At 40.2% G+C, this 144179-nt stretch overlaps 6 protein-coding genes across 7 annotated transcripts; 4 read left to right on the top strand and 2 right to left on the bottom strand.

Annotated features, from left to right (window-relative positions):
- Window positions 1-13447: 13447 nt before the first annotated feature.
- Window positions 13448-19523, bottom strand: adcyap1b (adenylate cyclase activating polypeptide 1b). Of its 2 annotated transcripts, XM_039816467.1 has the most exons (5): window positions 19153-19523; window positions 18713-18817; window positions 17652-17786; window positions 17179-17283; window positions 13448-16586 (listed from the first exon to the last, which is right to left on the bottom strand). In XM_039816467.1, exons 1-5 carry the CDS (start codon window positions 19167-19169, stop codon window positions 16403-16405), a joined length of 546 nt encoding a protein of 181 aa, XP_039672401.1. In that variant the 5' UTR covers window positions 19170-19523; the 3' UTR covers window positions 13448-16402. The 2 variants fall into 2 exon arrangements, with proteins under 2 accessions (XP_039672401.1, XP_039672402.1); XM_039816468.1 differs by lacking the exon at window positions 17179-17283.
- A 4659-nt stretch (window positions 19524-24182) lies between these two features.
- On the top strand, window positions 24183-52881 carry yes1 (YES proto-oncogene 1, Src family tyrosine kinase). The gene is made up of 12 exons (XM_039816450.1): window positions 24183-24562; window positions 35729-36019; window positions 37188-37287; window positions 38294-38392; window positions 39418-39521; window positions 39836-39985; window positions 41816-41971; window positions 44515-44694; window positions 46151-46227; window positions 47337-47490; window positions 48448-48579; window positions 50902-52881. The coding sequence occupies exons 2-12, from the start codon at window positions 35737-35739 to the stop codon at window positions 51108-51110; spliced, it is 1644 nt and encodes a 547-aa protein (XP_039672384.1). The 5' UTR covers window positions 24183-24562; window positions 35729-35736; the 3' UTR covers window positions 51111-52881.
- Window positions 52882-53154: 273 nt separating this feature from the next.
- clul1 (clusterin-like 1 (retinal)) lies at window positions 53155-59513 on the bottom strand. Its single transcript, XM_039816457.1, has 9 exons — window positions 59383-59513; window positions 57815-57954; window positions 57299-57447; window positions 57040-57210; window positions 55490-55928; window positions 54621-54743; window positions 54200-54414; window positions 53669-53847; window positions 53155-53395 (listed from the first exon to the last, which is right to left on the bottom strand). The coding sequence occupies exons 2-9, from the start codon at window positions 57915-57917 to the stop codon at window positions 53380-53382; spliced, it is 1395 nt and encodes a 464-aa protein (XP_039672391.1). The 5' UTR covers window positions 57918-57954; window positions 59383-59513; the 3' UTR covers window positions 53155-53379.
- A 3954-nt stretch (window positions 59514-63467) lies between these two features.
- Window positions 63468-97536, top strand: colec12 (collectin sub-family member 12). Its single transcript, XM_039816447.1, has 10 exons — window positions 63468-63988; window positions 67642-67692; window positions 86781-86903; window positions 90654-90740; window positions 92930-93973; window positions 94343-94957; window positions 95100-95242; window positions 95381-95490; window positions 95667-95809; window positions 96534-97536. The coding sequence occupies exons 1-10, from the start codon at window positions 63982-63984 to the stop codon at window positions 96551-96553; spliced, it is 2343 nt and encodes a 780-aa protein (XP_039672381.1). The 5' UTR covers window positions 63468-63981; the 3' UTR covers window positions 96554-97536.
- Window positions 97537-98349: 813 nt separating this feature from the next.
- On the top strand, window positions 98350-111095 carry stam (signal transducing adaptor molecule (SH3 domain and ITAM motif) 1). The gene is made up of 14 exons (XM_039816451.1): window positions 98350-98735; window positions 102088-102172; window positions 102440-102515; window positions 102745-102840; window positions 102964-103110; window positions 103457-103544; window positions 103809-104004; window positions 104287-104381; window positions 106015-106103; window positions 106394-106481; window positions 106640-106694; window positions 106851-107004; window positions 108005-108126; window positions 109847-111095. Exons 1-14 carry the CDS (start codon window positions 98696-98698, stop codon window positions 110055-110057), a joined length of 1542 nt encoding a protein of 513 aa, XP_039672385.1. The 5' UTR covers window positions 98350-98695; the 3' UTR covers window positions 110058-111095.
- Window positions 111096-113574: 2479 nt separating this feature from the next.
- Window positions 113575-118812, top strand: si:dkey-32m20.1 (transmembrane protein 236). Its single transcript, XM_039816459.1, has 4 exons — window positions 113575-114403; window positions 115223-115295; window positions 116067-116190; window positions 116892-118812. Exons 1-4 carry the CDS (start codon window positions 114150-114152, stop codon window positions 117530-117532), a joined length of 1092 nt encoding a protein of 363 aa, XP_039672393.1. The 5' UTR covers window positions 113575-114149; the 3' UTR covers window positions 117533-118812.
- Window positions 118813-144179: the final 25367 nt, after the last annotated feature.

The raw sequence follows: 144179 nt of genomic DNA, 5'->3' as shown, positions 1-144179 counted from the left end.
TATTTTCAGTTGTGATTGAACTGTATTTTTTGAGTTACCATATAGGCCAACTTTGATCTTGACATATAGGCTAAGCATTCTGTAGCCAATAACAATAAACCCACTATTAATTACATTATCTTAATGCAGTGTAACTGCTTCAGCATGTAAATAATGCACCTACAATACAAACGTTCTCCAACATGCACTCTAACAATGCAGCCCTATTTCTGATACCGTGGGGGGCAGAAATGTTGCCGTGGGGGGCCGCCATGGTCAAATCAACATAGAGGAAACACTGTACAACCGTTTTCACAGGCTAACAAGTAAACTAAACCTTATACCTTATAAAATCAGTGGCGTGCCCCATTAAGACATGATTTATAAGCACTTATAGCAGACCAAATATATTCACTGATATACTCTGGCACCGGCCATGCAAAGCCTTATATGTAATGAATATGATTTTTGTAAATTGATTGGCAACAAGAAGCTAAAAATGTGACGATAATTTAATACCTTTAAATTCAACTGATCACCGAACATTTCTTATTTTACATTTTAACAGTTACCCTGTTTTTTCCATTACATAGTTTTATGGAGTTCTCTGTAACCCACCCTCAAGGCAAAGTATTGCAGTATTTCATATTTTACCTAATTTCTCTTATATAACCTTAAATCAAATCCAAAACAGTGTTAACAATCTTATCTGTGGTCCACAAAGGTCACACTAAAATAAGAATTCAATGGACCCTGCTATTACTACCTAATTAAATGACAGGTCTTTTAATAGATGATATATTTATACTTTAATAAGGTTGGAAAACCTATTTATTGACAGACCAACAGAGAGGGGCCTAATATAGGCCAGTAAAGATAGCGATAGGAGAGAATCTCCTCAGTGTCTAGACACTAGTGGTTTTGTAGCGAGTATGTTTTAAAAATGAAACCTCTCAACTGAATCTACGGCTGAAGATCCTGTTGGCGAAGGGAAAGTGTTGAGTTGTGCAATAATAGTTCTGATTTTTAAGCATCCAGCAACCACTTGGCTCAGGGAGGTATCTACGTCTGGACCGTCTTACACACAAATAGATCTGGCTTTTTTATCATTTATATTTTCATTGATTTTACAATATAAACAAATGTGCTGATTATCTAACAAACACATCCCATGATGACAAACAATAAAATTGGGCTTACGTCTATCTTTTTTTTTAGCCTCCTGTCTGGAGTATCCCTCAATGGGCCAGTATACTCCGTCAGTAGTGCTTCTCTGATCCCACCACACCTTTTTGATGTCGGATTAGGGGGGGACCTTGTCCATCAATTTTTGTAATTCTCGGAAACATCAATCGGACATTCACACCCATTTTACTGATTTTATTGATTGGGCAGCTGTACTGAAGTGAGAAAGGAGCCGGAGTTTGAACCTCTCTCACTGACTCATTATTGACACAACTTTCACACAACTGACACAACAGAGTGCAAAACTATTGAGTGTCATCCAGGAGAGACAGTCTGAAAATGTATCCCTGTATTTAAACAAAATTACATCTACCCCTTTATATGCCAGCTGGCTTTTCATGCTGCCTTCGACCATGGCCATTTGGAACAACTATAAACACTTTTGATTTTGAACACGTCTTAACAAACCAGATCTGAACGAGCACAACCCAACCATTAGTCTTATACTTTCAATTATAAACAGAATAAATGTCTTTGTCTGTTGGTCAAAGTCTTTAAGTGCATATTTATACAGTTTAAATGTATATTCTTAACAAAAAAGGTGGTTTGGCCTCAAAGGGCAATTTTGTTTGTTTTTTTCAACCTGGAGAAGATAAAAACAAAAACTTTTAATTTCTGTAGCCTACTCCAAAACAACAGACTCCCAGAACGCCTCGTTCCCGACTCGAGTTCCACTCTCCTTCAGACAAGAAGTCACCTTGTTGCAGCTCGGTTCGCACCGGCCCAACACTGCTATTTTTGTTCACGTGAGTCTAATAGACACAAATGCATGGGGAAATGGGTTCCAGGTTAGAAAAAAAATAAATTACCCATAAATACAAATAATAGGCTTAGTTGTCACTTTTTCACAAACCTATGTAATTTAAAATGTGATTTGATTTTGAACAGTTTGTTTGTCTGCCTGCCGGAGCAGCCAGCATGCAGTTACTCTGTGCAGTTTGCATTTGTTTCTTTTACGTTCTTCTGAGACAGTTTATGTGTCTTTAATTTTGGCTTGTGTTGTGAGTTGTTACAGGAATCGTAAATATGGCTTTGTCCAACTGAGAGTTAGCTCAATTTGGCAGTGGGACACCTAAGCTGTTTAAAAGCTCTCCCTCATCCTTTCTATCTCATTCTCCTCTTCCCCTCTCCTTGCCTCACAAAGTGACTTGACTCCAGGCTGTGTTTGCACTGCAATATCACTGAGACATTCAATAATGTTTTTCTATAATTAGAAGCTGTAGTAGCGCACTCATTTCCCCTCTTTATTGCTTTCTGGATGCTGTTGGCTGATGTCCCTGGTTTGTTGATATATGCTATATTTTCCCACCATATGGCCACCTGACATATAAGTAAACTCTTTAATATCCACGGTTTTATTACAGCATATTCATTTCCCCCATGATTCTGTGAGAACGTTGTTTTTTTTGCAATAAATCGGAAGTTGCTTAACTCCTGCTGCTAACCTTGTTAGAGTTTTGTTGACTTCCACAGGCAACATACAACAAACACTTCATGAATTCAAAAGGAAGCACTTAAGCATCCACAGAGAAAATCTTTGTTTGCATTAGCTGTTGTTTTTTTACTCGTAGGATCCTCCCTTTTCCCTCCCTCGGCCACCACTTGCATCATTACACCATTCAGCCATGGTGCTGGTGTGAAGGGAGTAAACCAGCCCCTTTGGAATCCTTCAATGGCTATTATTAGTATTCTATGGGGAAATAAAAGGACCCATCTGTGGAGGTAGTGATGAGGGGACGGGGGGGTGAAGGGGGGGCGTCCCTTGAGAGACGGAGGGATTAACCACTGACACATGGAGCCTGCTAATAAGGCGGTTTGGAGAACCCAATCTATAAGATCAGTACATACACGTGTAACACACACCAAACGCATACTTGCACAAACACCCATATAGTTTCCCATATAGCAGTGTTCCTAACACACACACTCAAGCAGAGTCTCAAAGTCTATCACACACACAGGCAAACACAGAGTTGCATCACTGCATCTTTATTAAATTTGTAGTAGGGCCACATCTGGTCACATACAGCCAGAGAACAAAGGGGAGAGTCGGAGGGAGGGAGAAAAGCCCAGTGTCAGATATGGAGATTTCATTCCCTGCCGCAGAGTATTAATGTGCGTGTGCACGTGCCAAGCATCTGTCACATATAATTGGAGGGTGTCAGCTGCGGACACGGGGCCAGATTCAGTCCACCCACAACATGAATTGTCTGCTCCTGTGACTGGTAGAATCTGTGTGTCAACATCTATATTTATTATGGGGCTGACCCAGAGGTTTGGGAACGATGACTGGCTGATGGGGGACGAATGACTCTCAAGATTGCCATGAATCATGCTGCATCACCTGGCAGACCAGGAACATTTGCATCAGCTTTGACATTGTTGTTGTCAATTTAATCAGAATTCATTGATTGTCCAGAGATTTTCTCCAGAGAGGAGATCCAGCTTTTTGTGAAGTCTAAACATTCACTTCAGTGTCTGATGTAGGTGAAGAGAGTAAATAGAGCATCTTTGTTAAAGCAGGATTTTTTTTTTTTTTTTGCTGGAATAATTTCGTTGCCAAGTGCATGAACATGAGACCCTTCCTCTCATGAGACTTAACTGTCAGCAGCGCACCACAACGGCACACAAGCCCACAGGAGTCCCCAATCCTGCTTGATAGAAGAAACCACTGACACTTTCTTGCAGTAGTTTTGTTTGTGAAAGCAGTCCAGATTGTCTCAGTGTGGTTTCCGCTTTATCAGGCTGCTCATGAATGTCTGCTGACATGAGGAAAAGTATTGCTCATTACCTTCAGGTTTCATTCACGCTAGGCAGGTAATGTGTCACACAGGTTGATGAGACTGCATGGAGTGAGGACTTACCCAAAGGGAGAGGCAATTAATGGGCACGCAGAGCAGCCTACACAACAATATGACAAGCGTGTTTTGTCTCCCTCAGTCTCTCTGTCTAACCAAAATTTTACTTAAATGACAATATGGTTTAGAGTGCTTGGATAGAAATAGATCACTGGGACTGTAGGAGAGACGAGGTAATGTATTGTCATTCACCGCAAATCAGGTCTCGTTGGCTTCCTGAGATACGGTGGATCTACAAATAGAATTTTGCTGACAGAGGAAGTTGTTGCAACCAAAGATCGATACCCTCACTCGCCCCCCGGCTTTACACATAAGGCAATTTTCTGAGCGCTGCATTTTGTTTTCCCTGTTCCTATCTGGCCATGCCCTGACTTAAGTTTTGACTCGTACAAAGTTTACTCCTGAAAGACTGTAGTCCCCACAGAGTCAGCATACTTGGGAATTATGCAGACTCAGGCAGAAACATTTGTTTTTTTAACATTTACAATAAGGGGTGCAAGTAATGATTATTTTCATTATTGATTAGTCTGCCAATAATTATGGATGTATTGGGGAGTAAAGGCTCGGACAGACTTTCCGCGTTCTACAGGCGGTTTCCTTCATACCTTATTGAGGGTCTGCGTTGGTCTGGCGTTTCACACATGTGCATTTCTCAATCCACATTCAACACTCCTATTTCAGTGGGTGGCCTTTGTATTTCTTTAAAGACAAATTATATAAATGTGGGTAACGGCGGATTTCCTCACACAACCTCTCTTCAAAACAATCTCTCTATTATATGAGTTATAGTTACTTTCATTACTGTCACCAAGTAATGTTCAAGGATGAAAATAAATTACAAATTGTTTAATTATCGGTGTAAAAGGAGTCTCAAATAGGTTGCAGTTTGGCGTCATGTATAATATTTTAAAATTAATACCAACCATTTCAGTAATGACAGAACTGGCAGCAGTTACTTAACTGTCAACTGATTTGAACTAATCAAGCAAATTGATTCATTTTATTAGTCATGTCAGAAAATGTACTGGTAGTTTAACTTGTGTGTCCCCTATGATAGGTTCTGAAAGTAACTATTTACTTTACAGCCAGCTAGGGCTGGGTATCAAAAATGGCTTCGATACCAGTTCCTAAATGATACCTTTTTTTTAATACCAATTTTATCAAATCTAGAAAAGGTATTGTTATGTGTGTGATGCCAGGGAGAGAAAGAATAATGAACATGCGCAGTGGGCCAAACAATGCTGGAGGAAATCAGGAAGCTTAAAAACTTTTTTGGTTTATGTGCTTGGTGAGCAATTTTCATTCAAATGAAAAACAAAAATCTTGGAGTATGGAGTTCTTATAATACATCCACGCATTGGACATAATCCAGGGTTTTGCAGAATTGTCCAATCTCTACATTGTTGTCTGGGGATGGGATTGTGACAACTTTAAGTTAATTGTGACAGTGAGTCAATCCATACACCTTACATATCTGATGAGTGTATTTCAACACTGGACGAAGGTTGATTTTAAGAAGTTATGAGTTCAAAGGCGATTTGCCTCTGCAGTGGCTGTTTTAAACTATAAATGAAGGTCCTAAATGAACATATAGATGGCTTCTGTCTGGCATAGTGCTGAGTTTTACACTCTCAGAATTAAACACTGATGATTTTGCCACTCGCCAGCATGCGGCAGTCAATCTTTTCCCATATGGCTCTGAACATGCTCACAAGCTGCTGTCAGCCAGTGACTAGATACCTCCTACACCAAACAGTGGAAGTGATATGGGCCTACGTTACACGTCCAGCAAAACAGCAGCAGATGGTGAATATTCTGGATCCACGAGCCTTTGTGATGGACACCTCTGAGACTTGACTGAGTGACAGCTGTTTCTCAGTACGTGTCCTGTGCTGTGCAATCAGCTGCGGATCGGGAGAAATTACCTGGAGGGTGAATTGGCAGGAGGTTTGGCAAGAACATCTTAATCACAGATGAGATGTCATCAACATGCAGCCAGGTGTATCATTAAGTGATAATGGCGTGGTCAGAATCAGCATAGGTAAAGAATTTGGTTGTTTTTAGAGGACTGGATAATAAACATGAATATGGATATGAAAGGTACAGTTTCATTTTAAAAAGGAGATTAATTCATATTCAAAGTACAATCACTGAAATAGACTCATTGGGTTCTGCTGTTTTTCTGCAGCTGAATGAAACCTTGACTTTATGATTGTTTCTCAAAATAGATTGTAGTCATAGCTACAAAGGTAATGTGTCTGATTTGGTTTCCTGTACCACTGGACCTCTGTCAAGATATTTATTGGTCATGTTAAACAAATGTTAGCTTTCAAACCCTTAAAGGTACATCTATGTATAATGAAATATGGCTGCATGCATCTCACCTGCGTGAATTATGATCAGCATGAGGAAATAAAGCATCTCAATCGTCTGAAAAGCATGATTTTGATTTACCCTCACTACCACTTACTGTGGGAAGACCTGAAACCATACGAGCTAAACTAGATCATTAAGTCACTTTCACAGTCTTTATCATTACATTTTCATTATTTTTGGCCCTATTTCCTCTATTTGTTTTCTCAGAAGACAGGAATACAGCATGCACTATTTAAGGAGTATGACAGTTTCAGATAGAATACAAGAAATGTGGTGATCTGTTTAAACGCAGAGTGTGGAAAGTGCAAAAAGTATAATTTTAAGCAGATGCTGTGTTATAAATCACTAAATACATTCTTCTTCTCTTACTACGTTTTCTTCCTATCTTCCACTTGATTTTAAATTTTTTGAACTTTTTTTTTGTAAACTGAGCCATTAACTTGACATTTAATCTCAAAGGTATCTGGAAAGCTTCTGTAATTTGTTAAATGGCTTCACTAAGTGCAACATTGCTATCGATTCTTATCAGTCCATGTGTGTCAAATAAACACAACTATAAATCTATGACTAACTGTCAGTTAGAAATGCATTTATAACATGTCTCCGCTGAGTGTAACATCAGTCAATGAAATTAGCTTAAAGTGATTTTCTGCAGTGTGTTTGTTTTTATTTAAAGACATCTTTCGTGAAGCAGTCATGGCTTTGTTGTTTTCACTGCGTTTCGGAGTAATCACTGTGCCATTATACTGATCGATGATGTCACTGGACTAACAGCGGCTGCCAAACCCCTAAACTAACAAGCATGAGCGAAGTCTCTACTCTACGAGACTACAATTAACAGAACGGCAGAAATTAACACAGTGACCACAGTGTTTCCCACAGAACTGACATTTTCTTCTGGTATGGTCTACTACATGTGATAAACAACAAATATGTGTGACCTTTAACACAATATTTTGACTTATTGAATATTTCTATTACATAATATAATATATAATATATATATAATATAATTATCTTAAACCATGATCTTTCCCTAAACCTAACTAAGTCAGTTTTGTGCCTAAACCTAACCAAACCTTAACCAGAGCATTGTCGCACCATAAAACAGATTTATTAGTCAACAGTGATTTGTGACAGTTTGGGAAGGACACATACAAATTATTTCGTCCTGTTGGAAGTGGCGTAAGATCAGAAAATTCTTCTATATGTTTTTGTGGACCAGAGGGCATGGGCACACAAAGTATTGTGTTGTTTAATTTGGACTGTTAATAGTAAGCTCAGCTGTCTTTTTAAAATGTAACTTTTCAACCGACTATTTCAACTTTGATATTTTTTTTATTAATGCAATGCAGAATCCACAAAACCCTGCTTCATCTTTAATGGCGGCAGAGGAGAATTCCACTTCTGCAATTGCATAAAATAAAAAAAAAAAAAAAATAAATTAAAAAAAAAAAAAAAAAAAAAAAAAAAAAAAAAAAAAAAAAAAAAAAAAAAAAAAAAAAAAAAAAAAAAAATATATATATTTTATAAAATTTTAGCAATTTTTAACTAATGTAGTTTCGTTGATTTTTTTTTTTTTTTTTTTTTTTTTTTTTTTTTTTTTTTTAAAAAAAATAAAAAAAAAAAAAAAAAAAGGGGGGTGTGGGGGGGTGTTTTTTATTTTTTTTTGTTTTTTTGTTTGTTTTTTTTTTATAAAAAAAAAAAAAAAAAAGTCGGGGGGGGGGGGGTTGTGGGGGGGGGGGGCCCAAAAAGGGGGGAAGGAAAAAAAAAAAGGGGGGGGAGGGGGGGGGGGGGCCGTTTTTTTTTTTTATTGGAGGGGGGCGGAACCGGGGGGGGGGGGGGGTTGCGCTACAGTTGTGAATGAAGAGCCTGGCTGGTTTTCTCGCCTCCCTATGTTTCCCACTCACACCTCTCTCCTTATCACACAGCCTCACATCGCAGAATATTCCCAAAGAGTTATGTGTTGCTCTGTGACAGTCGGTACCTTTTTTGTTTTGAATATGTGGGAAAAGACGGTAAAAGACTATGCCTGCTTTGTGCATCTGCCACTCAAAGCAAACGCTTTCACTTTGGTGTGAATGTGAGGTGGGATAAAGCAATCTCTAGGATCTCTGATTGTGATCGCTTGCAAGTGTGAGAAGTTTATAAGAACAGAGAAGATGCAATTTTCCAAAGGTGATGCGAGAATGTTAAAACAAGAAACTGTTTTCATTATGAACATCAAATACAACATCAATGTTTCTTTTAGGATTTGTTCCAGGGAAAATGGACTTCTCAGCTTCTTTTTGTTCTCCAGCAACCTTTTCTTCAAACACTTGTGTTTCATTGTCCATAGAACTTGTGAATTCTAAAGTTGTGCCCTTAGAAACCGTACTGTTGCATCCCCCTGTATTATACAGTCTTCTCCAATCTTTTGACAACATATTAAAGCAATCCCCGCCACTAGTACACACAGTCACACACACACACACACACACACACACACACACACACACACACACACACACTCATATCGCGTTCATTAAAAGGAAAGATGTAAGATAACATAACCACAAGCTGTGTGCCAGTGTGTAAATTTGACTCTCATGAGCACATAACCCATGAAGCCTGAACATGACAAGCTTCTCTCTCGACTCTCGAATGTTCTCCATTCATTAACGCTCATCTCATTCAGGCATCTTTAGAGAAGTGAGGGTGAATGATGTGGAAAGGGGTGCAGCAGTGGATGCCTGCAGGGGGGGAAGAGTAAAAGGGTGTCTTTTTCCTTCCTTTGGAGGTAAATGAGAGAGACAGGGAGGAGAATAAAAATGAGATGAATACGTTTCTTCTCAATAATCTCACACAGATTTTTCACACCTAACTGCTCCAGCAATGCTACATTATTCAGTGTTTGCACAGCCAATCCAGGGCTTTGTGAGTGTATGAGCTGCAGGCAAAATAAAAGCCAGAAAGACGGTGGGGCTTCAGCTAACGCTGAACTGGATGCTGTAGTGCATCATCTGATTTTTAAAACCATGCATTTAGCAGCCAAAGATTACTTTTGAGATTAATACAAAAACATAACATAACTTACTATTCAAGTGAAGTCATCACACTTGATTAAGTTCAAAAGCCAGCAGGCCCACCTGCTGTGGCACCCCCCCACCCTCACTGCAGTTGTTCTCCACAAACTCCACATTTTGAGAAGCACATCATGGAACACAACAGCTCTCTGTGTGTGTCTGTTGGAGAACCACACTGGGAAAAGACAGCTTTAAAGACATTTGTTTGATGATTTTTTATTTTTATTTAGTACCACTGACTGCAAGAAATGGGAGTTCTGAGGTGAAGGGCTTTTAAAAATGTTTGCTGACAAATTGCCAACAAGTCCTTCACACCATATGACGATAGGTTGTTTATTCTTACCCTCTAATAAGAGCCACAGGAGTGTTTTCCATCCTCATATCTAAGCCATAATGTGGCTCGGGAAAGGGAAGTTTGGGGTCCCCTGCTGGAGCTGCTACCCCCGCGACCCGATACCGGATAAGCGGACGAAGATGGATGGATGGATATCTAAACCATGGAACGGTCGTGGTTTTAAGCTAGTTAACATTGTGAAACGGTGGCAGTTTGGTTAGGTTTAGGCACAAAAACTACTTAGTTAAGTTTAGAAAAAAATGGTTGTTTGGGTTCAAATCATCATTTCCGGTCATGCACACAGAACGTGATGTAGTTCCGTTTGTTGTGATGTTTTATTTAGCCGCCGCTATAAATGTAAATATGAGTCGTAATTGCTGCTTGAACAAATGACTTATGTGGGTGTTTTTCGGGGGGTGGACAGTCTCCAAATTAGAGTTTGTCGCTAGTGGCAAACCTTCAAAAAATGGTTACAGACAAATCTGCATTTTAGCTTCTTTTTTAGCTCATTATTTTGGTTTTACAGGCCGTAACTTAAATTTCTTGGTTCAGTCTCACCAGTCTTATCAGCTGTGTTTCCAGTAGCATCTGTTTTCATCAAGAAAGCTCTGATAACCCCACTGTACACTACCTGCTCAGCACCAAACAGCAGACAGACACAGTTATACCTCTTTCACACCACCTACCAAGGTTGGGCTAGGGTTGTCTGATCAGGGTTCAACCCTTTCTGGTGACAAGCTGGTGAACATGGTGGGAGCATTTCGCTAAAAAGACAGATATAAACAAGCTAAAGAGAGGATGGATTTTGGATTTAAATTCATTGGGTAGCCAGAAACATAAGTTCAAATAAATGCTTATGTTGCTCTGGGTCTGCTTGCCATATAAATAGCTTAGTGCCTGTAGTTTGTAATATTTGTAACATAGTAACAAAATGCATCTCATTGCCCACATCTCCTACTTTCTTCCTCCCTGTCTCCTCTCTCTCCCTGTCTCCTCTCTCTCTCTCTCTCTCTCTCTCTCTCTCTCTCTCTCTCTCTCTCTCTCTCTCTCTCTCTCTGCTCCCAGAGGGGCTGCTGTTCACCACAGAGTGCCTCCTGCTTAATGGTTGATGTGACAGAGCCCACCACAAGATGATATGTAAGCTAGAAAGGGACTTTTTCGGGGCCGTCACGGTCGTGGGTTTCATTGCAGCCATGACCAGACCGTCCCCCCAAACCTGACCACTAAATGATTCATGAGGTGAAATTCAAAGGGAGGGGCGTTTGGGCGAAGGGGTGAGATGTGTGTGATTGCGTCGTTGGTGTGTCTGGGCCTCTTGCTGTATTCCTAACCCTGACACGCAAGAGAGAAGTCGGGGGAGAAGGAGGGGGCAGTGTTTGTTTGAAGGAAAAGCAGAAATGTTAATCATACAAGCAATAAATCAGTATTAAGCATGCATACACACTCCTGGCTTCACACGCTCATCAGACAAATGACAAAGAAAGCTGGGTGTGGTTGTGGTGCTTGGGGGGGGGGGGGCAGTATGGGTATCCCCACTGGAAAAGCCCTGAACACAACCTCCCCTTCCCCCTTTAAAACCTTATATATGATTAAGATGTGTCTAGAGGCATTGTAGGGCAGAAGGACGATTATTGAAAGCTGTGTATGTTTCCAGACTCTGTATAGTGTGACCTGGCTGTTTTTGCAGCTCTAATTTCAGGAGATCTTCCCATTTTTCCTTCCAAGAACCTGCCAATAAAACAAGCCAGGGACACAACTGTATGAAAAATTAAGATCAGTTCTAAAACAGCTCGAAGACAGTAATGGAGAGATAAGAAGTGGAGTAATGCATGGTATAAAGGAGCGATGATGCAGGGAGGAGGAGCCATCTTTTATTGATTCAGGCTGTAATGTACATTAAGTACAAATTGGCTCAGGATGGCCCCTCATGTGAAGCCTACTGCTTGGAGCATTTGTATCAATATCCACTTGTGGGCGTATGCGGGCGTGAATATAAAATCAAATCCAATTTTTGTTTGTGAATACATTTTTGGTTCAATTCACCTGACTCGCTCGCTCCATGCATCGTTTGTCAGTCCAAACATATGCCACAGGAGGAATCTAAGAATCTCTGCTTGTCAAGAGGACTAAGCTTCATTTTCTTCTTGACAGCTGAAGAAAAAGAAAGGGGAGGAGGGGTGGATGGATAAATCAAGAATGGAGTCGTCCTATATATCACACAGGTAGCTCAAATCCTGACAATCAATAATCTGTCACCCTTAGCAACATAGCAACAGGGCAACTCCCATGATTCAACGTCCTCAGAGAGGAAACAAATATGTATGTCGTAGTGTGTGGTTTCTTGTGGCTAATTCATTTTGTTGAATTTCATTAATCATATTTACCACCTGTGCTCAACTGTGCCAGTGACTGTTGCTGTTATTACACTACCTGTGATAGTGTGATAGACATTACAGTGTGTATCTGTATGCACAAATATAGAACCTCATCCCAATACAAAGCCTGCTCAAAGTCTGCTTTTGTTGAGCACACACATAGACACACACACACACACACACTCACAATCTCTCTACCTCACTCCCTTTCCACACATACAAACACACTTGACACATGCGTATACATCACCGTGTCCCTTTGTGGACCGTTGCCATGCAACATTTTTCTGATTGGGTTAGTTGAGCTCTGGTGCATGTGCGCACACACACACACACACACACACACACACACACACACACACACACACACACACACACACACATTCTGACTGATGAGGGTTAGATCACACACACACACGCTCCTTTGCCATACCCATCCTCCTCTCCCACGGGACACAGCTGCACTTCCGAGGCCAAGGATGGAGTGAGGGGAAAGACGTGGTGCTGTTCCTGGAGGAGGGCAGCTCTCTGAGCTCTGCTGCTCATTGCAGGGTCGTAGCTTATCTCGACGAGCTCCTCGGATATGTTGGATGGTTCTTCGGTTTGAATTACTGATGCATTTACTTAGATGTATTCAACGTTTTCCCCCGTCTTAGAAACTGTAACATGAAATTCTAAAACCACCTGGAATTGTCATGATGTGGTTTGGATTGACCAATAAAAGACACCAAATATACCTCACTTTGCTTTTATTTGTTCATAATTCAGTGTTAATTCCTCGTGCTGAAAGGTTAGACCATTTCTGCACAATGCACCAAGTTTCTCTCCTATTTTCCATTTCATGTCTGTTTGTCTGGCTACAGAAAGATAAATTTAACTTGATAGGACCTCAGGTCTACATAACCCACTGGAGAAGAGCAGAGTTGTTGCTGTGGTTGCTAGAGGATGTTTCACTTTATTGGCTGTAATGTGACTTGAGGTTTGTGTTTGTTTCAGGAGACGATCTCTGCTCAGACTGAAATGTGGCCCTTGGTGATCATGTAAACTCATCTTTTAAAGGTAGATTTAAGCTTTATTCTGATGCAAACAAAAGACTGTAGTCAAGATGTGTAACAAGGCTACAACTGGTTCTCTACCGTTGCTGTACTTTCTTTGTCTCACAACACACTCATCTTAAGAATGACATATTTCAAAGATTAGACAATTATTAGAAAATGTTGTTTACAAAAATTTATTCATACAAATCTTACAACACTTTCATAACATTGAGAAACGTAAAACCCCATATAAGGACTCCTGTGTGTATAACCATGTCACTTGTACTAAGGTTCACTTTTAAAACACATTTTTTTCAGATAGATAGGAGATTAAACATTGAAGTAAGGCGTTTGGCGCTTTCAGAAATATTAACAACAGGCATTTTCTATGATCTGAACAACATCTCTGTCATGTTCTGAAACCCTTTTATTCTAAATAGTGATGCACATAGTTGTAAAGAATATGTTGGGGCTATTTTCTGATTAATAAATTACTGACCAATATCAAAATAATCAACAACACCTCATAATCAACAGTAACAAACACCGGTCATTGTTCACAACTCTCACAGGCACTGAACACCTGAAACTCATGCACACACACACACACACATTGCCTGCTCCATCAAAATATACATTCTCTTCTTTTTTTCTTTTTATACTCAATAAATCATTGGCCATGCTTTAAAACAAAAAAGCCTAATTCTACTACTCTTGGGCAGACTAAGCTGAGCGATTAAACAGAGTCAAAGGGAGTTTAAATGTAAGCTAATGGACTGCAGCATTGTAGGGCCACTAAAATTGCCATCTGTCACTTGTGGCGAATTTTTTGATCTCATTTTCTTTTCTCACATTGACGCAAGGCACCAAAGCCAAAAGCAGTTTCCAGCTCCACATGCGCGTTCAGTCACTCCTTCACACAAACGTTAAACACACACAAACACACACACACACACACACACACACACACACACACACACACAAAGCCTGTAGGATTAAGCCAAATTGAAGGAGTGTATTGATAGTTTCTGTGGGGGAATACAGGCCACTGATTGGATTGCAGGGGTGCATAAAGCTGCTTTTGCATAATATTGAATAAATACATAAGATGTCTCCCTAATAAAAGTCAGTGGGATATCCCTTTCCTGGAGGGTTGAATTTCATTCACCTCCATTCTAATGCCAGGGGGAAAGAGGGGAACTCAGTGTCCAGCTTCACTCATATACTGTTTATCCTACTGCTGGTACCAAAGTGAAGGGAATTCAACATCTGATATTTTCTATCGGACTCATTGACCCTGATGTCACTTTGGCAGGTGAGGAGAGGCGGCGGTGCTCTCGCCTCTCATTTGTTCCTGTATCCAGGTGCGACAAACTCTCTGATTTGTGGGTGCTGTACTGTAACTTGCCTCTTATGTAACTTTGTTTTTTTCTCTCTCTCTCTCTCTCTCTCTCTCTCTCGCTCTCTCTCACATGCGCACATTATCTCTTTGTCTCCTGCTCTCTCTTCCTCGCCATGCATACCTCTCTCTTTCTCTCTCTCTCTCTCTCACCCGACACTCTTCTCATCTCTTTATCACATCCTCACTGCACAAACCTCGGTAGACATCTAACACAGATCAGCTCTGTCTTAACAATGAACCACAGCACTGTCAAGTCAACTATTTAGCACAGCGATCTAGAAGCAAAATAATCTTTAAAAACTGCTACCAGGGCAAAGGCAAGGGGGTCCAGTGTATTGTCTTATGATATCCACAATGACAGCAGCAGGGGAGGTAAAAATTCAACAAGTCAGTGCAGTACCAGTTTCCACCACCTCTAGCCCTCCTTGTTCACATTTCCAACACATCTGAGAAGGGGGGGGAGTGGTGCTGAAATAGGCTGAGCACAGCCCACCTCCCAAATAGCACAATCCCAAAAAGCATGATGGCATGCAGTTTCTAAGCAAAATTAGCAAGGTGTCAGTTTCCACATGCACCCATAAATAAGAAGTAAGAGTTAAATATTCCTAACTGTAACTCAGATGCTACCTTTTCTCTCCACCTCTTGTCACAAGAATACTTCATTTCCTGCATCTTTATATGTTCTGGGTCCATTCTGAATATTTGTAGTGCTGCCCAAATACAATCAACTGTTTCTGTTTCACATTCTTCCAAATAATTCTGTTGACTGAACACAGACAACATTGAGATGAATATGTGCACTGTGTAATTACTATACTGTACATAATACACACATGGAATTCTTTACACGTTCCTATCAAGCACGATTTATCGCCCTACAGTAAATGACTTTGAGGCAAGTGAGCAAGCAGTGTTTGCAGCATACTGTTACCAGCAACTTGGGTGCTTCCTTTATCTTTAGTAAAGGCAATAATGCCCTCGCAAAAGCCTGCAATTAAATTTCTGCTTAAAAGAGGGTCGGATTTTACCACCAGTTACATGAATGGCCGTGTAAGTCGATCAGTTTTTCTGTCAAATGAGAGGCTATTCAACAAAAGCCATCTGAATTCCCCTGGAGGGAGAGCGAGCTATACAAACCCACAGAGCTCCCATTAAGGTAGCAGGAGGAGGAAGGGGTGGGGAGGGGGGGGGCAGGCAAGGGCAACATCTATCATTTAGGATAAGCCTGATATGCCTCTCATAGCATGCTCACTGCTTCTTTGGGCCTGTTTGGAAAACAAACAACACTAAAAAAAATAGAACGTTGGTTACAAAAATAAGTATAACATTCAATACTTTGATTGTCTTTTTAAAATCTATTTATTTTCTGCATATGTAGATGACTTTTAAAGATTTCAAGCGCATAATATTGAAGGTGCACAATTATCTTTTTTTTCAGATTTCTTCTTTTTTTTATCATTTTGATTTGTTTTCCACATCTTAACATGAAAATAAAATATTGGTCCACAAAGTAGGCTATAACTGTGCGGTTTCAAGTGCTTTTGTACAAAAAGAAGAAAAAAAAACCGATATTATTATTAAAATATTCATTTTAATGGCTTTACTTCATACATAAATACATGTTGAAAGAACACAGGCGCAATCCACTGGTTGGTCAGATATATCTGAATGACTTTGATTTAACGACTGGATGTATATACACAGGAGGGCAGTTTGGGCGCTATAACAACGCTACAAATAGGCAAGTCGGCGTCCTTTGTTCCTAACTCTCTGTCTGTACCTTCTTCCCAGAACCGCTGCCAGGTATTTCTGCACGGCCATCTGCTTTCTATAGCGACTGTAGCTGTCGGTGAAGATCCCATCTGAATGTCTTTTGGATAAGGGCTCAGACTCTTCCTCCATGCTGTTGTCTTCACTGAAAAAACAAACAAAACAAAACCAAAAATAGCATAAGTTAAAGCTGCAGCCTTCAACTTCTCAACAGATTTCTGCTCTTTTTGGTTTGACATTTTAGCTTTGATAATCTCTTCAGCTTGTCATTATGTAAAGTTGCCTACAATCATTATTAATGAATTCTCTTTTTTTTAAGGGGGCGGCAAGCAAGACAGTGTTAAAGAAACAGTGATTTTAAGCGTTTTAGAAAAGCCATACATTATTAATTTGCAGCCAATTTGTTATTCTGACATGCTTTTTTCATCAGAGCTTGGGAAAACAAAATCAATTTATAGATTATTAATTACATATAAATCGAAGGGTATTTTATTCTCAGAAAACTGACCCTCAGTCCTAAGGGAGGACAGTAATCATGAACGCAATGCGGTGCCACGCCACAACAAAAACGGAAACAAAAACAAAATGTCTAGACGTTTTTAATAGAGAGATAAAAAAATAAAAAAATGAAAGTAGCACATAACACGATAGACAGTGATGCAGCAGCCTGGACTTGTGCAGCGGAGGAACATAAAAAATGATGACTGCAGGTGAACGCTTATAAGAAATGCCCTTACCCTGCACGAATTGTCATCAGAGAATGCAGATAATGTCTCGCTGTTAACTGACCCAGGATCTCCCTCAAGGCTCTATCTAATTCTTCCTCAGCATGCCTTTCTGTTCTGAGATGATAAAACGCCAAAACACATAGATCATCAGTAACTAAAAAGCGCACACAAAATGATCAAAAGTAGCCTAAAATGTCCCCACCCAACCGCAGGTTCGATATCACATCAGGTGCAGTCAGATCGGAGCTTCATAGCCGGTTCACACACAGGCTATCCTTCCGTATCTGCCGAGCTTTTTATTAGCTATTATTTACAGTATTTGGATCCAACATTTTAGGCTACTCGGTATGAAAATAACACTGAACAAATAACATGAGAAACTCTGGGGGAAACAAAGCAAGCAAACAGTATCGCAAACAGCAAAAAAGTCATTAAAATGGAATCCAGCTCAAGCTTAAGCTGCGATCTGAAAGCAAATGTACCTCTTCTCTGGAGGGTAGTAGAGGGTGTACGCGTCGTCGTTTAAGGATGGTGGGCTTCGTATAGCAATCTGATCGCTATCAAAACCCATGTCGGATAATGAATTCCCATCCTCATCGAAGGCGTCGTTTTCAAGTCTGCAAAAGGGAGAGCATTAATCACAAATTTGATCTGTGCACAAGTGGGATGCAACAGCGAAAGAATGCCAAAATGCTTGCATCGGTTTCTAAAATCACTGGGAATTTAAATGCATTACAGATAAGAGAAGAAAACGAAAAAAAAATTCATTATGTTTTAATGTCAGATGTTTTAAAATAAAACCAGAAAACGAATTATTTAAAATGTAAATCAAAAAATTAAATAATGGTTTAAAATGTTAGTAGCTTTATTTTTTTCTTTCTTTAAATAGATATTTCTTTTCATCGGGAAAATCTGTAATTCCAACTTGGTGCTGCTGCTCTCAACACAGGCTACATCCTCATTCATTATTTAAGAATCGAAACAATGGGTGTGAAAATGATCACATTTATTGTAGGCGTGGAGCCAACATTTTATTAAAAGAATGCCGCAATTGTAAAATAGTAGAATCAATAAGAACCACGCCCAAATTATGGATATGCTTTTCACAGAAAAACAAGAATAACTCTTACATGGATAGAGCTCTCCTATTCGTTTTGCCTCGCCTCTCCTTGGCGAGGCCAGCCCACCGTCATCCCAAGGGCTATCAGTTGCATTGACTGCACTCTCATTTTTAATAAGGGGAGTTCTGTGAACCGTCCCACCGGACAGGATACCTCTACGCAATTTCCATTGTCATTTTCCACACAATATTTACATGTGCGTATGGTAAAATAACTGTATTTCCTTTTGTCATTCCTCTCAATTCTGTGATTTTAAATTGCGGGCATAGTTTGTGCGCAATTACGCACACTTATTAGAAAAAGTGCCCACCTCCTTAAATAGGATATAATCATTAATCCCAATGGAATGCCATCATTGAACAAAAATTGTGTTAAAAATACTATAATCAGGTTATAAAGACTCATAAAGCAATTACACCTACCTAATTTTAGGGTAACTTAGTCCGATAGGTGTGCAGAAGACGCTGTAGTGCATTAAGATTCCGTAGACGAGCAAGATTAAAGTCGCTTTACTCGAACTGGCCATGCTGTTAGAAAAACAAAAAAACAGACGTAACATTTAACAGGTTAGTCACTCCTATAGAAACAACGTGCTCGCTCTTTGTTCTGTCGAATTCACATGCGATGCTACTTCTCTTATCACAAGCTACAAAGCTGGACCGAATATAAGCCTGTTTAATATAAACACAGCGTCCGTTTGCTCAAACCAAAGATCTGTTTTCTTAATCCCATTTCGTAAAAGTTTAATTGTGGAATTGACACCGAATCCTTTGCATGCAGTGCCAAAGTTATTAAAAAAACAAACAAAAAAAAACACAGCAGATCCCCATGCAGTTAAAAAAAAAAGAAGAATTTCCATTACTTTATCTCGCTCTCCATCAATGAATTTCTCCGAGATTTAAGACAATCCGCAGATAAAGCACATACCTATAGCAGGAAAGCAGGGAGAACGCTGTGCTGTAGGATGTGATCCGGGCGCGGCTGTGGTAGTGTGTGTGTGTGTGTGTGTGTGTGTGTGTGTGAGAGAAAGACGGTTTCTTTCTCACGGCACTTATTTCCTGGCTGAAGCGCCTCCGTCGTCTCCTTATGTTCCCCTCAGTACAGCCTATCTCACTTTGAGGCACAATTAATAGGACTCAACCAGTCGCACAGGCAAACTCGGAGAGAGAGTGCGCTGTATGTTCGTCTGCATAGCGTTGCTCTAAACTTTTGTCCTGTGCTGTGATTGTCTTGGATTTTTATCCATGTATCGTAAGCCTTGCCCCCCTCCCTCCAATATGTCACATTAAGGATGCTATAGACGTCATCAAGTTTGCCTCCCGGAATATAAACGTACACTTCCTTCCTCATCGATGCATCCGCCACCCCCCCCCCCACCCACCTCCCTCCTAAAATGAAAGTTTACTCTCAAACTTTCTTCCTTTTGAAAAGAAAAGAAAAACAGAAATGTGTGTGTGTGTGTGTGTGTGTGTGTGTGTGTGTGTGTGTGTGTGTGTGTGTGTGTGTGTGTGTGTGTGTGTGTGTAATGCATACAACACATGAACTTTGCACAGGACGACGTGACGGCCAATACAAATCAATGTGTCCCTCACCGCGACAGCGACGGGTTATTTCCCACCGTCATCAAGTCCAATTAGGCTTTTATGATTATGAAAGAGCTGGGAAATGATCATCGCTGTTGTTGGTGGTGCTGGTGGTTTCGTGTGACTGGATGGTTCTAATGAAGGGCGGGGGGGATCAGACTTCCGCTGACCAAGTTCAAGACCTCTGAGGAGTCAGGAGCTGTCCAGTGCTGAAACCATCGTCTCGAATTAAGGCTATTTAGGCTACAGTTACTTGCTCTAATCATTTACAATAATTGATCACTGGATACTGAGAGGGTATTTTAATGGCCGTGCAATGACTGCGCGAAGGCATCGGCCTATCCTTTAGATTGTTGAAATACAGAGTCACATAATCTGATTTGAAGCTGGTGACGCAGGATGCCGGTTCAGAGAGCTGTCAGCCTACGTGGCTTTAAAAACGATTCACTCATTTTCCCAACATTGTTCTGAAATTGTCTGTATTATCATAATGCGCTAATTGATACGTTAAAACGAAAAAAAAAAAAACTCGAGAAAAGGCTTGTAGCTAAACTGTTATGTATGTGCTAATTAACCAAGAAGCATTCGGGCCTAATTCTTTCCACCCTGATGAAGCCTCATTTGGCACATTTTTGGCAATAAATCGAACCTTTTTATGCTTGCGGCTGCTCTTTAATATGCTACTTATTATTTGCAAATAATACAGTCAAATAAAATCGTATCATATAAGCTTGATGCTAATATTCATAGAATTGTTGGCTTACAGAGTGTGTGGAATGCAAGTTATGAGACTTTTCATTTGGAGGGTGGACGCCTATATGTGAAAATCTAATTTGGTAGTCCTGTATGGGGCCTCGTTTTAATCACCAACTCTAGGCCACCGCACCTTTTCATTTAGCTCTGTACAACACTGAATCAGACCTATAGCTCAACAACCAATTGAACAGTTTGGCAAAGAGGCGAGAGATTCACGTCAGCGTTTTGTTTACTCTGACGCAATATGACGAACAGTGCCTGTCACTGCCACAGTGGGCCTATCCACAACTTCTTCTTCGTGGGGCGTAATTCCTATGAAGAGTAGAACTTAAACCCCATATGTTTTAAATGGAGCAGACTACACACGTTAGGCCTGTTAGAGCAGGTATAGATGCAGCTCAGTAGCCTAAGCAAACGGCGCCATCACGAGGACAAGAAGAGAAACACGCGAGGTTCATTCATCAACACCGGTGCACACAGAGGGAAGAGATGAGTCAGTATACACTACTGTCACATTTGGTCGTCGTGAGGTTAACGACTATAGCCAAAAGACTGTTGTGGTTTTTTTCAGCTTTCTGCTTCTCTTCACTCACAACGAGATGATTGATTGGAATTTCTTAACAAATATTTAAACTTTTTCTTATTATTATTATTATAACCTTTATCGGGTCTTTAATTTAATTGAGATCAAGATCTCATTAGCATATGTGTAGAATCCATTGTTATGTTATTATCTTTCAAATTATTCTAGGAACTTGGGCTAAATAAAATTTGTATTTCATTGCTTTATGTGGATTTAGCATAGGTTCATAAGAGCCTTTTTGGGTGTGATCCATGAAAATGGAGCAGGTTGCCATGGTGCAGGTTGGATGCCGAGTTGTGATTTCAGAGTGTTTTATCTAAGAGGTGACACTGTCAATACAGTATTTCACAAGAAAAAAGCATTTATTGGAGAAAGAAAACTGATATAAAATAGTGTAGCAGAACTAGCCTACTTTCTTTCTTTCCTATCTTATTTATCATCTTGTATGGAAGATTCAAAACTCCTAAATGAATGCATATTAAAGTAATGAAGTGAAATACAATGCACATTGTAGTATATATTTCCTTTATAGTGTATGATGACATACTAAATGCATATATATCAAGGAAATGCATATAACCACATGTATTGTATTTCACTTTATGTCTTTGTTTGATTTTTTTTTTTCCATTGTGGCATTTTAAATCTTCCATAATCTTGGGACCCCTCAGATTTATCTTGTGACCCCTTTGAGAGGTCTAAACCCTCAGGTTGGGAGCCACTGATATAGGCCACGACTCCATTTGCTCACACAGCTCACTACCACCACTCAAAGGATCTTAAATAACCTAATTATTCCACCAGTTAGACGTTTTATCAGCCTGTGAGTGAGTGAGTGAGTGAGTGAGTGAGTTTGTCCAATTACGCCTTTGGAAATTTATACCTCTTAAGAGTAATTAATACCTCTTAGTATTAAGTATTAAAGTATTTCACCGTGTGTTTCTGGTCACTCAATAAATACAGTATAGCCTTTATGGGGGGGGGGTCTGTGATTACTTCACATGTCTGTAATAACAGCAGGAAAGTTGCGTGTCTGATATCTAAACTGTTAAAGTCAGTTGAACAGGTAAAGTGAAGATTATGTTGTCGGTAGGCACCTGTGTTTTTCATCAGATAATGATAAGATATATCAGGTAAAATCTTATGTGGAATCAGTTTGAATAAAATGACAAAATTGGGACTAGATTAACTAAAATGTTAAATATAATAATATGATTTGGGGAGCTCAAGCAAACAATGTCTTGCTTTACTTTTCCCCCATTCTCTAGTCTCGCATTGCCAGACCTTCCTCCACAGCGCTGCGGAGGAGGGTCTGGCTAGTCCACATAGCATTCCGGGATGGGAGAAAAACGTGCCCTGGTTTATTGCCATTTCTTTAAACCAATCACAATCGTCATGGGCGGTGCTAAACTCCGCACAGAGCCGTTGTAAAATAGCCTTGGTAAGGTGGAATGTGTAGTTAAAATTTTGTTTTTGTCGTGCAACAAAAAACTCAGATTGGACAGATAGTCTAGCTAGCTGTCTGGATTTACCCTGCAGAGATCTGAGGAGCAGTTAACCATAGTCCTCAGAAATCCACCGGAGTTTAAAATTCCACCACAAAGAAAGCGGAAACAGATCTCGACGAAAAGACATGCATCCGGAGTAATTTCCTGCGACTAACTGGTAATGTTGGTATTAGCAGTGGTAGAAGAAGTACTCAAAACGTTTTTTTCTATAGTAAAACTATTAACTATTAAACAAAGTAAGTCAGCAGTATACGGTTAAATTGCTTTGGGGGCGTTCTGGTAGTTTTGGGGTACAATGGTTCTCAAGAAAGCAGCAAGCACAATACCACAGGCCAAGCAATCTACCATTTTTGAAAGTGTGTGTGCTTTTTTGAGGCATCCCTCAGGGGAAACTTGCAGAGCCACCTGCGCACCATGCAGTCAAAGTCAGTAGAGGTCAGCAAATCACTTCAAACTAAATCTCAGCATAATGTCTTTATATATATCTATATCTATGTATATATATATATATATACCTGCAGAGCTGTAGTATTGCGGTCATGATTTTTGCTCATACAAAGATGCAATCTAAACATGACAAATGTGTTGGATTTGGGACTGACAGGAAGTTAAATATGCCAGCATACACTATGTGTAAACTGCAAGACTATATTTAATTTAATACAGGTATAAGTAAATATGAAGCCTAGTCCCATTCATTCTTTTATACAACCTAGAGGGCGCCAGATGACAAAGATGCACATTGCGAGTAAGGTTCAAAGGTTAAATGGCACGATACAACGTCGCTATTTATGTCTAATATTATAATATTTAAAAAACATTTTCACGTGATTTGAGTGTAATATTGAGAACAGTCTATCTATTTGGTGCTGAGCCAGATGGTGGACTTTGTCCTCAATCTGAGCAGTGAAGTCGGCCATATTGGGCACAAGGGGAAACAATTCAATAGGAGATGATGTGACGTTAAAGTGTTATCGGAAATAATAGAACATGCCGCCATGAACCTATAAAATAAGAAGCCTGAATTTCCTTAGAAACCTAAGTTCTGGAGACGTTATTGGTGAAGTATAACTTAATTGTTTTAGACAAATAATAAAAAGAAACATAAATTGCAAAGCGTAGTGCTTATGTTCTTTTTTTTTTTTTTACTATGCCACGGCATTTCAAAGTATCCATGCACAAAGTAATGTATAACCTACTAGAGCTGAATTGATCAGTTGATCAACATTAAACAGGCCTACTTCTATCTTCCATTTGCTGCAAAGTTTAGTTAAATTGGTCAACAGGTAAACATATACAACTGGTGACGGGGTTCACAAGTACAGATTGTTTTGATTGCTTTGTTTTAAGAGATCACAAGCCAAAAAAGTTTGGAGCCTCTGTGTTAATCAGTGTTTAAGGATCAATTGAACTGGGAAAGCCGGATGTACGCGTCTATTCTGAGTACCTGAACGCAGCATTATTGCTTCTTTGGCCTCGTCGGCACTAGTCCGGCTATTGTTGTGTGTCTTTCAGGGCAACGCTGACCCATCAGCAGGCGGTGATTTCTGGATTTTTAACTGCTTTCCTTGGCTCTTACTCCGCCATATTACGCCGCCTTTGTCAACGGGCGGTGTGTTCTCGTTTGAAAGGAATATCAAGGATCCCGGCGGAGGACTTTGGGTTGGTGAAGTAGTTAATCGGTATGGGACGGACGGAAGACTGAGATTCAACGTTAGAGACTGCTTCTCTCGGCTGTTTCCACTTCTTTACATCGTCGACGTGAAATAAAAACGTGGAGGGAAAAAAAAGATCACAGGACGCATGTAGCCGAAGTACAACATTGCAAAGGTCGCTTTTAAGGTAAGAAGTGCTAGTCAAAAAAGTCGCATTTTGTCTTGGAAGTGAGTGAGCAGGGCCTGACACTTGGGAGAAAGTTGGGGAAAGAGATCAGGAGAGTTTTCTCGGTGTGTTACAATTTTATAAAAGTCTGTTTCATTGTTAATCCTGAACCAGGACTCTTGAGGATTATTTGCTTCTACCATTCGATGGGAGAAGAAAACAATGAGAAAAGACTCCCAACCCGTCCTGGACAATGCTAAATTGCTGCATTTGCACCGTTTTAGCCATGGAATAAACGTAATAACAATTCAAATATCTCTTTTGTAACTTGTATAGCCTCATTTCAATTGTGTTGAAGAGTTTCTTTTCACATAACCAATTGTAACCACTTATTCCATTCGTTCTGCCTCGCCCAATCTCTATTTACTTTCACACAATCAGCTGCTGTAGGCTTCAGCTGTTATAGGCCTTTATTGCAAGACTATGCTGTGTTACAACAGACCTTCCAAAATGTCAAATCCTCTGTAATTTAAGCATTTTTGCAGTACTTTCCAAGTCTGTTCTTGCATGCTTTTATTGTGGTGGTGCAACTGTACTTCCCAGATTTACTCACACCACAAAATTCATGTGTGTAAGAAGATATAATTTACAGGAATGTGTGTGTGTGTGTGTGTGTGTGTGTGTTCATATCGTCACTGTCCCTGATTTTGTGTGTGTGTTTTAATATCGTCACTGTCCCTGATTTTGTGTGTGTGTGTGTGTGTGTGTGTGTGTGTGTGTGTGTGTGTGTGTGTGTGTGTGTGTGTTTTTTTTTTAATATCGTCACTGTCCCTGATTTTGTGTATGTTGTGTGTGTGTGTGTGTGTGTGTGTGTGTGTGTGTGTGTGTGTACTCTGGTGCCACAGTAATCCTGCTCCACGGTAATCCCTGTACAGACCCAGTTGGCTGGACAGTCGTGTCGCTACACACACACACACACACACACACACACACACACACACACACAACACACACAGCTGGAAAGGAGAGGGCTGTTGGCAGAGGAGTGAGGAGCGCTAACAGGTGGTGCTGGCTGGGGTTCAGGGGACTTGAGTTTAACTGCAGTCATTAAAGATCCTTGCATACTCCTAAAGTGTCCTCATGGCACAAATGAGACTACAGTATCATCACAGTTTGCTGATTTGAAGCTTCCAATGAATCGCATGTTAGCAAACTGAACAAACCTAGATTCCACATATCCTCAGTCACAATGTGGGCACAGAACAAGAAGAGCAATTCTATTTTAGAGCTTGAAGATGGCCCTTTCTCTCTCCCAGCTTCACTCCAGCCATTGACCGGCACAGCAGGTGGCCTCAATGGCATGAATGGAGTCGGAAGGAAGTTCCTCTCTTCCCCCACCCCACCAGCCACCTCCACTCACTATGATTGGCAAAGATGGCAGGCTGCCCGAAGATAAGACCGAGCTCCGCCTCAGAGAGTGTGCCAGGGCAATTACGGAGTTACGCCTCAGTAGTGGTTTGCAGACCTTGGTACCTCCTCATCTCAATGTGATTGCAGCCAGTTTTTACAGAGCAAGTCTGTCAACTTAGCTTTCAGGCTTTTAGTGCAATGGATGTGTCTTTCATAGCATGAGCAAGTTCAGCTTGTGGACTTCAGATTCTGCTTTTTGCCTAAAACAAGTAAAAAACAAAAAAAAACAAAAAAAAATAGAGATGCTCAATAGTAACCTGATGGTCTTCTTGTAGTGCTGAAATGATCAATAGAAAACAACATTGTAGTGAGTAACTATTCAGTGGTTTCAGCTTCTCAAATGTGAGGATTGGCTGCTTTTCTCTGGTTAATATCGTTATACTTTGAAGACTTTTGGACATTGGTTTTGTTTGTCGGACAAAACAACATTTGAGGATTGTGTTACCTTTTGCTCTGTGAAATTGGGATGCATCTTTCACCAACTTCTTAAATTTTACAGCCTAAATGATTTATCAGTAAAATGTTTTGTATGAACATTGTTTCAGCCCTGCTTTTCACTACTTTAATGTGTTTTCCTCTAAAAGGGCTGAGTATCATTTAAAAAAAGCTGTGATACTACTGCTGATACAATACTTGAGTTTCAATACCGATCCCAAAATGGTACTGAAACTCTGAGATATATATCTGGCCTTCCCTGCCAACTAGTTGTGACAACATGCCCTTTCTTCACCCTGTGGAGCAGTGATGTAGCGTGGCACTGTAGTACCACGCTACATCAGAGCTGGGTGTGGTCACAGTACAACAGACCACACCTGAACAAACCCAGCTGGGACGTTGAATGTGGTCAGGGTTCAACATGAGGTTCAACAGACATGGCGGACGTTGAGACCGAAAATAGCCCTGCGTTTAAATAAAAAAAATATGCAAGTGGCTGGGTTGGTGGGGGGCGTGTTGCTTCAGGTACCAATCAGACGATGAGTACAATGCAAAGGCACAGAGAGACACACTTTTATCTTTCATTAGAAAGATTACGAGGTAAACGGGTGGTGTGCTTGCATGTTCTCATTGGTTGAGCGGCTTATTGTGCTTCAGAAAAAGTTGAGCTAGGTTCAGCGTTTTTCTGCACAACCGGAAAATCTGCAAAGTTGAACCTGGCAACGCAACGTGACGTTATCACAAAGTGCTTATAAAATAGTTTCCAGCTTCGTAAAATCCTGCCTCTGAGTATTACAAAAGTAGTTATGCAGTGTTTATGAGTCTGAGAAGCCTTTTAAACACATTAATCTATTACTGCCCCTGGACTTTGATTGTATTTTATGTCTCATAGGTACCAACAAGCTCCCACCAATGTTTTTGGTCTGAATACTCGCTTATACCTTTCAACCCAAAGAGGCTAGGGCTGCTATGCAGCCATAGAGGAACTTTGTCTAAACATAATGATAGTGATGCACCGAAATGAAAATTCTTGGCCGAAACCGAAAACCGAAAAAAGAGGAAACCAAGACCGAAAACCGAAACACCGAAAGAAATTAAGCCAATTATTAGTACCATTGCATTTATGGCTATGACTGTGTACTAACTTTACTAAAATCAAGGCATTGCAATTGTATAAATTAATATTAAAGTTTAATTAAAAAAATATCTAGCAGAAATATGGCTACAATCTGATAGTCACATACAGTATACAGTAGCCTAAGAACAGAATAGCTTACCTATTGTTATTATTATTATTATTATTATTAATTGAGGCACTTTCTTGCAGGATTTCACTGAACATATCAGACAACGAGGGTGCATGCCCCTCATCTGGTGCAGCGGACAAAGTCTTTTTTCTGCGCTCTGATCTCCTCGCTGGGCCTGCTCGTCTCCGTCTCCACGCGGGTTCTCCGCATCCATCGCGGCCTGGATCGTTTCGCCCCTTCTTTATTTCCGCATCCAAGTAATGGTCTTTATAACGCGGATCAAGTACAGTCGCGATGAAGTGCAGAGGATCCGAATAGATCTCACTGAAACGTGTGCTGACAGACTCCAAGAGCGTACTTTTCATTGTTTTCACTCCGTGGTCCGTCTCAACCTCTTTGCTTAGGAGACGCTTTGCAGGTGGAACGGATCGGGTACTGACACACGTGCAGGTCGCGTTTTCTGTTTGCGTCATCACAACATTTTCGGCCGTATTGTTTCGGTGATAAAGTTATTTCGACCGAAAATGCCCTTTTGGGCCATTTTCGGCCGAAAATCTTCGGTGGCCGAATATTCGGTGCATCCCTACATAATGATAAAAAAACTAGAAAAGTTTTTATTTAAATCTAGACCTATCTGATCATAGAATACATAAAGAAGACCTTTACTGTTGGGTTCATGCCAGTACCAAAAAGTATTGAAGTTTCATACCCATCCTTAGGCTCTAAAGTCTAACTGGACATTAATAATTGTGAAATATAGTTACTGAATATACAACCTTTTACAAGTGTTGACAAGTATGTATGACAAGTTTTGTCCTAAGTGACCGCAAAGGTTACACAGGGCAGTGACTCAAAGGTGGAAGAGCCTCTCCCAGAACACTCGGCTTTGCGTCTTATCTGATTAGTTAGAATGGTTAACGAGAGTTCAGAGCTGCGTCATGCTTGATCTGCTTGATGAATACACTACACAAACTTCATGGTAGTCAGCAACATCCTGTTTATACCCCCTTATCAGTAATAATATAGAGGGGCTCTTGATGGAGTACGTGGAGATTGGCTCATCGGTGTATAGTGTGGGATTTTCCTTTCATTTACACTACTACCATGTTTTTCTATAAAAACTTTTCGCTGACTTCCAATTTTTTTTCTTCTGTTTTGCACCCATTGTTCCTCTTGGAATGCCAGGATTAAATGCAGAATTTTGTTCTAAGAGGGATGTCAATTCTTCGTACAAGGCATGCCTGTAAAACTCTTTGAAAGTCTAACTGAATAACTGGGTTATACAAATAAATTAGACTCTCTTACAGATGTGAGTTGGCCCTAACCCATTTTGGTATAAATTTACCTAAGTGGAAGGGCCTTGTTATACTAGAGGAGAATTGTTTCTTAAGATGTGTTGGTCGACCTCGTCAATGTCAATTGTTTGTTTTTCCTTTTGGATATTATTTAAATATGGAGCTAAGAAAGCACATGTTCAGACAGTCTTTCTGGCAGACATTCATAATGTTGCACTTCGTTGTTCATTCGGGAAGGAACTTGTTTTGGTGGAAAGTTGTTTTAGTCGTGCAACAGAACTTATATTGGACAGATAGTCTAGCTAGCTGTTTGGATTTACCCTGCAGAGATCTGAGGAGCTGTTAACCATAGTCCTCATAAATCGACTGGAGTTTAAAATTCCAACACAAAGAAAGCGTAAGGTAACGGACATCCAGCCGAAAAGAAGGACGTAAAGCAAAATTTCCAGCGGCTATGTAAGTGTTATAGATTTTGGATTTAGACTACCCCGCCAAGGATGTAGCGGCCGCACACCCAATCGGAGATTCTGCGTTACAAGACTTTGCAATGGACAGGTCCCCTGATATTCTTGCTCACTCCCAGCGGAGATTACCCGCTCAGCGGAGCGCACAGTGACCAAAAGCCTAGCAGAGAGAAAGCACAGGCGGCGATGCAGAGTTGGGTGTGCGGTCCGCTAGCTCCACAGCTAAAGTCTGGGATGGTTTTGTGCAGCCAGGTCTCCGTTATTACCATTCATGTGGTAGTTGGTATCCGGCAGTCTCATGTCACCCTACTTGTTGACGAGAGAGCGGGCGTTGGCGAGAAAGACGCTGGGTACAGCAGGTTTATGCAGAGCCATTCTTGGCCTAGCCTGGATTCACACTTACTTGCCTCGCTTCTGCTTCCTCTTCCATCGCTGGCTCTTGGTCCCTGTGAGCTCCGCTGAGCGAATAATCTCTGCTGGGATGGACCTAGACTGCAGGAAACCCTTCATTGGAACAGTCTCTTAAATGCAGAATCCCAACTACATTTTGGAGGACATTGTGTATAACTGTACCCAATCTTTGAACAGTATCATAATCATGCAATTCTTGCACAATGTGAAATGCTGCCCCCTATGTTTTGGTGTAGCCAGGAATTACACATTGCACCTTTTAAGTTTTAATAGATGTTAAAAAACTGTTTACATTTGGTCATTAAATCCCTTGACCCACATCTCTGTATGAGTTTGAAGCGGTATTTACTGTGTTCCCTTGGAGCCACCAAAAGCACAACACATTTCTTCCAGCTAATCTCATTGCCTACATAACAGGGCATTCATTCAGGAAACCATCTGAGAGAGGATAGAATAATATCCCTGTAATTTGATTTGCTATGGAGTCGATTTGAGCTGTCATTAGTTTTGGAAATTGTTTCACACAAGATTCACTCTTATTTCTCAGTTTTTCATGGACTACTTTTCTTTCCCAGGACTAAAACATGTAATTTGAGGACAGTTAAATCTAAATGAAATACTCAATAGAGGATAGACCAGGACTGGGGGGTGGTGGATACAAACTGAGGAATCCCCATGCTAAAAATGTGTGTCATCGACATTCTGTTAGGTTGTTTGCATAAAGTTATCCGTTAAGGCCTCTTTACAGTCGTCGTTCCCGACCTGTCGTGCGCCAATGTGACGTCAAAATGACGTAGATCTCGCTGGCGCGCCAGGATTTAAAGTGCACGACAAAGCGGAAACAGGAAGCATGGACGAGTTCGAGGGGAACTGGATGCGTGTGACTGCAAGTCTCTCTTGTAAACTTACTGGGTTAAGAGGAGTTCTTTTATGGTAAATGAAAGGCTTGATCCAACAAAGTAGGTCATCCAATCGAAACATTGACGTCAATGCTGCTGCCAGTTCTGCCATTGTTTACCTTTTTTTTTTTCTTTTCTTCTTCTAGTCTGTAGAAATAGCAAAGTTGGTAGCCTTTCCTCATTAGCCTCCCATGACGTCACAATGTTGTGCGACAGATCAGGAACGGCGAGTCTACTAAACGCTTTAGTGTCTACAGAGGCATCTGGTTGTTTTGAATATTTAATTGGAGCACTTGGTTTGATTGATTGTTGGGATTTCTGGCTCCACAAATGTAAGAACTGTGCCCTGATAAGCATTTGTGCTGCTCAGTGTTAGCATGTGTATAGGATTGTATAGTTCAGGGGATTGTGAGTGTGCTGGTGCTCTGTGGGGGGAGCACCACAAGGTACTTTCTCTTTGTCCATAACAAAAGGTAGATGAGACTGACAAAAGAATAAATCGAAAGGCTTTCTTTGGAGAGGTGGCCGTTTCTCTTCTTCTCGGAGCACAATTCTCCATGGGTGGTTTTAAAGTGGGAAAGTACATTTGTTATTTAAAATGGGTTCTACTTTAGAAAGAACTTTACTAGAACCTAAAAAAATTTACATAATTTAAAAAGATGACTTCGCTGATTTAGTGATTTTGGAATCGGGTATGGACTCGATTATAGAATCAGATCAATAGAGTCATTATTCAATCTCCTTTTTATTTATGCTCCCTAGTTCTTAAAGCATTAGCAGTTTTGGGCTCTCTAGATGCAAGAAAAGGGAGTTATTTCATTAAAAAACAATAACTTCTAATTGTTTTCTATTGATGGTGTCCTTTTTTGAGTTTTTAATAAATCACAATTTTGATATTTGATCACGCCTCTTGTGCAGAGAAAATACAGAGCAGACTCCCCAGACTAATGTTCAATCTTAAAAGATTGAGCTTGGTCTGGTGATAGCAAGACTCTACATTTCCTGTACTAAAATGAGAATGAGCACGTATAAAATCTTAGCTATACCTTATATATTTTGTTGATCAAGATATGGAGAAGCCAGAGAACTGAGAAATTAGTAATTTTACACAAACTGCATTGCTCTTTCCAGCAGTATAGTGTAAGTGTTTCTCTGTCTCACAAAACTGCAGACATGTTTCATGATGCATTACATATATTAACCAACATTAACAAATTGCCAGGGCAATTAATGTTGCCATGCTCACAAGGCTCCCATGCTGTTGTAACCAGCTGTTATTGCTTATTCTGTTTGTGGTAACAATCCTATGGAAAGTGTCTGGTTTCCAAAAAAAAGCCATAATTTGTCTAAATTAATTTAATGGACTAAATAGCTGGCCAATTTACACGAGTTGGACTGACTGACTGTACTTGTATTTGTTCAAGATAATATAATTTCATATTCACCCACTTCACTTAAATTTTGTATCTGGCATGTAATAAGTGTTTAATGTAAAAGATGTTGCTGTCTGCTTATGGAGTTAAATACAAAAATACTGTAAGTGACTGAACAACTACACAAAGAATAAAAACATGTCAGCTGAGTTGAGTTGATTAGTCATTTGCTTTTTAAACGATGAAACGACTGCGCAGCATCAATCTGTCTCTCAATCTGTTTTCTTGAATGATAATTCATCTCCATCCATCCTTCTCACCCCGCTGTTTATTTCCACTGCCTCAGCATTGGCTTTCAGTCGATACCGTTTTTTTCATGGGAGGAAGTCAATAGACCATCCATCTGATAAGTATATCCATACATTGATTGTTGACCCTCATCTGGTTTAGTTGTAGCACTGCCCTTTACAGGCCAAGGCTGTTCTTCCAGCAGAGGCTGAAAAAACTACTTTCTTCACCAGGGGATTACGTCCTCAACTGCCAAATCAATACATCCTTTACAATTCATAGAGGGAGGGAGTCTGTATTGGAAATCTCATCTCTTTGGGATGTGAATTAACTTGTCATATCAGTCTGAGAAGCTAAAGCTGCTCAAGCAGCTAATGTCAGGAACAAATCCGAGTCCAGAAGACAAAATCACGGAAAAACGCATCAAAAAGTAGCTCAACAAAAAGCTCTCTGAAATAGGTTTTATTTAGGCAGAATTTAAATGCCAATAACACGTCCACACAGGTGTAGTCAATTTAAATTAAAATAAAATGAAAAGTACTGGCTTTGCCTAAAAATGGAAGCAAAAACTAAATATGCAGATGCACTCAAACATCCAACAACATCCAATATGTGTGCATGTCTCAAGATAACACAATAAAGCTAAAAACAAAACACAAGGCTTATTAGACTGTGTTGAAACTTTGTAATTCACAGAAATATGGACATATTCACACGCACACATTTGCCTGCATTGTGTGTGGTTTAACGCCTTTTAATGAATAGCCACTGGGGCCTAAAGGTTGCCCTCTGTATTCTGCTTGTCTTGCCTTTTGTTTTCTGTCTTGGCTTTGTTGGCCTTCCATCTGAATGACAGGAGCACACACCTTTGCTACTGTTGCCAATACCAATATGTGACCTGTCACTGACAGGTTTTTAAAACTATGTCATAACAGTTTACAAATGCCAGCATATGAGTCATTGAGAGTGGATCAGTCTTGGGCTGAAGTGTCCATCTGTTATACACTGGAAGCTTGTTTTATTGTGTACAGTTGGAGAGACACACATATGCACAGAACCACTTGACAAAGAGGCCAAAGGTGACAGAGAAATCAATAAACAGAGCAGGCTCTGTAGATGATGCTGTCAACTCATGACAACACACAGACATACTTATACACCCATAAACTGACGTGCATTTGTCTGTCACCAGATACCTTTCTTGTGAGGACATCCCAAAAATCTACTCCTTTTCATAATCAATAAATAATGTCATAAAGATAATTTCTTTCCAAAGAATGCTAACGGAGCCAAAACTTTTTTTTTTCTCCTTTTTGTTTATGGAAGTCATTTGGTCTTTGTCCTTGATGTAGCACACACACACACACACACACACACACACACACACACACACACACACACACACACACACACACACACACACACACACAAAAAACCTCCGAGAGTCTCCTATATCCGTAAGCTCAGGAGGAGAAAGCACTGACTCTTAACACCGATGGGCTTTTTGACCCTCATAAATCTGTGTCACTGATAGTGTGATCACAGGGAGTTGAGGAGGAGTTGAAATGGCCATAGGCTGTAACAGGATCTAGCTTGACAGGCTTTTGTGGGGACTTGTGAAGTCATGTGAGGTCATTCAATGGCATGCAGTCTTTGTTTTGTGGATGGAGAAAAGGCTCCAGGCCAGTATGTACAATATCATAATTATTTGTGACACAAGCTCAGCCCCCATGACGACCCCATGACAAAGCATGGGCTCACGAGGTTTAGGTTTGGTTACTAACGTACACATGAATTTACACATTTGAACATTTTAAACAGATTTGATTTTTACAAATGGAATCAGCACTGTCAACATGACATAGAAAGAGAATTAATGATTTAAACCGAACAAACTGTAAAATAGTTTGGTCATTCTTCACCTCCAGATCTTTAAGGGTCCTTGTTGCCCATGGATCTCGATCCACCATCTTTTGTAAACTTACTCCATTTTTTTTTTTTTTTTTTTGCCCTTATAATACCAAATTGCACTATAAAATAGCAAATGACCCATTTTTTTGCGATATCTTTCTCTGTATTTGTACAGCAACATAAAGAAACAAGATATAATTTGTGTTGTTACAGGATTTTGCAGGCTACCCAGTGACACCACTAGAATCATAGTCTACCTGGCGTTCATTGTGTTGAAGTCATTGTTCAATACTAAGGGTGCACGATTCAGAAAATGTCACGATTCAATTTTGTTTTTTTGGGGGGGGGGGGTTTAGGCTCAAGATTCGATTCAAAATCGATTTTCGATTCAAAAACGATTACCGAAGATTCACAGTATGTAAATGTAGTTACTTTTCCCATGTGATTGCAGTAGACATACAATTTAAAAGAAAAGAAACCCAACAAATGAAATGTAGTTTGATATTACTTTATGTGTCTTCATACAAAAATAAACACTTTGGCCAGCTTTATACATTTAATTCAAGTATAAAATAAAACCGTTAAATAAAAAGAGCTTTTCGTTCAGAGTTCGTGGGAGTTTAGAGCATTGAAAGAGTGCATTGGTTCTTCTTTTGATTATGACAAGAGTGCCCAGGCGTCAGTCGGAATTCGACGCAGCACCATCTATGGCGAGCTAAACTCATTTCAGGACAATGGTATACAGCCATTACAAAACGAAAAAAAAAAAATTAAATTCTATGAATCAATGTTGAATCGGTAGAGTTTGAATCACAATACAAATGTGAATTTTTATTTTTTTTATTTTGCACACACCTATTCAATACTACAAAAAACTGCGTATGTTGGTGTGTGTGCTGTCTAGTCTTAGGTTTCAATCATCTGTTTTAGCCACCTTTTACAAATCTTGTATCAAAATCTCCCAATTAAATCCAGTTCTTCTATCCACCTACAAGAGTCAGCCAGTTGCATTCACAATATTATCAGTGAGCCACTCATTGTTTCCCATTCACAAATATTTCTGGCAGATTTGTCTGTAATTATCATCCTGCTTGATTTCCACGCATTTCTTTGCTTGGTTCACCCTGCAGTCACAGTTTGTAGTTTTGGTCTTAAATGTGTATCTAATCACTTCCAGAGAAGTTTTGTATGTTAGGTTGCATTTACAGTTGAGTTTTTATACAGTTTATCACAATCCATAATCCCAATTTGTGTTAAAGTTACATTTAAGTCATTAACTGTGACAGTAGACACTTCACATGGCTTAATCAATGTAAATGCAGCCAAACTCAAACTGCAATTTGAAGATCAAACTCCAGTTGATCCAATCTTCCTTTTCCTTCTCCTCCCCGCAGCCTTGACGATGGGTTGCGTCAGGAGTAAAGAGGACAAGGGGCCGGCGCTGAAATACCGACCCGACAACTCCAATGCCACGCAGATCAATGCCCACCTGGGCCACTACGGGCCTGACCCCACCCTGATGGGTCATTCACCAGCTATGAAGACACACAACAACAGCTACAACAGTCATGCCGCCGCCCTCACGCCCTTCGGTGGGGCGTCTTCAGTCATGACGCCCTTTGGCGGGGCCTCCACCTCCTTCACCTCCGTGGCTGTGAGCAGTCCCTTCCCTGGTGTCATCACAGGTCAGTTTGTGGAGAAGATTTAAGCTTTCAGAGGGAGACAGATGGGACCAGGAACAAGGGAAGAAGAAACTGAGATGAAAAAGAGGATTTTAATAGAATCCAATACTTTTGAAACATTTCCATCTACCATTACCAACTTTTCCTTCTGTTGTCAATATGTGTAAATCAGTGTACAACTTTAGAATAAACTCACTGAGCATTTGTCATGCACAGGACCTTATGAGCAGCAGATGTTATGCAAATTAGACATTTGAAATGAATCAGCCAAAACATCAAGGCCAAGGAGAAACCCAAAATAGGTCTGTAATATGGGAAACCATGCAGTGGGCATTGCGTCTCTGGAGCCAAAGAAAACAATTAGATGCACCGAATGTAATGGATTCAGTCATGCACACGTTTTTATTTTCAACAATAATTTGCTTCAAAAGGCTTTTTGATAATGGAACTGTTGGTGATGAAATGACTCTTGGTGACATGAACAGTGACCAAGAGTCATTCCCATTTCAGGTGGTTAATACATCATAGATTGTATGGGTAAATTATGCAATGAACAACAAAGGATAATGTTTTCTTCCAAAGCGCACACACTCGGGCACACACACTTCCCTCAGTCCCTGTCTTGCTCTCTCTGGACTGCCACCTGCTGTAGATCTAATCATGCCCGTTCAATTTCCTCCTCAAGATAAACATATCGGGGTCCTGTTGTCTCGCTGCACTCTTTCACATCAGACCACAAAAAAATCAACTGTGCTGGTTGTATTTTTAATCCAGGCTCTAAGGGGCAGGAAGTGGGATATTTCAAAATGATAATGATAATATAATGATAATAATAAAGGGGTATTTTAAACAAAAAAATAGTTGTATTTTTTGATACAGTTGTGAATTGTATTAGCGTAATTGTTTATAAGTGTGTTTGCTCAACTCGATGAGACCTTGACTCAAGTATGAAATATTGTAAAAGGAAGACAGTAGGAAAGTCAAAATGAGCATTTTGTCTTCTTTGTTTAAAGGTCAAAACTTGATGGTGCTGTTTTCATTTGTTGTGTAACATTTTCAGAGTAAAATTAAAAAAGGCTTGATTTAAAGAAATCTGACAGCGGCTCTGGGATTAACTAGCTATCGTACTTATATATGCACTCCTCTAACGCTTAGTCTCTCTTGCTTGCAGGTGGTGTTACATTTTTCGTAGCGCTGTACGACTATGAGGCGAGGACGTCGGATGATCTGTCGTTCAAAAAAGGGGATCGTTTCCAGATTATCAACAACACGTGAGTACATTTGCTTTTTACACTGGCAAACTTTGCGTGTGTGTGTGTGTGTAATCCCTCATTGTATTCAGGTCTGATATTGAGGCAGAAATCTGTCTGGGTTAATGGGTTCCTCTAATGGGCCATCTGTTTAGTCCCCAGCGCTTTTCTCCTGCCATAGATCATTCCTCTGGTTCAGGGTTTTGCATTTGGGTTGCAGTGTAAAACATACCACTCTTCCCTTATTTAGTAAAATACAAGCAATGCGCATAATAAAATCGATTAATGTGTTGCCAACACTTACAGAATTTGACATCAACAGTTCACTGAAAATATGGCTGAAGGTCAAACTCATTACATTTTTATGGAATTAGTTACTTTTTCTCTGTCATTGCTTATTAACTTTTATTTCCCTCTTTAATAGAATACTGTTGTAAACAACAACAAACAAATGCGAAACTTAGCTTTTTATTTATTTTTTTGGTGTACAATAAGTATAGTATGCCATTTATTTCAAGAACAGAAATGAAGGCAATAACAATAAATTATAATGAAAAGGGAAATTTCTTTCCGACAGTGATACATACAGCCCAAGGGAGCTGCCGGGTGGCTTATTTAACAATAAAAATGAATTGATTCACAATGGGAATTTCTTTTTGTACTTTGAATAAGGTGACAGACTGCATTAAAAATACAGCTTGTTTATTACAAAAAAGCACCAAGTGATTTTTCTATTGGCCTTATGTTCCTGAAAGTTTGAAACAGTGGACATATCCCATAGCCCATATCACAAGACGTTTTTGAGCACCTTTTAAAGTAATTTTACTTTACCACTGTGCCAGATATCTATAACCCGGATGTGATGACTTAGATTCCTGACGTGGTTAAATGACGCGTAATACGACCTTGTTACTTTTCTGTCTTTGTATGCTTTTATACCTGCAGTATTCTTTTTAGAGTAGGTGTTATTTATTTTTGTTAATCGTGTCTTTGTGTGTTTCTGATTTCTAACTTGCTCTCTATTCAGGGAAGGCGACTGGTGGGAGGCTCGCTCCATCAACACCGGACAGAAAGGTTACATTCCCAGTAACTACGTGGCTCCAGCCGACTCCATACAGGCTGAAGAGTAAGAGCTCACCTATCATTTTCTTGTTTCACTTTTATTTTCTTCTTTTACATTCCTTTCATGTTTCTCACCCTGTTCAGTTAGTTCTCTTCTGATTAAGAAGCCATCATGCGGCTGGGCGGTCACACATTGTGACTAACCCATCATGTACCAACAAGTCTAAACAATGGAGCCCTATATTGTCGGTGGCCTCCTCATTGCTGTTCATCCGGTGTGACAGGAACGTTAGGGGACTGCGCTGCTTTTAGACAGTTGTGGCCTGGTTTCTCATTGGCTGACAGCCAGTTTACGAATAGTAGATGTTTTAAGCTACTAAAAACAACGATATAAACCAGCTAGCTATCTTTGCCTTTGGTCTAATAGAGTGAATACAAGTGATCAACAGTGTTCAGAATTGTTGGTTCCTTCTCAATTTGATCTGGGGAAATGAAACGTTCCTGTCAGGTGAGACAATTCGACATGTGAGAACTTGTAACGATGTCTTGAAAATGACTACTACTCTAAATTCTTACTACTACTGAAAAAGAAAAAGCCTAATCTGGATTTTTAAGATTGTTTACAGCCACAAGCTAATGTTCCTTTTTATTCATAGTAGTAATAGCCCTTATTTGTAATGGAACAAGCTGAAGACGTTTGGCTTGGAGCAGAGTTAATAATAAGCTGTAATTATCATAGCATGGTCTAAATTATTTTGACTTAAATGAGACTTTAAGCTATTTAATTGCCTCTGTCTGACTTTGAAGGTAACCACATATGAATCACATATACAGATTCCTGATGTTAACTAACATCAAATATGTTTTATTTTCCTGTTCATCTGTTTTTGATGTTTAACTTTAGGATTTAACAGAGAGGATTTATATGATTCATATAAAGCCAGAGAATTTCCAAATAACCAACATCTAAATATATCACACCACCAGTGCCATATTCCTATTACATGAATAAGAAAATCCTACGTGTCCAGTATATCGCATCGAGAGCTCCTCCTGTGTCTGACTATCTGACTGTCTCTCTTCGTGCAGATGGTACTTTGGTAAAATGGGCCGCAAAGACGCTGAGCGTCTCTTATTGCTTCCAGGGAACCAGCGGGGCACTTTCTTAGCACGAGAGAGCGAGACGACCAAAGGTAAAAGCATTTATTTCTTGAAAGCAAGACTGTAGTGATAACGATGCTGTTTTGATCCATAAGGAAAATGATGAAAGCTTTTTTTCTTTATTTGCGCTTGTGCGAGCTGTGGATTTGGTTTTTATTGCAGCCAAATGTTCATTTTAATGGAAGAAAACTGTTGTAAAATGTAGGCTAAGAGTTCAATGTGTTTTTTTTTTGTTTTTTTTATATTTATCTGTTATGTAGAATAAAAGCCTGAGATGCATTGCAGATTTAAGTGAGTTCTGCTTGCTATGAACCACAATCTAACTTCCTTTCTGTGGATCTTAAAGGTGCCTACTCTCTGTCTATCCGGGACTGGGATGAGGTGAAGGGAGACAACGTCAAACACTACAAGATCCGAAAGCTGGACAACGGTGGTTATTACATCACCACTCGGGCCCAGTTTGAGGCACTACAGAAGCTGGTGAAACACTACACAGGTATGCACCCCGTCCACCTAATTCTCATGTAGGAAGCTTTTAGACAAATTGTTGTTTACAACTGGACAGCTGCTCTCACTTGGAGCAAGTGTTTTTTACTTCTTTTTTGACTCATGTTTGGAATATGTTTTCAGGACAAACATGCCAATGGTAATTATAATAGTTTTGGGATACAGAGGGTCTTTTGTTTTTTTCTTGATCGTGATTCTGAAGCAGTGCTTTAACTGACACAGTCGCAGCTCAGCAATCATGACAAAGTCCCTAAAAAAAAGTCCAACCATGTGAGACTTAAGCCAAAAGAGACATGAATATAAAACCGTCTTAAGCATGCTGTAATCTCCACAATATTGATAGGCAGACAGCTGTTCCTAAAAGAAACCCCTCAGACTGTCACAAGAATGCATCTGGATGAGGTAAACAAATACAGTTAAACTCCCAAAAGCAAAATCCATAAACAAGAGGATGTGTATGTGAGTCTTTAGCGTTTGATTTTAGGTCTTGTGTTGTTAACCCTGCCTGGCTCACTTCCACATAATTCATGTAATTCACTAACTGCAGTGCTCTTTATAATTGACTCCTTTGTATTCCACTAAGTGTAGCAATTTAAAGGTCCCATGACATGGTGCTCTTTGGATGCTTTTATATAGACCTTAGTGGTCCCCTAATACTGTATCTGAAGTCTCTTTTATATAGACCTTAGTGGTCCCCTAATACTGTATCTGAAGTCTCTTTCATGAAATTCAGCCTTGGTGCAGAATTACAGCCACTAGAGCCAGTCCTACAATGAGCTTTCCTTAGGATGTGCCATTTCTGTGTCTGTAGCTATTGAGGAGGAGAGGGGGAGAGGAGGGGGGGTGCAAGGTGGGGGGTGGAGGTGTGGCCTTGACCAAGTGCCACTTTGCTCGTTTTTAAGCCATGATGTCTCTCTCTCATGGGTGGGCCAAATTCTCTGGGCGGGTAAAGCAGAAAAGGGGAGGTAACCTTGCTCTTTATTAGAGATGTTCCGATACTGCCTAAAATCGGTAAGTACTGGAGTTTATGCACCGATCCGATACCACGTAATAAAGCCCTAAAGAAAATCTTTTTCCGTTATAACTGACTGTCAAACTGGATAATAAAAGAAGGTTCTGTGGCATTCATTGTTTGTGTTTGTTCATGTTTTACAAAGAGTTTAACCTGAGCCAGACAGACAACAAAGATAGAAATCATATCCCATCCATACAGGGATAGTAGTATAGAGTTGTTAAAACATAATAAAATATATGACACACTGGTATTGGGTCGGTACTCAGTATCGGCCGATACGCAAGTTCAGGTATCGGAATCGGTATCGGGAAGCAAAAAATGGTATCGGACCATCTCTGCTCCTTATGACCTTGTGCTGTCAGCTGCATTAGGCTCTTGCTGTACCTGAAAAGGCTTCAACACCAAAACAGCCCCTTGATCTTTTTGCTTTCTCGCTGCAATTCAAATTAAATGAACTTCACACAGTTCATGTCACTATGGTGAAATTACTCATTTGATTATTTCTGGAACAGAGCATAAAAAAAAAGATTATTCTGTGAGGAATGACGGGTCAAGTGTTCTGTGCATTTGCTTCATTGCGGTTTGATTGTATGTTGTATGATGTTTGTTGGTGTCATATGGCGACATATTTTATTCATCACGTTTGCGCTCCATTTACTGTAGCATGGCTCTGCTTACTGCTATGACTGTATATGTACTTAACACGACACGCAGGCTGATTGCTAACAAGCTCCAATTTAAAGCTCATTCTCTTTCTGTTCCTCCCGCCTCTCTGTGTGTCTTTACATGTCTGTTCCTGTCCAGAACATGCAGATGGTCTGTGCTACAGGCTGACAACTGTGTGTCCCACAGTGAAGCCTCAGACTCAGGGACTAGCTAAGGATGCTTGGGAAATCCCACGAGAGTCCCTCCGACTGGAAATCAAACTTGGCCAGGGCTGCTTCGGAGAAGTCTGGATGGGTAAGCGAGCATTACGGCAGTATATGTTTCAAAAACACACACACATGCATATTGTCTTGTGAAGTGGTTTATGAAGGAACCGTGGCGCCACAGAAACCACTCCTAACAAATGTTTCTATCATTTAGCCTCTTTTTTTGTGTGTTTTTTTTTTTTTTGGTGCCTGGTCACACCAGAAAGCAGTATTCATTTGCACAGCCTCTGGAAATAATTGGTGCTGGTTGCTTTGTGGCATAGTGACTACTTGCCCCATCAGTAGCTTACTTGAAAGTATTTCAATACAGGTAACTTATGGGATAGCACAGTATATGTGTAAATTATAGAGTGTGGTCTAGACCTACTCTATCTGTAAAGTGTCTCGAGATAACCTGTGTTATGATTTGATACTATAAATAAAATTGAATTGAATTATATATACCGTTCACTCCTGTCTTAAAGGTGCTCTAAGCGATGTTGGGTGATGTCACTTCTTGTTCAGGTTCGAAGTATTTTCAAACAAAACGGAGGCTAGCTCGCCCCTCCTCCTCATCCCGTCAACCCCCACCCCCAAATCATTCTTGTCGGTTATTGGCTGGAACACTGTTTCCTGGTGCAGGTTGGCGCAGTTTTTTTTTGTTGCCGTTTGTGGAGCCTGGGCTGTCTACAGAAACCGCGTTTTTTTTACATTGTGTTCAGGGGACAGGCAGCTCGCGGATAGTGAGGAGATGTTTGCTGTGTGTGACAAAAAATGTAGCCTAAAAAATGCGCGACATCGCTTAGAGCACCTTTAACGGCTGACTGCACACCATGCTGCATCTTTATTGTAGGTCCAGTTATACTCTAGCCGTGCAGGAATGGACGATTATTTTCATCAGCGATTTAATCTGCAGAATTCTTTCTTGTTTAATTAATAATTTTTTTGGTCTATCTAATGCCTTAAAGGTCTTTAGCATTTCCTCTTTTAATTCCACAGAAACAGAAAATGAAAGTCTCTGCTGTGAAATTCAATCCTTGCAGAGTAAAAGCTGCATGAAGAGGATACAGGTTGAGTCATATTTGTGTGAAATCTGTCAGCAAAACTTAGTATATGGAAAGCCTTATGTAGTCCTGCCAGGATGCACTAGGATGAGTCCACGGCCTTCCTAGGTCAGCATCACACGCATACACAAATACCCTCTGTAGTATTTGTTTGACGCAAACACTGATCATGAATTAGTAAATAATATAAACAACTGCACGGACATATACTCACACGGCCATTAGGGCTTACATACAGAGACAAAGCATCCGCTGTACATTATTTATAACTGATGTAATTTTAATGTAAAACAACTCAGAAGCAGTAAATGCATAGGTATATATAAACTGATTTAGTTCATAGAATTCATTTTTGCTTAAAGTTGAGTGGGACTGACCTTGGTAAAGAGCTCATCTTGCTGCCTCACTGGCCCATATACTGATGTAAATGCTGATTGCAGTTGACACACACACACACACACACACACACACACACACACACACACACACACACACACACACACACACACACACACACACACACACACACACACACACACACACACACACACCAGTCACTCAACCGGTTCCCTATCTATCTCTGTCTCAAAGACACAGACAAACAAATTCACACACCGTTGTGCCTTGCAGGAGCACGTGCACGGTGTGCAATGCCAGTTAATACGTTACTGTTAAGCAAGCAAACACCTACAAACAGCCAACACAGCATGTAAAAACACACACAGAGCTCAGTAATCACAGGTCACCTCCTACGCTTCAGTTCCCTGGCCTGCATGTGAGACGGGGGCTTTTGAGTAAACACGACTCTCTTCTTTCATCACTCAGTCTTTCATTAAGCCTGGCCTGCAGCAAGCCTCGACCTGCAGTCCTCGGCTGTGCAATCCCTCCCTCTCTCTCCCTGCACTGTTAATTCTTGATGGTTTTTCTGCGCAGCTACAACTTTTTACCAAAAATCCCATTCATGTATTTATTCAACTTTTTTTCTTCTTTTTTTTATAAATGTATTGCTGTTGGCTTGTGCTAGTTGACCTCGGTTCTCCTATGTTCTCGCCACCTCATAGTATTATTAGATATGATCATTGCCCTACTTTGTCCTCCAGCTTGTGTGTGTGCGTGTAGTTTGTTCAGTGTGATTCATTTATGAAGGTCAGCCTTATGACGGAGGCAGTAGATCTCCTGCCTCAGCTCATTGAATGCAAGCAGGGCGTGAGTAAGTGGCTCTCAACCAGGAAGTGGCTGATTATTTTAGCTGTCGTGTTTTTTCTCTCCTGAGCTGCTCTTTACACAAGGGAACGCTGCCAGAGATCACTGGCACGGCGGCTGATTTTAGGATTGACTTTTTAATCACTTAAAAGGGGTCAAAAAGTCTTAAATTTACCTTCAGTGTTTAGGTATTACAGTATGTGTCACTTAATAAATTGCAATAGATGAATTATTTCTTCAAAAATACCGTACAAGCTGCACAAATGCAACATTGGTTTATTTCAAACACAAGTGATCATTTTCTTTTTATTATGTTTTCATTCAGGCACATGGAATGGCACTACTAAGGTGGCTATTAAGACCCTGAAGCCAGGCACCATGTCCCCAGAGGCCTTCCTGCAGGAGGCTCAGATCATGAAGAAACTCCGACACGACAAACTGGTGCCTCTCTATGCCGTTGTGTCTGAGGAGCCCATCTACATTGTAACTGAATTTATGGGCAAAGGTAAGGACCGGTCAAACTCACAAACCAGAAATCAAGAATAAGCAAAAGTCATATGTAGACACACTTGGGGGCACAAGTGCACTTGTAACGGAAAATCTGAAAATGTAGGCTTCAAAACGAAGATATAAACTGAATCGGTCTACAAGTGCTACAATGTACGGACACCAAAGATAACCGATCTATAGACTGGATCGCTATTGTATTCATAGAGTGAAATTTGCATTCAGTACACACATTTAAGCTTTCCGGTCCGGTTCATTCAGCATGAAGTGAATGTCGTCACCTTCCCACATCCATGAGGGTCCAAGCATCCCAAAAAAGTGGTCACTGCCACTGTACGCGTAGCGCGCCTGCTGTGCTTGCTCCCGTTGTTCCACACTTCGGTCCAGTTGGTTGCGTATGCACCTCTAGACTGGTAAGTGGTAGTCTGCGGAAGTGGAAAGTATGTTTAAAGCTTTATTCACTTGGGGACAAACCCACCAACTCCAAGCCAACCACCCTTAAATTAAGGGGTTTGATACTTTGTTGTTCATCCAGTTTTCTTTATGATCTTAAAGTCCCCCTCCACTCAGAAATATGTTTTGCTTTTTGTTATTTCACTTGTTGGAGCTTTACTGTGTAGTAAAACATTCGAAACTTGGGGAAAAAAAGAATGAATTTGGTAAATATGCAGTAGCTTTTAAATGTAACCACTCAAAACATGATCAACTGTCCTCTTAAATCATCTGTGGTAAAAAATGTGCATAATAACAGGAAAAGTCTGTAGTTGGGGCATTACTGTAATGTAGCAAGAATCTGTAACCTCTTGTAATGTAAATGAGTATGACTGATTATGACTCTTATTATGAGTAGTCGTAAAACTTTATTGGTCTGTGTGACCAATAGAAACCAACATACTATAACTGAACTAATGAAGAAAAGCCTCTTAGGTCCTTTGCAGTCATGTTGCCTTCGAGTGGTTTTGGTTATTTCTGCATTTTCTCACACCAAACTCTTGTCTCAACTTATTTTTGCGTTGTGTTTACACAACGTCCAGACAGTAGGGCTGGGCAAGATATCGAGATGTTATATCGATATCGTGATATGAGACTAGATATCGTCTTAGATTTTGGATATCGTAATATCGTGATATGACATAAGTGTTGTCTTTTCCTGGTTTTAAAGGCTGCATTACAGTAAAGTGATGTCATTTTTTGAACTTACCAGACTGTTTTCGCTGTTCTATTATTTGCCTTTACCCACTAAGTCATTAAATCATTTCTGGTGATTATTTATCAAAAATCTCATTGTGTAAATAACATTTAGTTAAAGCAGCAATAGTCAACCATACAATATCGTCGCAATATCGACATCGAGGTATTTGGTCAAGAATATCATGATATCTGATTTTCTCCATATCGCACAGCCCTACCAGACAGATGTATTGATTCTGCATGACTCTTCTAAACTCTGACAGGTAGTTTACTGGACTTCCTGAAGGAGGGAGATGGTAGATATCTGAAGCTGCCCCAGCTGGTGGACATGGCTGCACAGGTAGGATCAAAACACAGCGTGTGAAACTCCATTTACCTCTTAACTGCCCAGCTGATGTTTTAACTCTGTGCGGGGAAAGCATTTTCATACATCAGAAATAAAACCAAAAGAGATCAATGTGAGCAACTTTCCAGCCGTGTGCGTAGGTGTGTATTAGTCAAATATTCAGTGCAATATTCAAACGGTTTCAGTTTGTTCTTCATCTGGCATATTTATTAATTATCCTACCTGACATCTCTCCCCTCCCTCTTCTCTTCCTCCTTATACCACTGTATGTGCCTCCCCTCGTTCTCCACCACTTAACTGCCACTGTAGCACTTAAACTGTAGCACTTAAACACTGCTCACCAGAGACCACTTAAGCTCGCTGGTTCAGTCACCTACAGTGATCTGCTCTTAATTCGCCTCTCCACGCTCCCAGGCTCCGTCAGCAGAGTGGAAAAGTGTTTCAGAATTAGACAGAGGCGGGTTGGAACCTCGAGATGCCTCTGAGTTGACAGCCAGCGTGAGGAGATGCTGGATAGTTGTGTTAAAGATGTGTCCATTTGTGATTATAACCTTCATTTAATATAATTCTTTTTTCTCATTATCTGGGTCAAATCTTGGATCAATGAACAGGGTTTCCGCGGGGTCTTAAAAAGTCTATAAAAAGAAGTCTAAAATTTCAAAATGAAAATTTTAGGTCTTAAATAATTTTAAACCGGTCTTAATTTTCCTACGTCCATGTAACACTACCTCTAATGCTCATTGAAATACTTTTTTTTTTTTTTTATTCTGTGGCGTGGTCTTTCTTCCTTTCGTCCAAATATAATTTTCTGTATTTGAACAGATTATTATTACTCTTTGTAAATTTCATTGATAAAGGTCTTAAAAAGTCTTAAATTTGACTTGTTGAAAGCTGCAGAAACCCTGATGAAGTTTATATGTCTTAGAATGACAACTCACCGTAACCCCTCTCAATTAGTATTATTCAAAAGTGAGATTTGATCCTAATCTTTTCATTTGCAAAATTCTCATTGACTGTTTGCTTTGGTTGCATACTGATGCAATTTTTCTCTTTGTTGCTCCCTCCTTCCTCTCTGTCTGTCTGTCTGTACAATCCCGTCCCAGATCGCAGATGGCATGGCCTTCATTGAGAGGATGAACTACATCCACAGGGACCTGAGAGCTGCCAACATCCTGGTGGCTGATAACTTGGTGTGTAAGATCGCCGACTTTGGCCTGGCTCGGCTCATTGAGGACAACGAGTACACTGCCCGACAAGGTAGGGGTGTGTGTGTGTGTGTGTGTGTGTGTGTGTGTGTGTGTGTGTGTGTGTGTGTGTGTGTGTGTGTGTGTGTGTGTGTGTGTGTGTGTGTGTGTGTGTGTGTGTGTGTGTGTGTGTGTGTGTGTGTGTGTGTGTGTGTGTGTGTGTGTGTGTGTGTGTGTGTGTGTGTGTGTGTGTGTGTGTGTGTGTGTGTGTGTGTGTGTTAACAACTAGACACACTTGTGTCTGCATTTGTGAGAACTTGAATTGGCTATAAATAGACTAAAAATTCATTCTAAACCCTTAACACCTACTCTGGACCTTCAATTTATCTGTTACCATGACTACAACACTGGTTTTATAGCTGAAACTGTTCAACTTTTTTCAAGCAGAAATGCCAAATATTCTCTTGTTCCATTTTCTCACTTATTAATCTTTATCTTATGTAATAAAAAAACGGAATATCTTTGACTTGTGAAGTGTTGGCTTATTTAAATATTTCATGTCATGTAGAAATTGCTATTTTCTTACTATTTACTGACCTTTTGTAGACCAAAACTATTGATTTGATTAATCAAAACGAGAATCAGCAGATTAATCAATAATGACAATGATTTAACATTTGATACATACTTGAACTGAAGTGTAAGACACATTTATTTTATTATATATTCTGTCTATTTAGGCCACAGTGCTTTACTCATTTATTGATTAATCAATTAGTCAATCATCAGAAGATTCATCATCAATAATTGGTTAATTATTTTGGTCTTTTCATTAAACAAAAATACCAAACGTTCTCTGTTTTCAGAAATCAAATGTGAGGATTTGCTGCTTTTTCATTATTTTAAAGACCAAACTATTAATTGAGAAAATAGCCAGAAGATCAAAAATGAAAATAATGGTTTAGCCCGAGTCATATCGATCATTTCAAAGCCTATTCCTCCTGCTTGACTCTTTCTTTCCTTTTTCCAGGAGCTAAATTTCCCATCAAGTGGACGGCCCCTGAAGCTGCTCTGTACGGCCGCTTCACTATAAAATCAGACGTCTGGTCGTTTGGTATACTACTGACTGAACTGGTGACCAAGGGCAGAGTACCATACCCAGGTAACGATAAGAGCTACACAGATATGTGCTTGTCAGAAATGTGTTTTTATGTCTTCCTTCCTTTTGTGCCTTTTTCATTTTAACTTTGGAGGCTATCGTTTTCTGGTTTTAAAGTTCCTCATCATCTTGTTGCTCATGTTTTCAAGTTTTTGCCTCAGGATAATTCTGATATGCTACTCATCATCATCATCTAAAGCTTTTAATAGTATTTTCTCACACATGTAGATCAGAATACATTACTATATATAGCTGATATGAGTCAACGGCAGATGTCTAATGACTTATCAGTGCATGGGAAAGTACCACTTACTCTTATATATGATATCCCTCTTCCTGTCGTCTGCCACCTCATTTCTGACCCCTGCTGGTTGAGAGCAGTACTGCAGTGTGTCTGGGGTTGACACAGGGTTCCACTGGCACTGATTACAGAGCGTGCCATATGGCAGACTTAACCACCATCTCTTGTAAAGGTCCATCTGGCTCCCGTGGCCCTCTTGGTTCCAGTGCAAACCGTTCGGTCTAATTATTCACTGCAGAGCTGCAAATCGTGGAGGCTGAACCCCCTCTTTTCCCTTCTTAAAATTTTTGTATGACTCACCAGACATTTGTGGCTCTTGTCCCGCTATGCTGCAGTCTTTTTGGGGAGCTCTATTTCTATGCTCTTGTAGAAGCAGTATGAGGCAGGTATACCAAGACCACGTACCAAGCATGGGCTTTTTTTTTCTTATTTAGTCTGAAAACGAACAAAAGCTAGGTGGGAAAAAACATTGTCGTAAACTGAAATAAAAATTGAAAAGATTTACAAATTACAAAAAAAAACGATAACAAACTAAAACTGTTTGCAAAACTAACTAAAATAAAATAATCATGTAAATGTCCTTAGTTTTCGTCTTTGTCAATGTCTTTCGTAGAGCAAATAACATATCTTTCAGAGTTTACACTTCCAACCATATACCTGTTTTATATTTTATTATAGTTTCCGACTGGGAACCCAGAAATTCCGACATTCCATGTCAAATTGAATACAACATAGTCCATGCCCCTCACCTGGCATCATGGCGGTAAAATATGTGGACAATGTTTTAAAAGGAAAAATCCCACGAATTTGAAAGTACATTTGAGAAGTGCGTACAAAGAGGCTAACCTAGCTTACCTTAACAAGGTAAAGGAGAACGCAAAGCCCCCTTTGCCCGAAACAGAAGCTAACCCCGGTAATGTTACAGGGCATGGATGTATGGGTACAGGGCCAGGCAGCATGACGAAAACACTAAAACTAAACATTCTCAAAAAAAATAAACTAAACTAGCAAACCCGCTTTAAACAAAAAGTCAAAACGAAATAAAAATATAAAAACTAATGACAAATGAAAAACTATAATAACCTTGGTCTGTGTGTGTATTTATAGATGCATACAGTCACTCAGATATGACAGGCATGTTATTAGAGCTAAGGCTTTGCGATCCAAGACATAAATCACGCAAACACCTCAGCATCCGACATACCACCGCCACCATATCCTGGTCTCAGCAGTCGCTCTGGGCCTTTCCTCTCCCCAAGTGTGAGATAATCTGATCCCCGCTCTCCCACCGAGAGATGGAGGGGGGGGTGATGGAGTGGGGAGGCGGAGGATGCGGTTGTGACCATACCACTGACTCTGTGTCATAACCTCTTTTAGCTGCAGTTCAGCTCCCCCGTGGAGCTGTTTTTAACGCTGTGTCAAAGGGTTCAGGATCACGGTCTTCCTCTTTTGGGAAGGAATCCACAGCTCTGGTGCTCTGGTAGGGCACGGGAAGGCCAGAAGATGAAGCAGCACTGTCTGACTTTTGCAGAATCTTGTCGTATGTGATCTCTTAGAGTATTTTAGCCAGAGATCACTGGAACAACTTGCATTTTATTTCTACAAAATACTAACAATGTTTTTGCCCTGTATGAGTTTTAATCTTGATATTGACTACAAGTATTATGGGAAATAATGACCCATGTTTCACCTAGGGTGTTTTTGTTTTTTTTTCTTCTACGCAGTGGTTTGCGTGGGCATTTTCTCTTGCTGTCAGCTGCATGATGCTAAGATTTACTACTGCTTCAGGCTGCAAGCTGGGTTGTTTCCTAATCCAAACTTGCACCATTATCCTTGGCCGGGAAAACTTTAGAAAAATCCACTTGTCATAGGTTCTCACGAGGACATAGTCACATTGACATGATTATCTAAGAAATGAACAAAAGAAATGAAACAAGAACAAATCTAAATATACGCTATACAAATGCAGTGCATTTTGTCCATTCACACCATATTTCTTTGTGTGTTTTTTTTTCTTTTTCCAGGTATGGTAAATCGAGAGGTACTTGAGCAGGTAGAACGCGGTTACCGCATGCCCTGCCCCCAGGGCTGCCCCGAGTCCCTTCATGAGATGATGAGGCACTGCTGGAAGAAGGAGCCAGACGAAAGGCCGACCTTTGAATACATCCAGTCCTTTTTGGAAGACTACTTTACAGCCACAGAGCCACAGTACCAGCCAGGAGACAACCTCTAGTCTGGTGGATTTGGGGGCAAACTCTGGCGTCGTACAGAGGTACATCAGAGGAGAGCCAAGCTTGGGGCAACCAAGAACTTCAACACAGGGAAAAGCCTTGATGAGGCTGCAGAGAAAGATGCAAACTAGTCCACAGCCACTGCGGTATATCTGTATGTGCAAGAAGAAAATGTTTTCTGAAGTAGAGGGTTGTCCCTTGCGTACCCGGAGACTCAATGTTTGGGAAAGTGTCCAACTGTGCAGATTGGTGCTGGTACGTTAAGCTCGGGGAACCCTGCTAATCAGAATAATCCACATGGACTGGCTACAACAGATCAAATCAATGGCTATTTCTTTTTTTTTTTTACTTTTTTAAATGATACATTTCCCCTCTCTCCTCCAATTTCCCCCCCTTTTTTCATTTTATTCTACAACACAGTGCTTTGATACTGGAGTCAAGAGCTTTTGTGTGTTCATGAGTTTGGTTTGAATATGTAGGTTGATAGGTTATGTTTTTGATGTGACCAACAACTGTGGTTGAATTGTCAAGTATGTGCCGCGTCTGTAAAGCTTTGATCGAGGCGTGAGGTGAAGTAAATGAAAAGGTTTGTACTTTATGGATGAAAGAATGTACTGGGAGATCAAAGCAGTGTACATACAGTATGTGCAAAAAGATGTATTTTTAGCACGTGTGATCAGGGGGATGAATGAGAACATGGGAAGACCGCGTTAGAGATCCTACGAATTAGATTTAACACGGTCACTTGAATGGCAAATCACGTCGATTTTATTATGCTGTCAATTTTATTTTATTTTTTTAAACGGGGACTTGAAATCATAAAGACGTGTTTTGATAATATACAAGTGCGAGAACACTTTTCCTGTTTAACATTTTATAAATGTTTTGAAATGAACATTTCAGCTGTGAAATGTAAGTAAGTTTGAGTTCATTTCTGTCTAAAATTAGCATCTTGTCTTTTGTTTGGTGCACATTTCTTTTTGCTGTAAAAGACTTAACATATTTCTCCTTATGTTGCACACATCTACAGTCTACATCACAGTAGGTGAATTATCGCATGATAGATGGTCCAGGAATGTGTTAGATCTATTAAATTCACGTCATCATGTAAATCATACATGCAGCTATATTACTTTCTGTTCTTCTCAGTAAAATCCCACCAAACATAACGACATAACATGCCTTCAATGTCCTTAGTTCCCGGTCTACTGGGCGGAAAGTTTAATCCAAAGCCAACAACACAAAACAAGTCTTTTAAATTTGTAAATTCAACTATGCAGTCAACCAGTGATGTTTCTATGGAACAGAAAGTCTCAAATAGTATTTGCCTGTGTCAAGCTTTATGGTTTTCTTACTTTAATTCCCAGTTGTAGAGATGATGGATCACTTCTGGAGTGAAGGAAGTAGAACCAGACAAAACAAACTCCTTGCACACACTGTGGTCAGGTCAGGGCTTTGGTGCTTTTATAGATGTTGAGAATCTAAAAGTCCAATAACAAGTTCTTAGAGGTACTTCCACTGTCTGTCCGGCGGTATGTGATGGGAAAGGCATCATCTTGTTGTCATTCAATAAGGAGTAAGCTTAAGGATTGGACAAAGATGTGAATGTTTTTTGTGTATTTCTTTCTGTGCATCAATCACAAGAACCTAATATGTGTTTAGTCCTAAAGATGGGACTTGATGTAGTGGGGAGATGATAATGAAATTACTGATTGATAACTAATGATAACTAATGATTTTTGTACAGAAAAAATAAAGTTTTAATCAAAAGGGTTCCTTTAGCTCTCTTGTTTTTGACAAGCGACATTGATCCTCATTCAGACTCAGACCTGAGACGTCCCAAGTTTCGTGGTTCCCGTCTCGGACAACTCAGCCATTTAAGATTTAGGATTTGTTTATTTTGATTAGGACAATGCACATTAATCAACAGAAGCTCAGTGAGACATTTACACAGCGCTGTGGAGATAGTCTGCCAATGAGAGACCAGACCTGTACAAATCACTCGGCTCCTCTTGTGAAACCTATCTGAGTTTCACTTTTTTTAAATTAAGTCACGCATTGTAATTTATTTGTTTTAATTTAAGTACAACATTTGACAACAGGTACGATACATTTTCTTCTTTTTACATTCAATACGTCGTAATGATTGACATGGTTAAATTGTAGTGTATTTACATTTTAACAAGATTAGTCCTACGATACAGGAACACAATCTAGTTCTGTTCACAAAGAAAGTGCTGGTAGAAGTTTAGAAAAGGAGACACCATAGTTCTACTCATCCTCATACCTGTAACAAAAGTGAGAATACATTCATGTCAGAATGGTTATATAACAGTAAATGTAAGAATAAAACATTGCAACCAAAATTTAGAAGAAATAAAGCACACAGTTCCTTGAAGCTCAGTGTCTAATGACAGAATAGGACTTATTTTTTTAAGAACATTTTCAGTAGGACAGAAGTAATTGGAAAGAGGTGATGGGTGACAGCTGTCTCTGGTGAAATTCAACACAGATAGCAGGAGTGCATGGTGGTACAATGGAGGAAATTCATTATTCTCACCTGACCATCTCCTTGTACTTGTTCAGAGCCTCCTGGGCCACGTACTGGATGAAGGCTGGGTCCTGCAGCTGCATCGCCCCAGGAACAGAGAGGAGAAGTGGGGGAGAGTTCAGGATGTGTACCTCCACCTTGGTCTCAGTCACAGAGTCATTCTGTTCGTCCTGGCTCTTTGGCGCCACCTGCAGAGCGGAAAAAGTCATCTTTATTTTTATTTATTTTTCACCAACCAATGTCAATCTCCATTATTGAATATTGACTAAAATTACCCTCACCTATCTAAAACATATGTTCCTCTCCACTTGGCCTTTGTTTGTTTATTTTATATTTTAAGGATTTTATATTTGTAATGTGTAAAGGTTCCCAAGTTTGATTCATTCATCACGGACAGAGTTGAAAAATGTGAACATATCCTTTTAAAAATGTATTAAATGTCAATAATTACCCCCTGAAGACTTTTTTTCTCTCCCTGTCCTAATCATGCACGCTGTTAATCTGCATTTTCATTCATTTCCTTCCTTCACTCCGCCTCACCATGGTGATTCGGAAGATGTTTTCAGGAGAGCTGCTGTTGCTCACAGCCGGAGCCACCCAGTTGAACTCGGATGCCATGTTGCTAAGCCAGTTGACCGTTTCATCAGTGTGCTGCTGGACAATAGACAAGATCTCGTCAAACTGCTCTTTGGACACATCCAGCAGCTGGGAAACCTCATCCAGCTCGACATGCAGCTCCCGGACACTGGGGCACTCTGGAGACAGGAGGAGGAGGAGGAGACAGGAGGAGACAGGAGGAGGAGGAGACAGGAGGAGACAGGAGGAGGAGGAGGAGGAGGAGGAGGAGGAGGAGGAGGAGACAGGAGGAGGAGGAGGAGGAGGAGGAGGAGCAGTCAGATGAGCTAGTGTATGATGTCAGCTGAGGTAAACACAAACTGTGAGGGTGGTGGTGGTGCTTCACCTGTGAGCAAGGCCCCCTGGCAGGCTTCACACTGGTTCTGCAGCTGCCAGCACTCTGAGGTCTGTTTGCGAAGGTCTCGGCACAACTTCCTGTTTTGCAGGAAACGGGGGAAAATGTCCCTCCCTACACCAAAGAGAAAAGTGTTTTAACAATTATATTAGTGTTTTTTGTTGATTGGCGTTGTGTTAAGATGTTTATTGTTACATCTAAAGTATTAGTGAAAAGCAACAAATGGCTTCTCTGTAAACATACCTTTCAAATATGAAAAGTCACTGCATCTAAACTCTGGTTTTGGTGCAATATGTCTTAACTTGTAACTGTTTTTAAGATTACATGACATTACATTACTCTAAATGGACCATGAGTCTAATAAAGGCTATCTATCTATTACAGTTGCTATGACTTAGCAGTTCACCACTATGTGCCGCTGAAGCCAAATACTTTGCAGGTTTTCATTCCACCCAATCATGGCAGCTGCTGATATTATAAATTCACACATACAACCTGAGAAATCCAACCAAAGTCCTCCAAATCATACGACCATAAAGGTTTATTCCTACCATTAATGTAGAGATTCCTACCCTCTAAAACGACAAACAGGAGCGTTTTCCGTCCTCATCTAAACCGGAGAACGCGGTTTTAAACACGTAATACGGTCACAGTTTGGTAAGGTTTCGGCATCCAAAACTACTTAGTTGAGTTTAGAAAAACGTTGTGGTTTGGTTTAAAATCAGACGTTACTTCACTTCCGGTTAAACGACCTATGCGAGCGTTTTTCAGGGGAGGACAGTCTCGAGAAAACAATAGTTGTAGTATTTTTCAGCTGTTTTTGGTCTCACTGGCACCAACTTACTGCTGCCCCACACTACCTTTCTTCTTCTCTTCCTCTACTGCCTCGTGGATGTCATCAAACACCTGGGTCACCACAGCTCCAAACTCCTCCACCACACTCTTGCCAAAGTCGAAGAAGGAGTCCAGCACATCCTCCAGTCCCACCCCCTGCAGGAAGCCTGAGTCCCGGCTGGGGTCGTAGGGATCAGCGGTGGTCTCCTCCGTCAGGATGTCGCTGTCGTTCAGAAAGGCCCTCTGGAGGACTTTGTCCAGTCTGCTGCTCATCCTGGAGACTAGGGCGACGCTGCGGTTCACCAGCAAGCCCACCCTGCTGGTCAGACGGTTGAAGGAATCCTCGATGCGGTCAATCTCAGTGGCGGTTTGGTCAGGGCCCTGATTCACCAGGATGTCCTCTGCATCCATGCGAGGCTCACGGGGGCCAAAGCGCCTGGACACTCTGCGGAAGAAGTTCTCCACCTACAGTGTGAAAGGTAATGGAGTTTATTTAAAGGTCCCATGTGCTCTTTGGATGCTTTTATATAGACCTCAGTGGTCCCCTAATACTGTATCTGAAGTCTCTTTCACGAAATTCAGCCTTGGTGCAGAATTACAGCCACTAGAGCCAGTCCCACAATGAGCTTTCCTTAGGATGTGCCATTTCTGTGTCTGTAGCTATTGAGGAGGAGAGGGGGGGGGGGGTGGCCTTGACCAACTGCCACTTTGCTTGTTTGAAAGCCACGATGTCTCTCTTCCTTATGATCTCATAAGGAGCAAGATTCCAGATCGGCCCATCTGAGCTTTCATTTTCTCAAAGGCAGAGCAGGATACCCAGGGCTCGGTTTACACCTATCACCATTTCTAGCCACTGGGGGACCAAAGGCAGGCTGGGGGAACACATATTAATATTAATTAAATTAATGTAAACCTCATAAAGTGAAATTTTCATGCCATGGGACCTTTAACTATTGTTTAAGAATGGGGCTACTAACCAAGATGATTACTGGGGATCAACATAAGAAGAATACAATTCTGCAACACACAATTATTTAAACTTTTTTTAAATTATTTTTTTTTACTTTTCTTGTTAAATAGTTCTTCCTCTTCAGACCTCCAAAACTATTCAAACGAAATATACTGTGAGGCAAATGAAACAGTCCGTGTTTAGTTGAAGTGTTCACAACCAATAGACGTGACTAGGGATCAAATAAGACATTTTAAGGAGCCACAAGGAAAAAAAAGTTTGGGAACTGGTCTAAAGGAAAATGATGATTGCAAAAGAAAATGTTGTGGCACATTTATATTTACATATGTGCAGCCATATTTAATCATTAATTGTGCTACTGTCTTTTTTTCATTACAAATGCATACAGGTCATTTCAGTCATTAACACATGTTCCTTCATCTTATGTGTTGATGTAGTGTTTGCCTGAAATAGACCGCGAGACGACCAACTAAGCCAACCGATTTGATTCCAAAAAAGGTCATGTTTCAACTGAGGGACCATAGGCCTACACTTTTGTTATTTTTGGCAATGTTGTTCCAATGTTTGAAAGTTAGAGTAAGAAAGTCAGCGCTGTAGTTTTCATACCTTGGCATGGAAAGCGCCAAATCCCCTGCGGCAGGTGGAGGTGTAGAAGGATTTGCATGCATCCTTCAGACAGGGGCTGCACTCCTCCCACTCCGACTGCAGGGAGTCTTTACACTGCTCCTCTGCCTCCTCCAGCTTCTCGGTCACCTCCTTAGCCAGTTGGTCTGCCCCCTGATGGCAGACAGGGAAGCATTTTCCATTTGCTTGCTTTTCTTTCTGTCCGCCTTTCTTTCATAGGAAAGGTTAACGTTGGTCTTACCTTCTTCTTGTCACTGCTGTGTCGGAGCGACTTCATGAGGTGTCCGTGCTTCTGCTCGTTCCTCCACATCACCTCCCTCATCTGCTTCACCCCGTACAGAGCTCTCCGCACCTCCTCATCCACCAGTTTCTCGCCATTCAGCGATAGCTCTGGGAGAAGGAGAAAAGAACCTGGGTGAGATGAATACTTAATTCACAGACAAAACTGGAAAACCGATTGACTCTTCAAAAATTACTGCAGTGTGATTTATATGGCACTGGACATCCAAAACATATTAAATGAAACAATCCAAACAGCTGTAAAAAAAAAAAGAAAAGAAAAAAAGTCTACGAAATGAGTGTTTGTATGCCACTGTATTTACTGTATGTTTCATAAATAAACTCCAACAGAGACTTGTTTTGCTGTGGGACTGCTGATCAAATTCTGGTGCAAGACATCACACGTTTGCTTAAAAATAATTCAAGTAAAATAAAGATAAATTTCGATTGATCTGTGCTGACCATGGTGCTGACTCACGTTTTAAGGTGTCCTCCGAGACGCCTCTGGGTTGATCCTCTGGGGCAGAGTAAAGGACCCCCAGCGTCACCACCAGAACAACCAAACCGAGCAGAAGCTTCATTCTTGAGCTCAGTGTCTTAGAAGGTAAAAAACTCAGTCTGAAAGGACACGACAGGTGAGGTTATGACAGGTACAGAACACATTTACCTTATTTCAATATGGAAAGAAAACCAACAGGTGCTAGCTAATCTGATCCAGGAAGCTAATAGGATTTGAGCCTGAGCATGATTGAACATCAACAATCCTACTGTACATGGTCATAAGTAGGTCTGCCACTTGGCGGTGCTACACATCTGTCTGGACTTAAAAAAACTACAGTCGTATGTTCCTAATACTTAGATGTTAGATAATAACTGGAGCAGGGACTGTTCATTTTAGTTGGTTAGACTACAAAAGATGTGTTTCAACAAAACCTTCAATAGTCTATGTGCAGTAGCTACATACAAAAAATCAAATCAGATTTTGAATTTTTAAACAGGCTTCTGTGGCTTAAGGGTGTTGAATATGAGAGAATATTTAGGCAGCTAGAGTACGTAGTTACAGATTATGTTACAGTCCTATGTCATACTACATCTTATTCTTTGAAATGCTTTGCTGCACAATTTGAACTACACAAATACTTTAAAGGATTTCTCTTTCTTTTTTTAAACTTTGGTTATTGGGTTTTGCATGAATATACAATTGTGTAACCAGAGCATTTATAGGAAGTTTATATTATTCCCTTTATACAAAGACATTATAAAAAAGTGACAATTGACATATTGCTAAACACCAAAACCGCTTACAAAGACTGAGAAAACTAGGATTCCTTTCTTTCCTTCTTCAGTGGACTCTGTTATTTATTAGACTGACTGATAACAGCCTTGCTCTTGTTTTGTACTTTAAGCGTTACCATTAAGAGGTCAACAGCAGGGGGTGAGAGGCATTAGATACATCATAGGGCTCACTAAAACTTGGCAAGCTGTGTTTATGTCTGGACCATCTGCTGTGTCAGGAGCTGAGGCTCCATCATGTCACAAAAGCTGATATCATATTGTGTTTTCATGTTAATTTGGTAACCAGTAAACAAGCGAAACTCACCTGCCCCAGTTCAGCCACACAAGGAGTTACACAAGTTGGCATCCAGCAAGGATTTACAGTAAATGGGGATGTACTGGATGGGTTTAAGCTGCTGGTACAATCAGCTCTATTATCGCCTACTCACAGCATATCTAGCTGTTGTTTCTAACGGGCACATATAATGGATACATAAATGTATATTATAAATAAATGTAAAGGGGCACAAATTGATGAGACTGATGTTACAGTAGACATCATAATCTTAATCCAAAGTATCACTTTAAAGTAGCAAGGAAACATAAAGAGCAGTTCAAATGATAAAACATGAATTTATCAAACTAATATTCACTATTATAACACCTTATCCTAAGAATATATCCTGATACTAATACAATATTCAATTCAACTCAATTTAAATCCAATAAAAGGGCCTAAAGTGACCATCACAACATACAGTATAAACTTACCAGTAGATGACTGAAGGTGCTTCTCCACTGGCAGGTATAAACAAAGAGCTCTGTGTGGACAGTAGGCGTGAAGTTTATATTGACCTGACCAGGTCTATTTGTGCTCTTTCCACTTGAGCTTCATCCCATTACAGTCTTTGCATGATGTCGATGCCCGTTAATCCAGCATTAACATGCTGCCACAGAGGTTTGTTTTGCGCAAGAGATTGCTTACTTATGTCAGACATAGGCTACTGTTCACACTAGGAAACATTCTTGATTTGATATGTGGTAACATGTCACACAAAACCAGTACAGAAGCCAATAACCTCTCTCTACACTTATTATCATTTGATTAAAATACAGAAAGGTTCAATTGTATACCAGAGGAGGGAAATAAATTAGATATTTGTCATACTGTCTTTCATAACAGTTACGATTTCTGCCAAATATATTTCTGTTAAAGATGAATAAAAGACTCAATATATTTGTTTTAAGTAAAATTAGCTACTATTGATTAAACCTGGTAAAAAGAGCTGTTTACTTTGTGCAAAAATGTATTGGAAATGTTCATGATACACACAAATAGTTATATTAATATGTCTATAAACTGTGGTGGGCAGGGCCCTTTGGGTGCACTGACATCAGCTCTTAAATTATCCCGCAGTGGGAAATCCTTGATGCAACACACACACGCACACGCATAGGATTTCTCGTATTTGATAGATAGAGAATTTGTCAGTGTGGAATTATTATGGTGAACCTTGTAGTAATTCTCTAATCCTGTAAGTATGCAACCAACCCATATTTGTGATTGGTAACGTTAGTCTGTCATGTATAAATTACCACCAGCTATTTTTAGATCTATACCCAGATGTGAATCCAGATTATTTTTAGTATAAGGAAACATTCCTCTTAATAGCAAGCTGTTTAGCATCTCCACTTCTGGAATGTGAGGGGTGAAAGGGTTCCTCTGTCCCCATATCTTCACTGGTGCCCCATCTACCTCAAAAATGTGCCCTCTTTGCATGCTTTGACCCAGAAAATAGGGTCCTCGCTGGATAATAATCAAAAACAGCCAGCGTTTCAGCTCATTCTGCAGCCTTGCTGACACCTTCAACACCTGGTTCCTATAACACTACAGGGAGAAACATTTTTCCCATGTTCTCCTGTAGCTGACCTAAACGTAAAACAGTTGACAATAAAAAGGTCTGAGGCTGCATGCACGCAATCATTGGGCAATAAAGGTGAAATCCCCAAAAAACTTTAGGAATTGATTCAGGAGAAATCTATTTTTTGTTAATCTGATGTTCGCTCATCTCTAAAAGTGCAATTTTGAATTTTTTGAGTGATTTATAAACTTCAAGGTGAAGCAGCAGGTCTATATAACCGGCTCACGATGTGGTCTTGTGTAAAGTTTTGTGGTACTGATCAAAGCATGGAGCCCTAAACTAAAGAGATAAACAGGTGCAGGCGCTAAACTGTTACACAGAAACCTGAGGTATAATGGATGAAACGGTTAACGGCTGGGAACCAACAGGGCTGAGAGCTGGGTTGAGTTTTGTTTGAGGAAACAGGTTTGGTGTGAATGATGTCTTATTGTAGCTCGTTCAACAGCAAAGCTCAAAGGGGGATGTGGATTAGATCTTTCCTCAGTCTGAAAATAATATACAATAATGAGCATGCAACAAGCGTGTGAGGATTGGAAACTCCAATTGAAAAGAGTAACTGCATGAGCCATGTTTTGCCTTTCAGCCAACGTCATGGTTAACAAACAGCAGATGTTAAATCCTACTTTGGATTTTGTGTTATTGTCTTCTGTGGACATCACTGTTTCCAGTCCATTTGTATTAAAAGCTGCTATAATTAATGCTTTTGTATAACAATACATTATGTGAATACGTGCAATGTGAATAGTGGCACTTGTATTGACAAACCTACAGATAATTACTACCCGCGGCTGTAGAATTTAAAAATGTTCAGCTCATTATTTTGGTTTTATGGCCCACGACTTTGCTGTTTTGGTTCAGGTCCACCACTCTTATCAGTGTTTTTAGCCGAAGCATGCTGTTTTCATTGAAAAAGCTCACCAAAAACCCACTGTACACTACATGCCCAGCACCAAACAGCAGACAAGACACAGTTAGCGTTTAGCCGGTTAACATAGTGGAGCGTTTGCAGCTAAAGAGACAGCCATTTCCCCCAGGAGCTGGTAGAGACAAAAACAAAACAGAGCTAAAAGAGATTGAATGTTGGACTGATATTTATCAGCTGGCCAGAAACACGACTGTAAATGAATGATGATGCTCCCTGTCTGATGGATGTGTAAATAGGTATATAACACATTCCTCATGTCCACTTTACAGCCTGTTGCTGCCTCCACGTGGCAAAACATATTAATTAATGTAGACCTGTGGTGCAGGCTCAAAGGGCCTCATTCACCAATATCTTCCTAAGTTTTCTCTTAAATATATGTTCTTAAGAAGGTTCCTAAGAAAAGTCTACGTCGGATTCATGACGTGTTCTTAAACAGCAGAATTGTTCGCACCTGTGTTCTTAGGATTGATGAATCCCACGTGTTCGTAACTGAAAGCGCGTGCCAGTTGTTTCTAATTAGCATAAGAAAACGCCTCCTGGGAGACTGCGTTAGAGATGGTCGGAGCCGCGGTGGAGGAAGTAGCCTACTGAATCTCAGTACTTAAATAAAAGTACAAATAACCAAAGACATATTTACTTTAGTAAAAGTAGAAGATGTCCACTACCACAAACAAGGCCTGGCTTTTATAAGAAGTTCCTATCCTAACCAGTATAAAACGGAAATGTGTTGTTAGAATCGGAATGCGGTTGGTTTTATTCATGGATGTATTTTATTTTCTTTAACCATGCAAGTAAGCAAATAAAGTGTGTGAAGCAGCGCAAATGAGGAGATGTGAAGAGGTCCAGCCAAATAAATAAGATATGAACGCGTCTTACGCAGCCTGGCGGAGAAGTTAACGACGCTGTAGAGTTAGTTGACTATGCACTATTGAGTCTACTTAAGTAAAGTACAGATACGTGACAAATGTACTTAAGTACAGTTACGAAGAATTTGTACTTTGTTACATTCTACCACTGCATTTTGGCCATATAAATAGCGATCCATCACCAAATAACGCAGGATTTAATCAGTTTAATTGCTTATGTAAATTGCAGTGTTAGTGTTTTTTTGCATAATATGATTTTTTTTTCAACAAATGATCAGAAATACATTACAGTACAATGCTATCATTGTAAACGACTGTAGAATTAAATAAAATGCAGTAACCAATCATTTGGAGCAAATTGTCATAACTCAAATGTGCGTAAGAGTGCTTTTCAGTGTTCGTAGATTTTGTTCTTAGCTAAGAACAAACCCAAGTTAAGAAAACATTAGTGCATGCCAGAATCTTCGTAAAAAGTGCGTAAGAAGGGTTTAAGAACACATTTCTTCGTAAGAACGGTTGGTGAATGAGGCCCAATGAGTTTCTCCATTTTTACATATTGCAAAATTTTGTAGTGGGAGTTGACATTCATGTATAAGTCATTACGTTATTTTTAGATAATAACATATTAAAATACATACATATAGTCGCGACCCGACACCGGATAAGCGGAAGAAGATGGATGGATGGATATTAAAATACAACCTTAAATTAGACGAATTTCCATATAAAAATAGCCCATTTTGTATGAAAATAGTTACCAAGACAGAAACATTTTCGAAACCACCGAACCAGTGGCGGTTCCATTTCAAATAATTTTAGGTGTACCAAATATATTAAGCACAAGTGTTACATACCACCAACGCTCTATAGGTTTGGTTACATAAAAGATATTTACAATACTAACAATAAACACAAGAATACTCATTCACTGTTAACCTACATTTTATTTATCACGGCACATCAATGATTTCCCTCAAGGTGGGGTTAAAAATGTATGAAAATATTTGCCACAGCTAGGGGGACCGGGGGATACTGGCCACACTTGACCCCCCCCCCACCACCCCCTCACGCACGCGCGCGCACACACACACACACACACACACACACACACACACACACACACACACACACACACACACACACACGGGTGCAGACGGTGCGCACAGATGCGGGAACACGTTGTTTCTCCTAGCAGCCCTACGGGCGCACCACTTCCTCTCACGTTTGGATTCCTTCACTTTTAGAGTTTCTCCGGTTACTGCTGCGGGTACCACCAGAGTGCTGGGCTGGACTAAGATACACCTCACCTCAGCATCTTTCCAAACTACCAGATAAATAAGAAGATACTTTTTTCTCTTGCTCTTGTAACTCCTACTTGCATTCTCTACTTGCAACAAAGTTCATTCCTCTTTTTGCTGCACCAACTGAGCTGCGACACTGAAGTTACCTGCGCTGTAGGAGATCGTCCCCAGTGTAAAGAGTCACGGATGGAACTTTGAATTCTTATTTCTTACTACTACAAAAACATTGGATATTGGCATACTCGAATGTCCAAGGCGCTGTGCGCTCAAAGGGAACTTTGGGGCAAATACCATTGCGATGCTGTGGATGTGACTTCAAACAACAGCTTCACAACGGTAGAGTCCTGTAAAGCACAATGAAAGGTAGGCTCATTCAGAGGCATGCAAAAACAATTATTTAACAAAAATTAACTGAAGCGCACGCCGCGGTTTCGTTTATGATCACTTGGTCCATTTTCTGCTTGCACAACATTCCTCTAGCACTTTCTTTGTCACTTTTCTGCCTCTTTCTCTGAGACAGGGACGTGAGGAATGCGTGGGCTACAACTCGCGTCTGACATCTGGTTTCAATTAGGGGACTCTGCATGGGATTGTTTTGCATCTGGCTGTTGCTGCACATCAAACACTAACCTACAATAACTGAAAATTCACAACAAAGCCAAAAAAACATGATTATACCTTCACCAAGTCCGTATAGTCACTTTGTGTTAGTAATTAAATATTTAAATTTTTACTTTTAAAGTGCTTTCTTTTACTTTTGTCTTGCGCTTGAACGCGTTAGGTCAAAGTGTGTCTTGGTTTAAAGAAACAAAGAGCACTAAAGAAAACGGGTTTAACTCCCGTGCATGAGCGCTTTAATGTGGTACAACTCCGCGCGCATGCTCACCCGGACCCTTAATCCAATGACTTGCTGACTTTGACCACATTACATGGAGACCCAAAAGTGCATGGGTCATGGTGGTCAGTGGTTAACAAATCATGAATTTCATTTATTTTAAGTTTGCCCAGATGTGATTCTAATGTGGTGACCCGGTGTTTGCTAAATTGCCTGACATTCTCACCCACTCACAAAGGCCCTTCGTAGGTCAGCAAGCTCTGGTCCCTTACATATAAACACTACACGACTCCTGCCACCTTGCGGTCCGCCTTAGAATACTAATACAAAGTTCTGCATTGTGGGAAGGAATACGAACAACTCTCAGCTCTCAGAGTAATCTGTGATGTGACTGCCATGTTGGCCCCTTCCTGTTGCTACTGTAATTGCATTGAGAGGCACTGGGATTTAACATAATCACCATTATGTTTAAGTTTTCAGAGGACAGTAGTGGGAGCTTTTATTTCTTTTGTGGATTCGATTTATTCTAGATTTCTAGTTTTCTTGTTATAGTTATTTATTTTGTTTGATAAGAATCTGGCAGCACTGTATATATCTTTATATAAGAATAGCTGTTGCTTTGGCTACAGGTAATGGGGTTTCCTAATAAATGAGAATATAAGTATACATACAATATAAGTAGGCAGGTATACTGTAGGACCAGCATGCACCTGGAGGGTCTATTGTCTTTAAACTGAGCTACAGAAGTAGGGATAATGTTTTCTTTATTTTTTGTTTGCATAATTGGTGTGGATAGATAAACCACAAGAAAAACGTCTTGTCACAAAGTCCACTTAACTTGTTTTTTTTTCTGGAACTTCAGGCCTTCATCAGTGGACGGAATTTACTCATCCACAGATGAAGGCCATGAGATGTGGTTAAAAGCTACAGAAAACCCAAGAAGAGAACTTTGTTATAAGAATTGTTTGTCAAACTGCAAAAACTTCATGTATGAACAATGGACTTCTTTTGCCTGCATCCAGTTTTTTCCTGTGGCGCATCAGTGGCCTTCTGATGTCAAGCTTGTTTGGTTTTGATTATTGACTAATACTCAGTACAGATACGAACACTAGCATGTTACAAGGTGCAGGAATGCATGATAGTTAGTGTCATTTTCCATTTTCATAAAATTATATTGTGGTATGTCATCAATCCCAGTGAGCACTTATTTGCTGGCCAAAAGATGTCTAGGTTAAAGCCGAGCTAAATTTGGTTAGAAGGGGAGCGTTCTAGTTATAAGATATAAGATTATATTATAGATTATAAAATGACTATTGTTTCAACAGCATTTCGATAACTATATTCCAAATGAAGCAGGTGCTAACTATATCTTGAAATATTTTCATTAAAATGCTGTTTAACAGTTTAATAGTTATGTGTAACCCAGTTTTAACCATGATGCTTGAGCTATCCTTGACCTGACCTGCAAAATAACCCAGTGCTCACTGGGATCTGTTCCTGTGATGTTGAGCAATCATTCTTATGTATCATGGCCCCATACAGCAATATTCATCCCAAAATACTCACACACTGAGTTTCTATTCTGAAATCCAGTCCAGTTTCAACCCCATGGGCAAAATGCTATGAACTCCATTTCCCCGAATTGCTCTTTAAAAGCCAAACATACTTACGGTAACATTGTAATAGGACACAATCATGTTGCTTGGAAAGTTTCACAAACAGGAAACAGAGTACTGGGGGTATTTGGAAAGGCAAATTCCTCAAGTAAGATGTGGTTTCAAATTATTTACAACTGTTTAGATTGTTCTTGTCACTTCATCTCGCTCTGCTCTCCGTCATGAGATGTCTGCTCAAAAGTCAGTTATTTCTTGCACTTTTAAACCCCATAACAGTCATTTCTGAACATATTAAACTCAAGAAGTGGCATGCAATACACCTCATATAAGATAATGTCCCATCAGCGTTTTTCATTCACCAGTTTTCACTATAAGGAACCATTCTATATTTCTCTGATGGACAGCCATTGCTCTCAAATCGCCACACCTCATTGCTTTTGGAATTTTAGATGAAGAGTATTTTTTTCTGAAGATGTTTGGGACATGTTCTCCTACTTAATTTTCACTGGCCATGGATGGTGACACAGAAAAACAAGCTTTCCCACAGATGCAAGAGCTGCTTGAAAGGAGACATTCACAGCATGTCAGGTCATGGGAGATGGGAGTAATCCCAAAAGTGAAAGAAAAGCTTTACTTTACTTTAAAGAGCTGAGCTAATCTGATCAGGGCAGGGTGTATTGTATGTTTACTATTAAGCACTGACTGCACAAAGAATAGCTTCGGTGGACTGTAACACAGGGATGAAACAAATTCTCTATCATCGAGGCCATAAAAGCTTTGAAAAATAGATATTTAAAAATGACTAAATAAGACTAATAGGATTGAAATTGATTGTGAATGTTCATCCGTGATCTATTTTTTATCCAACTACCGTTTCTAAGGTCAAGTTCCACTTAACTGCTTTACTGGAGCTTCCAACAGCATTCTCCATCAGCGGAAAAAGTTTGCTGAGTTTGCAGAAAACTGAGCAACCTTCATCTGGTGATGAAGACTGTGAGAGCTCTGGAAAAAGCTTGTTAGTGGCCCTTGACTTCAGAGTTTTTGTGTCTAAGTGTTCTAGTAATATTTTAGAAGTCCTTCACCCTTGGCATGTTTAATGTTGCGAGGCTTTGTTCTGAGTGTCTGGAGGTTAAGAGAAGACCAAAGGCGTTGTAGATGTTCCTGACTCCCATGGTAAAGAGTCTGGACCAAGGGTTACACAAGGTTGTTTTGCCTCCTCCACAGTGGCGTGGTTATACGTCATTCTGTACGACTTTGGGATACACTGTTTACGGCTGAGTGAATGTAATGTTACTTGGTTTTTGGTATAGCTCTGTCCATGTATACGTGTTGTGCCAAGAGCTTCTCCGATTGGATTTTGTATTGTAACATATATAAGTAAAGACAACTGAGACTTATCAAGTTAAGTTAGTCAAATTAGTCTTTTTTAATTATTTTCAGTAGATGTAATAATATAAAGTAGTGCCCTAGTCTCTCTGTTTTTGTAATGTTTAAATGCAATATGACTAGTTCCATAGCTCATTGTATCTTTAATTTGTAATTAATTCATTGTGTTCTCCCTCTAGACGACTTTGCTGATGAGGAGGAGGTGCAGTCCTTTGGTTATAAGAGGTTTGGTGAGTATTAATGGACTTCTTGACTTCAAGCTGTGAACTTAAAGGACCACCTTCACTGGTTTACATCCCTAATGGCACATCAGTGATGTGAATTCTACAAATGATTGCATTAAGAATATTTTCTTTAAATACAGTATTTTTCATGGCTGTAATCCATTTACAATAATCCACAAGGCTGAAAGAAGACCACACCTCATTTCCAAGAAACTCATTTATTTTTGCCTGCTGCTTTCATTTTTAGTTCTCTGTTATAACAGCAGTGGTGTACATGGAAAGGAAAACCGCAGCATCCTGGGTGTTCCTGACCAGTCGACTGACTTTGCAACCTTATCAGCGTTTGAGTGTACTTTTCTATGCTCTTGGCACAAAACTACACATAATAAATTGGTCCAAAACCAAGAAAATCTCAAGAATGGTTCTGCTGATTTCCTTTTCTTCTGTTTCTCAGATCCAAATTTTCCAGACGGATTCATTATCTCACTCACTCATCAGGCAATAAAAAACGATACCCATTGGCCAGATGTTGGTAGCACAGCTGTGTGTAGCACGTTTAAAAATGTCACGTTAACACATTCCTTGAGTTCAAGCCGCTCTACTGACACAAGCCACAGTCATTTTCACCAAGTAAGATTTTATCAAAATATGCAAAACCTACTTTTGAAAACTAGTCCAAGGTTTTTGCCTGATGTGTTAAACTGTGTCTTAAAAGACCGTTAGGTTTATGCATCAATGGTCAATAAGAAAATTGGGGCCCAGGGTTAGTCTGGCTATCACCAGACCAAGCTCAATCTTTTAAGATTGAACATTAGTCTGGAGAGTCTGCTCTGTATTTTCTACTGCACAAGAGGCGTAATCAACGGGCAAAGTTCAAATGACTCTGTACGCAACTGGATAGTCCTTCAACCAATCAGACCAACGATCCGGGTGACGTAGCAGCGACAGCGGCATCAACGGGTTGCTGGCATGGAGTGCTACGCTTCGGTGGCCGGCTTGTTGAATGTAAACAAAAAGCTGCTTGGTGGCTTCTCTATCAGCATCGTTTAAACCCGGCAATAGCGTGCCAGATGGATAAGCCAGTTTGTGATTGGTTCCCGCAAATTTGTAATGGAAGCAGGATAGCTAAACGTTAGGGTGTGACGAGATCTCGTTTTACGAGATCTCGCGAGATTAAAACTTGACGAGATTTCTCGTCGAGGTGAAAAGTTGTCTCGTGAGGCGATGTGATGTCAGCGTGATGGAGCGTGAAATTACTATTGAAGATCCCCCTGCCACTTTTAAATCATTTGTGTGGCAACATTTTGGTTTTCCTGCGGAAATAATAAACGGCGAAAGAGTGACAGACAAGACGAACACAATATGTAAACATTGTAAGAAAAAAATGCCGTATACCGCGGCTAACACGAGCACTATGCAAAAACACTTACAGCACCACCACAGCTCTCTACTAACTACCGCACCCGCGACGAAAACATTAAAAGGGCAAACAACTCTAAAAGCCTTTGCATCTCTGCCACCGGTAAGTGCAAGAGCCACGGCAATAACGAGGGACATAGGCGTTTTCATTGCAGCTGATATGAGGCCATTTTAGTTAGATTTCTCATGTGAAATTGTACAGGGCAGAAGCCAGTTGGTAGAGTTTATACAAAACATTTTGCAGTGTTTGCACGTCCTTTACTGCATATAATTCATTAAAATAGTAAAAAAAAAAGTTAAATAACATTCATCATTAATAGTTGATTTCAAAATGCACCTAAATTGTTTTGCATTTTGTGATTTTTCAGTTTTCAGTTTTCCATTCATATATTTCATCATTGAGGATTTCTTTAAAAAAAATTTTAAAGTCTCGTCTCGTCTCGTTTTCGTGAACCCAATCTCGTGATGTGTCTCGTCTCGTGGAGTAAGCGTCTCGTCACACCCCTACTAAACGTACAGGTTTCCAGCCTGAGCTGCAGGGCAAAATCAAATCGCCGGCAGATCGGGCTGGGTTTACCCAGTCTAGCCCACGGTATTATGTAATTAACTTTTAAATGTTGGTATTAACACCTTAGTACATTTTTTTTAAAGATTATTTTTACTGGGCATTTCCACCTTAATGATAGGAAAGCAATGAAAGGGGGAGAGAGAGGGAGAAGACATGCAGGAAATCGTCCCAGGGCAGACTTGAACCCTGGACCTTCTGCGTCGAGGAATGAACCTCCTGGCTATCCTGGCCACATTAGTACCTTTTTTTTTATAGGAACAGTGTAACAAAACAAGCCATATCTCTCTCTTAAATGCATGGATGTTTAATGTTGTCTTAATTGTTGCACAATTGATTTCAAATTGAAATCAGGCAATATCTGATCAAAGAACAAGTAAACATGTGGCCGGGTTGGCTCAGTGGGTAGAGCAGGCACACGTGTACTGGGAGGCTTATGCCTCGACGCAGAGGTCCAGGGTTTGAGTCCGACCTGTGACGATTTCCTGCATGTCTTCCCCCTCCCTTTCTCACCTAGCTGTCTTATCAATTAAAGGCAGAAAAGCCCAAAAAATAATCCTTTGAAAAAAATAACGAAGCTTTCTGTACAACCATTTGGTACTTTTTTCCATTACTCACCCCACGAGCTGTCGGCCTACGTTGGAAGATGACATACATAATTAGATAGCGACGATACATTTGTCACTACAATTTCCCAAATTTGGTTATACTTGTAATACTTTTGTGAACATCTTTGCCACTCTGAACGTCCCACCGCGCAATAGTACACAGTTGCTTCCATGTTTATTATTATATGTCACACGTGCTGCGTGTGACATCCTTTGTTCTTTTGAGCATGCAGGTTTGATGGAATGCTGCCCGCCGGCGCCGGAGCGACTCCTGCCTTAGTGCCTTTATTAGATAGATATATAGATAGCTTTGAAGAACCATAACTTCAGTGTGATGTATTTGTGTCTCCTGATAACATTCTCCTGCTTCTGTCCCAGAACAGAGATCATGTTTCAACACTTAGAGGAGAAAAGGGTCACAGTGGACACTTTGGTTTAAGAGGTGTTTTAGAGTATGTGTGTCATCCAAACACCCAACAGTCGTATGTCAGGAAGTGTGAGTGCAGTAGGAGTCCACATTGTGTCGACATGATACATATGTGCACACAGCTTATTGCCTAACCACCGAAGGTGTGTGTTTAAAACCGATTTCAAGAATGTGTGATTCAGACAAGATTTATTGAACACATATTTATTCATAACATCTGTACTTTTTACTCTCGCTCCTTGACCCCTGGCTACTAAGCATCTGCACAGGAGCAAGGGTCAAAGGAACACTCCACCAAAAAATGTATCTGTTGAGTATCAAATACTTGAAACCTCTCAAATAACAGAACATGATGAAACTGGTGAACCATTCAGTGACCCTTATGCATCCTGCATGGAAGCATCTGCATTTGTTGTTTCTCCGCTCATTACGTTTTTTTTAAAGGAGTAGTTTGACATTTTAGGAATTATGCTTATTCGCTTTCGTTTAGAGAGTTAGATGATAAGATCAATACCACTCTTCATGTCTGAGAGTGGTATCGATCTTCTCATCTCAGCAGGAAATACAGTAATTTCAGTATTTTCAAATGTTTCAAATATTGACCTGCTCCCTTCACATGTCATCTGTCTGTGACTTCCAAACATACTTGTGTGCTGGCAGAGAAATAAGTTGTATGCTTCTCGTATGTCCTCAGTATGGAAAGGAATGAGGTCCTTGACTCATTTTGACATCTGCTTTCCACAAAAGGTCTATTATCCCACTGAGAGTATGTCCAAACCTGAGAAGTTGCTGATCCACTTCCTGTATCCATACTGGAAGTTTATTCAGTCCAAAACTATATACTTTGAGAGAGAGAGAGAGGTGGAGAGTGAGACATTGTGGGCCTTCAGAGTCTATGCTTGGGCTGTGCTGTGTCAGCAATGTGCCAAGGAAAAAGAGGGAAGAGGGGGGATGGAAAAAGAGAACAAAATACAACCTCAAGTGGAGAAGATTCAACAAAAAAAGTATTTATTTCCAGATTTTACAACTTGGTGTTCCTCTGTGCCTTTATTAATATGCTTTATTTTTTTCTGATTCAAGGGGGAAGCATTTATCAACAGTTTTATTTTCGGCTGAGGAGTAGCATTCCTTGCTCGACTTATTTTTAGGAGCACAACAGCAAGTGGTTTTAATTTACAGGGACTTTATTACCAGAAAAGAATGTTTTCGGAATGCCTGCCTGTTACTTACAACCCCCTCCAGGACATGCATGCAGTTCGTGTTCTGTCGTCCTAATGAAAGATTACTCGCTTGTGTTTTGAATAAAGAGTGAAGTGAGTCGGATGAGAGAGGGAGAAAACATTACAGGATTACAAAGAAGTAGACTTTAACAACAAGGTAACAAAAAGAGAGACAGATAAAATAACACAGAGCACTGCTGGGTTGACTTGTTGATCTTATTCCAGACCTGCAGATCTGCAGGAGCGGTCTGTGACTGGTCAAAAGGATGGTTGGTCAATCCCGGATTGACCAATGACAGGCAGGCGGGAATGCATCCCAGACACCACACAAATCACTGCGTCTCTGCAGGGCCCAGCGTACAGCATGCCATGAGGACTTCTGCTGAGAGTGTGAACAGGCGTAGGTCAACTGCAGGTCATCTTAAAAAACCCTGCACTGAAGAGCAGTCCCTTGCTTAACAAAGCTGATAATGACTCAAATGCAGACGGTGATTAGAATAAGTCTGCTGCAACTCCTCTTACTAGTCAGTAGAGGAATGTGTTCTCACAATGGAGTGCAAGTGCAAGTCAGCATGTCTTCAGCTAGGATATAACTGTACATAGAGCCAAACATGAGACTGACTTATCATGAAATATAACTGGAAAAAAGTACTTCAGAGGGAAAATGCCATTTTCTTTTGTATTTCAGTTTGTTTTTTCAGTCTTTTATTACATCCTCAGTTGTTAAAGAGCACAATACCATTTGTATCTCAGTATCCTACAAATTACATTCATCTCAACATATTCTCATACCTAAACAACAGAACACATGACTGTAACACATGACCGCAGTGGCAGTTTTCACTTGACGACGTGTGAAATGGAACTAGTTAAGTTTAGGCAACAAAATACTCAGGGTTAGGAAAACATCAGGTATTGGTTTAAAATTTGTCATGTAATAACTACTAAAATCAGAGCGTAACTACATCATGGACATACCTACATCACAGACTTTGGTCCGTAAAAGTTGGTTGTTTAAAAGTCTTGTGTTTGACCCATCCACCAACCCAACCTGTCTTTATATGCGTAGTTTGGCACTGTTATACTTTGTTACCTTACTTTCTTGTTTGCCCGTGATAATTACTACAGCCACTAGAGGTTGCCACCTTATGACAATTGTAAATATGAGTCATTATAAGCAGCTTGCACAATCGACCTGAACGTCATTTTCTGGGTGAGGACGGTCTGTTGATCCTGGACATTTCTGTCAGGCATAATTTATGTCTGCTGCCATCATTGGTTACCAGTGCAGTAAGTAATGTGTCCTTTATGTACTGTGACTGACAGTAATGGTGCGTTCCCACACACTCCTTTCTCTCACGAGCATGGTCATGATTAACACACACAACGTATATGTGTCGTTAAAGTCATATCGTAGAGAATTGGGGTGTTTTTTTACCTCGACAATCCGCTTTTCTCCATTTAGTGTTTTTATTTAGTTGAGTGGAGTAAATAACAAATATGTGTTAAGAGTTTGTATGTGTGTACATGTGTGAATACCAGGGTGGTGAATGGGCCTGGAGTGCATCTTACTTTCATACAGGAGACCAGAGTATGTGCTCTGTTGCAGACAAACAATTGGTGTTGGGGTTGTTTTCAACCCTAACCATAATTTTAGTTAGCTAACCTCAACCACCCTAACTCTACTGTAACCATATCTTATCCATTCCATACTTTCTGTCCCTAAGCAAGCCTTTTGGCAACATTTGAATTGACATGAACATATATTGAGAAAAACTTAAATATAAATACATCTACATAAATCTAAATATGAGAGGAAGATAGAGGGAGTTACATTTACAAGAAGCAGCACAGATGCAGTGCAGTCATTATTGGTGTATTCAGCTAAGACTGCCAAATAGTTATTATGGAATGCCTGGTATCAAACATTGCACATTTTCATATACTATGAGGATGGTATATGGAACAGCTTCAACTACTGCAAGGCTCCATTTGCTATCAAGCTGGTGGATCAATGAGCTACAGCTGGATTGACTTCCATCTTATCTTTACAGAAGGCACTTATTAAACACATACAGACAATGATATGCAGAGATTAGAGAAGGAGCTCCTATTAACTCAATATGTCAATGAAAAAGGATTTCAGATATAACACATGACAGTTGTGGAGTTGCAGTGGAGAGTAAACGGTTTTATATATAGCCATAGTTGTTTTGACCGAAGTCGGCCTAACCACCTCATCACACTTCTTCAAACCACTCCATGCTACGTGTCCCCGAGGGATACGTTAACATCTCATAGGGTGTCTTCTTTCACATAATGGATGTTTGTTAAGCTCTTCTTACCCAGCAGGTTTTGGCTCAGTCACAAGAATAACACATGCAAGTATTGGAAGTGTATGACTCCATTTTCTGTCAACAAGTCTCAGATAGGCTGAAAAAGTTAAAGACCTTCATTAAGTGTAACACACACTTAATGAAGGTCTTTTGGCTCCAGAGAGGGCCAACGTCAACCTCGTTGCTTTCTCTCTTTGAAAAGACTGCAGAAAGCTAGAATGAAAAACGTGTATTTTTCTTTGTTGTGCTGTGGGTCACAGTGCTACTCACTATCCGACTCTCAGACCCGCCTGCGTTTGTTTCTCTGGCTGTGATTTTGTTGGCCCCACACCAGCACACCAATCACTGGTTTTCTTGTTTATGCTTTAGTACTTATATTTCTGGAGATACTGAAAAATGTCTGCATGTTGTGCAAAGAAGCCAGCCATGTAGAGTTTTTCCGTTGAGCTCTCAAGTGTTTCAGATGACCGTTTCAAGTCAGGCATGTGTTTGTATATTCACATCTGTAAGTCTGCTGCAAAGGAAAATATCAGAACGACTCGGTCTGCCTGAACATACTTATAGCAGCTTTTTATGTCTGCAGGATTAAGTGTTAAGTAATTTGGTACAATAGTTCAGTGTTGATTCACCCACGTTGAACAAAAACTGATTTTCTCACTTACTTCTTGAAGTATAGTATATGTAGTTTTGGTGCAATTTTTTATAAATTTTTTAACCTAACTGCGTCAAAAGGGACGCCAACAGTCCCGACCAAGCGCGTTTAGTTAAAGCGCGTTATATGACGCTAAAGGAGACTTTTAGCATCAATAACAACGACAAAGGCACCTGACCAAGCGTCCGTATTTTACGAGATGGGAGTGAGAATGTATTGCCAGATTAATTGGGATACTGTTTCTGGAAATGGATTTTGTAGTTGAATCTTAAACGTATACATTTTTTCATCAGCCTAATAATCTAAATAAATTGTCCTTTTTCCAAACTAAAGTTTGACATTGTGTCATGTATGCCGTTTTTGATACAATTTTAAGTTGACGTGGTTAGCGATAGCTAGGAGCAGTTATCTTAACATGTGTCATGTAAGTTAAGATATGCTGATTGAAGAGAGGTTATTTCTGTACATTGATTCACAACAAGCTGCATACGGTGTCAGTCACATCCAAGCTATTTGCCATTCTTGTGACCATTTCTCTTTCACTATTTTTCAGGCTCTGGCACAAGCAGATGACAACTTATTCTTAGGATTATGACGTGATTAGTTGTTTTTTGCAATTGTGGAAACAGCTGTCAATGAGCACAGCAACATATCGATATGACTCAACATTTGGAAATGTGGTCAGCAATTCAGAAGCCTTAAACCAGGATAATTATTCAATGCTTTGAAAGCACAATGTTTTGTACTGGGTAGCCACAAAAATCTCAGAGGTAATATCTCCAAACCGTTAGCAGATGCAATTTAAACAGTCTGCATGACTGTAGCACCAGCATAAGTGAGAAAATGTGTTTTTTTGTGTGCTTTGGACAATTGGAATACTGCATCTCTTGATAAAATGAGTTTAATAATACATTACATAACTTTCGACATGGACCATAGTGCAGCTACACTGGCCTGAGCTGGTAGTTAGACCACCCTCTCTGTGGCAGCATCTTACCCCAAATGTAAAGCCAGACTTGTCTGGACGGCTGGCTCGGTCCACACTGTGTGGTTTTATCGGCTTTACTGGGCAATGAAGCTTGAAAGTGTTGTGCGGTGATGGGATGGAGTGCAGCACAGACTCAGCTCAGGCTGATGATCATCAGGCTGGGTGCCGATTGTTGCTGATTCAGTATCTTAAGTGCTTCCAAGGCGGGCCCACCCAGCATGCGTGACCACACGAAATCCCAACTGCACAGATGTTCTGCGGAGTAAACTCCAGTGTTCAACTTGGCACCAAAGCAGCGGTTTTGGGTCCACATGAATGTTTGATATATTCTTAACCCGCATGACAAAATATGTCTCAGTTTATTTGTGTTCATGTTGTTGTGGTGAGGTAGAGATTAGGAAGAGTCTGGCTTTTTGATTGATCTCACTGCGTCTGATTTTTAGATTTCTTCCAAGGCACAGATAGTTCTCTGTGAGGCTTAAATGTAGGAGCCATTATGAATAAAATCTTTCTCCAGACTGTGGTTACAATTATAGATTTGTTTGATATTGCTCACACTTCCAATCCATATTTTACAAACAGAATGCTGCATGTTTTTCTTGGTAATAGGAAAATTAGTTGGACAAAAATGGGTTCTTGAGAAATAATGAGAATTATAATCAGAAGCATAGCACAGTGCTTCTTGGAAGTTTCAGAAGTACAACATCCTGCAACTTCGTGCTTTACTAGACCGTCTTGTGCACTTTGCCTAACCCTGTAAATGACTTAAACCAGTGACAGAAACCATTTTATATCTAATGTGGGTTTTGTCATTGAAGTGGCCAGTGCTATCTCCCAAGTGGGTTTTGCTATAATAACCATATTTCTTGTGTTGGCAGACTACATCACTCACTGCGCCTTTGGAACCCAATATTAGCTATTAAAGACCTCTCACATTGGAGAGGTGCTTTTCATAATTGAGATTGGGTTTTTGAGCCAAACCTGGGTAACGTGCTTGGTCAGGACCCCTAGGCATCACTTTTGACGCTCTTCGTACCCCTTTTGCGTAATTTTCAATGTGCTTGGTCAGGACCCCTTGGCGTTACTTTTTAACGTGCAGGGTAAACCCCTAGTTAGGGTTAGGGAAAGTCATAAGTTCAAGACGAGAGAAAAGATGCTCATGTGGTGTGAGTGTGACTGACATGATTGAGGATCAACCCCCACTCTCTCTCTCTCTCTCTCTCTCTCTCTCTCTCTCTCTCTCTCTCTGAGGATCACATGGTCCTGTTTTACTTAAAATTACCTCATTCCAACATGCCAACACTGGAACACGAGCAGGAGGAGCCAGGGGGTCTTTAGTTCTCCTCTTAGGCCAATAAAGTTAGTTTATGGCTTCCATGTTTTTCTAAATTCATGGTATGATGGTAATTGAAACGCCTGTTTTGAAGGAGTGCATTTTCTCACTATAAATGTTCTGCATTTTAGTTGGAAATGTAATAATTCAGATTGGGGTGAAAACGTTGCAATGCAAATAATATACATTATTTAGTAGGACATAATAGTAAGAACTGCTTGGAATTAAATGTGTTACTATTTTCAACCCTCACTCTTCTTCTCTTCTCTTGTTTCATTTGTTTAATAATGGATTATCAGGATGGACTGACCATGTTTAGTAGAACCACGGAATATTTATGTTGCATGGTCTTCTCAGCACAAGACTGATTAAATGGTTCTCCTGATTTCTGGTTCAGGCCCAGTTTTATAGTACAGTCATATAACATAAAAAGTAAAATAATCATTATTTAGAATGACAAGTGATGAGAGAAGTGTAATTATTGAGTTAAAATAAAGCTCACCATAAGTTAATAAGTCCTTAGTGTGTTTGCATAAGTGTACATACTTGCATATGCCCGCTTTAAAAACATAAATTTTTACAGTGTAGTTGCAGGTGCTATTTGAGTTGCATTTTACAGCTTTCCCAGGGAATATTAATTCTCAATTACACTAAAACTATATAAAATCCTGCCTGCCAATGCCATCTCTGCTTGCCAGCTCACGGTGGACCTACAACACATTCCAGAAACTTGTGGTAGCAGATGTGACTGCCAACTATTTCTCTCCAAATCTCACCATCCACAGTGAGACCAGGAGACACACACAGTGAACCTGGATTTCAGTCTTTGATGGAAACTGCTGACTGAAACACAAAGACTTTTTTGACATCCAATCCTGCCCCATAAAGTATCCTTAATACAGTGGCCCAACTTTGTTTATGAGGCACACTTGCGTGCTTTAAAAGTCTGTCTCTTGAGATTACGACATAGGACCCATTTGTCACAGTCTGTCTTCTTCTAACCAAGCACAGATGGGATGACAAAACCAGATCTAATCAACTCCATGTTCTCTCCTTCATTGGATCTAAATCCCTGTTTTAATAGGCCATCTAACTGTTTCCTCTACCAATAGGCTCTGTTTGTGTTTTTCTAGCACTTTGAAGAAGAAAACAGCAGACTGCTCATTATATAAACTTTGCAGAGAAAATATAATATTTAAGCATTTAAAGCATAAAAAGCAGGTGGTGATAGGCAAGATTGCAGTGGCTCTTGTATATGCAGGTTAAAATGATTTTTTTAAAGCAAAGAATATCAAATTTTCTAAAAGCAAATCATATTCAAATTGACCCAGATGTAAAAACTGCAATTTCCAGCAAAGGAAAAAAATATAAATTAAGGGACAGGATAAAAACTATTGGGGAGGGTGGTTGAATCTTATGCAAAATTTTGTAAAAAGCAAGACCCTCCCTGGCATTACAAATTTTTTGACAGTCCATTCCAGCCTCTTTTTTTTCAATAAGGAGCTGCACAGTAAATGGTTATTACAGCTGCAGAATGGTTGAAACACCTGTGATTCCACTTAATGAAAATACTGTATATATGAATTATATCAGATGCTACTAACTAATATGTATATGATTAGATGTATGACTGTTCCTCAAATCAGTTACATGATGCCTGACTCACATAGCTGGAGACAGCTCTTTCAAGAAACCCAACAGCGTTAAATATAAAAAAAATAAATCAAAGCAATCTTTGTGATGTAACTCTTTGATTAAAAAAACAACCTTTCAAAATATATCTCACAAAGGAAGAATGTATCTGGGATGAGGAAAAAGTTCAAAAGATCTTCCCATGCTCTCCTAAAGAAATCCTTCCAAAAATTATTAGGGGGGATTTTTGTACAGTCCCTAAGTACATTTTATTGCAGGCCAATATAGACTTAAGGTATGATGGCATGCTGAAGAGGATGTTTTCCAGAGCCGCCGGTCCATATTGTACTATATATCACAGTATGGTGTTTATCATATAGTCTGTGGCTAAGCCCTTTAAAGACACTGTTCAGCTTTAGGCAATGTGTATTTTTGTGCATGTGTGAGTATTTTTAATGAGGGCATCTCATCCTGTTCAGACATGCAGCCAGCGTACAGATCTCTGGCGGCTGTAAAACACTGATCTCTTTACTCATCATTGATGTCATGGACAAGGTTTCTTATAAAAACACCCAAAATAGCACACAGAAGGCAAAGTAAAAAAGAAAAGAAATTGGCCCGTTATTCTGATGATGCTTGGCATGAAGGAATTATATATTAAATGTTAGCATGCGTCCTTTGATTTGGCTCCACTGTAACAAGGTCCAGATGTTCTAGAGTACCGGAGCCCAATTTAAAGTGTCACAAACCTGTTAGCAGCGAGTGAAAAAAAAACTCAAGGACCCTAATGTCTTAGTAATTTGTCTCAGTGGTAACTTCCCCTGTTCGAGAGTGTTTACTTGCTAACATTCCAGTTGGCGACTGTTAATACTGGGGTAGCTATAAGGGCCAAAGGGGGACACCACAACCTCAGCACACCTTGTTAGCTCAGTTATAGGTTCAGCATTGTCTCAAGAATGAAGTTAGAAGCACCACTCTCAGTTCTTTAAGCCTAGGTTGCACTATAAGATAGATAAGTACAATTACATCAGTCTTATCTGTCGGAATTGCAGTGAATTGCAAAAGAGAAGACCATAAATCAATTAAGTCACTTTATTTACCTAAATTCAAGTGTAGAACATGGACACAGGAAGTAACAAAACTAAACCCTGGAAGTAGCCTGGACCTCAACTTTATGGTAATGAGGAGCATGCAGTTCGATTCCCCGCTTCTCGAAGGTTGCCGCGACGCTACTAGAATGCATTGCCTGGCTGCTTACATAGACAATGAATGGGAAGCGTAATTAGTGAAATTATGCTTAGTCTTGTTTCATTAATTCACTTTTTTCATGTAAAATACTGAATACTGTGACATGCTCCAAATAATGCAGCATTTGGCAGCATTGTAATCTGCAAGACTCCATTCATGTGGTGTAAACAGGCATGGCCTGTCTGTGCGACTACTGGTTTTTGGCTTGTGACCCTATTCGGCTGTGGTAGCCACCCAGTTACTGTATGTAACATAGTATTAACACTCTGCACAAAGGGTCTTCACACAAAAAGGCTCTAGTCTGTACAGGCTTTCTTTGTGTTGCCATGGAAGTTTCCACTGCCAGCCAGGAGTGAGACAGGGCATGCAGGCAAGTCTAATGGCAGGTACATGGAATAATGGAATAAGTGTTGAGATTTGTTTTTTCTTTGACTGACTCCGAGTCCAAATGAAATACAGCTGTTATACAGACACCACACTGGGCTGCCCCCATCTTTCTCTCTCTGCCTCTTTTCTCATTTTTTGTGAATTAACGTGATAGCCATGGGTGATTTTAGACCCTTTTTAGGGGGGCTCAGTCCCCCTAAATTTAATCTCAGCCCCCCTAAAAATTATAATATTAAACAACTTTTAAAAAAAAAAAATTTTAGTGCTTCAATTGAGAGTTTGCGAACTTGTCTGTTAGTGACAAAGGACAAAAAATGACAGGTTCAAAGGGCTTGATTCCCTTTTAATATCCTTTGTCACTGACGCCAATGCTACACACTTGTAACCCAGTCAAGGAAAGGGTTAACAGCAACTTAGGTTTGGCCAATCGGAGGTGGTTGTGCCAGACTTCTGCCTTTGGCTGAGTCTCTATCTAATCTGTCAGAGGGAGAGCAGGAGTGCGGTTGTGAAATTTAACGTTGGTAGTCCCCAGAGAAGAAGTTGGTAATTTCATGGCGCAGATTAGAACCCAAATTGAAACGTAAGCAACTAAAATTGCTGAATGTTAGAACATTGTGTCAAATTGGTCATTATTACTGTGACTTATAGTCAGTGTCAGGTTTAGTTCAATCATAGTGTCAAAAAACGTTTGCTGACATTGTTGTTCAGTAGTTAGCTCAGAGATTATAGGCTAATGAAATTACTGATTTAGCAGGGGGTGGGTAACACTTTTGCAAGGCACTGTATCCATGTCACGTTCTCATTAGGGGCTGAGCCCCCCTAAAGGTCTGATCCTAGAATCGCCCCTGGTGACAGCTAATGAAAAAGCTGAACCACAACTGACGATAATTTATTCTTCGCATGAGTGATTTGTGCAGCTCTTCCACTGGTCAGATAAATTACAGTAGATGCTCTAGAGATATCTAAATGTTTCTTAAATAGTCTCTTTGTCAAAACGGATTTTACCAAGATTACTCAGAGTCTCTGTGAGGATGTACAGTGGTGCTTTGAGCTAAATGTTAATGTCAGCATGCTAACATGCTCACATTGACAATGCTAATTTTCTGATGTTTAGGTTTTATGTTTACTGTGTTCATATCTTAGTTTAGCTTGCTAATATTTAGTAGCCTTTACTACAAAGTACTAGCCTGGATGCCAGCCGAATTTAGCCCCGCCCACAAAATTCGAGGTCGACATTCTGACTAGAATCTGAGTAGGACCACGTCAGGCTAACAAAGTACAGCTGAGGATGGTGGAAATGTCTGGTAGGTATTTGGTCATAAACCAAAGTATTAGACAAATTACATTTTTGATCTGATGATGGCACTATGTGTTAGATGCTAGGGATCACCAAAGCTATTAGAATTCATCCTGAGGGGTACATGAAAGTCTGTATCAAATGTCATGACAATCATTCTAGTAGATTTTATTGGATAAGTGAAATGTATTACCTATTGGGGGCACTAGAGGAAAATTCAAGGGATCACTAAAGTAATTAGTGTTCATCCTCTGGACACCATGAATGTCTTTAGCTAATTTTATGGTAATCTAATTCTTAAGCACCCGCATAGCCACCGTTGTGCCCTGATGTTCCTGTGCCATCTAAATAATGGACAGAGATTTCCGTGACGCCCGTCCAACTTGTGGATGTATAATAACATCACCCATCTATGCCATGTTGCACCCTCTAAGCCGGTGTTGGGGCCAGGCCAGACCAGGCTATTGTGCCCGATGATTTGAACCCCTTGCCAAGTTGTCCGGCATTGAGTGGCTGACCACCATCTTTGCTGTCATCGTCAAAATCATTTGCAGTTAAAGGTCCTGGCCTGAATGAAATTTACAGCAGATAAAAAGAAAAGTAAGTGTTGAGAAATGTCAGTCTGGACCAAAGTGGTGGATCGACTGACGGACAATCATCCCGAGAGCCAAATTGGTAGCATAGCTAAAAAGTAATTTGAAGATAAATGCTCACAGGTATTCATTTATGTCTTGGTCCATAAGATCAGCCCATAAATGATTGCGTAAATACAAAAGAACGGCCCAAACTGGAGATACATGGTTCTCACTTGACAGTAATAATATGTAAGATGCAGTATTCTTCATGTTACCTCTGCTCTTTCTAGGCTTTTCTGGCATTTATTTACCTCTTGGGGATAACCTGGCTGGATTCCATCTTGTTGATTGGGATGTCCTGGCTGCCGTCCAGCTTCCGAACCCTCAACAGGGTTAAGAAGCTCCCTCCTCCCCCACACATACACACACACACACACACTTGCCTGTTCTGTACCGGGCCGTTTAGTTTAGCAATGTGTTTTCAGTCAGCTCATGACATGTATGTGTCAGCATGTTTATGTACTGTGGTAGTTTATGCGTAGACAGCAAGAAGTCTCAATGGCCCTTTGGATATTAAACATGACACACTCGCTGACTAGTGAGATACATCATGGGGGGGTTGTAACACAAAACTGAGTAAGCAGTACAAGCAAAGAAGAAATTATGGTGACTTTTGGATTTGAAAGCTCTACTTGATTTTCTTTTATTTTTATTTCATTTTATTTGAAAAGATTATACATGATGCTTTTGATTGTCCAAGACTTTCCTGTAGCATGCTCATCAGGATAATAAACAGTATGAGTTCAGTCTCAGAAATGTTTACTTTACCATGATTACCTTAACATACCTTAACATCCTCTGTGGATGTAATTATGACAAAGCAAGTCATCAAAGAACTACTTGGCTCACATCTAGTGTGAATATAGAAATCCAGTAGTTTGTTTTCTTTCTGCATTCTGTGTAACAGAATACTGCAGCTACCTTGGAAGCATTTGCTTTTCATCATGACTGTGTGCCACATCGCTGTAAGAATTGTTGCTTTAGCAAAATCCCTTAGAGGAGAACAGAAAACACTTCAGTGACAAGCAGTGGGAAAATATTGCGACCCTGGAAAGAGTTACTGGTTGCTCTTCCCAGAATGAATTTCCATGTTAGTTCAGGGAAAGCATCATTGCTGTAAGAACATGAAAATCTGGGTTTGTAACCTGTCTCTGCCAGGTTCTACAGTACAGTATGTGATGGTGGTAACTCAAAAAACTTTAAAGTTTAAGTCCTGACAGTTAAAGCACTTTCATCTTTGGTTATTATTTAACCATCATAGACAAATGTTTCACATTATGTTCAGATAGCTTGAACATCCAAGTTCCAAGTCAGAATCCAAAGGTGATGGAGCATTTTCCATTGCTGCCCCCCACTAAGGAACAGATAATTAATTCACTGATTATCACGTCTTTCCCATCTATTGGCTTTTGCCTTTGTTTTTTGAAAGTGGATAGATATGAAAGGGGGAGAGAGAGATGGGGGAATGACACGCAGCAAAGGGCAGCAGGTCAGATTCGAACCCTGCACCGCTGCAGGACTCAGACAACATGGGGCGAACGCTCTTACTGGGTGAGCTAGAGGCTGCCCCTATTGCAATTTTTTAATGCCTTAAAAGAGTACTTTATCGATTTAGTATTGCACTCCTATAAGAATGTCAGATGGAAACAATGGAAAGTTTGCTAAATTGATACAGCAGAACCAGAGATTTGGTCTTTTATATTCTAAGCATCTTTTTTTTTTTAAACCTGAACCTCAAAGTCCAGTCATCAACACAGTCTCAGACTGCAGATAGATGACAAAAAATGTCATGTCAAGGCTGCTTTTAAGATTCATGCTCTGTTTTTAATCACACAATCTGACATACAGTCTAGCAAACAATGGTATGTGGAGGCATTATAACTTGAAGAATCTGTTCTTGTATGTTCATAGTGGGGGGGTTGTAGAAAAGTTGAAGCATGTAGAATGGAAAAAGCCTGAGTGAAAGTGTTTTGACTCTGAAAAAGTAATTGAAACTCAGAGACCCTGAAAGCATGAGGGACACACATACAGTATGATACTACCAACACGTTCAAACTCTAATGAACACAGAAATACCACCCCCGCTCTGCTCTTGACCCAGAACCTGCAGACGGTCGGCTGCTTGTTTACATGGTGCGATGTTGTCCTTTAAGCAGCATGTGGTCAGGACCAGCGTGGGGGGATCTCTGGTGGAGCTCTCCACACTGGCTCCCAACATGAGGCTCTCAGCACACATAAGGACAACAGTGGCCTGCATATCCATGTCTTGGTCTAACGCTGGGCCTCTTTGAGGTGGTCAGACGCGATGTTTGCACAGATGTACGGGTCCAAAGCCAAGAAGCCAAATCCCCGGGGTACTGGGGATTCTGGTGGTCCTGGCCCACCCCTGACTGGGAAGGATGGAGCCTCTTGTGGCTACACATTCAGTCCCATCACGGGTGACATGACTTAAAGGGACAGAGACAGGCCTCTGATACTCTGAAGTCATATGAAGATGTCAGTTCCGCTGGGCAATTTGTGTAGTTTCTCCCAGTGGAAACAATAGACCTACCCAAAATGCCAAGTGCATGTTTTTGAATTTGAAAGCAATGCATAAATGGTAAAATGATCAGTCAGGTGATCACACAGGTTGTAACCAAACTGCCAGATTAGCCAAGAGAAAACAAAAAACAACTTTATTTTACCTGCCGTACTTGCCATAGTTGTACACACAGTTTTTCTGTGCAATGAGGGATTTTGACATTTCGGGTGTGCTCACTTTTGGTTTAACCTCCAAATAAAGTGGTACAGTAATGAATCTTGCTAAACTCTTGGCTTGTTTACGACTAGTATGATTGTCTGACTGCTTGTGTTTCTTTCTATTTTTAGCAATCTGGTCCTGTTTCAAGATCTCAGCAATACTTGACTAGCCGTGTTTCCATTCACATAGTTTCATACACGTTTTGAAATATTGCATTAGTAAAGCTGGATGGAAATGGCAAAATTCAATAAAACTTCCTCAATTGCGCAAAACATTTTTACGCTTGATTGAGGCGGTTTTTGACTTTATCGAAATAGAGTTGATTCGCTCAATGGGATATGGAAGAGCATTTGCCAAATAAGTTCTGACGTAGCGAAACATTTACCTCACAGGAGTGATCGTCTGTTTCTGCTGTCGGCGTGTTCCCGGATATTCCAATAACGTGTCTTAGTCGCCAGGCAGCATGAAACATGGTCAATACTCACGGACAAAAACTTACCTAATTAAACCAAATTCCTCAAAGACCTCTCTGCTTTTTCTCTCATAGATGGGTAAGGTGGCTAAAGCAACTCGTTTTGTTTCCAGTTAGCAACCTCTGCTTCTTCTACACTGTTTACTGGCGGATTAGAGCCTATAGCGCCAACTTCTTATGAAACTATGTTTATTCGCTCCAAACCAGTTTGCCAGCCTAATTCGCATTTCTTTTTGTTGCTACATTTCAAAAGTTTGCTTAAAATTCTTGACAATTGAACAGAGCTATTGCCAGAGAGAAACTAATACCCATGTTGCAATAAACCATAGTTTTCCTGTAAGTCACATTTTGGATATCCCAGATTTTAAGACAAGTTTGATATTACAACAATAAAATTGTATTTTAAACCGTTTTGTTTTTGCTCGAGCTATTTATTTTAAAACCTTCCTGTCTGATATAGTGTTACAGGTTCCAGAAATCCCCCCTTTCTACATAATATGATTTAAAGAAAGAAAGATCTTTATTGCCTGTTGTGAATATACACCAGCTGCCCTCTCACTCTGCTTGCCAGAGGCTACATGGTCAGTTCCAATGAAGTTAAGTAAACATCCTGCCTATAGCGTAATGTTTAGCATTGTATCACATTTTGTTGGTGTTTGTCAGGACGTTTTGTTAAGACTAGTGAACATTTGTGACATGAATGACCAGAGATTTCACTGCACCGTGGTTTTAGCTTGGATGGCAACGAGAAATGACACACACAAGAGGAATGGTACTGTTTTGTTTCGGTTTCTGTCGTATGGCGAACACATGTTCAGTGTTTTTTAAGTTTCACACTCAGTCTTCTTATTCATGAGGGAAAATGTTTTCGATTGCTACTTGGCTGAAGAAAGGCACAGTGTGTCCCACTTTAGACACGCAGTACTAAACTTGGATATGAAATGAAGAAAAAAATCCCCTTGTGATTTCATTTTTGAATGAAAACCTTTGGTGTATTTTTTATTAACTCCCTACTCCAGTTGCACAACATTTAAGTTACTACTGCTTCTCAACAGTTTGCTTTGTTACTAGGATAAGGCAGACTAACTGCATAGTCTACACAGATTTGTGACAGAACTTCTGTTGTATATTGCAGGAATTCAGGAGGGTACGGAGTGCACCAAGTGTAAAAATGACTGGGCACTGAGGGCGGCCATTGCACTGCTCTATGTGCTCTGTGCCCTGCTCACCATAGCAGTGGCTGTCCTCGGATACAAAGGTAAGTCTCACAATCAATTCCTTACATTTAACACAGAATTTCTCAAATAAGACAACAACAAGTGCAGGTTTAAAACCCATAGTGTGTTCTGACTTTACAACTACCACCATAATCAAGTCAAAGCCTTGAATTTGTCCAAAACGATGGTTTAAGACCAAAAACCTGCAGTAAAAAGTAACAATTTTGTTAATAATAATAATAATAATATTAATACATTTATATAATACTTTTCTAGACACTCAAAGACGCTTTACAGTTTTGGTTAAAAACAGACAAAACAAAACAGACTAAACAGACAAGGTACGTAGACAATTTTGTTAGTATGCTAACATGCTAAACTAAGATTGTGACAATGGCAAACATTACCTGTCAAACATCAGCCTATTAACATTGTCCAACAGAGGAGCACCTTCTCTAATAGGCTCCGACAGCTTCAATGTCGCACAGACCGCTACAGGAAATCATTCCTACCACAGGCAATTAAACTTTTTAACACTTCATCACTGAGTGTGAGATAAGACTCATATACATCACAACTACACTGAATGCACCTTGCACAACCTTGCACAATAGGTTTATCTACATCATATCATTACTGGTGAAACAGTTGTACATTTTTGCTCCCCAACTTGCACATTAACAGTTGTACATTTTATTTCCAAATTGTAATATTTTAAATATTGCTCGTGTAGTATTCAATTATTATTTCATGTATATTTTTTCCTATTATTTAATGTATACTCTGTATGTGTGATGTGTGTCTGATATTTTGCTGCTGCAACACCGTTATTTCCCATTTTTCGGGATCAATAAAACTCTATCTATCTATCTATCTATCTATCTATCTATCTATCTATCTATCTATCTATCTATCTATCTATCTATCTATCTATCTATCTATCTATCTATCTATCTTGTCATTTTAAGCATGTTTATCATGCTGCCGTTAGCATTTAGCTCAAAGCACAACTTGCCTAAGTACAGCCCCAAGAGTTGCTAGCGTAGTTGTAGACTATTAGTTTTGTTATCTTGTCTCTTTTGATAAAACTAAAATTAATTTTGCATTAATAGACTAACTTCAAAACAGTCACCTGGTAGAATTGTCAATTCAAGTCTTGATGTTCTTATTTTCAGCATGGAGACATAGATGTTTGTAGATCATTCCCAAATGAATGCAGTATATACATGAAATATCGAATTTCCCTTTACTTACCTGTACTTCCCCATGTGCAACCTCTCTCTCTGTCTTTCTCTCTGAGGTTTGATGAAAGTCAAAAGATCATATCACTGTAACAGAATGTAAAACTAAAACCAACCAAGTCAGAGAGTTCAGCTTAAGATTTACCACTTGAAGAGACTCCCTTGACAAAGTACATTGTTTACTCTCCGCTGAATTGTTATCTTTCAGAGATTGGCCAGAGCTTGAGATTAGAAACACAGTTGTTTTGCAACATTGTCCTTACTGCAACCCATTTTTGCCTTTTCTCCCTGTTTAAGCTGGGGCAATGATGTTGAATAGAAACAGAAGGGAATTCCTACATCTCAGGCGCCATCAATATGGAATGCACTTTGTGTATTGTTCAGTCTTACACGTTTGTGGGTTTATCTGTGTTTTAAGCACCCAACGTCTCCTTACAGGCAGTGCTGCCTGAAAGGTACTAGGATTAGGCAATGGTTATGGTTATGGTTAGGGTTAGGGTTAGGGTTAAGGTTAAGGTTAGGGTCAGGTGCCTTGAAGTCAACAGTTGCAGCGCTGCCTGGAAGGAGACGTTGGGGGCTTAAAACACCATCGAGCCATTTGTGGCCCCAGTAAATCATGGAACACCTGTCAAAATATTCTTGAGCAGTGGCCAGGTTAGCTCAGTTGGTAGAGCAGGCGTACATATGTAGAGGTGTATGCCTCGATGAAGAAGGTCCGGGGTTTGATTCCAACCTGAGAAGATTTTCCTGCATGTCATCCCCTCCTCTCTCCCCCCTTTCATATCTAGCTGTTCTTTCCATTAAAGGCTGAAATGCCCCCCCCCCCAAAAAAAAGGGTGCCTTAACCTAGTGAACCATGCAGCTCAACCAACTGACAACTGTGGAATGATTTTATTCAAAATATGGTCAACAAGTTAAGATCTGAATCATTCCCTGTAAGTGCTGTCAGGATTGTTTTGGGTTTCCAGCTTTGGGTCTGTGTTTGCATAGATCCCATGTGATTTTGGTGGTTTGGCTCTAATGTCTACCAGATGACCATGCAGCGACTACGCTGGCTTAACAACCCAGAGGAGATTTTATGGCTTGGTAGCAATTTGTTGTCTCATGAACCACAGGTTGACTCACAAATGGCTGGAAGTGTCCAAAATAGTTTGCAAAAAACAGTGAAGGCTGTATTTCTGTGTTGTTGTTTTTCTCTCTTCTGCACCCTTTAAACAGAACATACAGCTTACCAGCAAACATAAATACAGTTTTCTGTACTAATCGACATGTTTCTTAGTCTTGGCCCTCCAAATTGGCCCATTTTGCTAAAAGTTAAACGCAATGGTGGTGTTTCCAGCATTGATCAGAATTAATGTGCTGGGCCTCGTGTTGGGTAACTGCAGCTCATAACTTCACAATAGGCAGCCAATAAGCCTTACTCAAATTAGTGACCTTATATAACTCATAATGTTTTTCCAATACAGGACTGTGTGTGTGTGTGTGGGGAGGGGAGTAACAAATACATTTTAATACAGTATTTTAAAGTACAGTACTCAAAAAGATAAAGAAATCAACATATACAGAATTAAATAGAGGCTCAAGCTGCATACTCACAGCAGTTGACCAACAGCTCTTTGAAACTGGGCCCATGTGTTGTTGTTTGTCCCATGTGCATGTTATTGTTTCGTGTTTTTGACACTTTTGGAATGATAACAGTGAAAGCTAAGGATGCTTTCCAGTGCAGTTTTTAGACGCCCACATACTGACAGAAAACAAACGGTGGAGCAGAGGAGACGGACTCTTGTTGCAGATGTTAGGAGGAGAGAGAAAGTGGAACCAGAGACACAGTGTACTACTGTGGTATTCATCATGTGTTTGACATTGTTTATACTCTTGAAGTGGAATTTGTGAATGTACTCTGAAAATTACATTTGTATTTATCAACAGATTGCCCGGTTACAAAAGAAAACATAGGAAACTTGTACCCTGTTCAACATCCTGCGTTCAGAAATGCTGTTTGAGTTTCCAGTTATTGACTTGAGAGGAATGAATACAGCAGCACCCTCTTCTGTTCACATCAGCTTAGCTTAGCAAATTCTCTGTTTACGCGTTAAGGTTTGAGGGGGTTGATCTATAAGTGGTGGAAGAAATATTCAGATTCTTTTCTGAGGTAAAATAACATCAACAAACAACAACATAACAACAAAACAATGGCTCCTGTCAGTGTTGTATTATTTTATACTGGATTATCATTATTGATGGATTATTGTGTAAGCAACATTTTAATGTTGTAGCTTGTAGATGTGGAGCTTCTTTTAACTGCTTTAAATACTTTTGGTAGTTTAATCTGCAAGTGTTTTTTATGTTAAATCTTAATCTGAAAAAGTCTATCTATCCATCTATCTATCTATCCATCTATCTGTCCCACAGGACATGCACTTCCTGTCAGTGTCTTAGTATATGTGATGATTGTATAAGGATTCCTCTTATCAAACAACTTTGCTTTTTCCCCTGTATGTGTATATACTGTACGTATCTATTCACACCTTCTCTTCCCTGTTTTGCCAGTGGTCGAGAGAATGGACAGTGTCACAGAGGGCATGCAGAAATATGGAGGCCAGATCAATGATGTGGAGACAGACTTGAAGAAACTAGGTAAGTCTCATTAACATAAGATTAGACATCAAATATGGATTGTTTTAATCTACAATAGCTGTGAACAAAAATTGAATGCTGTGTTTTTTATTTTATTTTTATTTTTTTACATTTTCTATTAGAGTTTTTCTCCATTGGTTTGGCTCATTTCTTGAAACAGAAATTACATTCTCAAAACTCTAAGATCATTTGGCAAAACAGTCTTACAGTTCAGCACAACAATATAGCTCACTTGCAAAAGCTCATCTCTCTCCCAAAACTGCTCACTCATGCTTCAAAACTAAATTCCTTTCCCATATAAAGAGTCAGTGCCACCAAAATGGCAAAGATCCTTCTCAATTGCTTCGGCTCATTTCTTGAAACAGACCGGACGTTCTCAACACTCTTGGTGCTTTTGCCAAAATAACCTGCATGGTTCAGCACAACACCATGGTTCACCTGCAAAAGCTCATATCTCTCCCAAAACAGTTCACTCATGTGTCAAAACTAAATTTCTTACTCATTTAAATAGTCAGTGCCCCCAAAATGCTTCGTCCCTTTGGCATTGTGTAAGCACTGCAAGTCAAAATGTTTAGATGTTTTGTCACTAGGGCAGAGGACCATTGAAATATCCCTCATGTCTACCTTTCAGTCTTAGCCCAGTCCTTCATTGACAACGGTTACTGTACTGTTTTTTGTCTGGCTAACAGAATACAATTGTGTATAAAACTGATTTTAGGATAAGAGTAGCCTCCCAGGTTTGACATCACACATTGCACTCATACTGCCAAGGAAATTGTAACCATTTTTATTCCGTGCAAGGTTGTCATCCAATCCTAGACATAGAATTCAAAGGACAACACTCCTTTCATAATGTATACCTTATGTATTCCTTACAGAATGAGTTACCAATGTAATTGTATTGTTGTTTTACTTACAGTAACTTTACCACAATTCAAATGCATCACTGCACAGTGACTGGAATACTACTGTAAACTGTATCATCAAAACTATTCCATAGTTTATTTTCTCCAATATTTTTCTTAATTTTTAGTATCATAACATCCCATTGAGGTAAGATATTACTGTAGGCCTATCACACACACACACACACACACACACACACACACACACACACACACACACACACACACACACACACACACACAAACACACACACACACAATTAATAATAATAAATGAGTAAATAAATATATTTCTTGCTCTATGCACAGTGTCCTGTCCTATACAACATATAATTCCATCATTGACTGACTGCATACCTGTTTTCCCTGCGAAAGGTTTGAATGATGGAGGAGATTATAGAGCGAGGCACATTAGGCTGCACTTGGCAAACTGCCTCCGCCATTGTGAGGCCATGGTTGATGACATGGTCTATAATTGTGGCCCAAATTTCATCCGGGACAGCATGGTGTCTTCGTGCTCCTCGGCCTCTTCCCCCTATTCCACCACCATGCACCCTTACTCCTCCTCCTCCTCCTCCTCCTCCTCCTCCTCCTACTCCTCTTCTTCTTCCTCTTCCTCTTCTTTTTCCTCGAGCAGGCAGTTGCCCTTGTTCATTTACTTGGCCAAGTGCCTCCATGTTCAGAAATTGTACTGGTCCTGCATGGTCAAGCTCTATATATACATGTTTGGCAGCATTCACAATAATGGACAGCACCTGTCAGGTAACTGATTGGTCATCTGAGATGTGTCAAACTTCTTTGTTAGTCAAGTTCTAGTTTCACCTGACTGTCAATTGCTGTAATCAATTAATCAAATGTTCCAAGAGATTCATATATGGGATTCATGGTATTATGTTCTTGACTAATTTTGACAATTGAACAGACTATTGTGCATGTGATGACTTATACAATGAAATGACGCTGACACGTTTTGGAGAGAACAACCATTAGACTTAGAATCAACAATCAGTTTAGATCAACAAGATCTATTCACTTGGAAATTGTGCTAAATGTAGGCTACCTGTACTTAATAATTTGCAAAGATGTACTGAGACATTGAGACATGTACTAAGACATTTGCAATTTGATGAAATTAATGAGAAATTCAATTCTCTTGTGAACAATTGCCAAGTGGTTTGGAGATTTGTCAATGTTGTTTTGAGAATGTCATTTCTGTTTCAAGAAATGAGCCAAACCAATGGAGAAACACTGTAACATAGATATGTTTGTGTGTCACCTTTTCAGATGATCAGGCAGGAGAGAAGTCAGTTAATGCCACAAGTGACATCAAGACTTTCAAGTCCGATCTGGAGGCATTACAGAAACAACTGAATGATATTGCCCTCAGGGCAACCAGAAACAGGGATGTGCTGGATGAGCTTCAGATCACAGGAGATGACATGCAAAATGGCCACGTCTCCCTGCAGAGTTTTATGAAAGGCAACGAGGCCTCGCTGCATGGGGTCAACCAGACCTTGGCCTCCTACGGTGGCATGATTGACAACCTCCAGACAGACACTGCACGGCTCCAGTCAGAGATACAGGGCCAGGTGAAAGTGCAGAGCCAGACTCAGGTTAGTATCAGTGCACTAAACATCACCCAGTCCCAGCAGCGCAATCAGCTCAGCACGCTGCAGAAGACGGTCGAAGACGCAGGCCAGGCGGTGCAGAAACTGAAGAATGACTATCAGGGTCTGCAGCAGACAGCCAGGCAGACCCGGGCTGACACAGAGTGGCTGAAGGAAAAGGTCCAGAACCTCCAGGTTTTGGCAGCCAATAACTCAGCCTTGGCCCGTTCCAATGGAGAAGCTCTGGATGACTTGGGGGCTCAGCTCAGCACACTAGCCAGCCAGATCCAGAACACCTCCGCTCTCAATGAGGACCATGGCCAGAGCCTGCATGAGCTGATGGACCACCAGAGAGACCACGATAACACCACCTCATCTAAGTTTGATGAGATGGAATCACGGTTAGACAGACATGAGAACGACATGGACCGTGTGACCGGAAACGTGAGCTTCGCCACGCAGCTCCTCGGTGCCATCAGCTCCGACCTGAATGGCCTGAGGTCCTGCGCTGAGACAGTGTTGCGACATTCAGACCTGTTACTGGGGCTGAACAGTAGTGTGACAGAGGCCAGTGCAGATAGCAAAGAACTGCGTGCACAGCAAGATGAGCTGGCAGCCAGGTTGGACAGAGAGGTCAGCAACCTCTCTATGGTGATGGAGGAGATGAAGGTGGTGGACAGCAAGCACTCACAGCTCATCACCAACTTCACCATCCTGCAGGGTAAGAATAGAAGACCTGCTTGGTGCCTATCCTGGAAATGGTGAAAGAAATGTTCCGATCATAAGATCATTTATTGGTTTGATTTTAATTCTATCATGAACAACATGAACATAACACACTTCTTCAAATGTGAATGTTGTGGCATGCAGATTTAAATATTATTGTAGGTATTTGTAAAAAACATTTTGTACACCTGTTTAAACTGTTTGAACTGTAATAGATTCTCACATCATCTTGTAAACTGCTTTAAATTTTGGTGCCAATACCAAAGTACAAGAAATAAATGCAATGTTTTCTTTGTGAAACATGTTAAGATCTCAACAGCAACAGTACATTCTAACACACTCATCTGCTGGTATTATGTTTCAGGTCCACCAGGTCCAAGGGGCCCCAGGGGTGATAAGGGCCCCCAGGGGCCAATGGGCCAGTCAGGTCAAAAGGGTGATAAGGGAGACAAAGGGATGCCGGGGTTGGTGGGACCTAAAGGAGAGAAAGGTGCTGCTGGACCACCAGGTGCGACAGGTCCAAAGGGTGCAGCCGGGGCTCGGGGTCTTCCAGGGGCTAAAGGATCAAGAGGGTCTGGAGGTCGACCTGGAAACCCTGGTGAAAAAGGTGACCCTGGGGCCCCGGGGATTCCTGGTAGAGATGGACTGTCAGGGTTGCCAGGACCACAAGGGCCACAGGGGCCCAGAGGAGCAGCAGGACCTGCAGGGCTCGAGGGGCCTCGCGGACCTGTTGGACCAATCGGCCCTCCCGGTCCAGCAGGGCTACCAGGGCTACCTGCGCCTGGCCCTCCGCTTTCAAAGCCTCCTCAGCCCACTCAGCCCACTCAGCCCGCTAAGGTCCCTGAAACCCCGAAACCACCTCAACCTCCAAAACCCCCTCAACCCCCCAAACCATCTCAACCCCCCAAACCAGCAGAGGAACCAGAAGGCTCCGTGTCCCAGCAGGTCCAGCTTCCTGACGCCAATACTTCAGCGCCTGGTGAGTTAAATGATTACATCAGGGTAGAAAATACATTTATTGCCCATTCTAAGTACATTTTACAAATCCTGATACATATAATTTTACTTATTATATATAGAAATAAGTAATAAAGTTATATTCTGTAAATGATTCATTCCAGGTTGCCCACCTCAGTTCACAAAGTTTGGAGACAGCTGCTATTACTTCTCCTCTGGTCCCCAGAGGCTCAACTTTGACGAGTCCAAGCAGTTTTGTACTAACATGACATCTCTAATGCTCATTATTAACGACAACGACGAACAGGTAAGTTAAATAAGACCCTGATTTTTACTACATTCACTGACTACAAAGAATGGAACAAACTTAATCTTAAAATCTTAAAGTCTTGTTTTTCTGAACTAATTATTCTGTAAAATCAATCTTTTTCTCTTCTATCCGTAGCAATTTGTGAGAAACAAAATTGCAGGAAAGGGCTATTTCTGGCTAGGCCTTACTGACAGGGAGGAGGAAAATGTCTGGAAATGGGTGGATGGAACGTTACCTGTTTTCAAGTGAGTTAACCTGACGAAAAATCTGTTATAAAGCAAATGAAATGTATGTGTTTTAGTGATTTCTATCTTGATTCCTTGCTTCATTCTGTTCCGAAACACCAGACCTCTATGAAGGTAACAAACACCTTGTATGATGCTTCAACTTTAATACATATTGTTCATGTTGTTGCTATCAGGAAGTGGAAGCCTGGCCAGCCTGATAACTGGACCCATGGCCACGAAGACGGCGAGGACTGTGCTGGCCTTATCCATAATGCCAACTGGAATGATTTCTACTGCACTGACCGCATCGGTTTCATCTGTGAACGTGCCTCTGACTGTCAGTACCTTCTACAGTATATATCAGATCTTTTTGAATTTTGAAATCTCTTATTTGTGCATGTGTGTGTGCCGCAGATGTGTTTTTAAAGGATTGAGCTGGCCTTTCTGTATTTTTACTGGCAACAGATCCCATGCAAAGACCAGAACATATAATGTGTTAGTTTGACTTCCCTGCTCAGTCTGTGGTACTCAGCCCTAAGTCCACTCAAAGATGTATATCTTTAAAAACGAGTCACAGATATATAATACTCTGAAACCAGCTCGGTGCTGTAGTTTTTAGCAAATAGAACTAAAACAGGAGTAAATTGTGTATGTGTTGGCGACTGTTTTCTGATGCAGATGAATGCACTTTTGGTGCTCTATTAGTGAGTGCTGGTATTTACGATCACCAGGATGGTGTAAATGGGATTGACTCTAAATAAACTGCAGAGTCCATTGACAAAACAATCTCAGCTAAAGGTCCTCTTGCTCTGGAGCTTTTGACCATATCGCAAAATTCTCATCAGGAGCGTTTGCTCAGTTGCCATGTAAATGTTCAAACTTTCAATCATTCTGAGCACCTCTTGGCCAAATGTGTGTCTGCATCATTCTATAATAAATGGTTGCAGAATACCCTATTTAGTTATGTTATTGCTGTTGCTATAACTGTTAATGTAGCAGCCTATCATAGAGGTGTTAAAATGAACCTAATGTGTTTTGTTTTGTTATTTTTTTTTCCACAGTAAAAGTTCCAGTTTTATAGCATCCATCGGAGACAGTGTGAGCTGTCTCTGGGAAAAAGGTGAAGAGGCTGAAGTTGAGGTTGAAGATGCAAGGAATGACATGCATGACAAGAAGATGATTAGAGGACTCTGATAATGCCAGCTCAGTCAAGCATCACTGAGACTTGGACTGGTCTTTGTCTTAAAGGCACTTTACAACACAGTATGGTGCAAAAGACAGAGCATGCATGGACCCAGCCCACTATTGTATTGATTTATTAGTACTGAAATAAACATGATTTATTTAGACTATAATAAGTCATAATTTGGGACAGACTCAGTTGTACAGGTGTATCTGTAAATAATTTTTCACAAAAGATACATTGTTGGTTGGGATTGAATTTCATATTGTTTTATTTCTTGGCTGCCTTCTCAATCTTTACTCTTACAAAAAAATCTACATCAGAGGATTATGTTATTAATAAAGCGGAACTATTTTTATACTGTCAAATACTTCACATATTCAGAACTGTTGTTAGAAATAAGCTCCCGGGAAAATGATGAGCACACATTCATCAGCGAATTACTGCGAACTCAGATAATAAATAGAAATAAAGTTAGTGTAAATTTCACCTTTCTACAAACTGAAATATCAATGTCTTTTGTTGTTGTTGAGAATAGATGCTCAGTGTGAGCAGTGCTGCTGTTTTATGAAGGACAGTATTTCTTTAGACTTTAGACTGCCAGTGTGAGTTTTGTAAAGTTTGAGGCGCACATTAACAATATGTAAAATAAAATTGTTATGTAGCCATCGTACAGTGATTCATTCATTATGCCAAATACAATTTGTGAAATGTTATGTTTATAATTTGCATAATCAGTTGGTATTGTTGTATGATTGTCCTTTTCCGATTCATATAATGCTTAAGGACTGAGTAGCAGTTTGTAATCTGGGTCAAGGCTCATTATGCCTTAATGAAATTACTAAGTTTTTATGGATCACAATAAAATGGGAAATAAACTGTGTGGAGTCAGTGTTTTTTGTCCTATGAAATATTGTAATAAATGCATTTAGATGATATGGCGTGAAAAGCATTTAGGGCAATTTTAAACTAAAGAAGAAAGAAAACTCCTAATCGATACATTATATCATTTATGCACATCTGCATCCTTTTATGTATTTGAGGCTCTTTATTGTATATGTATTTCTTAACAAAGCCAATGTACAACAATCAGACAGAGCTCAAACAAAAGCAAGGGCAATTACATGTCACAACAAGATTCAATATTGGCAGTACAACTTCCATTTCTTTCAAACACTTAGATATATATTAATTGTTATTGCTAAAAACCTTGGGATGAGGGAAGGATACAAAAAAAAACCTTCATACGTTACTCAACTGTGTGTAGCTTAAAGAAATTAATTTGAATCTTTTGGACCTTAGTATGCTGTGATATAAACTGGATCTAAATAATCTTATGTCTGTAAATCTCTCCAAAACGTCACAGATAAAGAATATGAAGTGTGTTAATCTTTATTCTTCCTTCTTATAAAAGGAACAGCCATGACCAAGGTCAGTAAATATGCCAATTATATTCTTATTGGAGATATATTTTGTGAAGACTTTAGTGTAGGCTTATTGTTTATAGAATAGTTAATCATGTAATAATGTAAGCTTGACTGCCTTTAATAATATAGGTTAATATACAGAAAAAAATGTGCAGCTATGTAGTATTTGGATAATATAATTAAGTTTACAAGATTAAACTGACGTTGGAAATTAAAAGATATTTGGTTGACAAGATTTTTTAATCAACGCGATGACGTCATCGCGATGATCACCATCACCTGACGATGACATGCTATTTTTTCAGGGCAATTTGTACCTTATGGTTCACTTTCTCTAGTGTACAACCAAGACCGATTCGTTAACAGCTGCGTGACTGTTAAATTATAGTTGTTGACAGCGGTTTATTAAACACCCGACTGTCTGCTTAAGTTACCCAGAATGCCTCGCTTGTTGGAGTGACTGTGTAGAATAGCATCAGCCAGCTAGCTAGCTAACTACATTTGACATTCATGAAGTTGTCGCTACTATGCATGTTTACTGTATGAAATAAGATAAAAGAGGGAAAGAAAATAAAAGTGGAAGGCGATATCTGTTGTTGTCATTACACCAGCAATGCCTCTCTTCACGACCAACCCATTTGACCAAGATGTTGGTGAGTAATCAGAACTGTGGATCATTTCTAGCAGGCTAGCTAAACTAGCTTTGAATGCAGCTTTGTTTGTATTCTTCAGATATCGGTTGCTTAGCTAAATGTTACCCTGCAGAGCTAAGTTTGTAATGTTATATAGCTGTCTTGTAGCGTATATTGCAGGTTATATAAACTGACAAGCTGTAGTCCATGTTTATTGTTTTTAAATGTCTGTTTTGCCTGTGTTTGTTGTGATTCGCTCTGTTGGCCAAAGAGCACAGTTGGCTAACTAGCTTGCACCCTTAGCTATATTATTTGGAGATTTAGCTAACGTTAGCTAGCTAGCTAGATACCAGCAACTAACATTTGGAAACGTTCTCCGAGTTCGTAATTTGAAGAGTTAAGGTTACTTGTATATTTTTTTTGAAGTCATATTATATGTAACGTCAGTTAAAATAGATTGTATTCGGTCAGGTAAACCGTTGACGTTAGTAGACGTGGGACAGATATGTTGTCATCAGATAACTAAAATAACGTCATCACCACCTCACTGTATCCCTCCGTATGTTGACGAGCCTGCCATCTCACAATTGCAGTGAAAGAGGATGCGGTGGTGTGTGAAACCATAAAGTCACACTGCTTTTCCTCTTCTTTCTTTGTTCTGTGTCGAGTGGTTAACCACCTCATTAGCATGTAACTGTGCAGGAGGTGAAAAGGATACATAAATACATCGTTATACTTTTCCATATAAAACTATAGCTCTCAAAACCAGCAATAAATGCTAATTTAGTAAAGCTTGTGATGGTTGTGTTTGGACTGTTAGGTGTTAATTCAGCTTGAGTGATTGTTTTCAGGTTTATGAATAATATGCTGATAAAATGTCTGTATTCATCAACTTGTAGCTAGGGGTTGGGGATATAAATAAAGTATCCTTTATTATGGTATTTGTAATCTGATATCGCAATGCCTATATGAATCTAGTACATTTTTACAGTTGAGAACCTGTGAATGAATACGTCACCTGTCTGTTTTTGGGCCAGTTCAGCAATGCAGTCTTAAAATTAAATTAACTTAACCACATTGATGGTAAAATTGTATAACAATTCAATGGAATAGCTATATATGAACATCATGATTACAAAGGCAGCTGAATACATGGGTCATATGGCTGGAAAGCAGTATGTGTCAGTTTTATAAGAGGTTGTACTTTTTACTAATTTTATTAGTGATTTTTAATGGAAATACAGTGGGTACGGAAAGTATTCAGACCCCTTTTTAAATTCTTTACTCTGTTTCATTGCAGCCATTTGCTAAAATCAAAAAAGTTCATTTTATTTCTCATTAATGTACACTCAGCACCCCATCTTGACAGAAAACATACAGAAAATGTTAGCAAATTTATTAAAAAAGAAAAACTGAAATATCACATGGTCATAATTATTCAGATAATTTGCTGTGACACTCATATTTAACTCACATGCTGTCCATTTCTTCTGATCCTCCTTGAGATGGTTCTACTCCTTCATTGGAGTCCTGCTGTGTTTAATTAAACTGATTGGACTTGATTAGGAAAGGCACACACCTGTCTATATAAGACCTTACAGCTCACAGTGCATGTCAGAGCAAATGAGAATCATGAGGTCGAAGGAACTGCCTAAGGCGCTCAGAGACAGCATTGTGGCAAGGCACAGATCTGGCCAAGGTTACAAAAGAATTTCTGCAGCACTCAAGGTTCCTAAGAGCACAGTGGCCTCCATAATCCTTAAATGGAAGAAGTTTGGGACGACCAGAACTCTGCCTAGACCTGGCTGTCCAGCCAAACTGAGCAATCGTGGGAGAAGAGCCTTTGTGAGAGAGGTAAAGAAGAACCCAAAGATCACTGTGGCTGAGCTCCAGAGATGCAGTAGGGAGATGGGAGAAAGTTCCACAAAGTCAACTATCACTGCAGCCCTCCACCAGTCGGGGCTTTATGGCAGAGTGGCCCGACGGAAGCCTCTCCTCAGTGCAAGACATATGAAAGCCCGCATAGAGTTTGCCAAAAAAACACATGAAGGACTCCCAGACTATGAGAAATAAGATTCTCTGGTCTGATGAGACCAAGATTGAACTTTTTGGCGTTAATTTTAAGCGGTATTTGTGGAGAAAACCAGGCACTGCTCATCACCTGCCCAATACAATCCCAACAGTGAAACATGGTGGTGGCAGCATCGTGTTATGGGACCGGACGACTGGTTGCAATTGAAGGAAAGACGAACGCGGCCAAGTACAGAAAGATCCTGGAAGTAAACCTCATCCAGAGTGCTCAGGACCTCAGACTGGGCCGAAGGTTCACCTTCCAACAAGACAATGACCCTAAGCACGCAGCTAAAATAACAAAGGAGTGGCTTTCCGGACATCTCTGTGACCATTCTTGACTGGCCCAGCTAGAGCCCTGACCTAAACCCAATTGAGCATCTCTGGAGAGACCTGAAAATGGCTGTCCACCAATGTTCACCATCCAACCTGACGTTACTGGAGAGGATCTGCAAGGAAGAATGGCAGAGGATCCCCAAATCCAGGTGTGAAAAACTTGTTGCATCATTCCCGAGAAGACTCATGGCTGTAATAGCTCAAAAGGGTGCTTCTACTCAATACTGAGGAAAGGGTCTGAATACTTATGACCATGTGATATTTCAGTTTTTCTTTTTTAATAAATTTGCAAAAATTTCTACATTTGTTTTTTTTCTATCAAGATGGGGTGCGGAGTGTACATTAATGAGAAATAAAATGAACTTTTTTTGATTTTAGCAAATGGCTGCAATGAAACAGAGTGAAACATTTAAAGGGGTCTGAATACTTTCCGTACCCACTGTATGAGGTAACTTGCAAGTCAAGTACACAGAGGCTAAGTACTATACTTACTGCATAAACTGTAAGTCCACCTAACACTGTCTAATTATGTGATTTGGCAAAAGGAGAAATCTCAAAGGCATTGTGACTTATGCCGAACTGACAGGGAAATGGCAATGGCATATAGGAACTCTCACCACCACTGAATATAAAACCCAACATTATGAACTTCATCACATTGGTATTTATTTAATGGCTGTGGTATTCTTAGGGGCTTCTGTTATGTTGTGTGTGTCACTCTAATGTCTATGCTCATTAATTTAAAAAAAACAAAAACAAAAAAAAAAGACCAAAGACGAGGATCTTACACAAGCACACAGCTTGCAACTACAATTTCTGTTTCAAGAAGCTTTATTATTTTTGATCTTAGGAGGAACCTTACTTGCTCTTCCACTCTGTCTCTAAATACAATAAGTAATGAAAAGAGTGCTTTTGTAATCATTAACTTTTCTGCTTACCTTGGTGGTTGTTCTTTTTTTTCCTGCAGAAAAAGCAACCAGTGAGATGAACACAGCTGAGGACTGGGGCCTCATTCTGGACATATGTGATAAGATAGGGCAGTCACGCACTGGGTTAGTTAATTGTCTTCATACTAAACCTGACACACAAACCCTTTTATCAAGCATTGCATGAAGGTTTCTTTAAGGTTTTTCAATCGTAAAACACTTTTATCCCAGGGGAGATAGAAATCAGGGACAAGGAGAAATGGAAGATAAATATTGATATGTTAATGTTCATTAAAACATAGGATATATTTTACTTAACATAGCCGATTGATCTTTGGCCCTTGTCAAGCAGTTAATATCCACAAACTTTTCATTTCTACCATTCTGTTGCAGGCCTAAAGAATGTCTCCGTTCTATAATGAGAAGAGTGAACCATAAGGATCCCCACGTGGCCATGCAGGCACTGACTGTAAGCAGACCGTAAACAAACAACCATCTTTGAAGTGTAAATTGTTCGGTTCTTGGAGGCATCACCCAGTCCTCTTGTCATCTTCTGCTAATTAACCTGAGCTAGTGGAGTAATCACCTTTATTCTATGATAGGATAAGTGTTATCCTAATACATGCTACATGTTTGTCACATGTTGCTATGGATTAAATATTGAGTCTGATGAACTATTTGTACCAATGTCCTCACAGCTCCTTGGTGCTTGTGTCTCAAACTGTGGCAAGATATTCCACTTGGAGGTGTGCTCCAGAGAGTTTGCCAGTGAAGTCAGCAACGTCTTAAACAAGGTGTGTTATGTAATTTTTACTTTCAGTGTGTTGTCCACAATAATTGTTTGATTACTTGAAATCCGACCATGCTACATCCAGTTCCTTGTTCTCATGATGTGCCTTTTTAATGCTTGTCCCCAGGGCCACCCTAAAGTGTGTGAGAAGCTGAAAGCCTTGATGGTGGAGTGGGCAGAGGACTTCCGTAACGATCCCCAACTCAGTCTGATCTCAGCTATGATCAAGAATCTACGCGAGCAGGGTGTAACTTTCCCAGCTGTCGGGTCTCAGGTACGTATAGGGTGGAATAGACTGGGGTTTTATTTTATCTTTAGCATACTCTGTATTTTTTTGCTGTATTTAAGGGTTTCCTGTTGGACTAGTGGTTGAAAGCCATACCATCGACCACTAAAAACATCCCCATTTTGATTCCGGCCGAGGACCTTTGTTGCATGTCGTACCCCTCTTTTGCTTCCCATATTTCATTGCCTAATAAAGGCAAAATGCCAAAAAATGATCTAAGATAAAAATGTTTTATTTTATGTTGTTTCGCTTAAACACTGAGACCCACACTCATCCTTTTTATTCTTCTAGTTGCTGATTTACCTGAGCATGCGATTTTTATATTTTTTCACAGGCTGCAGAGCAAGCAAAAGCAAGCCCTGCTTTAGTGGCAAAGGATCCCTCCACCTCAAACAAAAAAGAAGAAGAAGACTTGGCCAAAGGTAAGGGGCTGATTGTCGACCGTTACTGCACACTGAAATGCTTATTTAAGTTTTTCAATTCTCTGGCAATGGAGAAATGCCTTTGAAGAAGCGTGCAAGTGCATTCATACAACATGCACACTAACACCTTTAATTCTTTATTTACATTGTGACTTGCATAACTCACTGTTTACACTGGATTAATGTATTGCAGATGTTCAACAATAAATAAGGACTCTCAAGGACAAATGCATGATTTCACATATCTGTCTCTTTTGTGTGCAGCTATTGAGTTGTCATTAAAGGAGCAACGTCAGCAGCCGCAGACCTCCCTGTCGAGCCTTTACCCAAACACTTCCAGCCTACTCTCCTCAAACAAATCCGACGGCAGGAAAGTCCGTGCCATCTACGACTTTGAGGCTGCTGAGGACAATGAGCTCACCTTCAAGTCAGGAGAAATCATCACTATCCTGGACGATAGGTGAATTTTTACACATACAAATCATAAGCGGGTAAAAACAGCGTGCAAGGATTTGACCTCACATGACTGAGAGGAATGGAGAGGGCTAGATGGTATTCTGAGTTCAGTGAAAATATCCAGATGTTTGTAGAGAAGCTTGAAACTGTGCAAACTAAGGCCTAAAATGTTCTTCTTATCTAATCTGTTGAATATTTAATATGAGATCTTAAAGCAGCACAGAGAAGACAACAATTTAAATCTGTTGTTTGTTCATGTCTGAGGGTTTTCTTTTTTTTATTTCAGTGACCCCAACTGGTGGAAAGGGGAAACATACCAGGGAGTGGGGTTGTTCCCCTCTAACTTTGTCACAGCTGACCTCACTGCAGAGCCTGAGATGAGTGAGTACACACACACACACACACACACACACACACACACACACACACACACACACACACACACACACACACACACACACACACACCGTCTCTAGTTCTTTGATAGCCCATTTAGTCCATTAGCAATATTGTTTTATTGATCCTAGAGTGCAAAATACTTTGCTCACTTGCACACAGCTGGTCAAACAATACAAAGAACACAGTACAATCAAGACATTGGTCAGACAGAAAGTGATCAGTAAACAGCAACACTGCCTGTACTTTGCAAATAGCATTTTGGACAAATTACCTCTAAGAGAGAGCTTTTATACAGTTCTTTCTATTTCGTATACTGATGCAACAACTTTTAGTGTCTGCTGTATTGATACGGAATCTTTTTTTCTTTTATAAGTGCAGAACTGTTAATAAGCCATTCATATGCTCCTTTTGTGTTCTTGGCACTGTCTCGTAGTTAATACATGCTCTTTTCAATTCACCATGCATTTAACATCATTGATTACTGCCAGAATGGATTCTGTGTGGCCATAAAACTGTTTATCCTCTGGCGTCACTTTTAGAATCTACGAAGTGTCATGTCTTGATGTAGTTATGCCACAGGAAGTTTAAGCTCTATTATTTATTTTTATTTTTTGGGGCTTTTCCCTTTTTTATTTTGAAGTGACAGTTGAAAGGGGGAGAGAGATGGGGGATGACACGCAGCAAATGGCAGCAGGTTGGATTCGAACCCGCGCTGCACTCAGCCAACATGGGGCGAACGCTCTTACTGGGTGAGCTAGAGGCCGCCCCTAAGCTCTATTATTTAGTTGTAAAACTCATTGCTGTCTTTTCCTCCAACTCTTTTTTTTTTTTTTTATTTGAATTTCACAATATTATAACATACAGCGGTAACTGGCTGTGACAAACGCTAATTGTAATAATTGTGCCACAGTATGTCAGTGACACTCGTTGCTGTTTATAAATGTTCGGAAAGGAATTCATGTACTTGCTGGTACACGCAAGCGTCAACAGTTTAATGTTAGTTTGGCCGATATTGTTATATTGTGTGTGAATTTAGATATCCAATAAATTGTCAAAACCCTGATGGAAAGGGGTTGGTCATCTAGCGTAATAGATTCCATGGTTTTCACTGTAATCAGCTTTGCTTTGTTGCCGTGTGGTAGGGGCTTGTCATGCTTCTTAATTACATCCAAGTCTTTATTGCTTTGCCACACTTTTCTTACTATTGCTTGTTGATCATATTCTTTTGCATGATGCTTCTGCGAGTGTGTCATCCCTCAGAACACTCATACCGCACGTGTGCTATTTTGTTTTTGTTTACCTCCGTTCGTGTAAAACACCTCCAATCATCAAACGTGATGAAATCTTTTGACCATTATTGTGTTGTGTGTTTCTACTTTTTGTTACAGCAGGTTGCAAGAAAAGTAACTATAATGACAATGACAATTTGTCAATAGCTTGTATAAGATTGTAACTTTTATTTACATCTGACATCCGGACCAATCTTTTGCGCACGTATCGGAACATTACTGAATGTCCAGTCGGTGCACCCTGACGTCCTTATGTATGTGTAACTGATTGCTACTGTTACATTGTTTTGCTGATGCCACATCTGCTGTTACTTGGAAATCTACAGTGAAGACAGAGAAGAAGAGTGTACAGTTCAGTGAGGACATCCAGGTGGAGACCATAGAGCCCGAACAAGAGCCTGTATATATAGACGAAGTAAGTTCCCTGGTGTGAACACTTGCTTGCTAAGCTTTTTCCGCCTCATTGAGATCTCCCTGTTGCATCAATTCACTTAAGAGTTTTTTTCCAAAATAGGATCTGCCATTTAAAAATTGTCACCTGCTGACCAAAAATCATAGACTAAACGTAGACTAGGTTTTATTTTTATTTTAGGAAGATAAATTGGTGAACATTTTTTTTTTTTTCTTTCAATACTGGATTAAACGATTCACTCATCACATGTACCTGTAAAGTGTCATCACAGGAATTTTATTAAAATCTTTCAGGACAAAATGGACCAGCTACTGCAGATGATCCAGAGTGCAGATCCCACAGACAACCAGTCGGACAGCGTCGAGTTACTACAGTTGGAAGGTAAACAAAATTTTGGGTTGATGTTGTGTAAAGTGAATGTAAGTGAGACAAAAGTAAATGTCAGTATGCAGAAGCTAATCTGGTATTTTGTTTTGCAAAGGTGGATTATTATTAACTACGGATTAAATCGATAACTATTTGTTGTATTTTTTTATCAGGTGCCTGCAATCAAATGGGGCCCCTCATTGACCAGAAGTTGGACGATATAGACAGGTACATTGTGATGACTTGACATGCTCTGCCCACAGAAAGTGAAGAATCTAACAATTCAGATGGCAGACAGAAAACATGTAACACTGACCCACATAAATAGTTATTTTAGAAAATCTAACTATCTTTGTGTGTGGTGTGGGTGTGGGTTTGTATCAGGAAGCACTCCGAGCTGTCAGATCTGAATGTGAAGGTGATGGAAGCTCTGTCTTTGTATGCCAAGATAATGAATGAAGATCCAGTTTACGCCATGTATGCCAAGCTACAGAGCCAACAGTACTACATGCAACAACCTGCCAACGCAGCACAACAGGTAAAGTCACTAACCCATCAGGGTCAGTCCTTAAAAAATTTTTTTTTCAGAAAGCATAATATCAAAACTGTCTACCATACAAATGGGTATTCCAGAGAATTGAAGGTTTTGAGTGATGTAATTGTTTTGGGTCTACTGTTCTTTTTAACAACTGTTTAAATTTAACTGTCGTAACATCAGGAGGAATTTGGGGCACATTGTTGTACAGAGTCTAATAGATTTTCCTTAATTTGTGAACTGTAGCACCCTGCTATACAATAAAAAGAATAACACACTATGGGCCCTATTTTAACGATCTTCGCGCATGGCGCAGGTGCATTTAGGGCGTGTCCAAATCCACTTTTGCTAGTTTGACAGCGGAAAAAAGGGTCCGTGCGCCAGGTGCATGGTTCAAAAGGGTTGTACTTAGTGTCTTCATTAATTCATAGGTTTGTTCTGGGCGTAACCTGCAATAAACCAATCAGAGTGTCATCTCCCATTCCCTTTTAAAAGCCAGGCGTGTTTGTACCTTGGTGCATTACTATTATGATGGCGGATTTGCACCGTAATATTTTTATTTGTAATCTTTTGTATGTTTGTGTGCTGCTGCGCTTCTCGGTGGGTGTGTAACAAGCATAGTGCCGGCGCTCTGTATATAAGCCTGGGCGCATTTTACTAACGCACTGTTAAAATAACAATGAAATGCTGCGCTATTGACTTTAGACCAGGTTTTTGTTGGTCAATGGCGCGATCACTTCCCGCTGCCTCAAGATGGCAATACGCCAAGAATTCACCTGAACACACCTCCCTGTAAGATCAGCACACCCATGGGCGCACAGATGGGTGCAGGTGCATCCTTGCGTCGGGCTTTGCACCGTGCTGCGCCGGGTGCAAGATAGGGAGCTATGTGCTTTTGATTATTTAGACTTTACCTTGGTAACCTCACTGCTAGGTTACTATGTAAATTGCTATTGATCTTACTGTTGAACTTACTGCTCACTGTGCATGTTTGTGATCACAGGTCTACGCTGGTCAGCCTGCCTCAGGTTCGTATGCCATGAGCGGTACGACGGTGCAGGGTTACACTGTTCCCATGGAGCAGCTTCCAGCTGGAACCCCCATACCTGGTCAGCCAGCTCCCAGGTGAGTTTCAGATACACCGGTAGCTAGAGCTCTAACAATTCCAAATGTTGCTGTACAATTAATGGTCTCAAAAATAATTGTGATTAACAATATAATCTCTCAAAATAAGTCTCTTTCAGTCAAATTTTAAAAATATTTATTTATGTATTACTTTTTTAAAACCAATTAAAGTTGTGAATGAATTCTAGGATACATCTGTTGGTTACACTCCCCCAAAGGATTATTAGGAACAACATACTAATACCATGTTTGACCCTATCTTATCAATATGGGCCAACATTTCTAAAGAATGCAATCACCTTGTTGAATCAATGTCACAAAGAATTAAGGCAGTTTTGAAGGCAAAAGGGATCCCCCACACCATTACACCACCACCAGCCTGCCCAGTGGTATCAAGGCATGACGAATCCATGTTCTCATTCTGTTTACGCCACATTCTGACTCTACCATCTGAATGTCTCAACAGAAATCGAGACTAATCAGACCAGACAACATTTTTCAACTGTCCAATTTTGGTGTGCTCGTGCAAATAGCCTCATTTTCCTATTATTAGTGGAGATGAGTGGTACCTGGTGGGGTCTTCTGCTGGTGTAGCCCATCCGCCTCAAGGTTGTGGCTTCACAAATGCTTTGCTGCATACCTCGGTTGTAACGAGTGGTTATTTGAGTCAAAGTTGATCTTCTATCAGCTTGAATTAGTCGGCCCATTCTCCTCTGACATCTAGCATAAACAAGGCATTTTCGCCCCCCAGGACTGCAGCATACTGGATGTTTTTCCTTTTTCAGACCATTCTTTGTAAACCCTAGAAATGGTTGTGCGTGAAAATCCCAGTAACTGAGCAGATTGGGAAATACTCAGACCAGCCCGTCTGGCACCAACAACCATGTCACGCTCAAAGTTGCTTAGATCACCTTTCGTTCCCATTCTGACTTTCAGTTTGGAGTTCAGGAGATTGTCTAGACCTGGACCACACCCTTAAATGCATTGAAGCAGTTGCCATGTGATTGGTTGATTTAGATAATTTCATTAACTTGAAATTTAACAGGTGTTCCTAATAATCCTTTAGGTGAGTGTATATCACGGTCATGTGACCCAGATAAAGTTGTAACACAAATACACAGCCTATGAAGTAAACAACGCCTCTTTATTATCCTAAAACATTTTTTTAACTGTTTATTCTGTTCATTTACTAATGAGTGCTGTTACAGTACCATCAATGACACGTCCTTCAGAATTTGAACATTAAAAGGCTCCATGCAGCTCAAATGGCACAATCCTTCCCATTCCTGTTTGGCTTTTAAAATTTTAACATTTGCAGGAAGTGTTGAGTTTTATGGCCAATAACTTAAGGGCGCTCAAAAGAAAAAAAGAAATGTAACTTTGCAATTTAAGTATTTGTATTAAAAAGAAATTCAAAGCAGCAGATTGGTGAGTGTGACATTCCTTGTTACTTTTGTATAGATGGAATTAGTGCTGGGGAAATCTAAATTAGGCTGAAATTACCATGCAAGTTAAATTTAAATGACCGGTTAATTCCATGTCCGGCCTTTAGTGACTACCTGTACTAACTGTAATTTATTTGTGCTGGTCATGGCTATTATTTGAGACTTGGACAATATTTGAATACTGGCTTTTATTGGAGAGCTTACAGTATTATGAATTCTACCCTCCACCACATGCTGTAGTGTCATAATTGATGTTGCTTCATTCTTTTCCATAGTGACGTTCATATGTACATGGGCCAGCCACCAGTCTACACTGCAGCTCCAGGCAGCATGGCCCCAGCAGACTTACAGTCCTACCAGCTCCCAGCCCCTGGCCCGCCCCCAGGCATGACGCAGATGCCAAACTACAGCACCCCCTCTGGGCCGAGCATAGCACCTTCCTCAGACCACTCACAGGCCCCCTACTCAGAGAAAGCCTTGCTATAGGCCCCCCCCCCCGAGCTCACAGTTATCGCCACGCATACACGTGAAGCAGACCTGATCAAATAGTGGTCTTAGATCATTTATTTTATTATGTTTTATGATTAGTTTTATCATAGAACACCAGCTGGATGAAACAATTCAAATAGAGCAGACTAAACAACTTGACTTTTGGCACACTTTGAGTTGTTTTATCTGGCAGATAAATATACAGTTACACTTCTCACTCCAGGTTTAGAAGTGATCATGAGAGTTTGATTTGAAGAGCTCCCACCAAGACATGCATAGTATGAAAATGGACACACTGTGTTCTTTTAATTGATGATGTTTCTTCATTTTCACTCTTCTTCTCCATGCCTTTACATGACTCAGATGTGAAGACATGGAGGAGCTTTTATTTGCACTTTTATCTTCTGTTGCACTTATTTAAGTTTTGGTCATTCAAGCCTGATCACTTCCAAATCTAGATGTATAAGCAATATATGCATTGTCCATTTTTTATTTACGAGACCTGACTTATTGCTCCCTTTTTATAATAGGACTTTTGAAAAATGGTGGTAATGTTTTATTTTATGGTTCCGAACTACATAATGTGGTACCAATTATAGAGGAAATGAGACCAAGTTATTTTAGTTAGGCTTTAGGTAAATTAAAAATCAGTTGAGGAATTTCCTTTTTAATTAATGAATATTTACTTTGCTTTAAATGGAGCCATTCATTTGTCATTTATCATTGGAAACTTTATTCTTCATACTGTGTATATTTTTGGATGTTCAGCTGACCTACTGTGTACTGACTTCAAACTTTTTAGGTTACCCTAGCAATTAATTTGAATTAATTAACTGGAAGAGAATTGAACTGCTTATCTGCAGTTTTTTACCCATAGTTAGTATCAAATTCTACAGCTCTTTCCTGGAAACTATTAAGAAATTACGGACCTGTAAAATAAAGCATTAACAAAATTGCTTTGAGAAAACAAGTGTAGCTGTAGCCACTTATCTAACCTAACTACTATATATATATATATATATATATATATATATATATATATATATATATATATATATATATATATATATATATATATATATATATATATATATATATATATATATATATATATATATATGCGCGCGCAATTACTATTTGATCAAGTGTGATATACACACATGCATTCCTTCACATCACCCCTCAACATGCCCACTCAAGCTACACACAGGGTACACAAACGCACTACAGGCAGGTGTACAGCAGCGGAGACACACCACTTGGTTCACACATCCTCATCCGTGTATGATAATTTACCTCCACTCACACACTAATATACCACAGCCTTCTCACCCACTTAAAGCAACTACAGTGCTAATCGTGTCACAAAAAAGGGGCGTCAACTTACATTTCACCTTACTTTCTTTTTTTATCAGAAAAAAGACTTAGCAATGCTAAAAACGTTGAGTTACTACATTCTGTATATGTGGTCAACTTTTAGAAGTACTGAAAACTGAAGCCACTTTGTTTTTTGGAGGGAAAAAGAAACCAGAGGAATTGAAGCATGCACATGACTCTTGTATATACTGTAATGAACTAGTAGTGAAGCCACATGATGACCTCATGGGTGGGCTGGATGTTAGCACAGCTCCAAGTGTTTCTCTCAGCCTTAAAGGTGAACTCTGCAGTCACGATGTCCCTGCTGAACTAAAGGTGTAAAAGCCAAAGAGAAAAGTGAAGAAGAAAAAAAACGCCAGATAACAAGATTTTTCTTTTGATTCTTTTCTTAAGATTGACTCTTAACGTCATACTGCAGAGTTTTCCTTTTCAAAATGAGCAGCTCTTGATCCTTGTTGGTGGATGTAGGGTCTGCTTTGTCTCTATTCCGGGGCTGTACTAACATACTACAGACTCGGCTACTAAAGGGCAAACTGAACTGCCCCAGTGTCTTTAAAGCATCTCTTTAGTCAGTGTTAAAACGTGAATACTATGTTATTTTTTTGTAGTGCATTTTAATTTATGTTTTGATTATTGTTATGCTATTTTATATGAAGAAGCAGTGCAGGATGTATGTATTCAGAGAAAAGCGTAATATGTGATATTCTGCCTAACTTAGTTGTATATTTAAGTTGCTCACATGAGAACGTTTTCTCAGTGTTTGATACATGCTTATTGTACTGTAGGGTCAAATGGATGGTAATGTGAAAAACTGATCTAACCTCCCCATGCATTTCAAACCTATCCTTTTCTCAGAGCTGTCTAACACTAAAACAAATTCTACCTGAAGCAGAACTGAAATACAGTTTTATGATTCTGGAATGCACAGTCGGGATTTGTAAAACACCTCTTTCTCAAGGTTTCGCTAAAAGTTACCATGACTCTTTTAAGTTGAAATATTGTAGAAAGTCTACTTCTCATATTATACTTTACATACTCTTCCATGGCTTCTACGTGTTCTAAGTCTTTAGGAAAAAGTTGATGTTGAAGAATACTGACTGGATTGCAAAAACACAGATGAAACGGGGAAATTATTTATCCGTTGTCTTATATTGAACGATGCTACATGAAGGAATTATGAAGCAGTTTTTAATATGATGAAGTACATTTTCCAGTTGCGGGACAAATTGGTGTGTTATATTTGTCATTTCAATTTCTCTTGAGATACTAGAATTGTGCTCCTCTGTGCCACCGTAAGAATACAAGACAACCCACAACTTGAGCCTTGGTACCGGGGACTTTGCATACGTGAAGCCATTTAATTCTCCAGAACTTGATTTTTATCATTAACATACTTGATTTGAAAGATAAGAAATATTTGATGCCTTTAACTAAGTGCAAGAGTGAAATAGTGTTAATCTGTTGGATCAAAGAGGGCTGAAAATATCAAATATATAAAAAAAAATAGTAGCTATTCTGGGACCATAGGACCAGGAGCCAGTTAATCATCACACATCATCCAAATTTAAAATCTTATTGCACCATAGCGTTGGACTGCAGCCCCGATCTAACTTTATTGCACAGGAGTGAGATGCTGCCTGTTTTTAAGTTTTAAAACCTCATTATTGTAAAGGTTATGTCTGAACTTGTATCCTGATGTTTGTATGTATTCTTTTAACCATACTTATTAATTGGTATTCACAATAAAACCAGGCCAAATGTACAGAATAATATGAATGGCCTTGTCTTGTTTTTAGAGCACTTGCAGATGCATGAAATACAAAACGTGTTTTATTTCGTAGGGGTTAGGAGCCAAAGACCACTTAGATGAGTCACTTCATCTAAAACAGGGGTGTCAAACTCAATTTCACCAAGGGCCACACTGGAAATGACGATCACAATAAGGGCCAGACATGTTGAGTTTAATGACATGCTTTTATTTAGCAAAAAAAAAGTCAATTAACTTTGTATTATTGCATGTCTCATATCTTTCTCCCATACAGTTTTAAAAAGTTTTTTAGCCATCATAGAATTTAGCAAGTCATGAAAACCAAACATTACATTTTTAAAAGCAGCTGCCACCAAGCCGACTCACAACAACCTGTTTCACAGCCTAAATATAAAAAAAACTCTGCTTTTGTGGGGAATTCTTAGTCTCAAAGTCTGCAAAACTGTCAAATTCTGCACAGCAGTGTTGCATAATTCCAGTATGAAAAACTGTTTCCTGATTTCGTTTTTTTGTGTGGTGCACAACTAGTTGGGCCAAAATTTTCTGTGAACCTAAATTGAAATGCGGGCCGAATCAAAATTTGCAAGGGGCCGGATTTGGCCCCCGGGCCTCGAGTTTGACACGTGATTCTAAAATAACATTTGTTAAAACAGACATGGGTCTCAATGTAATCAAGAACTTGTGAACATTTCAGCAGTCGGCGGAGTGTAATTTTGTCCTTGAAATTATGGGATGGGAGTGCTCTTTTTTTATTTTTTTTTTGTGAGCCCATAAAAAGGTGAGCATGACCACCTCATTACCTCAGCAATAAAAGAATACAGCCTCAGTGCAGTGTAAGCAATGTCAGTGTGCAGAGTCCAACGGTTCGACCGGCTCATTTTGTGGGAGATGATTGTCAAAGTCTTTCCTTCCAAGTTCAGACCAGCAACTGGTTTTCAGGGACCATGCCCTCGGGGAAGACGGTTAAGCTCGTCCTGTATGAGGTTCTGCAGCTTGCAGCACTTATCGTACCCATCTTTGTGATTATGGAGCGGTTTGCCAGCCTCATACACGATGTGAGAGGACGGGATCTAACAGCCTACTGGCTGGTGGTGGCAGCCTCTATTGCCTATGTGACCTCTGTGACCCTGCTGGTGTGGGTTCCTCTGAAATATCTCATTCTGAAGCGGCAGAGGTTTATCTCAGAGATCACACAGTGGTGAGTACAGCTGTTTGGATAGAACACAAACCCTTTGAGGCAGATTTGGGATTTTGGCCTAAAGAGAAAAACACTTGAATAACAATGCAGTAGTGAAAGGACAAACAAAGTAGCAATATTACAATGTGTAAATACCTTGTTACTAAGTCCTGAATTTTTCAGACAAATATACTTAAGTATAGCTCAAGTAAAAGTGCCCATGATGCAAAATGGAGTTGGAATTGTAGCTGGTTGATGTGGATCTAATCTTAACTACTGTTTAATCTTTAACAAAGCATCATATTTCGTATGTTTTGTGTGCACTCTTCTGACGGGTTTTAGTTCTACAGCCAGCCAGGTATACCGTGCATGACCAGTAGCTTATGGTGGCTAATGTTAGCCAACTTTAGCTAGATGCTGCTTCGTAACTGACATCACTGAGTGAGTTTGCTGACTCAATGTCCCCTATAATTCCAACTACTTAATCTACAAAGTAGACTGGCTCAATGGATGTACAGTACCTGTCAAATGTTTGGACACACTTTCCCATTCAAGTGAATTGGAAAGTGTTTCCACACTTTTGACTGGTTGTTGGGATAAAGCCTGACATCAGGAGATAGCAGACAACCTACAAAGTAACTACTAACTATAGATGTCCGATAAATGTCATGGTAAAAAGTGCAGTATTTGTAGGTATTAAGTAGCATAAAATGAATGTAGGCCCGACAAGATAGATTAAATGCAGTATAGTATATACATTGAGAATAGGATCAGCACTTCATTTTACTGAAATGATTGTTATTCAAATGTGAACTTAACACATGCTATTTTGTTTTTCAGGAGACCAACAGCACTAGCGTATCTCATCCTGTGTACATTACCGTGCTTTGCTATTTTAATAGCCAGCTCCAAGGTAAAGTCATCAAGACTGATTGTTCTTGTCACAGAGAAGCACTTGTTGATGTTTACTTCTTTCATGCTCTGACGGGGTCCTTGAACAGGCCTATTTGTTGTAAACATTTGTGGCACAAGCTCGTTTTATGACCCCCTCATGTAAGAGAATGTGTTTAGCGCACTATTATTATTCGCTGAGTGATGGTTGACACGGCACATTGCACCACAGAGAAAGAAGATTGCTGGTTACCAATGCTTCAGTCTCTTGAGATTTTGCTTCCAAATATTTTCTCACCGTGTACCGAGAGGGACTTTGGCACCATCATCATTTTAAGTGTCCACCGTCACATGCCTGTACTCTATGTTGGTATTCAGTAACCCACAGTGAACATAACAAGTTGGTCATTAACTCAAACTTTAATACCATCCACCACTCTGAACAAAAAAAAATGGATGAAAAATTTCTTTTATTCCAAGATAAGCAAGGACATAAATAAGAGCATCTGACCACACAAAAACTTGTCAGACATATTCATACATCCAATATGTCTTCATCTTGTTTAAGGGCACTCAGCAGCATCTTAATGTCCATAATGATGGGGTGATAAAATCAGATGGCTTCATAAAACTTGGCTCCTCTTTCTCAGTCCAGCCAAATGCCTTGATGAAAGGGTTTCGATTCAGTTTCTTCCTGCTTCATTCCTCATGATTTCTCAGTGGCAGATCGGTTCTTTTTACTATTGAATTCACATTTATTTTTTTGTTTGTTACCGGTTGTACTGTACTGTAGGTGCAGGTGGACAGAGGACACCGAATTGACCATTTCATTGAGTTGCCTGTTTCCTTGGTACTTTTTTCCCTCATCTGTGTGGATGTCATAGAGAGGATTCGCCCCTGCAGGCTCGTCGGACAATGTAAGTTTTGAAGTCGTCGGCATTATTACAATTTAAATGATGTTGAAGTGTGTATATGTCCTGTATGTTTTTGTTCTGTGAGATCAAATGGATGGATGATTCAGCTGGACTCATTTCTCTGTCATACTGTGGGTGCCGGTGGTATTAGTTGACCACCATACCAACATTTGCTCAGTTTCTTATCAATCACTAGTCAGTAAGAGAGCTAAACAAATGACCAAGACAATATCAAAACTTTATAAGAAAGGCATAATAAGGTTGAGTATTTGCATGTTCTCTGGCTCTATATGTTAAAGAGCACGACTGAAGTAGCTCTATATAGTCATGATGTACACATCACGTTGTCAGTTTATTAGGTACGCCTAGCTAAAACTAATGCAGTCTAATACAACAGTCCTGCAATAAATCTGACCTTCATGAAGATTTTAATGTTCACTTTCTGTTCAGAGAGGTGTTGATTCAACTTAATGACCATTTTGAACGTTTAAATTTGTGGTGCTGTTAAACTGCATTGTGTTATTGGTGTTTCTATTATTTTATCCAACCCATTTATATGAAGGAGGGTAGACTAAATAACAGAAACACCTCTCTGTATAAAATATACCAATGATCTTGACATTGGCTGGAGTGTAGGCTAACCATAATCCCTGTCGTACACAGTATGTAGTATAACACCTGATGTTGTGTGTGCTCATTTGCAGCAGGCAGCCTGGATTCTGACTTTGACATGCCAGGCCCCGTCCTCACCTACCTGGAACAGGTGACCACCGTAACAGGCCAGCTGCATCCTGATGAAGGCCAGAATGGTTCGACCCAGGGCCACCCAGAGGCCAGGAATGGCAGCACCTCAGGCAGATGGCAGGACCTCGCTGGCTCACCCAGCCACTCGACACTCAGCTCACGAGCACCCGGCACTGCCTACCTGTATTCCTCATCGCCACGCCAACGATCCTACTCGGGTTCTCTGGGCTTCCTGTTGAGGAAGGACGGAAGGTCAGAGGTGTTTGTGGATAGTTTTCTGTTCTGGTTCGACACTGTGGAGATGGTAAGAGTGGCAGGAGAGCCGTCAGTCTTCTACTCGGCCTGGGTGTTTCCTGTCTACATCCTCGCCTTCGTGTCTACTCTCCGCATGGTCATCACTCCTCACAATCCGTTAGTGTCTTCTGCTGGAGTTGCTCTGCAGGACCTTCCTTTCTTCATCATCCGGGTCGCTCTGATTGTTGTGTTTGGTTATGTAACTCCTGTGTTGTACACATTGAAAAATGTGCTGGTGAGCCTGACTTTTATCTACTTTACATTGCTGACTAGGCTGAGGATTTTCAGAAGGCAGAGCATGTTTTGAGGAGGAGTGGCGCATTATGTTGTTTATGAATGATCCACTTTGATTGTGGACTGTTGGAACAGTTGGTGTATTTTTGTGTAGGGAGCAGCACCAGAGAAACGTGGAGCTGACATGGAGCTGGTACTGGTGATCAAGAAGAACACGCTTTGAAATGTAATGGCTGCAAATGTATTATGAGGCCATCCATCCAAATCAAAGTGTAAAAAAAATTTATTCTGGATTTCAAACAAAAAAAGGTGTGTAGGTGGAGTGTACAGTAAGCCAGTTGTCATTTTTTTTAATCCAAATGTATTTATTGATACTTAATTTTATGTTACCTGCTACATTTAAAAAAAAAAACACATTTGTTGTAAACAAAAGCTTCTAAACCCTTTCAAACATTAACTATGTTAAATAAATAACCTCTGTGTTAACTCAGGTGTAAACATTTTGACAATATTTTAATTTACTTTAATTTACTTAATATTTATAATGTGCCCACAGAGAATTATCACCTGACTTTGCAGCAGTGGAAACCCTTGAATCAGTCTGGGGTGATGCTTTTATTGATAAATATTGCAATATAAATAAGTGCTATGTAAATTATTTTTTTATTGGGTATTATTACTTAAAACACATGGTTACCGATAAAAAAAAGCTTATGCTTCTTTAACATAACAAATTAAAACATCTCTTTATTTTAAACAATGTATAAAAAAAACTCACCCTAGCCTTCATTCTGACTGAATTGCCATTGTATTTCACTTCATTCATTCAATGTGGCATACCTTATGGAACAATGAGTTAAATAAGAAAAATCAACATCAATAATATCTTTACCAAGGCACTTATTAGAATACGAAAAGTTAGCAACTGACTGAATACACTTACATTTTTTAACAGCTGCCACTGAGTGACCAAACTAGGTAACGTTATGTATTATGGGCTTGTGCGGACTACAAGATGTTTCCATGACAAATTTGTTTGATCTGAGACACAAACAAAAACAGTTCAGTTGCAATTTTCGTCTTCAGCATATATTCGCCTCTATCGCAGAACCAGCAGATGGCTATACTGTATTTTCTTTTTTATCTTGTCTTGCCTCTTCTAACTCACTTAACTCACTCAAAGTAGCATCTGATCCTCATCTTTTGCCTGCAGGCACTGTGTGTGTATGTCTGTGTGTGTGTGTGTCTGTGTGTGTCTCTGTGTGTCTGTGTGTGTTTTCATGGCAATATGCCTCACTGAATTGTAACCTTGGGCGTTGTATATGGCTGTATCAATAAAGGATGCCACAGTGAGATGCTGGTGTATAATCGGTAGTCCTCCACCAGGACACGTCTGACAGAATTATACCCCATGGAGCACTTGGTCTTTGTCCGTCTGATGGATGAGCCAGGGCTGCAGGACAAACTGTTTAAGGGAATTGCCGAGTTGGTGGGTCAGGTCTCTCCCCAAAAATAAAGGGAAAACATGAAGGAATTTGAAAGATAGCAGCAACCATCCTTGTGCATCTATGGTGATAAATTGGGTGAATCGCCGTTGCCACACTGAATGGAAAGATTTGTTAAATGCGTTATTAACGATGTACACGGCCAGTGACAGGACGCTAGACAAGCAGCTGTAATTCATAAAGAGGGACCAGAGCTGGCCTGCTTTCATTTACTGGTATGAAAACTAAAATTAACTTCCCTTAATTTCCCCACAGCCATGATCATCCTCCTCCTTAATGATTCATACTATAATCTGCAAGAAAGCATTAGTGCAGCTTGAGTTACTGTGGCCATTTTACAGTCATGTTGGCAGTGTGAGCACTTTTTTTTTTTTTATTCCCATGACACAGAATGAATGCTCTGAAAAGTCTGAATGATCAAAGGAAAAAGCAACAGCCTGCATCTATTCCTCCTTATCTAAGTCTGTAAGATCCACGTTCAACTATAAAGAGTTCTCTGAGGCAAAGGCTTTCATTTCCTTCTTTTTTTTGTCATAAAATTAACTGTTCATGCATGCTTAGAGAAGCTTAGCATTGATTCATCCAGTTTTAACTTCATATTCAGGATGCAAAAATTTGAAATTGAGTCAGAGTCTAATTTTATTAAAACAGGTCAAACAAATCTGCCAATTCAGTAGGATTACTTAGATGCTCATCACTAATTTAATCACATTAATCAACTTATTTGAAGTGCTTTCTAAAATTGATAGTACAGAAATACAGCAACCTGCCTTTTCTTTGAACATATAGATAGATGCCAGGGCCATAGCCAGGATTTTAGAAATTCTGAGATCATGAGTCCAAAACTTATCGAGCTCAACTACCAATGTTGGAATTTTATTTTGACTACCCACCAACATAACTCTTTTTGGAGTATTTAAAAACTTTAAATTTTAAAATTTTAATGTTCTGCAAAGTTTATCTCTAGCCACGCTCTTTGTTTGACTCCTGGGGAAGCAATGTAGTGCTGTCGGTGGGTTGATTTATTTCACTCTTTGGTCCAGACTAACATATCTCAATAATTATTGGATGGATTGGAAGTGAAATGTTGTGCAGACATTTATGTTTAAAATAGGATTAAACCTTATTTACGATGCCAGACATTTCCGCTGCTGCCACCCAGAGGCTGATTTGGTTTTTGATTAAACATCTCAACAACTATCAGATAGATTGACATGACATTTTGTACAGATAGCCGTGGTGCCCAGAGGATGTATCATAAAGACGTTGGGGATCCCCTGACTTTTAATCTAGCCCCACCAGCAGGTCAAAGTTTTTCAACTATCTGTGAAATATATCTATAGATTGGCACAAACAAACCTTCTTCATATTTTAACTTTTCATCAGGTCAACATTTTAACTGTCCAATACTTCGCTTTATGACCAAATACTTTCAAAACTAAGGACATTCCCATCAGGCTCAGCTGTAATTTGTTTAACTAAGACGGTGTCAACATTACTTGCTAAACATTTACATGCAAACATTGTCTTTGTGAGCATTTTAGCATGCTGATGTTAGCACTCTGGTCAATGCATCACCGTGCACAGGTACAGCCTCAAAGAGCCTCTAGAGTGGCTGTTGAGTCTTAGTCTTCTTGCCTAAAAAGATTCAATGTAGTCTAAAACAAGATGACAGACACTCATCTGTGCTTTTAGAAAACAAGTTGATTTCTTTTGGAAATAATTTCACAGATTTTCTTTACTTATGTCATGAGAATTAATGAGATCAATTATAGACAGAAATGCAGTGTTGAGCAGAAGCAGAATTACCCCCCAGTGCCTCCTCATTCCACTCTCAATGTAACATGAAAAACAAGCAACAGTATGGCAGCAGAGGGTATAAATGACACAAAAAGAAGCAACAGTGGAGGGAGAGGGAGCAGGCATTGTGGACAGGGATGAGGAGAATGAGATGGGGGGGGGGGCAGATAATGGAGGAGGAGGGGAGATGGGGGGGTTGCTGTTAAGGAGGGGTGGAGGCTTTGTAAATCTGAGAGGCTGGAGGCGCATTTGAATTCAGGCTGTGTGTCTCCTGCGCTAGCCGAATGTTACCTGCTCTAGCATGGCAACAGAGAGAGGGTGAGCTTCAGCTGCAGCCTACACACACACACACACACATGCACACACACACACACACACACACGTGCATACACGGTCACAACAGGAGTGCAAAGAGTGACTCAGGTAAGCAAGAACGCTCCTGATGAGAGAGCACCCCTGATAGAGGGAAGCAGCGTGGCAGAGTGAGAGATCTGGAGGAGGAGCTATAGAGCTGGGATTTTTGAGGAGGAAGAAAAGAGGAGTCGCACAGAAACTGAAAATCTGGACTCCCAGGGTGGGCTTACAAGGGAGGGATAGACAGGGATGCAAGCAAGACGGATGTGGAGTGATGCAAGCTCTGATTGGATCCATCTGACAGACTAGAGAGCACTGAGAGGCACCACAGAAAAGAAAATGACATTTAGTTTTTGGAACAAGACTATTCGGGGGGCTTAAGCCGGGGGAGGCTGGAGGGGAGGTTTTTTGACAGGGTGAGTCGGGATAGAGAGAGAGGTGAGGTGTGGTAGAGGGAGGGGAGATAAACACAGGGTGGCAAATGAACCACCTGTCCTTCTGACATGAGGTGAGTACACACGCTAACACAAGAAGACATACGAACCTCACGCACACATACTTCTCTGCACATCAGACTGGTCCACGGGAAAGAGCGCAGGACTTTGAAGATGCTGTGATATGTTTGGCGTCCGGATCACCTGAACTCATCTGGGGACATAACTTATGAGAGGGACCAGTCAGAAGTGATCCTCCCCTGAGAGAACCTGTGGACATAAGAGATTTTCCCTCCTGGGTCTCCCTGAAAAGGTGGCGATCAGGTGGCTCACCTGTGCAATGAGGATCCTGTGTGTGAGCCTGGCCTGAGACGACCCGCCCCGCAGGCTCCATCGGCCTGTCCCCTCCTCTTTCCCGCAACTGGATGTCTTGATGTATTGCTGTGGGCTGGGACACTGGCGGAGAGTGCAGTCCACCCATGTAAGTAACCCATCTCAGCATCACATGCGGCATCCACCAACATGTTTTTGATCCCATAGCAACAGTGGCGTCTTGTGGCTGAGAGAGGGGGGTGGGGGGGTATACATCTGTGTAATACATGAGCAATGTCAGAGTATTGCCATTGCTTACACTATAGTAGCTTATATATATATATATATATATATATATATGCTACTATATTGTGTAGCTCTATACTATTGTGTAAACTCTATACTTTTACAAACAATGCTGATAATTCATTCACAATTTTTGTCATCTTTTGCATCTGTTGTCTGTAAGCCCACTAAGGCAAGCAGTGCAGTGGCAGCTATGAGTGTGAATCTTACAACCTGTTATTGGCTCACTTCTCAGTGACAGTATATGCTTGTAAGTTTTCAGCCAGGCTGCAGTTTATCAGGACAGATGGTGTCATTTTCAAACAGCTCTCTGTATTGATCCCAGTACAGGACTTTGTGAAAACATTGCATAGAAGCCAATAATCTGTATGGGATGGTTTCATCTCTGGTTTGTTTTCCTCCATGAGGCAACAGTTTGATTTCAAGCAAGTGAAACTAAAGATAAGGTTATTTAATGATGAATACATGAGACAAATACATGAATACATTCAAATACATGAAATACAAGAGCTGTTCTGCTCGCATCATCTGTCCTGGCTTAGCTGTCTAAAGGAGGACAGACAGGCGCAGTTATTTCACTACAGGCCAGGTTTTTCTGTCCTCTCAATGACAGGGAGGAGCAGGAAGGACAGTCACTCCTCTCCTCCACCTGTTTCTCTTTATTTCTTCTTGACTTTCCACTAACTCCCTCTTCCTCTCCTCCCTCTCCTCTCTGCCCATCTGCCTGCTGCTTCATCACATGCTTCTTTATCATAGTCATTGTTGCTTTTCTTGCATGTGTCTACACAACCTCTGTTAGGTCCTGTTGCAGCTAATACTATAGAGTCTCAGGGCTGTGCATTGTGTGATGGCGCTGACTGCAGAGGACTCTAACGCAGCCACATTCCTACATGAAATAGGCTTACTGTCAGCCATCAACACTCAATAGGCTGTCAGCGCAAAGCCTCGTGGATTACCACATATACTGTTCTGCTGCATGCAATGTGTGCCCACCTCAGCCAAAAGCCAGGAAAAAAAAACTTACAGAATCAAAAGGCCACACATGGATAAAAGCAGTGACACATCAAGAAGTGGGATATGGTGATAACAGTCAGTGTGGCTTCATTGATTTTATGCGCTTATAGTTTAGCACAACTAAAAACCCTGAGCCGATAAAATGCATGTCAATATAAGGAAGTAAAAAAGAATCTACAAAATGTGTTGTTTAGATGCACTCGGGCTTGAAAAGATTTTGATTAATGGTAAATGCCTTTCTGTCTGTGGTCCATTACTCATCCGTTATCTTCACTCCATTTGCTGACCTAGGCAGTCTTCAATGATGTTAAAAAAGATGGATCAATGTAAGTCACAATTTGGCCTAGGAAAGTGGTTCTTATCCTGGGGTCAAAATTTACTTTCTAGATTGGAAAATAGGAAAATAAATATATTCTACTACACAATTTATGTTTTTTTCTTTTTTTCGATTTTTCTCTAATCTTTGCTTTTTTTTTATTAGGAAAGACTGGATAGTTTTCTTTCATCATGCTTCTTAAAACTATGTCTGAGTAGGGAACATCACTCCCAAAAGGTTGGGAGGTTGGGAAACACTGGTTTAGGATATATTTCTGACAGGATACGCATCCCAGTCAACCGATTTTATATATTAAGTAATGTCAGTTGCTCAAAGCAACAATAACAACAAAAACTGATCTCAACTTTTCCAGCATAAACCACGTGCCATTTCAAATTCATAATTTCTCCAGGCAGAGAATAGGGCTGGATTACCTGAAGTGCTTGCCTTGCTCTAAGAAGGAGCTTAGGACATCTTACTGTTCTCTGCTTTAGTTGCTGCTGTTCTCATAATGTCGGTGTCGGGGCTGCTCAGCCAATGGGTGATGGGCGGGGCTCAGTTATCCCCATTATATAAATCTGCTAAAACCTTAGAAAAAAAGGTACTTCAGGGGGGAAAAAATCTTGAACCACTTCACAACATTTCTCAAACATTTATTTCTCCAACCTGGAAAACTGGGTGCTGCCCAGTTCTATTTATAATGGACTAGATTTCGACATGAAATAGCCATTTAAATAAAGGCTTTAAAATGTTTTTTGGAAGAACAGTGCCTTGGACCTTTTTTCTCTTTTTTCTCTTTTGTGTTCCTCTTCCAAAGAGCACCTTCATGATTTGTTTGAACTTCTGAGCACTCCAGACTTTTTTTTCTAAAATTTCTCTCCAACAGTTGGTGGTTAAGCTTGTCATTGTTTCTGTTTAGTGTACTGTATGTGTTATTTTAATGTAGGGAAGCCAGGTGAGGCAGTTATACTTGCAAGACCTTTTGCCAAAAGACATTGACAAAAAATGCACCTTAAAAAGTACTGCATGAAGCACTGCTGCAGCAAGAGCGTTTTGCCTTAAATTTATAGTTAAGAGGCAGACAGGAAATGTTTCTGTCAGTGTGAAAAGGCATGCTGTATTTTAGAGGCTTGTAAGGAACCAAGTGATCATTTTATGGGAGTATTTTCTTAGATCGTTTTTAGGATAACGTTTATAAATCCTGCCTTAAGATGCCTCATGTGATAGTATTTCACTAAGTCAACATATCACTTTACTTTGGGAGGATTTCAACTCATCACATGGTTTGTGATACTTACAGCCATTGTAAGAAAATCATTGCTTTACTGTACATGGCACAGACAGCTGTGCCTCCCGTCCTGAATTCACCTGCTGTGTACCTGAACATCAATTTGAGTAGAATTGAAGTTTGTTGATAATCACTAAATGTGACTGTTGGGAGAGGCTTCAAAATTCAAACCTACAGATAACGTCACCGATGGAAGTATTTGACTTGATTTTCAGTGACAGTGAGTTTTATTTTTATTTTTTTGTCAGATTACTGAAATGGATATTCAACTGTTCTCAGATGTATCAAGTCTTAAATCTGGAGAGGAGACACGTGGAGAAACTACCAACATCTCGAAATAGAAATACACTTCCCTGTGATCTTACCACCTGTTTTTTTTTTTTTGGACATTTTTGGTTTTGGTACCATATTTCTGCCTCTGTTTCATTTCTCTATGCAGGGTCTCTTGAATTTTTTTTTATAGGTAGTCGTGATTCCTCCTGTAGCCCACTTCTGTCGAGGTGAATCTATAAGGGCCGCAGATCCATACAGTGCTTGGGTGGACATTGATCACAACGCTGAATCAAAAGCCTCTGGATTTGTTAAACACGCTGCAAGCTGTGGTCGGTATTATCTTGTTTCCACACTCACACTGCTATGTCCTACTTCACCGGAGGCGATGGGATTGTAGATCACAGACAAGTATCTGTGTAGGACCAAAAAAAAGCTCTTCAGGGCTGCTCGGCCTCAGCTATTTATTTATTCTTAGAAATGCAGTTTAGATGAGTAAATGGGTTACATTAATTGCTTACAAAGTGAAAAAAAATTGGTGTTATGTTCTTTACTGTTTCATGTGGAAGCTGTTCAGTTCTTGAATTTAATATACTGTGTCTGACTAGAAGAGGCCTTTGGGTTGTGATATATTTCCAGTAATGATTTAGATAAAAGCTCCTTCTCTTTTGAAAAACACCTTTTCTGTCATTTGCAGTTGCTGAGAGTGTAGTATGAGTTTGGGATTGGCAGAGAGAGAGAGAGATTCATCTGTAAAACCATCAATCTCTACTTCTGTCCATTCATCTATTCCACTCTCTGACCAATCACTGTCGCGGAGCTCAGCAGTGAGATTACAACCAAAAATGCAAGATGACATAAACAGAGACACAATCATAAATATAGAACATTCTGTATTTCACAACAACAAAATCAATGTAACATATTTTTTTCTTCTTCTATAATCTCATGTTTGGGATCAGTAACCTGTCTGTCAATCTGTGTCGGCCCGCTGCGCCCTCTGACTGGCCCTCTTCAGTCGTCTGTCCTCCTTCCTCCCCTCTCACTCTCCCCTCTATCCTGATATACTCCCTATCCATCCATCTCCCTCGCTGTGCTCTCCTATCCCTCTCACATCTATCACCATATTCCTCCATGTCTTCCTTCCTTTCCACTTCTTTCCTTCCCTCCATCTCTTCTCAACCTCTCCTCTCCCAGATGTTAATAGGGCAGGAGTAGTGGTTTGCTTGCCCCAGCATTCGGCATCACGGAGGAGGGGCATAAGCCAGATGTTTGGTTGCATATTCATACAGGGTTTATGGATCTGAGTAGAGCAGACAGCCAGTGACAAGGAAAAAAAGAAGAGGAGGATTCAGGTGAAAGACTGAAGGAACTTTTCTGCATGTTCTAGGCTATTTCTGCCTCTGACGGATACTTTTGGAGTTATCTTTGTTTCTTCCTCTCACACCCACTCCTCCTCCTCCTCCTTCTAGAGTCAGTTTTGGATCATGTTTAGCTGGGTATGATTCGAGGGCAACGCTCCAGGCAGATATAAATCTGGTGAGGGTTGGCGTGCGTGTGTGTGTGTGTGTGTGTGTGTGTGTGTGTGTGTGTGTGTGTGTGTGTGTGTGTGTGTGTGTGTGTGTGTGTGTGTGTGTGTGTGTGTGTGTGTGTGTGTGTGTGTGTGTGTGTGGACGCTGAGTGTTTCGGGATTAGGACCGTTGACCTCTCCTTCTGCAAGCCATGTCAAAAGTGTTCAAGAACAAAAATGTCTCCTGGGTGAGTACTGCCTCTCTGGCTGAGGGGAGGGGGGAGGAGTGGAGAGGGGATGGAGCGGGGAGAGCTGTTGTCGATGGATATTAGGAGTTCAGGTTAAGTGCTTTTTCATTTTTGTCAGCCTTGTCTGCTTTGGAATTTATCATTGGCTGTAATTTCTCATAACTAATGCTACATATATATTTTTAGGAGTTTCAACATACAGCAGTTTGGCATCATGCTTCTCCAAAGCACAGTTTTGGACCAAAGAAGGAGCATGTTTTATAGACTTAATTTAGGATAGAGCAGATAATCAATCAATCAATCAATCAATCAATCAATCAACATTTATTTATATAGCACTTTACAGCAACCAGCAGGTATCCAAAGTGCTTCAGAAAACAAGAATAAAACAACATATCATACAACAAAAAGAATTAAACATAGAAAACAGTAAAATCAGAAAAGGTTACATAGAAACAGGAGGAGGAGAGTGAAATTGTCACACCACTACTATGTATTAAAAGCTATTCTAAATAAATAAGTTTGGAGTTTGGACCTAAAAAGAGCTACATCTGTAATAGTGCTAATATCAGGGGGTAACTTGTTCCAGAGTCTCGGGGCAGCAACTGCAAAAGCCTGATAACCTCACCGTTTATACCTTGACCTTGGGACTTCTACAAGCAGTTGATTTGAAGACCGCAATGACCGGTTGTGCTCACGCAGCGTTAAAATCTCGGACAAATACTCCGGGGCCAGGCCATTTAAGGCCTTAAAAACAAACAATAAAATCTTAAAATCGATTCTAAAATGCACAGGGAGCCAATGTAGGGTGTAGAGAATGGGAGCGATGTGTGCACGTCTAGATGTATTTATTAAAAAGCAAGCGGCAGCATTTTGCACAAGTTGAAGACATGAGATGGAGGTTTGATTCAGACCAACATAAAGAGCATTAGCATGAATCGCCTTTTCTAGATCATGCCTGTTAAGGAAGGGCTTAACTTTAGCCAGGAGACGAAGCTGTAAAAAGCTCATTTTAATAGCATTGCTAATCTGCTTGTCAAATTTCATGTTGCAATCAAAAGTAACTTTTAGCTGCAGCTGTAGTTCCAATGAGACAACCTGTAGGGGGACGGTCCCCCTACAACAGGGGTGTCAAACTCAATTTCACCAAGGGCCACACTGGAAATGACGATCACAATAAGGGCCAGACATGTTGAGTTTAATGACATGCTTTTATTTAACGAAAAAAAGTTGCATGTCTCATATAGCTTTCTCCCATACAGTTTTAAAAAGTTTCTTAGCCATCATAGAATTTAGCAAGTCATGAAACCAAACATTACATTTTTCACAGCCTAAAAATAAAAAAAAAAACTCTCTGCTTTTGTGGGGAATTCTTAGTCTCAACGTCTGCAAATCTGTCAAATTCTGCACGGCAGTGTCGCATAATTACAGTATAAAAATTTTTTTTTTGGTGTGGTGCACAACTAGTTGGGCCAAAATTTGCTGTGAACCTAAATTGAAATGCGGGCCAGATCAAAATTTGCAAGGGGCCAGATTTGGCCCCCGGGCCTTGAGTTTGACACATGTGCCCTACAAGTTGTCTCATTGGAACTACAACTCACATCGGGTAGCGCGAGTTGTAGGTCCAATGAGACAACCTGTAGGGCTAAACGTTAAATAGTTTGTTCAAGTTAAGAAAGTTTTGTGAAAGCCACAACTTAATATCATTAATACAACTAAGCAGGGAGTTTAGTGCGACACTGTCATTCGGTTTCATAGGCAAATACATTTGCAAATCATCTGCATAACAATGAAATGACAGGTTGGGCTTTTTTATAATAGCCCCTAAAGGCAACATGTATAAGGAAAACAGGATGAACCCATTGTTTGATGGCTCTGTGGCACATCTGCCTTGTTGATGTTGATGTGTCCAACACCTGTGGTCAAAACTATCCTGAAGCACTATGTGTTCTTTTCCCCCTGCTTTACACCATCCTGCCCAACAATAAAAGAGCAAATATCTAATAGATACAGGAATCCCCAGGCAGTTGCCTACCTTGCCTAATGGTAAAGTCTGCTCTTGGTGTTTTTCACGTGAACCAGAATGTATGCACCGTTGCTTCTGACCGTGAGTAGCCACGACTTGGGTGTGTGATGCAACAATATCATGGCAGGTGTATTGCTCAGGACCCAGGGAATCAAAGTGTTGAGTTTGTATAGTTGTTTGGACCAGGTTTGGTTCTTGAGAGCACTGCAATGGTTGACAGAAAAAGAAAAGGTGAGGATTAGGCTCGAAACAATGAGTGTGAAATGACTGTAGTTTACAGTTGAATGAAAATGCTGTTTTGGTTGCGTCCAGTAAGCAATGATAAATCTTTTTTTTTTTTTAGCTGTGGGCAGATGTGTGGTTTCTAGCTGTGTGAACACAGTGGAGGGCAGAGTGGAAGGCTGGAATTGTGCATGCCATCAATCTCTCTCTGGGCAGCCCTGCCCTGCACTACTGTCCCCAGCTTGACAGCACACACACACACACACACACACACACACACACACACACACACACACACACACACACACACACACACACACACACACACACACACACACACACACACACACACACAAATACACAATTCTGGTTGTAAGAAGCTTAGGAACAGATGTTTGTTTATGTATGTGTGAGGGCACATGTGCACATAATTACGTGTGCTGTGTAGGGGGTGAGATGGCATTGTATGATAGTGGCTCTGTTTGCCTCTGAATCAGGTGAATAATATATTTTTTCAAGTCTTATTAACCAAAGTTAAATACATTACCAAGTTCATTCTGAGGCTGCATTCACATTAAGGCAAAAAAAATAAAGCACTTCCACTACTTGTGCCGCTTTGCTCCAGGTCAGGATGTTAGTATAGTTTTATAATCTCTCATAAGCCATTACCTAATTATCAGGCAGAATTACTTTGGCAAAGATTATATGTACATTGTTAAATCAATTAAATCACTATTCAGACTTGAACAGCATGTTTGTGACAAACCTCAGTTGAGCCCTAAGGCTGAAATTTCACAGAGAAAACATTCTCAGTTTGGTCTCATGGTTGGTTATAATTTGTTATTGTAATATTATATTCAGAAATACTCCTTATTAATATGTCCTCCATCTTTAATTGGAGCCCAAGCAGCAGCTGTCAGCAATTGGTCAAAATTACAAAAACATACATTCTTGTATGTGGCAGTTTCCATTGACTGGTGCTCAAGGCATTTACTCATCAACTTATTCTAACCCCATTCTTTGTGTGTTTGCATTGGAAAAACAAAATTAAGAACACTTTGTCAGTATACAAAGTTTTTAAAGAGTACACACAGAAATAAATTGCTCACATACTTGGAGGGTACATGACATTAATGTACAGAGTATATAAATGGTTCAGTGGTCGTTGAGACTATTTGAGCTTCTTCATGTATTCCATGGACAGCTAGTTTTCAGCAGCACAGGACTGATCCGACCGCCTTATGTAACAACTTCACAGTTGTGCTTAGAGGGAGCCAAAGTAAGGGACTCTGTTTGAGTGTTTTGTTGGCGCTGGAGGACATCTGGCTCTCGCCGGAGGAGATTTGAGGTGTCATGGAGCAGATTTAGTAAAGCCCCAAGTCTGGTTCAATCCCAGGTCATAGACTAAATGTTGGGAACTTCCATTTACAGTCTTTTTTTCCTCTGTCACGGTGGTCTGACCTCTACAGGTGATGTCCTCTCGAGCAGTAAAGATATTGAAAAGGATGTGTGTGTGTGTGTGTGTGTGTGTGTGTGCGCAGCTGTGTGTGTGTGTATTGTAGGTCCAGATGTGTGTTTGACCCAGAGGTCCGTCTCACAGCTTCTTGCTCCACACTGTCACAGCCTGGCCCAGTGACGCCAGCCCTGCATGTTTCCTTTCCATTCTTAGTTATGTAACCCCGTCATCTGTGTCCATTGCCTCTCTCTGGAGATTTTGGTACCTCTCCGTGTTGCCCATCTGCTTGCATCCCCTGCATGGCTGTCTGGGTAGCAGGCCACAGTGACAAATGAACCAAAAGCGTTACTTACCTTTCAGCTAAATGGTGATGGAGGAAGATTCTTAGCAATACCACCGTGAAATACATAAATAAAAGTCTTTCATTTAAAGATTTCCTAAAGTAAAAGTATGACAGCGTGGTATTTAGGCTCACAGGTATTTGTTGTATTATTTGTCCAACTTTTGGGAAATGAGATGACTATTTCAATTGGAATGACCTTTTTTGCCCAAGAAATAGTCCCTGGCAGTCTGTTCTGTGGATTATAAGGAGGGAATCTGTCTCCAGAAAGAGATGTTGCTGCCAAATTTTTAAATGTCAGTTTTCACTGCAACACAAACAAAATGTCATCCACCTCCATTATATTGGGAGGTGCCAAAAGACATGTCATTGGTGTCCTACAGCCCTGAAAGCTATTTGCATGGCTAAAGAATGATTCTTTTTTTATTTGTTTTTTATTTGGGTGAACTGGCCCTTTAATTGTGTGGCTGGTCCAGTTGGTGCTAGTCGAACTATACTACTGTATGTATAGTAGTATAGAAATGCATTATACTTTCTAAGTCAAACATAATAAGTAACTGTACCTATAATACACATATAACACATTGTGAAGTAAAAAGTACAATATTTCACTATAAAATGTATAAAAAGCATACAAATTTGAAATACTCAGTTACAAGTACCTGAAAAATGTACTTTATAATTGAAAAACGGTTCTTAATTTCTTTTCCCCATTGCTAAAGCAGTGGTTACAGTTTCTGACCCTTAAAAGGAAGCAGTGTCTACATGTGACCCCTTATCAAGTTTTTTTTTCTTTCTTATCTGGTTTGGAAACAATTCTTTGAGGGTGCTTCACGCTATTCGTGACATATATTTACACCTGGCTACATGCGTAGGATGTGGCCCATTGAAAGCAGTAAAACACAATGAGGATAACTTAAGGATACTAGAAGAAAATGAGTGATGTGCGGAGGGTAGCCTGTGTGTGTGCCTGATCGTTTGCAAGTAGTGAGATAGTCTCGCTTTGCCTAGTCTATATCCTTGACGTTCCACTTCCGGGATTGCTCCGGTGCCGCAGGAAATTCCCCCGGATGCACGTCTTTTCGCCGATATCCGTTTCCTTACGCTTTCTTTGTGTTGGAATTTTAAACCCCATTGATTTACCAGGACTATGGTAAACTGCTCCTCAGATCTCTGCAGGGTAAATCCAGACAGCTAGCTAGACTATCTGTCCAATTTGAGTTTTCTCTCGCACGACTAAAACAACTTTGAACGTACACGTGTTCCACCAAAACAAGATCCTTCCCAAGGTTATTTTGCAGTGGCTCCATGCGGAGCTTAGTACTGCTCATGATGATTGTGATTAGTTTAAAGAAATGCCAAAAAACCAGAGCACGTTTTTCTCCCATCCCGGAATGCTACTGAGACTAGCCAGACCCTCCTGGAGGCATGTGAAGGAAGGTCAACTTGTTTTGGTGGAACGTGTGTACGTTCAAAAGTTGTTTTAGTCGTGCAACAGAAAACTCAGATTTGACAGATAGTCTAGCTAGCTGTCTGGATTTACCCTGCAGAGATCTGAGAAAAGGTTAACCATAGTTTTCATAAATCGACTGGAGTTTACAATACCAAGTAAGCCCAAGGCAACGGATATCCGGCCTAAATGAGTGAAATCATAATTTCCGTCAGCGGAGCAATCCCGGAACATAGAGGACATAGACTAGTAGTGACATGATGTGGCAAAAGAATCACTATTGCGCTCTCGGGATGATGAGTAGTCGGTCTGTCTGTAGTAGTATGCTGTATCGAATTAATGCACAAAGGAATTCTGTCGTGCTCACTTTTTGATTTAATCTTTCTATTTTGGAGCCAGGTCATTATAATACTTCCATTTGTGCAGCCAACCCTCCGGAAGTTTGGATGCACACACACTAATCGGGCATCACACAGCGGAGGGAGTCAACTCTGGTCAACAACATAAGTGAGACACTCCTCACTTTGCGCATGGACAGTGCGGACGGGTTGGACAGGCAACAGATGCCGCACTGAGAAATACCCGAAACCCCCCTTCGGTGTCTCAGGCGGTGTCCAGTCGTTCTCGCGTCTTTTGGAAACCTTTCACCATTACGCACAAAACGGCGCTTAAAGAACGGTGTTGTTGCTGCATTTAACGGCATCCGCGGATACATCCACCTGTTTCAGAGGTAAACTCGGTCTCATGGCATAATGTCTCATTTACTGGAGCCAGTTGAACGATAATCTGATCTGGTGGTTACAACCGGGGGATAACACAGTGGACCGCTTTAACCACCATGCCGCCCAAGAAAAAGGTACAATTCTGGTGTTTTTCGTGTGTGTGTGTGTGTGTTGTGTGTGTGTGTGTGTGTGTGTGTGTGTGTGTGTGTGTGTGCGCGCGCGCGCGCGTGCGTGTGCGTGTGTGCAGGAGAATGCACCATCTGTTGCACTGGGCGTTAATCCTTGTGTGAGGCCTTTCCATAACATTCAACTGACTAAAACAGTCACAAGGGCAGATATAGATGCATATGCACATGCATGTATCATGCCATGTGTCTAGTTGGAAAAACTGGGCTTCAGAGAGAGTTGCATAACCAATGGCCTGTGGAGATCAAATGGATTAAATCTCTTTTCTTGCCCTCTTCTTTCACTCTCTTGGACTTGATGTGAACTCTTGTGATTTTGGAATAGCTGACTGTGAACTGTGATTTTGAAACTGCACACATTTTCACCCCACATGTGATAGAAGTTTTAAATTGTACATCAGCAGCAGGTGCAGTAGATTTCCTCCTTCTCGTGCTGTACAAGCCATCAATGCACATACTGTATGACTTCCTGAGATACTTCTTACCTTACCTGAGCAGAACATGTTCTAGTGACTTACAGCATTCTCATCATTTGCCTGAAAAAAATTATTTTACTTACAATTAAAACACCAATATTAAAGCCACATGCAGAGAGAGAAGTGATCTATTTTAGTGAGCACCTACCCCTTTGTGCTTCTCATGCATGAGCATTACATTCAAGTCACAGAGTGAAGTATCCACCTGTCAATCTTTGAAAAACCCAGAGGGTTGGTTAACAAAACTTACTGCTGTTCTGAAGGTTTATACAGAATCCTTAAATACTCTTCTTACCATCTGGATAAAGACATTCTCTCTCTGCTGCACGATTTCTGTTTTTATTTTTGCAATTCTTATTTCTTATTCCAAAGATGGTAGCCGGAAATTACACATTATATGTCCTTGCTTAATTCAGACAACGTGAACCAAAATTTATAATTTTATAAGTTTATATAGTTTTTAATTTTTCTGTATGAAAGTTACTTGCCACTATTTTATATTTTAATATGAAATAATAAGTGAATATTTTCCTCCATATCTGCTGGATGTGTAAGTAAGCAACTGCTTTCTAACATGTTTGCCATGGCAACTAATGGGTAATGATATGTCAATGTGGGGTTTATAAGTGGCCAGAAAATCAATTAATGCCGGTTTAAGGATTCTTGAAATACTTTCAGAACAACAGTTAGCGTCACACAACATTCTGGGTTTTTCAAAGATCTCAGGGTATATTATTGAAACAGATCCTCAGCTCTGCAACTCGAATGTAAAGATAACACATGAGGGACACAAAGTGAAGCTTGAGGGATCCTCAGTCTCTGGATGGCCTACTGTCCTGCATTACAGTGTGCAGGTTAGTGCTGGCCCACTGCTTGTTACCTAGAATAGGAAAAGCCTCTTAGTAGCTGTGACTGGGGCGTGACGTCCAGAGACCTGCTCTCCATCCAGGCAGGAAGTGAAGCAAGAAGGTGAAGAATACTGGGTAGACCTGTTTCCTTTGGGGTTAGGACGGTTTCCATGTTGACGATAGTATTGTTTTAATTTTTATATATCTATCTATTTTTGTGTTTAACCTGACAAAAATGCCCTCAGTATTTTCCATACCAATAGTGACAGTGTGTTAGTGGTGGTTCAATAATTTCCTCAGTGCAACAAATGAAAAAGTATCACAACAGGAATGATTGGCAAATGTTTTTGATTTTTTTATAATCCCCAAACACGCACACCCCTCCTGATACCAACAGTATTCATGATAACGCTGTGCAATGCATATACTAACAGAGAGACTTGCCTTCTATGAACTATAGATGAAATATCCATTACAGGAGCCAAGCAAGCCAGGCATTAAGTTGCATAGATACTATTAATGCAGCTATTGTATCTCTATCTGATGACTGTCAGGGAGTTTGAGCACATGTAGTCCAAGCAGCAGTGTTGGCTGTCTATGAGGAGGTTGCATTCGTCTCTCTCGCTCTTAATCCTGGATTGACGCATGCTATCTTAATCTCCTTATTCAGAGACAATCATGACCCAGAGAGAGAGGAGCCCAAATACACACAGTTTTTTTCCCCTGTAATGATTTTTTTCTCTCCAATTTAGTCTTTGGTTCTGTAATTTTCTTTAAGGCAAATAATTTTTGTCTTTTTGATGTCCCTTCAAATGTGCAGATTCTCTCCATATTAGTACATGCTTTGCATGAGTACTGTAGTCATTAGCTAAATGATTTGAATTATATTAAAATCGAATATGATGTTAAAAAATCATGTTACCTCTTATATCATTACTTTTACCTTAAGGGTAAGATCTGATCGCAAACACTAAACAAAATTAATCAAGGATCATCAATCATCAAGGAATTGACCGTTCATCAATCATTCAATAAACCCCCGCTAAAAACTTTGGAGTTACACAGTGGTATGCATGGGGCAGTAGTCAAAGTAATACTCTGTTTATAAGAGACTGGATAGTGTTTTCTTTTTTTCTTACCCACCCCAAAACCAAAAACATAAAAACAAGTGTAATAGGTGGATTACACAATGTACACCAATGTAAATTGCAAGCTAACAAAATGCCCTTAGCTAGCAAAAAACTAGATTAAATTTAAGCATGTCAAACCTTTGTCTACCAGAAAGGACCAGTTAGCTGTTAGTAAGCTAATGTTAGCTATGTGTTAGCAAGCTAAGGCACTTGCAAAAATAGTAGTGCGGTATGCAACTTGTGTTATAGTGAAATGTGGATAATCAACAATCCACTATAACACAAGTTGCATACTGCCAAAAATGCTTTAGTTTAATTTACAGAAATATAGTTAGCTGACATATGTCAGTGCACATGTAATCAGTCCCTCCAGGATTTTGCGATGTCGCGATCGCGCCAATTCACGCGAATTCAACCAATCACCGTGAATTTGGTGCGACTCGCAATTTTGACCAATCACCGCAACTTTTCCGCAAATTTGAACAATAACCAGAGTTTCCCGCGACTTCAACCAATCAGTCCCACGTGCACTCTGAGAGCCACTGACCAAGCGGGAGTGAGAACGGGTTGATCATTTCCTAGTTTCTGATATTCAGACGAGACGTGTGACTCGAACATCTCACATTTACCAACAAAACGTACAGCGAAAGACTGCAAAACATTTCAGACCGTCCTGCCAACCTGTATACATTTTAACATCAATGTACGCTGTAAAGTGTTTTCACTCTAAAGTCGCTGAAGCTGCTGCTGTTTTAATCCTGTCAGCTCTCTGCAGTGGGCGGGGCTGCTGCTCAGTTCCCCCCACAACTGATGCGCGCACACACACACACACACACACACACACACAAACACACAAACACATACACAGACACACACAAACACACACAGAGATGAGACGACACAATGACCTAAATTGAGGACAGCTACGCTTGTTAATGTAAATGCAATGATAAGTTAAAGTCTGATAAGTAACGTTACTTTATCAAACCGTATGAATGTGTGTCCCGCGCCAGGATAGGAAATTAACTAACAATGTAAAGATCAACAAGCCACTGACACATATGTTCAAGTTTTTCCAGCTCGCAAGCCAATGGAGAGTTGCTAGATCCCCTGGCTGCAAATTACATTTGCTGCTGCTAGGGTACGTCTAGATTTCTAGGCTAGGTGACATCAGTAAGAATGATCAAACCCATATTAACATACTGTAGCCTATAGACATAAATTTGTTTTAGTGCAGCACAGATCCACTGCCACTCTTGATCTATAATTGGAGATCTAAAGGGCCGTGATGCAGCCTTTAACTCCACCGATGGAGACTTGTGCCAAAGTAAAGGTGGCGGTGCCAGCCAGGCCATATCTGTTCTATGGTAGCATCAGGCAGAGGGCATTGAGCCAGCCTCCTTCAGACAGATGATGCAGAGCAGCTGATTAGACAGGGCTTGGAGAAAACCAAACACACACTGCATGTTAATGAAGGAGAGAGAGAGTAGCAAAGAAATCATCACAATATACGGAATAACACATCAGAGTAAATTAGCAGCAGCTAAATTGCAAGAGGATTGTTGTTATCAGAGAACATTTCACAGTTCCTCTGCAGCAGAAAGAGCCAATACAAGAAAATATTTATAGGCGGAAATTGGGAATTTGTGAACACCTGGGCTAAGTGCCAGCAGCTCATTGGAGGGACGACAGGAAATTAGTCATAATTAGATCAATGACCTGCCCTGCATACAACAGTGAACTGTAGTAAACGACGCTTTGGAAGCAGGCTGTGTTTTTATTGGTTTCGGATGCACAACTCTATCCACTGAAGCTCACCAACGAGGTTTTAGCAAAGCTTATTCATTTAAAAGCTACAAATGTTTCTGCAGATCAACTAGAATATCCCAAGCTATCCCAAGAGGAAACATATTTCAGTTTTAATCTTCTGTCATGAAAAATCTTTTACACTAGATCAAAGCACAAGCTGCTCTGCTCTCCACTAGGGTTGTGAATGGGAGGAGTTATTTTGGCATCCATGGTTTTAGAAATACAAGTTATGTTGACTTGCTGCAAAGGCAATTTTTAGAGGACTGGGTTTTTAGAGGAAGTCTGAATCTGTTTTCTGTAGATCTCTGGAGGTATTTATGCAGAATTTTACCCTTGTGAGCAGCAACTGACCCATTATCGACTTGTGCAACCTCTGAACAGACAGATGAGACAGATATGATGGGCATGTCCCAAAGTTGAATAAAGTAACTAGCAGATTTCCTGTATTGTTAGATCTTTTATTTGCATCTGAGCTTGTTGCAGGTTTAAAATCCCTTGATCGTTTCCATCATACTGCTGTCATTATTTCCACCCTGGTTTCAGACAAATATGATTCCACATTTGTCAGTTTTGTATTGTTAAAAACATTTGAATGCACCTGCATGTACACTGGGCAGCCGCCCTCACTAGCTGAGATTCACCAAAGTTAACCATAAAGTCCTACACGATGAACCTATTTGGCTGGGCAGTGGATGGTGTTCCAGTCATGGGCTTTCTGCACATAATCAACTACCAACCTCTGGAGCTCACTGCCCTTCACTAAGTTGTCACTTCACCTTATGTTTACGAGACACTCAGCTGCTACAGGGCTGAAGGCTTCACCGATCTGCTGCTCATACTGGAGCTGCTTTGTCGAGGTGTGGAAACACTGAACGCTAGTTGTCTTTTCATAGCTACAAATGAGAGATAGATAACAGCATTACCTGGGGAGCAGCCAGGAAGCTGCAAAGATGTGGCAGAGCAAGTGGCAAGATCACACACACACACACACACACACACACATGCACACGCACGCACACACTTCTTCTCTAAATGCAAACAATCAAGATAACAGCCCACCCAGCCACGCAGACTCTCTTACACACACGCACGAATGCACACACACACACACACACACACACACACACACACACACACACACACAGTCTGCCACATACCCTTCATCTCGACATGAACCCTGCTGTCTCGGTCACTGTGGAGCTACTCTTTCACATGGTACACCTCACCACTGCACCACTGCTGCTTCCATGTGGACTCTTTGATGCTTACATTTTGTACTGACATGTAGCCAGCTTGAATGACACTTTACCATTTGATGTTTGACGTCTTCGACTGTGAGATGTACAGTAGCAGTGATGTTGAACACTGCCAAGTTGACATAATTTTATGGATATTCTCTACACGAGGTCTAAGTAGCTCCTCTGCGGATCTCCCATCGATTTCACTGTTAGCGCCTTTTACAGTATGAGGATGTCGTGGATTTTACTAAATGTGTTGGAGGTACTGACGCAATACAGCATACAAGTTACAAAGGGAGACATGTTTTGCATCAGTGGGAGTCATTTATGCTTAGGTGGCATATTTCTCTAGATGGTTGCCATGGAAACGTCTCCACATATGTTGAGAGTGAATTTGCATAAGGAATGGTATCTTTAGTGACAGAAGTGTATACTATCTTCTGCAAGAAAGAAACTTAAAAAAAAGCCTGGTTGGTTGGTCAGATGGTAGGTATTCCACAGATATTTCTTCTACCGTATAGCATTTCTATCAGCATTTTCATCAGTGTCAAAGATTTCCATGCTTTCCATGCTCTAATATCTTCAGGACTCGATTTTTGCAACTCTATATTTTGGTATCAACCAGGCCTCTGTTCACCGCTTACAACTGGTGCAGAATGCTGCAACCAGAATCCAATGCAAATGTAAAAAAAAGAACATATTACGCCTGTACTAGCATCTTTGCACTGGCTCCCCGTTCGGCATCAAATTCCTTACAAGATTTTTCTCCCCGAGCTATATCCCAGATCACCATACAGTACAGCTAGGCCCCTCAGATCTATAGATCAAAGGCTTTTAACCATCCCACAATCTCATCAAAAACCTTTTGAAGGCCGGGCCTTCTCAGTAACTGCACCAAGACTCTGTGATAAGAACAGCAGAATTTTATGACTCTTTTAAAAGGGGACTTAAGACCCACTTTCACTCCCTTGCCTACACCTGCAATAATTCTTGACATGATTTGCATTCTACATTGACATGCATGAACGTCTGTATGCGTGTGTATGTGTGTATACTGTATGTGTTTATGTGTGCAATATGTATTTATGCATATATTTAAGTATTTATGCTTTGTGATAATCCTTTAGCTCAGTTATGTTTGTTGTAGAGCACGTTGGCAGAAAACCTGGTTTGTTTTTAAAGCGTTCTATAAATAAATTTGACTTTGACCTTGACCTTTCTAGTTTACATTAAATGCCTCAAAAAAATAAGGGCCATATTAAAGCCAAATTTCTATAAAATGGGTCTTATTATTTGTGGTTTTGGCCATCGTTCCTTGTCACAATGACATTTTATTCACCAAATTGATTGCTGAGATCTATGGATAAGATCTAGGGGCTTGGCCTTATGATGGAGGAAGCACAACCAGCTGTCAGTTAACCAGACAAATAGCAGTTTAAGCATATTTGTAGACCCTTTCTGGTTCCATTTAGCAGTTTTACAATGCAGTAGACAATTGGAAATGGATTTTAAGTGCATTTCTTTCATTGTTGCTGTCAAAGGGGGTGGCAGTTGCTCAGTCTATAGGGAGTTGGGTTGGGACCTGGAGTGTTGCTGGTTCAAGTCCCCGTACGGACCAAAGAGTGTAAATAATAAAACATTTTTTTGTAGAATAGTGTGTCTTCTTCATCTCTCTTGACAGACTCAAAATCAAACTCATACAAGACACACAAAGCTAAGGTTAAAGCATCATTGTTAGTGTTTTTAAACAGTATGTTTTGGTTTTATAAGAGAAAACTTCCAGGATGAAGACTAACTGGTTGGGTTGCAAATGTACATCAGTTTAACTTCCCTGCTTTCGATGAAGATTAGTGCATAGCCTGTTCCCTGAGCTTTTCAATGGGAAACATACAGATCAAAGACCCTATGTCCAACTAAGACTGAACTGAATGAATATCATGAAAGTCCCTTTATTCAAGGGCCCCAAAAGCACTTGAAATGGGCCCCTTTTTTTCCCTCTGCGCCAGTATTTTGTGCTACAAAATGTGTCAGTGTTAAGTTTATTTTCGTTGGTCAGAGATTAGTTGTGAGAAAATTTACTTTGTTGTATTTTTGCACACAACAATTTTCTCTTTTGTTTAGGCCCATTTTGCACGTGAGCAGGGCTTTGAATCAATTGCTGTATGTAGCTTATTTTATAAGACCAAGTAACATGTCATCTTGCATAAATGAGAGATTTTGTCCAGTCTGTTTGAGAAAGACACATTTTCTCAGCTGCTCAAACAAATCAAACAATAAAGAGGTAAAAAATGATACATTTGTAACTGCTTGAAATATCTTCCATGAGAACATAAGCCCCATCTCAGCATTTCTTTAAGACCCGGTCCAGAGTTAAGTTTCTCCTTGGAATCGCAGTGCTCCAGGCCTCTGATTATTTCAGTTTAGGGATGGAGTCCATCTCCCCAATCAGACGCTCCTTTCCTAATGTACTCCTTTGGCGCGTGCAGAAAGAGCTGTGTAAACACTTTTGTGCAGGAAAGGAGTCACCTTCAGGTAGCACACGAGAGAGTGTGGCTTTACTTGTCCAACCACCCCCCCATCATCCTTGTCCTCTACCTTCCTTTGCTCACCCTCTAAGCCACGTAATCACGTTAATGGGCCGGGATAGCTCTCCAACTGGGAGGGACAGTGGGGAGAGGAAGCAAGAGGGATTGGTGAAGAGATGGAGAAATGAATGAATGAAGAGGTGGGCTAGAGAGTTTGAATAAAATACCAAATTAGAAAATTAGAGGAGCCATATTGGAATAGTTTTTTTTAAAGAATGGCATGAAATAAGAAAAGAATAAATAAATAGGAATTACTGCACAGTATAATGTATATTATTATAGCTCATTTATTCAGCTCAATTAACTTTTGGTCAATAAAGAGTTTCCTTTAACTGAACTGTTTAGTAATTTATGGCAAAGCCCTTGTTTTTTTAATATCACAAAGTGCTCTGTAAAATGTAACAGGTTGCAACTAATGATTTTTTTCAGTATCAAATAATATGCCATTTTCTTGATTGATTTGGTCTATAAAACGTCAGGAAAAACACCCATGTTAACTGGTGATGTATTCACCATCGTTCCAAAACTCAAAAATAGCTTCTATAAATAACAAAGAAACACATTTGAGGAGCTGAAACCGGAGAATATTTTCCATTTTTGCTTGAAAAATTATTGAAACAATTCATTGAAAAATCCCAGATTATTTTTTGGTTGATTGACTAATCGATTACATTTTAAATTTAAAAATATATACATGGCTCCAGCCAAAGATAAAATGATGAGACAGCCATTAAAACATTTATACAAAATATTATTTATTTTAAAGTATTAGAATTAGTATTACTTTCACTTTTAAAACTTTTGTAAAATACAATCTAGAGTAGCATTTTTTTACATACTAAACCTCTGGTGCCTTAGACAGCTGAGCCATCACGATGGCTCACATTTAAGAGATGAATCATATCTGGATGATGTGGATATATAATCTGTGACTTTTTTGGGGTAGATATTCAAATTAACACTAATGCAGACCAAAAAAAAAAGCCAGTGGATAATTCATATAATTCCCTTATTGTTGCAGACATTTCTAAGTCACCTGCAGTAGAACTAAACATTGTTTAATAATTCAGCGGGGGCGTTTTGTACTGTTGGCTGGGTGACATTGGCTTGCAGGAGAGGCGTGCTGTGCGAACAGATGTCTACACCCGCCATGGGTAAACAAAAAGCCATGCCTGGGCATAATTCTGCCACCAGGGAGATTTCCCTCCTCCTCCTCTCTTATCCCTTCCTCATCATGTTGAATTCTCTGTCTTGACATGTTCTTGCTGCATCCTGAATTCAAGCCATAAGTATTTTTAATTGAAAATCCAATACATTTTGAATATGATATCGGTCACTCTGTTTCTCTGTTTTTCTGCTGTTTTTCATCACAATACCCCCTTTTTTCCTTACTTGAGTTATGCTTGATATTGTGAGCTATTTTGGACAGATCTGAAGTCTTCTTTATCTCGACAAGTCAGATTAATTTTGACACTGTCAACAATTAAGTAAATCTTTTGCATCACTAGCTGCGTAGCTCGAGGGATGGCAACATCTCTGTTCCTTTATATGATGGATTGCCATGAAATTTGTACAGGCATTCATGTCCCCTAGACAGGTGCGTAGCACAACTTTCTGGGCCCTTTAGAAAGGCATTCTCTATGGGCCCCTGTCCATATCCACAGCTATTCATTCTATCATCTTATTGGGCCCTCCTCACATGAGGGCCCTGGGTTCTCAGTCCCATTTCCACCCCCAATACGACACCGCTGTCCATAGATGATAATTCCTGAAGGTGGCCTCAGGGAAGACCCATGAATAGGTGGCAAGATACAGAGATTATACCTCCACCCTGGCCAGGGAACACCTCGGGATCCCTCAGTCAGAGCTAGTTAATGTGGCTCGGGAAAGGGAAGTTTGTTGTCCCCTGCTGGATCTGCTGCCCCTGTGACCCGACCCTGGATAAGCGGTTGAAGCTGGATGATAATTTCTAATCATTTAAGTTTTCTCATGTATCCTCACTCCCCTCTTTACTGGTACAGTCTCTTTTTCTCTCTCACTTCCCTCTCTCCCACGCTTGCTCCAGCCCTCTCCCTCTGTCGTCCCACAGTAATTTCATAATACACGCTATTAAAGCTGAGTCTTTTGGACTTGAAGATAGGTCCATCATAACTATTGGCCTATAGTAATGACATGCTGTATAATCTGTCATCGTCAAAGTGTCAAGCAGTGCGGTGTGCACTCACTTGGAATATTGTAGAGAGTGGGTAAAGAAGAGCCAAAGGGAAGTTGTTCTCTGCTGGTTGAGCATAAGGTTTGAGCAGTGAACACAGTCAGGACTGACATTCATACTCACCCTGTGTATTCTTATTGCTCTCTTTAATTAACATAAACTAGGGAAACCTTGTCTCCTACAATATGCTTTCATATTCTAATAATTTGCTTTGCCAGAGAAGTTTTATAGGACACATTTTACTTCAGTCCAGGATATGTAACATCCTGACTACAGAGGTCATAGGGAGGAGGTTGGATGGTTCATATCCTGGGTCCCACATGCTGTTATGTTCAGGCTACTAAAACACTTAAATGAATTTTTGGAAAATTTTGGAAATAAACTGATTTGGTGTTTTAAGCCCCCAACGTCGCACTAGGATTAGGCAATGGTTATGGTTAGGGTTAGGTGCCTTGAAGTCGACGGTCGCAGCGCTGCCTTAAAGTCGACGTTGGGGGCTTAACCCTTGTGTTGTGTTCCCGTCACCCTTGAAAAAGATCGTTTTTGACGCCTTTTTTTGTTTTGTTTTTAAATTGTTAAATTTTTCTTCTACACATTTTCAGCACTTATTTCTACGTCCCATATTTTCTGATATAAAACAAAAATTTAAAACAGGTCAATTTGA

The sequence above is a fragment of the Perca fluviatilis genome, chromosome 11 (assembly GCF_010015445.1).
Source record: "Perca fluviatilis chromosome 11, GENO_Pfluv_1.0, whole genome shotgun sequence".
NCBI lineage: Eukaryota > Metazoa > Chordata > Actinopteri > Perciformes > Percidae > Perca > Perca fluviatilis.
The sequence above is the reverse complement of the archived record's forward strand: the minus strand, read 5'-3'. Positions and strand labels throughout refer to the sequence as shown.

Bases quoted from the DNA above. Each gene is read 5' to 3' on its own strand.
- adcyap1b (XM_039816467.1), bottom strand. The intron at 17,284-17,651 runs GTACATTTGCTT...TTATCATCTCAG, and splicing joins TACTACCCTCCAGAGAAGAG to AACAGAAAGGCATGCTGAGG. The intron at 16,587-17,178 runs GTAAGGGCATTT...TTGTTTTTTCAG, and splicing joins CTGATGACAATTCGTGCAGG to TGAAGACAACAGCATGGAGG.
- yes1 (XM_039816450.1), top strand. From the start codon at position 35,737: ATGGGTTGCGTCAGGAGTAAAGAGGACAAGGGGCCGGCGCTGAAATAC. The intron at 37,288-38,293 runs GTGAGTACATTT...CTCTCTATTCAG, and splicing joins TTCCAGATTATCAACAACAC to GGAAGGCGACTGGTGGGAGG. The intron at 38,393-39,417 runs GTAAGAGCTCAC...CTCTTCGTGCAG, and splicing joins GACTCCATACAGGCTGAAGA to ATGGTACTTTGGTAAAATGG.
- clul1 (XM_039816457.1), bottom strand. From the start codon at position 57,917: ATGAAGCTTCTGCTCGGTTTGGTTGTTCTGGTGGTGACGCTGGGGGTC. The intron at 57,448-57,814 runs GTGAGTCAGCAC...TCCTTCTCCCAG, and splicing joins CTCGGAGGACACCTTAAAAC to AGCTATCGCTGAATGGCGAG. The intron at 55,929-57,039 runs GTATGAAAACTA...TTCACACTGTAG, and splicing joins TTGGCGCTTTCCATGCCAAG to GTGGAGAACTTCTTCCGCAG.
- colec12 (XM_039816447.1), top strand. The intron at 67,693-86,780 runs GTGAGTATTAAT...TGTATATTGCAG, and splicing joins CTTTGGTTATAAGAGGTTTG to GAATTCAGGAGGGTACGGAG. The intron at 95,810-96,533 runs GTCAGTACCTTC...TTTTTTCCACAG, and splicing joins CTGTGAACGTGCCTCTGACT to TAAAAGTTCCAGTTTTATAG.
- stam (XM_039816451.1), top strand. From the start codon at position 98,696: ATGCCTCTCTTCACGACCAACCCATTTGACCAAGATGTTG. The intron at 102,841-102,963 runs GTGTGTTATGTA...GCTTGTCCCCAG, and splicing joins TCAGCAACGTCTTAAACAAG to GGCCACCCTAAAGTGTGTGA. The intron at 106,695-106,850 runs GTACATTGTGAT...GGTTTGTATCAG, and splicing joins AAGTTGGACGATATAGACAG to GAAGCACTCCGAGCTGTCAG.
- si:dkey-32m20.1 (XM_039816459.1), top strand. From the start codon at position 114,150: ATGCCCTCGGGGAAGACGGTTAAGCTCGTCCTGTATGAGGTTCTGCAG. The intron at 114,404-115,222 runs GTGAGTACAGCT...TTTGTTTTTCAG, and splicing joins ATCTCAGAGATCACACAGTG to GAGACCAACAGCACTAGCGT. The intron at 115,296-116,066 runs GTAAAGTCATCA...ACTGTACTGTAG, and splicing joins TTTTAATAGCCAGCTCCAAG to GTGCAGGTGGACAGAGGACA.